At 48.6% G+C, this 101,204-nt stretch overlaps 3 protein-coding genes across 8 annotated transcripts; 1 reads left to right on the top strand and 2 right to left on the bottom strand.

Annotated features, from left to right (window-relative positions):
* Nucleotides 1-6,228: 6,228 nt before the first annotated feature.
* Nucleotides 6,229-11,358, bottom strand: Rho (rhodopsin). Its single transcript, XM_051154598.1, has 5 exons — nucleotides 10,772-11,358; nucleotides 9,002-9,170; nucleotides 7,747-7,912; nucleotides 7,395-7,634; nucleotides 6,229-6,359 (listed from the first exon to the last, which is right to left on the bottom strand). The coding sequence occupies exons 1-5, from the start codon at nucleotides 11,130-11,132 to the stop codon at nucleotides 6,249-6,251; spliced, it is 1,047 nt and encodes a 348-aa protein (XP_051010555.1). The 5' UTR covers nucleotides 11,133-11,358; the 3' UTR covers nucleotides 6,229-6,248.
* Nucleotides 11,359-16,135: 4,777 nt separating this feature from the next.
* Nucleotides 16,136-86,152, bottom strand: Ift122 (intraflagellar transport 122). 3 transcript variants are annotated; one of them, XM_051155124.1, is made up of 30 exons: nucleotides 85,995-86,152; nucleotides 76,437-76,503; nucleotides 74,786-74,870; nucleotides 67,566-67,644; nucleotides 65,220-65,296; nucleotides 61,463-61,529; nucleotides 60,546-60,692; nucleotides 59,294-59,470; nucleotides 57,387-57,462; nucleotides 54,419-54,610; nucleotides 54,136-54,274; nucleotides 52,421-52,623; nucleotides 50,940-51,077; nucleotides 49,507-49,671; nucleotides 47,104-47,301; nucleotides 42,006-42,146; nucleotides 38,761-38,814; nucleotides 35,540-35,701; nucleotides 31,682-31,848; nucleotides 29,458-29,629; nucleotides 28,033-28,135; nucleotides 25,965-26,105; nucleotides 24,727-24,824; nucleotides 21,669-21,769; nucleotides 19,859-20,024; nucleotides 19,070-19,181; nucleotides 18,552-18,677; nucleotides 17,431-17,510; nucleotides 16,962-17,126; nucleotides 16,136-16,592 (listed from the first exon to the last, which is right to left on the bottom strand). In XM_051155124.1, exons 1-30 carry the CDS (start codon nucleotides 86,033-86,035, stop codon nucleotides 16,503-16,505), a joined length of 3,729 nt encoding a protein of 1,242 aa, XP_051011081.1. In that variant the 5' UTR covers nucleotides 86,036-86,152; the 3' UTR covers nucleotides 16,136-16,502. The 3 variants fall into 3 exon arrangements, with proteins under 3 accessions (XP_051011081.1, XP_051011079.1, XP_051011080.1); XM_051155122.1 differs by lacking the exon at nucleotides 59,294-59,470 and having other exon boundaries at nucleotides 85,995-86,151; XM_051155123.1 differs by lacking the exon at nucleotides 59,294-59,470 and having other exon boundaries at nucleotides 24,727-24,821; nucleotides 85,995-86,150.
* Nucleotides 86,153-86,413: 261 nt separating this feature from the next.
* Nucleotides 86,414-97,635, top strand: Mbd4 (methyl-CpG binding domain 4, DNA glycosylase). 4 transcript variants are annotated; one of them, XM_051155131.1, is made up of 8 exons: nucleotides 86,414-86,588; nucleotides 89,310-89,534; nucleotides 90,173-90,966; nucleotides 94,473-94,547; nucleotides 94,634-94,768; nucleotides 95,363-95,512; nucleotides 95,904-96,007; nucleotides 97,340-97,635. In XM_051155131.1, exons 1-8 carry the CDS (start codon nucleotides 86,503-86,505, stop codon nucleotides 97,415-97,417), a joined length of 1,647 nt encoding a protein of 548 aa, XP_051011088.1. In that variant the 5' UTR covers nucleotides 86,414-86,502; the 3' UTR covers nucleotides 97,418-97,635. The 4 variants fall into 4 exon arrangements, with proteins under 4 accessions (XP_051011088.1, XP_051011089.1, XP_051011091.1 ...); XM_051155134.1 differs by lacking the exon at nucleotides 86,414-86,588 and adding an exon at nucleotides 87,030-87,055; XM_051155132.1 differs by lacking the exon at nucleotides 94,473-94,547.
* Nucleotides 97,636-101,204: the final 3,569 nt, after the last annotated feature.

Genomic DNA, 101,204 nt, shown 5'->3' with positions numbered 1-101,204 from the left:
ATCCTGCTCCCATTGTCACGGGAGCAAGCCTGGCTAGTCTGCTGGATGCTGAGACCTATGGTCCAGTCACTTGTCACTTAGCCAACAGCCAGGCGATCAGTCATCAGCCAAGCCTTCACTTGACCATGGATGCTTAAAGGAGCTCAGCAGAGACGGTCCAAGCTGGATCCCAATCAGCAGCATCACCTGGAAGCAATGATGTGTGGTTTGTTGTTTGAAACTGTAAATTCTGGGAGTGTTTGTCTTGGGGCACAAGGCTGCTACACTAGGCCTAGAACGCCTCCTTTATTTCTACCTACCTTCTCTGTAATATGTCTTGCTCTCTCAAGTAGGTAAGATTTGCTCAAGAATGCCACCCGCGACCCCTAGAAGGTCAGGGAGTCACCAGCTCTTAGGCCTTCAGCACTCTGAATCACAGCTCTGCCTTAGTGGTCCCTGACTCTTGAGCTCTGCAGCAGATCAGGGCTGTCTCTGGCACTCAGCCAAACACTGGCACACAGTAGGGGCTCCAGACTTGCTGCTGTGGTGCTGTTGCCCCAAAGAGTGAGCAGGAACCTACCTGCAAATGCCACTGGCCCAGTGCTAAACGGGGAAGGAAGGAGCTACGCATGAGGAGGCAAAGAGGCAAACAGGAGCTGGCACAAATGGGGGCCTCAATTTTGATCCATTTGTGGGGCGTTTCCAAGAACTGAGAAATGCAGACTCTGTGGTGTAAACATTCCCACGAGCTCCGCTGAAACCCTGCTCCCAGGCTGTGCCAGGATCGAGTTAGTTGTGTGTTGGGAAGGAAGTTTGGGAAAAACTCAGAGATCTAAAAATTCTCCAAAGGGTTTGCCACTTGACAGGGGGATGATAGCAAGTTAGGGAGATTGCTGGCAGAAGCAGTGCCCTCTGGCAGCCTCCTCCTGACATCTCTGTGAGGCCGGGGGTGGGGGTGCTGCCTTCCTTCTGGAACCTTCTCCTTCAGCCCTGGGACTTGCTCCAGTTTCAGAGATAAATGTCCTGAGCTCTAAGCTGATCAGAGGGTCTCTGCTGTCTAGGCTCCAGCTCCTGTGCCATCAGGACATTGGGACACTTATTTCCTAGCTTTAGTCAATCAGTGCTCCAGGGTGGAGGGAAACTGCAGCCACTGCCATGCCTTTATAAACTGCATAATCTGTATTATACAATTGTATACATCAGCATCTTCATCATTTCAGCTACACATGAAGAGGCCGAAGTTCAGAGTGGGCAAGCCCTTGGATCGCCCCATGCACAGACCCTAGGTAGGCTGCAGCCTGGAAGCTCTCTGTACTAAAGATAGGTGCGGGAATTTCCAAATAACCATTCCCTTTTGAAGCCATCCCTTCAGAAGTTCTTTTTCCTTTTCCTTTTTCTTTTTTGGTTTTTCCGAGACAGGGTTTCTCTGTGTAGCCTTGGCTGTCCTAGACTCACTTTGTAGACCAGGCTGGCCTCGAACTCACAGCAATCTGCCTGCCTCAGCCTCCCCGTTGCTGGGATTAAAGGCATGCACCACCACACCCAGCTCCTTCATAAGTTCTTTAAGTTACCCTGGTTGCTGAAGACCCAACTGGTGAGGTGGCCCTGGGGGAGCCGGGTTCTTTCTATCTGTTCTTCATACGTAGGATCCTTTTCATGATTCAACATGACTGCTGCAGCTCCGGTCACTATGACCACACGCATGCCAGCCAGCAAGAAGAAGGAAAACAGGAAAGTGGAGCACGCTTCCATTCTTGAAATGCACAACTCAGATTCTGCATGCTTTGGAGCCATCGCAAATGAGTGGGAAGCAATGGTGAGCCGTTGGAGGCCAGCTGGAACTTAAGAGGACATCACTGATAGAAGGGAGGAGAAGATGAAGCCGGGGACCTAGCACTCTCTTCCTCCTTTCCTGGGACCTCCATTAAGTGCACCTCTGTGCCTGTCCCCACTAGGCATGGTGGTGCACACCCTTAGTCCCAGCACTCAGGAGGCAGAGGCAGGCGGATTGCTGTGAGCTCAAGGCCAGCCTGGTCTACAAAGTGAGTCTAGGACAGCCAAGGCTACACAGAGAAACCCTGTCTCGAAAAACAAAACAAAACAAAACAAAAAACAAAAAAAAAATCCATTACTTCAAAATCAAACACATGAATCTGAGGTATTTGGGGAGTGTTGCATCATGTGACTTCACAAAGCCTTGGTTCTGAACATACTTGTGCACCTTGGACTGTGCATGCCTTCTCACCACATAATGTCAACAAACTGCCTGGAACACAGCTCAGATTCAGACGACTGGATGTTGTGAACTACAGGGTTTTGTTTGTTTTTACTGTACATATAAAGTTTACTGTGTTACTGGAACAATAATGGTTGAATTGTGGAAAACAAAGACTTTTAATATTTTCTTACTATCCAGGATAAAACCAGTCTGTCTCTGGGTTGCATTGCATTAGGATATTTTATCTTGAAAACTGCTGTTTGAATGACTGACTTGAGTTTCAGACATAAATCATTCACTTGGGAGCTGGGGTGACGATGTCTTAATCAGTAACACTTGCTGTGCGAGGCTGAGAACCTGAGCCTGGAACCCCAGCACCCGTGGAAAAGCTGTGTGTACCCTGATCTGTACCCCCAGCTTCTCCACTTTCATACACCCAGGTGACAGCACCTCCACAGACACTCGTACACACAGGCCTATGCACGCACGCACACATCCAGTGAATTTTGGGTTGGGATAATGAAACAACTTCTAACAATTTCTGAAATGGCCTAGGTCACGTTATGCTATGTCACGTTATACTATGTATTTATGCAAAGAGGCATTCTCAGCATCGATGATTATAAAATCAAAATACCAATCAACTCTGAAAAACCTTGTAGATGCTGTGTCCTACATCATTAAATATTCAGCCAAGATCTACTCCTTATGAGAAAGCAAGCAGATCCGTCTCATTAATATGCAAATTTATTTTCATCTTTAATCAATTGTAAAACTGCATATATATACCAAACTTATTTGACAATAAGTTTCTTTATGATTGACTTGTGCTCCTATTTGATTCCCAATACATCTGGGGTCACACTCAAAGTTCTCAAAGGTAAAAGGACCACAGGTGGAAACAGTTACAGAAACCCTCTCTAATCCTCCAACAGCTGAGGTATCTCTCACTTCCAGCTCAGAGCCATGGCCTTGGTAGCCCAGGGACTTGCCCTGGGACTGGCACTGTGTTTAACTGGGGCACCCCAGGCTATCTGACACCCCAGGTGTCCCTTTATTGGGGTGACAGCTCTATCTGACCTGTGATTAGCTGAGTGAATTGCATGGTCCACAATTGCTGCTTGCCTGGAGCCTGGCAGGTAGGTATCCCTGTGGGGACTCCAGATCCCAGCTCAGATCAGTAGCTCTTCCCCCCTATACCCACAGTGACTGCCAAGGGGGAGGCTGAGGCTGCTTTTCACCATGATAACAATAGCATTCTGGTTTTAAAGGGGCATTTTTCTTGGATAGGAAAAGGCAGGAGTAAAGGTGACACTCCATAGGACAAGTGAACTGGGCATGGATGAGTGAGGTAGGACAAGGCCAGACAGCTAACATATCCTATCAGCAGCCACTCCTGGACCATAAAGCATGAGAAACAACCAGAGCTGTGACAGCTATGGGACTCCCCTTCATTCATAACTCACAGGAGCCTTGTGTAGCACAGCACATTGCAGCCCCCACCCCTCTGGATTAATCTTGATATTGTTCCCCTGGGTGTTTTTTTTTTTTGCGGGGGGGGGGGGGGGGCACATCCTACAGACTCCTTAACTATATGGACTCAATTTTATCTTGTGGTGTAGGAACACATGACAATTGAGGGATCCTTGTATCAGTCATAGTGATTGGCTTAAAGGTGATCAGGTGACCCAGGTCTAGCTAATCAGAAGATGAATCTCCATCTCAGGCATGGTGATTAGCTTAGAAGTAATCAGATGACTCAACCCTGGACAATCAAGATGAATCTCTATCTTAGACATGATGATTGACTTAGGGATAATCAGGTGACATCGATCTGCCCAATAAGAACCTGATCGGACACCACAATTATAATAATGGGGAGGAAAACCTCTTTCTGGAGGGATTTCTGGCCCTGGGACTGCTGCAGACAATTCTGCCACCTCTGAAGCTAGGCCTGTGAGTAAAGTCAACACATAAAAGAGACACAAAGGGTCACAGGTCTGAGCGTCTATATCCAGCTGGCCTGAAATGGAGGTGAGAGGAATTTCATGTCTACAAGCCAATGAAATCAGCTTCTGTTTCAGCAGTTGGGTAAACTTCTTGTCACTTGTGACCAAATGAACCCTCACTGACATCACTCATAGAAAACATAGCAAATGACCCCCTGCTGTCACCTGTCCTTGCCCAACACAGAACTGAAGGGCTTTCATCCCAGACCCTGGCACTCTTTCCTTCTTGGAAGATAGTGTCACTCCACATCTGAGGCTCCATTCCATTTTCTTGCTAGGTGAGAGTGTCCTGGTAAGGGCAGCTCTGAGCCAAGAACCAGAATACCAGAGTGTGATGATGTCTTCAGCATACGTAAGTCCTTTAGATCTCATCTAATCCCCTCAAGGGCAGGTCTAAGCTCCTCTGTGCAGATACAGAGGCTTAGAGAGCTTACCACGTCTCTATACTGCCCAAATTGAGTTCCTCAAATTGATGGAGCTGCTTCATCACATTCCCCAGGTACTGTAGACTGCTTGTCCCCACACAGTCTAGCCAGGGGTCAGGAAAGCTTCCCAGTTTCCATCCATTTTGTAAGTAAAGAGCTTGAGAGCAACAAACCACCACTGCCATAGAGTGTAGGAGCTGAGCTTTTAATGCCTCTGTTTGCCTCTGTCCCCAGGCAGAGCTGGGGTCCCACCTGTGGTTCTGTGGAGGAGGGATGTAGATTGAGGCCGCTCAATTCTGGCACCCCAGAGTCCCTGTTGGCCTCAAATCCAAAACTCTCTTGGATAAAGAAAAGACCAAATGTTAAGTCAAACAGTGTATCCAGCAAGGGAGCTGGAAGCTGGATCCATGAGCATGCTAGGGATGAGGCCTGGTCAGGTCTCACACTGTGTTTCTGACCTCTTCAGAATCAGGGTGGTATCAGGGACTCAGCTGCTCCCTGAGGATAGCCAGATTAGCATGGCTTCTAGAACTCCATACTGGCCTGGAACTGTTGCCACCTGGTTGTTAGTGTGGAGGAGCAAACGTGTCCAGAAACCAGAAGGAAGGGCTGGGTCTCCATAGGCCAAGTAGATTGGAAGACATGAACCAAGGATGCCACACTGGAGAAAGGACCCAGGCTTTGCCTGAGACCCCTGGCCACAGTGCTTTATCAGTCCTAATGGCTGCAGCCCACATTGCTGCTACTGTCATCTTTGCACAGACCTAGCCCTGCAGAGGCCTGAAGCCCTGGGTCATTTGTAAAAGCCGCCTACTGAGGCAGGGAGACATGCTGCCTGAGTGCTTAGGCCCTGCCCAATTCCCAAGCAGTCATTAACAAGCAGAGACAGATCATTAATTAATTATATTAATTGATATTCTTTGTAACACAACTACCAGCTGTGCTTTTTATATACAAAGTACTTGGACACACACACACACACACACACACACACACACACACACACACACACACACATTCTCTCTCTCTCTCTCTCTCCTTCCCTCCTTCCCTCCCCCATCTCTCTGTCTTTGAAGCAGCCACATGCTCTTGGGCCCAAGATTTGGGATACCCACTCGGGGGTTGGGGAGAAAGCCAGGGCAGGGATGTAAAATTGCTTATAGATTCCAGCCAAACATGACTGGCTCTGGCAGGTTGGGCACCTGAGAACATACATGTTGCCCTCCGTTAATCTCATCATTCATATAGCCACTCACTCAGTCACTCACTCCTCCCTTCATCCAGCTAGCATTTATTAATCAGCTACTGTGTACGCCATTCTGTCCTAGACACTTAGCTCTAAGCTGGGACACTTGTCACGTTCCTGAGAGACAAGCTGAGCGGAGGGTACAGATCCCACTGGCCCCTGGAAATTGGGGGACTCCAGGTCGGGGATCTTGGTAGATGGATGTCCTTTCTCAGGCTGTCTCTGTTGAGTGGGGAGCTTCATTTTGCTTTCATGAATTCATTAAAAACAAAGAAAAGAACACTGAGGGAGACTGCATGACCTCATTCCAATGGGTGCTGCTCCTGGTGGGGGCTGTGGCTGGGGTAGTCAGCCACAGTCTCTGGCCAGGCTTAGGCTGGAGCCACCTGGCTGGTCTCCGTCTTGGAGGCAGTGGCAGAGGCCTCGTCATCACCCAGAGGATTCTTGCCACAGCACAGCGTAGTGAGCATGCAGTTCCGGAACTGGAAGGCAAGAAGTACCAGTCAGGATGGGGTCCCACCACCTGCCCAGCCTCAGCCCCACCCCCAGGATGTTTCCCCATCAAGTCTGCTCCCTAGAGGAGCTTGCTAAATGTATGTTGCCCCACCACCAGAGATGCCAGGAACCCAGGACAAGGAGCTTTTGTCATATGACATTCCATGGTGTCCTGTGGATGTGTAAGACCTTCTGTGAATGAGCTCATTTAACTTGAGAGTTTGAGATTTGACCCTTCTTGTAAATAGGAAATCCGAAGCCCAGAGAGGGAGATATTTGATTGGGCCAAGGTCACAAAACCTGAATGTGGCAGAGTTAGGACTTGAACCCAGAGTCTAAGTCCAGAGACCACATACTTTTCTGCAAAGAAACTGGCTTTTAACAGCAGCTTAGTCCCTCTCCTTCCAGAACCAGCATTTTTAGCAACTTCTCAAGCGTTACAGTGAGACCATTTGATCCCCAGCCTTGGTTGCTTCTTTTTTTTTTTTTTTTTTTTCTGAGATAGGGTTTCTCTGTGTAGCCGTGGCGGTCTTAGATTCACTTTGTAGACAAGGCTGGCCTCGAACTCACAGCGATCCACCTGCCTCTGCCTCCCAAGTGCTGGGATTAAAGGTATGCGCCACCACCGCCCGGCTTTTCTGGTTGCTTTTTGAGACAGACTCACTTGTAGCCCAGGTTGGCCCCCAAATCACTGTATGGCCAAAGGCAGCTTTGAACTTCTAATCTGCCTGCTTCGGCCTCCTGGATGCTGGGATGTAGAGATGTATTACCACATCCTGCTTTGGCAGGGCACACATCACTGCTTAGCCCAGGCAGATGAATCTCACAGGAGCAGATGTCAGATCACCTGGAGGGCTTACTCCCAGGATACCAAGAGATCGGGAAGTTGCCAACCTGAGGGCTCATAGTCTGCCAGCCGTCTTGGTGGAGCCCCTTCCCTGGCCATCCTTCCCTGGCCATCCTTCCCTGGCCATCTTTCCGCCTCCCATTCTTTCCCTCAACCCCTGCCTCATCCCATGCACCTGCTTGTTCATCAAAATGTAGATGACCGGGTTGTAGATGGAAGAGCTCTTGGCAAAGAAAGCTGGCAAGGTCATGAAGATGGGACCAAAGTTGGAGCCTTGGTGGGTGAAGATGTAGAAGGCTACGCTAGCATAAGGAACCCAGCAGATCAGGAAGAAGATGACCATGAGGATGACCATGCGCGTGACTTCTTTTTCTGCCTTCTGAGTGGTAGCTGACTCCTGCTGCTGGGCAGCGGCCTGCAGGGGTACAGATCTGTGTCCAGCCCGTGGTGTCCATACAGACCCTGGCACCCAACTCTGACCACCCAGCACGGGGCTGGGGACACACATTAGAAGGCCCCACTCGTACCTCCTTGACTGTGAAGACCAGCTGCCCATAGCAGAAGAAGATGATGACCATGGGGATGGTGAAGTGGACCACAAACATGTAGACGACAAAGGATTCATTGTTGACTTCGGGCTTGAGCGTGTAGTAGTCAATCCCACATGAGCACTGCATGCCCTCGGGGATGTACCTGAGGGTCAGTGCAAGGGATGGTAAGGCCGGCAGGAAACATAAGTGTGGGATCCATGGAGGCAGGAGCTCCTGTGGCCCTTGAGAAGCATGGTGTCATTACCTGCTGGCCCCATCACCAGGTGACACTTACTCATCTCTACCTTCGGGAAATTCTCAAGCTTCCTGCCACTCGACCACACAGCTCACCTCCTCCAGCCTGCTGCCCTTTGGTGGTTTAGCTGAGTAGGCAGAGGGTACTGGGGAGGAGGGCTGAGGCCCTCCCCATGAGTGCAACAGTTTGGGGATGTGGGTCTCCTAGCAACCACAATGCTTTCTACAATAAGGATGGGCCTGCTGCCGTCTACGGGACCTTGTGCAGCTTCTAGAAACAAGGAGATTGTGATGCTGTCTGAGGATGGTGATACTGGGTTGCACTCAGAAACCCCAGAGTGTCCACTGAGTGTGTCTGTAGACACTTGCCAAGCCAGGTGGGTGAAGGTAAGGAAAGAGACCAGTGAAGGGTGATGGGCTGTGATTCAGCAAGGGCCACTATTTGGGGCTCCTGGAGACTGGGGAGAGGTATGAGCAGAGAATGGGGATTCTCTGAGGCTCTGGGTCCCTAATAACCTGTCCAGGTATCCAAACCACGGTCCCCATGCTCTTTTACTTCACTCATTTGGAGATGATATGGGAGCTAATTCCTGGGGCTACAATGTCATCATGCATGTTGGGAAGGTTCAGCTTCCCCAGGGGCTGAGGTCCAAGGTCAGAGAGAGAGAGAGAGAGCTGTCCATGCCCGGGAGAACTCAACCAAAGAGGATTGTAGTTTGGCCTTGGCTTAGCTGAGGATTAGGGACTCGGCCAAGGTGAAGGGTTGGGGTATCCAAGGGTTCTCTTGCCATGGGGCTCAGAGATGAAATCAGATACATTGCCCCATAACTGTCCCTCTCTTCTCCCCTGCCTTAGACCTTAGCCTGGGAAAGTTGCCAGGATGGTTTTAGGGGACAAGACCATGTTACATAATGCCTGGGACCAAGCTGCAAGGCTCTGTGTTCTGAATGGGAACCTCACAAAAGCCTTGCCAGACCCCTATACTCAGTGCCATTACCTGGACCAGCCGACAAGAGGGGGAGCAGCGCAGGCCATTGCCATGACCCAGGTGAAGGCCACACCCATAATGGCATGGTTCTCCCCGAAGCGGAAGTTGCTCATGGGCTTGCAGACCACTACGTACCGCTCAATGGCCAGAACCACCAGGGACCACAGGGCAATTTCACCTGTAAGACAGTTGGTAGCTGTCAGTCCTCCAGCTCTGACCCCAGAGCAGAGAGAGCAAACACCCCAGAGAGGACAGGTTAGCATGGAAGCCTTTGCTCTGGGACTTGAGCCAGGCCTTACAGATGCAGTGAGTTTGGACTGGCCAGGAAGAAGGAGGCGGTGGGGGGGGGGGGGGAGGGATGAAGAACCCAATGCAGAGGAAATGAGCGAAGGAAACTCCAAAGAGCCAGGAGCCTTTCTGTTTGCTTAGAGCTTTAGGTTCATGAGAGATACTGCCTCAGAATGGCTGGAGCTGTGGCTTAGGGCCGCACCCTGGCTAGTGCTTTGGCAGGGAAAGAAAAAGGGTAGAGGGAGGGTCCAGACGCCAGTCCACATGTCACCCACAGAAGCTCAGTATGGAGATGGGCCATATTATAAACTAATCTAGGATGTTCTGAATAACAGGAGCGCTACCAGCAAGAATTCCCGGATGGCAGGTGTGACCTGGGCCTGACCTCGTAGAGACAAGCACACCGGCATGGCACCCCAGCCTTTTTCCAGAGCCTGGGGGCCATGATTACAGAAGATAACAGAGATGTTCAACACTACCCCTAAGGCAGCACCCTGGACACGGGGGACATAAGACAGCAGCTTTGGGACTTGTGTAAGCTAGACCCACCGATCATCCTGGCTTTGGGCTTTGCTACACCCACTTTTCCTGTTTCTTCCTACATACACTGGAGACATCTCTGGGTCCCAGCCAGGAGACCATGGCTCTGGTTCCAGCCCACCCATATCTCTAAATGAGACTTGCCTGCTCCCTGCCTCAGTTTCCTTAGCTAAACAGGCTCGACTGTTCCTTACAATAGCCTCAGTGATTTTCCAGTTGAGAGAGAGAAAATGTGTGGGAACACCTGGTGTGGCATGGTGGTCCACACCTGTGATCCCAGCCCTTGAGAAGCTGAGGCAGAGAATCAGGAGTTCAAGGGCACCCTCTGCTACATAATTTAGGGCCAGTCTGAACTGGCCTGTGTGAGACTCTGCATCTCTCCTCCAAGATAGAAAAAGAAAAGAAAAGAAAATCCTTTGCGATTCCCAGTGTGTGGAGCATGCACTCTTGACGGAGGCTAACAGTTAAGGCAATAAAATAGATGTGCAGTGCTCTGAGCCAAATTGTCACCTAGACCTGAGGGACCAGGACCTGTGTGTCTTTTCTAGCTTACTCCAGGCAGTCCACCCCAGCTCAGCTGCCTCAGAGGATACTCTCTCTCTCTCTCTCTCTCTCTCTCTCTCTCTCTCTCTCTCTCTCTCTCTCTCTCTCTCTCTCTCTCTCTCTCTCTCTCTGTCTCTCTCCTGTGACTCCCCAGTGAGCCCTTGACTTCTCTGAACCCATGTTTCTTGCATTATCCAAAATGAGATAGATGAACGTTCAAATGCCTGCTCTCAGCAACAGCCTAGCTCAGCACCACAGCGTTTGTCAACGAATAAGCTAGGCCTTTGGATGATAGCGATTAAAGAGGAGTGGAGAGAGACCCATTTGGCTCCCAAGCTACAGACCCTCCCAAGGCCCTTTCATGCCCCCCTCAGCTCCCACACCACACCCCAGTCCCTCCGCTCATACCGCCCAGTGTGGCAAAGAAGCCCTCGAGGTTGCAGCCTGTGGGCCCAAAGACAAAGTAGCCATGCAGTGACGTGTACAGTGTGATGGTGAAGCCTCCGAAGACCATGAAGAGGTCCGCCACGGCCAAGTTGAGCAGGATGTAATTGAGCGGCGTGCGGAGCTTCTTGTGCTGCACCGTGACGTAGAGCGTGAGGAAGTTGATGGGAAAGCCCAGTACGATGAGCAGGAACATGTAAGCTGCCAGCATGGAGAACTGCCATGGTTCAGCCAGGTAGTACTGTGGGTGCTCAAAGGGGCTGCGCACCACGCCCGTGACGTTGGAGAAGGGCACATAGAAATTGGGGCCCTCCGTGCCGTTCATGGCTGCGGCCCTCTAGGCTGCCCCGCAGGCTGTTCGTCGTCGTCGACAGAGACCGAGGCTGCCTGGCGAGCTCAGCCACCTATGGCTCCCACAGGGCGACTCCAGGCACTGACCCCCCCCAGACCCTTATAAAGTGACCTTCTCTCCCTAAGCCAGGGGCTGATTCAGCATCCGGGAGATCTCATACTAAGAATACTAATCCCACTGCTGCCTCTGGGGCCTAATTGGCTTGCAGAGGGGCCAAGGTGACATCGGGTGCAGGCCCTTAGGCAAAGAAAGGGTGTCTCATTTTGTCTGGCCCAGACTCCCCAAGGAATTTCTACCTATGTCAGTCTAAGTGGGCACAGGCTGCGACTGAAATCTTAGGACCCTAAGTACATTTCTCCATATTGCTCCAGCTGACGACCTCTTCTTAAACTCACTTTTCCATCCCTTCCCAGGTTACAGCCTGACTCATCCAGTCCCTTGGCCCTGACCCTAGCTCATTCGGACAGGCCTGAGCTTTGTGTGCAGTCAGCTCAGTACATCACCGCCAGTCTCATCCCACCCCAGGCCCAGCAGCTCAATAACTATTTGTTGCATTCAATTGGAATTTGCTCACTCACTTGTTCATTAAACATTTATGAGCCAGCCACTTGGGAGATAAAAGAGGCGGCCATAGCTCTGCTCGGAGTGCTTCTGGCCTAAGTAAGACTCAGCCAGGGGAGGAAACACATTCCAGTCCAGGGAGGGATGACCATGGGCTATGGAGATGGGAACAGCCTACTGGGATGGGGCAGGACATGGCCCCTGCATGAGGGAACAGGATGTCAGGTTCTTCAGGACAGCCTGTGGGGCCTAGAGGCTGTGGGAGAGGGCCTAAGAAGCTCTGCCTTACCTAGAAGGCAATGGACATACAGCTGGGTGAATCTCAGGGGCAGTGAGGATGACCAGAGAGACCTGGGCTCTGAGGCTTCAGAACCCTGTGCAAGCTGGGAGCTGCTGCTGCTGCTGCTGCTCCTGGCCTGGGGATGCCAATATGAGGAAGAGGCTGGTCCTGGGATAGGCTTGGTGTCTGAGGATGTAAGGCCAGCATCTCTGTCACATAGTGGTGATGCCCAGGGTCCCCATCTGTAGAATGATCTAGGCCCACTGTCAGGATGACATGTGCATGGAGCAGCCACTGAGTCCCAGACGAGGGATTTGATTCTAGGGAACCATGGGAGACAAGAAAGCACTGGCTGCAAGAAACCAGCACCCCATGAGAGAGATGAGTAGTAGTTACTAGGGAGTACACAGAAAACTTCCCACTGTGCAGCTAGGCCGTACAGCCTAGGAAGATCTCTCCAAGAAGGTAAGGTTGAGCTAAGAGCTGATGATGAGAGAAAACTCCATGCCACTTGCCACATAGCTATCCAGGCAGGGCCCTGGAGCCTGGGTAGAAACTGGCCAGGGAAGTGTTCGTCTCTGAGCCTCCAGGCTCTTAAGGAATTTCTTGCTCAGTCTCTTCACACTTGGGATCCCTAGATCTGGCTGCTCAGGAAAGCAACCGCCTTCCCTGCAGGTGGTTTGAGAAAAGGAACACAGGGCTGGTATGTGTCTCGGGGCTGGGAGTTGGGCTACTAGCAGTTTAAGGAGCTTGGCTTGGTGATTAAGACCAACGCTAATGAGGTCAAGGTGGAGCTTCTGATTCTGACATGACACTGGTAGTCACCCCCAAATCTACCCTGCCCTGCACCCACCTCAGCAGCCAGCTTGTGTTTGGGACAGCTGAGAAACTTTGTTATGGTCTCTTGGGGGGCTTTGCCCATCCCCTAGGCTCTAATGTGAGACTACAGGACAGGCAGGTGGGCAAGGTCACCTCTGGAAAGATGGCCCTTCTCTAAGTTGGGTAACAGAGGCTGTATCACAGGTTGAAAGCTGTCACTGAGATGAGGGGACATTGGAGTCTATATAGTGTGTTGGTTCAGTGAGAAAAGCTCAGAGTGAGCTGAGAGGGTCAGAAGATGTTATCAGCTCTGATTGGCCTAGTGCATCTTCACTTGCAGAGAGACCAAGGCCTAGAGTCCACAGTGGGCCTTTAAAGTCACGTGATTGTCCAACAACAGCCAGAGTTATAATCATACAATCTACAGAGTTCTGGGGGTTTCTGTTGCCATTCTCCCGCACCAAAACATAGTTCTTAGGAGAGGCCTGCCTGTCCGCCTCATTGAAGCAACAAGTCACTAGAGGAAAAGGCCCAGATTGAGCTACATGGACTCAGATGGAGCAGCGAGCACCCAAGGCAGATTCTAGTCTGTGTCTCCGAGGCACCCCAATATCCTGGAAAGCCGCACTTCCCCCTCTGGACCTCTGTTTGCTGGGTCTGTGAAACCTTGGGCACCACAGCTATACCTAGACTAAGCCTGGCCTGCTACCCCTACCAGCACAGTTAAGGCAGCATGGCTCCTTTGCACCCACTTGATGTCCCACTCAGGCCGTGGGCCAGCACAGCGGCATCCCTTCCTTCCTGAACACCTACTTCTGCAGGCTGATGAAACTCGTCACCTCAGTCCTTCAGGTCTCCAAGGAGAGCCATGATCCACGTCAGGGCCCCGGCCCATTGTGTATGTTGTCTCCCATCTGCATTGTCACCACCTAGACCAACTTGGTGCCCTCCTACTGACCCACACTCATTTGTGCATCTGGGATGCAGGTCAGCTGAGCCTGTTTCTGTGTGTTCAGCTTTTGGTCCATAGCAGCAGGTGTTCAAGACACACCATCCCTGTAGGCAGAGGTGAAGTTTGCATACAGTCTGGCTGACCTGCGGCCTGTTTTCTCCCTCAAGTTAGGGGTATTAAAGATACTATGCTGGTCAGTGAAGAACTGTGAGGTACTTGGATGCTGGGGTCCTGGGAAGCTGTCTGAGGCTAGCTATAGCCATGTTGGCCCCTCAAAGCACAGGCAGTCGCAGGGCATTGAATGGAGGATTAGGAGCTTAGCCACCAGTGCTAATAGCTCTTAAGCCTCAGAAGGAAAAAGTGCTGCTGGGTCAGCAGGCCCCTCCTTTTCTTCTCGCCTGTGGCTTAGTCCTCTTGGTTGTGTCACCAAGGCCTTGCCGAGGACGTCAAGGGAACCCGAAAGAGACAGGCTTTCCCTCTTTGCACTAATGTTTGTTTCACATACTCCATTATGCTGAGTGCCGTGCTGTCTTGGGGCAGCACAGATGAACCAGGAGAAGCAGCAATCAGTTCCTAGCTTCAGCAGCCATGAAGAGGGGAAAGGTTAAAAAACAAAACAAAAAGAACCTGGAGACCCGGCTGGGCATGGTGGCACACACAACTGTAATCCCAGCACTCAGGAGGCAGAGGCAGAGGCAGAGGCAGAGGCAGAGGCAGAGGCAGAGGCAGAGGCAGAGGCAGAGGCAGAGGCAGGTGGATCGCTCTGAGTTCAAGGCCAGCCTGGTCTACAAAGTGAGTCCAGGATAGCCAGGGCTACACAGAGAAAACCTGTCTCGAAAAACAAACAAAAAACAAAGACCCACAGACACCCCCACTGGTTGTAGCCCAGCCAGTCAGCCCCCATCTTCTTCCTCATTGTGGACATGACACATAGCATCAGGATGAAGGCCCTGACAGAGCCTCACCAAGCTGTGTGGCTCCAGCAGCACCCCTCCCTGGTCTCAGCCTCTTCTAGGCAAAACTGGTACCTCCAGGTCCCTGCCCTAACTTCCTTCAGATCAGGTAGGAAGGACTCAGCTCAGCTCAGAGAGCAGCACATGGTGTACAGTGCAAAGGTGGGTATGGGTCCAACTTTGGTTCAGCGTGTACGTTTGTTCACGTGCACGGTCACCAAGCCTCAGTCTCATTAGCTGTGAAAGGGCACTCCTAGAGGCTACTCAGACCAGACTTGATGACCCATCAGCAAGAACTGGAGCTGTGGCCAGGCTCAGCCTCAAGAGCTTGGCTCCTAGCAGGACTCTCCAGAATTTCTGTGTTATGGGCTGAGAGGATGCACGCCGGCATCTCAGACAACCCCCCTGCCTCCAGCCATAGACCATCTGATCTGTCACTGTGATTGACGCCTGTTGGGTAGCTGGCACTGTTTCCTCCTGTGTCCCACTTTTTTCCCAGCCATATGCAAATGATTTCAGTTCAAGGCACGCGCTAATGGAAATCCTAACACATTAATAAATGTTTAGTGCGAGAGAGAGCATGCATGATCATAAGCAATTAGACACTTGACGGAGGAGTTGTGTTGGCACAACTGTCTGGCTCCCTCCTTCACTCCCTCCATCATCTCCACAGAGGCAGAGGGGGCTAGAAGGACCATGCCTGGCCTCTGTTGCCCACTCTCCCCGTCTCTTCATCCCAGCAGTAGGCATGCTACCACCAGCCTTACAAGGGGGTCTTCAGCATGGCTGGCAGATGCTCAATCTCCTTGCCTGTTAAGATAGTGGGGGATGGGGTGCTGTGTGGCTGTCTGTCTGTGGGCACAGGGCATACCAGGGGGCGATAGGGATTGCAACTCTAGGTGCCCTCTCAGGGCTGGAAGCCTTGGGGGCCCTAACATCTGCTGTTTTTTCCAGTCATAACCAACACAAGGGCTATGGCTGCAGAGAAGTGCCCTGTGTGGGGTTGTTCTCCTTCCAGAGTCTGCGTGATGTCCCTCATACACCGTTCTGTGGGCCCCCACTGAGCCCCCACGCTTCGTGCCCTGGAGTGAAGGGAAGGAGCCAAGGGCTCAGTTCCCCTGGGAGCAGACCCCATGACTGCTGTTCAAGGCAGGCTCCAAGGACAAGACTATTCTTTGGAGCCAGGTAACCTATTTTCTTGTCAAGATGGATCCCCATTAAACCAAAATAAATAAACAACAACAAAACCACCCATGCCTCTGCCCCTTCCCGTGCTGCCATTTGATTCGATTACGTTTTAAGAGCACGAAAAAGCAATGTTCCTTTAGGATCAAATTAGAAACAGGTGCACTTTTGCATAAGGAAATTAAGTTGCAGACAATATGAGGATTTGCTAAAACACAGACACTGATGAAAATGAGTAGCCCTTTTATTTGTCGTTATTGAGGCAATCTGTTGGCAAAGTGTACACAGTAACGGTCTGACAGATCTACGGACTCCAGCAGGCTGCTGTGAACACTTGAGCCCTTCTGAAAGTAACAGATTTTTTTTTTCTTAGAAAATATATGTGCATTCTCTTCCCCATCCTCTGGTGCTATTTACAAGGCACGAAATGCCATAAATAGGAAATCTGTGGTTACACAAAGCAAGGCCCCTCCCCAACATACTAACTTCATCTGGGCAGGAGACATGTTCTGAGGGTTTAATTCTTTCTCCCCAGCAGTGTGGGGACAGCAAGGAGGCCAGGGGAGCAGGTGGTCCCAGAGGCCAGTCACTGCTCACGGGCCAGTATCATCGATGCGCCTCCGGCAGTAGGGGCAGCAGGCATGCTGGAGTACCAGCAGTTCATAGTCCTCCGAATGGAACATCTGAGGAGAGAAAGCCCATGACACAGGAAGCAGGGCCAGGTGCCACTCAAGCCCTGAGCCCTGGCTGGGACATGTTGCCCCGAGAGGAAGCAGCTAAGCAGTGAGTTGCTGACAGCAACAGCAGACCTGAAATGTGTTGGTCTGCGGACAGGAGGGCTCTTTATTCTGAGTGAAGTTCACAGGTACATCATCCCTCATTCAGGGGAGTGCAAAGCAGGAACCGGGTAAGGTCCACTACAGCCAGCTGGGCAGATGCAAGGGAGGGGCAAGCTGTGGACAGCTCATGATCTTCCCTCTACACGCCCAGCTTCCCAAGGGAGATGCTGAGAATGGAAAAGTAGGAGAGATTGCCAGCAGGAGGCTGGGTACCTGAAAGCAGGAGGGGCACATGGTGATGGAGGCATCAGGCAGCAGCGAACGGAAATACTGCCATTGCAGCGGTGGGGGCCAGCGCTTGATGAGAACATCCCTTCGGCTCATGGAGCGCAGCACTGAGCGGTTCACCACCACAGGCACAAACTCGGAGCCACCTTGCTGTGTGTGTGGGATGTACATGGGTGTCATGTCATTGGCCTGATCCCAGGACCCTTGGGGGCCAAAGGGACACTCTCACATCTTAACTCCAGGCAGCCCTGACAGTGACGTGCTCCCATGCCAGCACCAAAGTGGCCTCAGAACCACCCAGTCACCACAGGAAGTTCTCCAGCACTCTTTCTGCCATGTCTGAAGTTGTAGCTAACTGCCACACTAACTGAGGGTCCCTATGTGTCTGGGAGAAAGCTCTGATTACTTTCCACGAGCCCTCTCAGTACCCTTGCCTCTTGAGATGTCATCTCACCTCAAAGCTCAGCTTGGCTGTGAATGGGTCATCGTCTCCTATGGAGTCCATGGTCTCATCCAACCTCAACGTCTGGGAATCTGGAAGGTTCTAGTCAAGGATGGAGCTGGAGGCCCAGTCAGGTACAGGTACCACCCTCCAGCACACATGTTCACTCCCAGGAGCTCAGCCTGGTAAGAGGTGATGCCTCTCACAGACTTGGGGAGAGTGGTACAGTGGCTGGGAGAGACCTCCAGGTAGAAGATGGGGGATGGGTGGCACAGGCCAGAGAAATAGAGAAGGGGCCCTATTGGGATCATCTGCTTTCCCTATCCTCTAGTTATACCATGGCTCATAAGAAGTGGCTATCCAAAGGCCCTGAGTGGGTGGGGAACATAGGCCCAGCTGCCACTTGAGAAACTCAGCAGTCACAGCCAGCCATGGAATGAAGGAAGGGCAAGAACTGTTATAGAACCCAGTCCTACCAACCTGGCATGAGGCACAGGCAGAAGGGCCTTATGTAGGGATTAGGTGGGTGTGGCCAACTGTTCCAGTAAGAAGCTCCAAGGGTGTTAAAATACCAAAGGGGACCAGCTGTGTATGCATATGTGTGTGTGTGTGTGTGTGTGTGTGTGTGTGTGTGTGTGTGTGCTCGCGCGCACGCATACATATTACTGGTGTCCATCTCTGTAACTGGATGGAGGTGGGAGGAGCTACCTAAGGATGAAGCACTTGGAAGGCAGAGCCAGGGGACAGACAGAGGCCTCCAGGAGAATGGGATGCACATCTGGGAGCTGCACTCCATTTTCTCAGCCTGAGTAGTGATTGCTGCCGCTGTATGAAGCAGCTAGCTGGGAAGAGAGCTGGGGATCCCTCACATATACACAGCATACCTTCTGCTTAGCTGGGGCCAGAAGCATCATCAGTGCCTTCAGGAGCAGGGCAGAGGCCTTACAGGAAGATGGCATCACTCTCCTTGTACCTGCAGGATCTGGCCAACTCTCTGCCCACTCTCAAGTTGGTCCAGTCTGTGTGGGGACCTCCCCAGTCTTTCTTGCTCTCGTCCTTTGGTCCCTGCCTGCTGGCACAGCCCATGCTGAGGCCCTCCACCCTGGCTGGCCCGAGCCAAGAGCACAGGATACTGCTGCCTGCGATCTCCTGCCATTTGCCCTCCCTCTTGTGTCTTGGTGCCTCCAGATCGATGAGGGCAACAGCTTCTTCGTCAGTGATTCCCTCTTCCAGGTAGAATTCCACCAGGTGCAGCACCTCTGGAGGAACAGGGAGGGACTGGGGGATGGCCTCACGAGAGCTTAGGACTGCCACTCACACCAGGCAGTGTGTGAGTAGGTGGAAAGGCCAGAGCATGCCCTCTTCCCCAAGCAGCCTCTCCACAGGCAAGGGGCACCAGCATATGTGAGAGGACCAGGCCTCCAGCAGCCCTCTCCACAGTGGCTGCTTGGAAGGGAGTGGGACAGGACAGTTCCCTCAGCCTCTCAGACTGAACAATGAACCCTGGCTTGTCATTATGACAAGAGTGGGGCTTCTGGTTGGGGACATACCGGGCTTTGCCTCTGTGGGTCCTGAGAGCAATTCTGCTTTAAGGCATGGTAGCATAACCTTATCACAATGTCATGTGTCTGTAAACAGTGGGGTAGCTCACCATAGGAAGAGGCAGAGAAGATGAAAGGCTGGCGGCAGTTGATGCATACGTTGCCCAGGTTGTTCAGCAGTGGGTTGTTGGTAGAACAGCGGTAGCACAAGGGTACCAGCTCCTACAAAACAAGCACACATCTGTCCAGGCTGAACCAAAAGTGTACGCATCTCCACTTCCTTCCAGGGCCAAAGACTGCATGCTGTGGGGAGGCTGGCTAAGTGAAGCCTACACCTGGGGCCCACTACCCAAGACATCTCCTCCAAGGCAGGCCTCAGCAGGACACTGTCTTCACAGGAACAACTGCCACTCACAAGGCACATCATTTATGCTGCACAAGTAGCCTCCTACCACCTGTGGGGAAGGGTTTAGGCATGACCAACTGACAAAGCAGGACACTCAGGCACTGGAAGCCTAAGGCACAGTGAGGACGCAAAAGATTCAGGATTTGAACCCAGGCCTATCTGATGACAAGTCTCTTCTCTGAGCGTAAAATCAGAGCTATATAGATCTGGGTTGTCCATGCTGCAGGAGGCTTGTTGGGATGGGGCTTGGGAGAGGACAAGGGCTCCCAGGAAGAGGGTCATCCCTAAGCAAGGCTTGAGGGAAGAGACACATCCTGGGCACGGAGGGGACCAGTGACAGGGTTCTGGTCAGTGGTTTCAGGGTGGGCTGGAGTGCAGCAGGCTGAGTGGAGAGCAGCTAAGGAGGAGTGGATCAGTACACTGGCAGGGGAGCCAAGAACACAGCAGCCATCTTCCAAACAGAATCCAGCCAGGCTCAAAGGCACGCCCTTACCTCACTGTCATGGAAGGGCTTGGAGCGGATGGTCAGGGTGCCCAACTCAATGGACTTCTGAATCCTGGCAGGGATCTGCAGCCCTTGGAGCTTGTCGTAGGCATGCCGGGCCAACTTGTAGGCGCCCAGGGCCTTGCTCTGCTTGGCCAGGGTGAAGAGTGTATTCCTGCCATTGGCAAGGTTAAGGACAGCAGAGGTGTGACGCAGAGCCAACACTACCCACCCTGGGCTGGAAAGCACCTTGTGCTGGTATCAGATCATAGGCAGGCATTCAAGAGATATTTGCTCATTTTGAGATACATGTTTCTAGGACAGCAAGGCCCAGGGATCTTTCCAGAAACAAAGGCAGTACAGGGTCTTTTTTGCCTCTTTTTTGGGGGATGGGGTGGGGGAATATCATGGTCTCACTCTGTAGCCTAGGCCAACCTCAATCTTTTGGTGCTGAGATAGCAGCCATAACCTGACTTAAGATTCTTTGGGCCTCCTGGTTGCTTTCCCTGCCTTGTTGCACCTGCCGACCCAGATCAAGGATACCTGGAATCAGGTGTTCTCCTGCCCTAGCCCTACCAGCTGGTGTAGCCTGGCTCACAGGGGCCACACAGCGCTGAAGACACCTCTACTCTCAAGGTTGCTCTGTGTGCTTTATGTGAGGACAAGAAGCCTCTGTATGCCACGTGAGGTCACCTCTAGTCCCGGCTGCGCCAAGGCTCTTCCTATCTTCCCTGTCTCCCTGGCATCCCAAGTCACATGTCCCTCATTCCCCTTCCTTAGGGTGACCACCTCTCCACCATCATTCCAGCAACATATGCTGGTAAGTCTCCTTGTCTGTTCCACTGTAACTCCTCCAAGTCATACACCACGCTGTGTCTGTGTTCCTACAGGACCACACCAGGGAGGCTCAGCACCCAAGTTAACCAAACTGTGGATCAACAGAACTTTCAGGTCAAGTTAGACTCAGGTACCAAGGGTAGAAGGTATGGCTGTGGTGGTTTCTTTGGTGTGCCTGACCTACCAGTGAAAGGGGTCATCACAGTAAAGGCCATTTATTTGGGGTGTTTTCCCTGAAGAGTAAATAATGGATATAAACCCTCTAGGAAATGAATTCTTATTGGTGAGCTGGGAGTGCTTTTCTGGGAGGGGCTCCTACAGGAGGAAGGCAGGCCAGCCACATGAGAACAGGGAGATGCCTTGTGACAGGTTGGACCAATTTCCCCTCTGTGCTTCTGGCCCTTCTGTAGCTCTCATTGGCAGGGAAGGGACTCACAGGGACTCACAACACCCCACAGAAGAGCTGGGCTTCTCCACATCCACCTCACAGGGATTCTATACACTGCCATCCTAGTGATGGTCTTGCCTGCTGCCTTAGTCTGCAGCATGAGGTCACTTCCTCTGGGCAGCTGTCCCTGAGTAGGCATAGCCTGACCTCCATTTTACTCTTGGGCACAGTGTATATATCTCTGAAACTGGTCTTGCCTCTTGTCACTGCCCCTACTAGATGGCAGCTTCGTCATCTGAGCTGACATGGCCTCAGATCAACAGAAGGCCTTCCTGGGCTTCCTGGTCTCAGCCCCATCCTTCTTTGTTCTGGGAGTACCAGGACAAGGTGCTGGCCAGAATTGCGGGCCAGGTATAGCTAGATGGCCCTGAAAACCAATCTCCCCCTTGGCGCTGGCTGCCTGGCTGCCCAGCTGAGCCTCTCCTCACTCCCCAGTGGCTGCTGAGAGGAGGCGCTTCTGCCAGTAAAGTGCTCTGTGGAGACTGGGAGCCATTAGACAGAGGGCCGGGAGGGTGGGGGTCGGGGGGAGGATACACTTTGGAGATGCCCAAGGGGGTGGCCTTGGTCAGGCTGTGCAACAAGAACTTGGAGATGTTGAAGAGGGTTTCGGGGAGATCAAAGCTGAATGGCTCCTCCTGCAGCAAAAGAACAGACATGACATTCCCCACTGGAAGAAGTGGGGTACACTTTGAGTACCTACAGGTGCTGGCCGTCGCGGCTGGCCCCAGTGGCCTTTAACACAGGCTTGTGGGCTATGTACTTTCAGTCACATGGTTCCAGGCAGGAAAGTGATGTCCTGATAAAGGACAGCCCATGTTACCTGCAGGAACGAGGCAGAGCTGAGAATCAGAGCCAGGGCTGACTCCCCAGCCCCAAAGACTGCGCTTCTCACAGCCACAATGTCCTGGGGGATGCTCCATGTCTTCAGCTCAAGACCTTGATGGGAGTGGGGACATTACCTAGTGGGGAGCTTAACCATTTTCTGCAGGACACACAAGTCTCTTTTCTGTTCCTCAACAACTGCCAAAACAAAATGTACAACCAAACACACAATGCCCAGGCTGGCCCAGGCTCTAGCAGGCGGTCTCCAAGACCCCTGGTGGAATGAACAGACCTGAACCCAGGGGTTGCCACAAGTGCAGCCCAGCCGATCAGGGAAGGTTCTGTCCATAGGGCTTGTACATGGCGAGGACCTGCCTTGATGGGGTCTGACACTGCAAAAAGTGTGCAAACCACACTTGAGATGTTGACAGATGCTGGCTGCCCTCCCACCGGGAGCTCTTCCTAAGATTCTGGCCAAGACTCTCATAACAGATGCCAGGATTGGCCCTTGTGAGACCCAACGCTGTGAGAAGTGACTTTATTTTGATGCAGAGCTGGGTGATTGTCTCCAGCAACTTACTCCTGAGTTCCTAACTACGTTTATATTTTCTATTTTCCTCTTCCTTTTGTTTGTTTTTATTTCTACCAAAGGGTTTTTAGCTTAAGTTGGCCTTGATCTCCTTATGTAGCCAAGGATGATCCTCCTGCCTCCACCTTCTGAGTGCTGGGATTCAGGTGTGTGCCACCATGCTGGCTCACCCACTCACATTCCTACAGCCTCTGTGGGCTCTGAGGATTGATGGAAATATGCCTGAGACACATGCTCTCCTGGGTGTGAGCTGGAAGACTCCAGGCACTAGGTGTACAATTGTCCAGATCAACAGAGCTTCTCTGGGAAGGAAGCTGGGGAAGGATCAGTGTTTCTCTCTGCCATCTTAGGGTCCGCTCACTCGGGGCTGCTTGGTCCCAATGCCAAGTCCTCAACTGTGCTGGCCACTACCACGGCCTGCCTGCCACAAATCTTTTCCCCTCTTCTTCTTCACTTGTCCCCCTCCTTGGTGGAGGGATCACCTCCTCAAAGCTTTCCCCACAGGGGCTGCCCTGCTTACTATAGTGGGAGTTCCTTGTGGCAGGGACTGTCTTGCTCAGGCCTCATCCCAGGGACTGTCACACACAGGCACTGGTTGGGGAAATAGCAAGAAAACAGCTTTGGCCTGAATGCCAGCCTGGGCCTCATAGGTGGCCCCTAGCTCGGCACTATGTGTATCAGGAACGGAGCTCAGCTCAGTGGTTAGGTGAGCAGGAAGGAGCAGGAGAGCTAGGAAGACAGGCGCCAAGGGCTAGGCATCCAAGGCAGCTCAGCACACCCAGCTTAGGCTGGACTGCCTCCAACAGCAGCTCCTATGTTCATAGCTTTCCAGCTATTTGAGACAAGGGACCTAAATGAAAGATGAGTCTGCCTGAGCCCATAGGTGCTTCTGGCAAAGAGATGGTCCCAGGGCTACGGACAGGCCCTAATGTTTCCCAGAGACTTGGACGGTACAGAGAGAACAGACAAGGGGCAGAGACACTCAGGGAAAGCAGGTCCCTGACAGGCCTGAGAGCTGACACTGGACTGAGGTGAGTGGCCTCCTGTAAATGCTGCTATGAAATCTCCACCTGAGGTACAAGGGGAACAGAGCCACATTTTCAAAGTGAACTCGCAGAGTCTTCACCGACACCCCATCTATCATCTCCATTTCATAGAGATGGGAACTGAAGTACAGAGGAAAAGCAGGCTTGCCCAAGGTCACCCATCAGAGTGGGACAGGAGGCATCCAAAGACACCTCTGAACCCACATCCTAGAGACTGAGAGCACAGACTGCAATCAGTAGAGCTCCTGCCCAGGCTGTGCCACTTACTAACTGTGGCCCTTCTCTGTGTGGCACCTGGACTTCCTTATCTTCGTGTGTATATCTCACAGCGAGGCTGAAGGATGAGATGAGTCTGTATAATAAAGCCTCACTGCCCAACCTCAGCAGGAACCTGCTGTTGTCACTGCTGTAGCCCAGTTTGTTGCCATAGGATGAGCTCACGCTGTGGGTTAACTAAGGGCTGAGGAGACATAGGAAGAAGTAGATGATACCTCATTTAGCGTGGCCTTATCACAAGAATCAGAGGATGGTGGCACACGCCTTTAATCCTAGCACTACGGAGGTAGAGGCAAGCGGATCTCTGTGCTGTTACACAGAGAAATCTTGTCTCAAAAAAACGAATTTAAAAAAATCAGGGAATGATCGCCGGGCGTGGTGGCACACACCTTTAGTCATAGCACTCAGGAGGCAGAGGCAGGCGGCTCAATGTGAATTCAAGGCCAGCCTGGTCTACAAAATGAGTCTAGGACAGCCAAGGCTACACAGAGAAACCCTGTCTCAAAACAAAACAAACAAACAAACAAACAATCAGGGAATGAGCTTAACCAATTGTGGGTCTTTGGAGATGAGGCCAACCCTCTTGTTTTACAGAGGAGATGAGGGCCAGAGAGAGAACTTACTGATCTAGAAAGGCATCAAATACTGAACTAGAAACTGGAAAGGCCTATCCCTGGTCTAGACTGTAATTCTGAGCCCCACGGTTTGCTTCCTGTCAAAAGGGGCAGGGTGCAAGTGAAGGAACAGCACCATCGCTTCCTAAGGAGAGCATGGTTTCTAAGCACTTCATCACACATCCCAGTCTCTTCAGAGGCTCTTGCTGAGCATGTGACACCCATCAATCTCCCTGTCACCTTACTGTGTATCGATGAATGGTTTGGTAGCCATGGTACAGCTCAGCCAGGTGCTGGAAATGGTGAAACTTGTCAAGCATCACATCCTTCTGGGCAGGATCTGCTGTGAGAGAGGAGTGGAGGAGGGGAGGAGAACAGGAAGGGAGGAGAGCAGGAGGGGAGGAGTGCAGGGGGGAGGGGAGGAGGGAGGGGGAGGGGAGGAAGGAGCAGAGGAGGGGAGGAGGGCAGGAGGGGAGGAGGGCAGGAGCAGAGGAAGAAGCACAGGAAGGCAGGAAGGCAGGAAGGCAGGAGCAGGATATGTGTCAAACAGTATCACTTCTTCCTATGCTGCTCACAGGGGCCAAGAGGGCAACAATGGACAGAGGCCCTGCTAAGGAGTGGTCCATCCTAGATGGAAAGAGTCTTAGCTGGGCAGAGGTCCTGGCCAGTAAGCACTTGAGGCTAGATCTCTCCCAGACCACAGATGGTACCCTCCCAGCTCTGTTCACTGGGCCAGTGCCTATTATGTCCAGCATGGAGGAGCCCTACTGGCCCAGCTATATCAGAGGAGCCTGGCGGACAAGGGTGGGCAGATGGCATGTTCACCTCAGCTTGTCAGCTATTTACCTGAAGTGCCTATCAATGGCCAGGACAGAAAAACCCCGCCTTGTACCCGGGCCTGATGGTTCTGACTGGGAGCTGACAGCTGTGACACAGGGCAGAGCAGCTCAGGAAGGCACTGTCACTCTGCAGACTTTGCATCTAGTCTTCCCACTACTGCACACTGCCTTGGGCACAGCTATGTTCCTTTCTCTCCTCTTCAGAACTCCTCAGGGCATCATGGGAAGCCATGTGAATGAAAGCAACTCTGAAACTATCTTCCTGCCTGGGATGAGGGAGATTGTGAAGAGGGCTATTGTAAGGTGATCTCTTCATCTTTTCATTTAATTAAAAAAACTTTTTTTTTTTTTTTGGGCCAGAGCTCACTTGGGCCCAGCTCTAGGCTCCCAGGTAACAAGAGAGAGAGATGCTCCGAATTAGCAATGTAGGTGGGACCTCCCACCCAGCAGACAGACTGTCAGCCGGTTCTACTTACAGGCTAACTTGAAAGAGATGACAGGCCAGACAGCCATTGCAAGGCAGGCTCAGGGATAAGACACTCAATAAACATGCCCAGGCTTTAATGAAACAGCCCTGCTCTTGTGACTTTATCTGATGTCAGAGAGGGGCCAGACAAGAGGTCAGCTGGCTGTCGCTCACTCACCTTGGGCCATGTCGAGACACTGCATGGACAACATCCAGTAATAATAGGCAGCGTCGTTAAATCTGCTCTCCACCACAGCATTGTGTGTGAGCTGCTCCAGCACCCGGACTGCTTCTCCCTGCCTCCCGGCCTTGTGGAATGCTAAGGGCCAGGAAAGCATATGCATGTCATGGGGAGGCAGCATGAAACAGGGAGATCGTGCAGGGCTTACATGAGGCTGCTTGAGAGGCAGGCCACTCTTCAGAGCATCTGTGATGCTGTGTTGCTGAGATGTGCCTCTCAGGCCGCAGCTATAAATAACCAAGGCTACATCCTGAAATAAGCACAGGGAGATACACTCCTTTTGGCTGGGAAATGGCAACCTACTTTAGCAAGGCACGGCAGGGAGAAAATCCGAGGCACCAAAGCCTGGCACTGCCCACAGGGATCTCCAGAATGAGACTGTGTCTCCTGGGTCGTACTAGCAGGGCCCACTACACTATGGAGCTTGGCAGTTCACAAAACACCTTCACTGTTAATTACTGCATTGAATCTTCAGGACAAAATTCTAAAGAAAACTACCCCCTCTCCTTTTCAATGAGAATGATGGCTTTGCTAGGTAGAGACAGAGCACCATGCCCAAGGTCAAAAAACAGAAGCAGCCAGTCCTGAACCCATTTTCAGCTGAGTGCTTTCAGATACCAACCTTGAAAGATCTGGCTCAGCTCACAAAACCAGACATTTGTGAAAACAAGCAAAGAACGTCTCAATCATGCCTATGTCTGTTTAACAGAAATTTCCTGGGCCCCTCACTACCATGTGGCCAACTTGTGGGGACCCTGGGGCTGCCAGAAGACTCTGAGCTCTGATACCTGCCCATGTGTGGGCATCAGAGTGACCCACATCTTCTGCCTGCAGAAGAGGGAAGGTCTGGCCTTGGTTTATTCTCATCTTCTGTCTCTTGTCTGAGTACCAAGTTACTATGGCGATGGATTCTTGGAAGGGCGGCACAGACAGATGGATAGGTTGATGTGTTTTGCCCAAACATGCAGATACTTCAGCAACTGGGTGCTCTGGAAGTGCTGAGCAGTAGAGAACATGCCGTCCTTCACAGGGGCTGTAAACCGAGGAGCTCCAGCAGGGGGACATTTGTTGTGCAGTGTGTCAGGAGGTGGCAACTGCTACCATATAGAAGTGTAAATGAGATGCTATGGAATACGACCCACCCACTTCAATTAGGAGACTTTCTAAACAGGCGTAAGAATTAGGCTCCCAGTTGGACAGATCCTGATCCAATTCCGGCTCTGCCGCTCACTAGCTTCGCACAGCACATGTAGCCTCTGCAGCTCTGCAGGGCTGTTGGCAAGATTCAAGGTTACGCAGGTTAAGTGCCCAGCCAGCACCTGCCACAGCGAAGGCGGTCACATCGCTAACCGATGATGAACGTTATCAGTTAATGTGCCACACTCTCTTTGGCTTCAATTTCAGATGCCGTCACACCCCGAGTACGGCTCATTTCACCAACAGGCGCACCAAGGGGCAGAGAGGCTGCTTGGCTTGACCGAGCCAGAAACAAAGCCCGCTTCTTTTCTCAGCAGAGGAAAATGAAGGTGAGACTATGCCAGACGCAAAGGGCAGTCCTCTCACTTTGTCTCGACGAGGTATGCCTTGGTTCAGGTGACCTCTGTACAGCGTCGCAGCTAGTGTACTATAGACAAATTCCTTTACCTCCTTCAACCTTAGTTTCCTCACCCACAAAATGTCAATAACAGTGATGCCTATACCAGAGAGCTTCCTGGTTTAAGATTAAAGGGGAGGCACACTGGAGTACAGGTGCTTTGCAAGGTTAACAGGGAGCTGCTAAAGAGCAGGGACACATCTGGGGTCCTCAACAGGTATGCAATAGCCCAGGGGGCGTGGCCTCAACATCCATGTCCTTGTTCTGAAGTCTTTCACCAGCAAACACAGCAAGAGCCAGAATGAAGGTACCTGTCCTGGGGACGTGCTGAGAAAAGGACTAGGCAGCCTCTGTCCCGTGTCTCAGCAGCCCTCCCCACTACATCTATACAGTGAAGTCTGTGTGGCCTACCTTTCTGGGCTTCCTCAAATCGGTCGTTCTCGGCTAGCCACTGCGCATAGGGCACGTAGATATCATCCTTGAACTCAGGGTGCTTCTCACCTAAAGCAAAGGCCTAGAGGGAGGAGTCAGGCATTCTTAACGAAGCGAAGCAGCCCCCGCAGCCCCTCAAAGTGTGGCACTTGGCTGAATCTGTTAGGGATGTCATATTTTGCCAGCCTGACAACTCAGAGGGAGGGAGTGTCTCCCCCTCCCACCACCCCCAGAAACACAAAAACAAACCAGCTCTTTGAAAACAAAAGGCAATTAGCGGCAATATGCAACCGACTGGATTCAGTAACAACACAGTCTGTTTCTGGACCACAGAAGCAGCACAGAATCGGAAACATTTTATTTTGAGGGTTTGCGTGGGCTCCTGTAGCGCTGCAAACAGATTTCTTTTAATTGCAGGCGACACCTAAGGAAACAGGATTGACATTATCGTCATTACTGCTTACTAGCTGTCACAGACGCCTATGGACAGAGTTGCATGGGACTCAGTAACTACTTCATTAAAGCCCTAAACCACCTGCCGGGCCAGGAGAGCAGAAGACAAGGCCTGGGAGGGCCTAAGGCATGCTAACTGCCACCACTGGATAATGTTTATCTTGAGGAGCCATTACTTCTTCCATCCTGTCACCTCAGGAAGTGGAGCCACCTGGAGGGCAGACAGGAGCCAGGCTGCTCAGGTAGTGCCTTGCTTGCTATGGCTCTGTATGAGACTATCACGGGGCGGGGGGGGGGGGGGGGGGGGGGGTGCCACTAACTCTCTCCAGGTGACATTCTTTCCAGGACACAGGCACAGAGGGGCTCTACCCTGGCTGCCTAGCCAGCCTTGGCCCTAGGACAGCTGTGTCTCTGATCTGCCTGGCTGATTCTCCCTTCTGATCCTCTCACACCACAGCAGTCAAGACTGGGACGAGAACAAGAGCAGGGAATCGCTGCCCTGGGAACAGCTCTGGTAGCCTGTATCGGAAAAATATGGTTGGCATTTTCCACCAAAATGCCACACAGGTTTTAAATGCCATGCTGGTGTGTCCCTACTTCAAAGGTGAGCCTGACACTGTGGGGCTAGTCAGAGGTGGCTCAGACCAGCAGCAGGCACTAGAGCTGTCATGCTGACACACACATTCCTAGTGCCTGTCATGGGCTAGCCCATAGCTGACAGCCTGTAACAATTTTCTGAATGAATGAAGGAACAAATGGGAAGTTATAGTGAAAAAGACCCTCCAAGATATTCTGGCTCAGAGACTTTGAGGCAAAATCTGACTGGCAGGCAACGGCCCTTCCATCATGAGGGCAGCTTTTCTCCATCTTAGCCCTCAGCTGCTCAGTACCCACTTGGCTGTGGCTAGGGGGCTCAGGCAGAGTCCCAACCCAGCAAGAGCATTTTCTCACCTCATCCCAGCGCTTGGTGTCCACATACAGCTGCACCAGGGACTTCAGGTCACCAATCTTTAGGTAGGTCTCAGCAGCATAGCCAGGACTGTCCAGCTTCTTAAAGTAGCGAGCACACATGAGCAGGGGCTCACGCTCAGCCTTGTCCAGCTTCCGAGCAATGTCTATCAACCTGGAGAGTAAGGCACCTGTGAGGTCTGGAGGAGGAGGCAGTGGGAGGCCTCTGGTCCTCTCAAGGACGGGCCTCTGTGCTGGCTCATTCGGCTATGCCCCAAGCTAACAATGATGCTACGGCCCCTGGGAGGGGTTGCACAGGTAATGATGGAAAGGACGGATGCACACTTCAGAAGCTATGGCGACACTTGTCCATACCTCATGTGCCTCTTAACACCAGTTGTAAATCTATCCAGTAAGATCTGGGATCCACCACCAATGCTGAGATGGACCCAGGAGATTTTCCATATGTGGTCTTATAGAATCACCTTTCCCCACCCTCCCACAAGGTGAGATGACTTGAGTTTGAGTCTACATAGAGGGTGAAGCACTCAGCCCACGACTCCCCAGCAGGAAGTGGCAAAGAGCTTGTTCCAGCAGAGTCAGGAATTCCCACAGGAAAGCAGAGGCTGGGGCATGAGACTGCCTCCGCAACTGACACTCTAGAGGAAATGCCAAGTGCGAAGCCTGTCCTGGGCCAGAAGGAAGGCTAGAAGCTCTGGCAGGGTCCTTCTGGCTAAGGTACTGACCCCAGGCAGGGACTCTGAGGTCTGGTCACTCTCTTCTTCCCAGTAGTGATCACCTACCTACCACTCATTAGTACATGGGCTGCATTCAGTGTGCTTTTGGGGGTCTACGCAGCCCGGGGTTTGGAGCAAAGCCAATCTCTCAGGGTGAGGACTCTACCCAGTCTGCTTTGTGTGAGAACAGAAGAGGCTGTAACAGATCCGAATCGCAGACAGGCGGGCTTAGGGAGGCCTGTCAGTCTGCGCTTAGAATAATAATGGCATCTAAAAATAACGCAGCTCATCAGAAAAAGGATATGTTTTTGGGAAAGGTAGCACAGGCAAGCCTCCAGAGCCTAAGAGCCCCACCCACCAAGCCAGTGTTCCTAGGGGAGAGAGGTACCTGTTACAGCCAGGCCCAGAGGAGGGACAGAACACACTTAATGTCTCTTTCTTGAACTAGTTAAATGTCCCCAGGGGAACTTAATACAGAGCACTTGCAAATGAAAGTGACATGAAAAACTAGTGGGGAAAGTAGAGACCATGAGCCTGCCTGGCTCCCATTAGCACCACCCTTTCTGTAGAGACAATACTTGGGGCACAATCTAAGATCTCAGCCTGTATCTTTCAGATAGTATTCTTAACAAGGGAAGGTTGTGGGTAGGTTACCTACAAAGGCCCCTTGGTGAGAGACCCATATACCACTCTGTCCTCCTCCCCAGGGCCTGACTATGCCACTGGCTTCTATGGACCACACTGTTGCCTCTTAAACAACCAGTGACCTTTAATGCACAGACTCCTTCACCTCAGCTGCCCCTTGCTCAGCCCTAAGATGGAACCGTCGTGTGGCCTGTTGGCCTCCTCCATTCTCCTGTAGCTAGCTTCAACTCCTTTCTCTTCCAGCAGCTCCACTCTACCCTGGGGCCTCAAGCCACCAAAATCCTTGCTGGTCTACCATGTCTCCTGCTTATATCCGTTCCCCTTCTAACGGTCTTCTACCAGAAGGTTCTGGATGGCCACTTCACAAAGCCATGGCTCCAGGGTTCCCTTCCCTCACGGCCTGAGGGTTCTTCCTGTGCTCCTCCCGTACTCTCACGCTCCATGTCAGGCTCCATGTCAGGGGCACTGAAACCACCCCGTCAGTCTACAGCTTCGCCTAGGACTCCCCAGATGCTTGGCCTTTGAGGACATGAGCCCCCCCCCCCCCAGGCTTGCTTTCTTCATTTGACAGATGAATGTAGAGATTACAGATCTGAAGGTGCAGGGCAGAATCAGAGGCCTGGAAGGTCAACACAGTGCCTGAGGTGCATCTGTGTGTGCCCCCTACTACCCTCCTCTCAAACTCCTCAAAGGCAGTGCTACCTTGTTCAAGCTCTTTATCTGCCAAAGAACCTAGTCGCTTTCATGTTTGGTTCCAATATTTAAAGAAATATTTTTTCCCTTGTCAATCAAAAACTCAGAGTTGACACACTGCCAAGTGTTCCCAGGCAAGGGCTGAAACCTACATGTCAACCCAGCCGTGGTTGCCACTGATCTCTATGGCCTTGGTGTGCTCCCCTGCTGAGATGTACATCTCCACCGCAGCTTTGGGCTCGTTGATGTTTCTGGCCCAGTCAGCCTGCTTGGTGATGAGCATCTTTGTTTCTTTGGGGTCTCCAGATCCAAGGAAATCCTGAGGAAGCACAACAAACAAAAATACTCCGGATTAGGACTTCCTGTGCCAGCATTACATCAGCTCCCGAAAGCAGAGTAGGGAAGGGCTCCACTTGGCTGTGCAAAGGAGCAGGATGTATGAGAGCCCAGCTCTGTGTGACTGCATGTGGGGAAGTCCCAGGTGTCCAGGAAGGGAGTGTGCACGGGCCATCCACAAGTGCTGCTGGGACCCCAGGGGCAGGCCAAGGACTGGCCCTCCATGTTTCCTTCCCTTCACACTTGCTCTAAACACCTTACAGACTGTAGAGAAGGATTGGGAGCAGGCTGCTTTATGACCTTCTCAGTTTGAGAGACGCACAACTAGCTGTGAATTTACAAATGCTAACCCTAGAATCACTAGTCACACCCTGGACTGACACCAGACGCCCCAGGCTGGTGCTAGGTACATGGTCCTCTAAACTTAAACAGACAAGGATGCACAGAGTTCTGGGTTTGGTCCCTGGTGTCCTCCTTTGACTGCCACACTGAAGTGATTTTTCTCATCTCTTTTGGTAGATGCTCTGTGGCCTGAACTCAGATCATTCTGTTAGCTTTGCCCTAAGATATGTCTATGATAGACCTCGGGCAGAACACTCTTTGGCTCATTCCTCCTCCTCCTTTTTTGAAACAGGGTCTCACTATGTTGCCCTGGTTGGCCTGGAGACCAGGCTGGCCTCAAACTTATAGAGATCTGCCTGCCTCTGCCTCCCACCACTACCTGGTGGTTCATTTCCTAACTGAGTGGATCAGATCTTGTCTTGAGGTCATCTGCAGAAGTATGAGCATGACCCACGAAGGGAAGGAGCCTTAGATGAAGGAAAAGTCCTTTCTGGAGGTTCAGAGATTGGGGAGGACCTGGGATGTTTTTATCCCAATGAAGGGTGTTCCCTGAGGGCCATGACCAGCCTTCCTGGGTTACCACCAAAATGCATCAGAAACAGCCTCAGAATGTTCCCTTTCCAAGATGGAGCTGCCACTGTTGAAGCTGCCTGAGTGCTGACACTTTTTGAGGTGGGGCTTTTTAAAAGGGGGAACTGAGAGACGTACAGCGAAGATCTGCATTGCTAGTGAGAAGCGGATTGTCTTAGGAAAATGTACCCTACGGAGAGTGCTCTGTGTCAACCTCACAAAGTATAAAAAAAAGCACTCCTTTCCTCACGATGAACACTCATTTGTCAGGAAAGTGCAGTCAATGTATGCAGAAACCCACTTGAACAATTAGTTCATTTCTTTTTCCATTTGCTTTCAGGGTAATTATGTAGCCCCTAAACCATGTATTAGGTCGGCCTAAGACAGCCAAATAATTCAGGAAGGGGAGGAAGGGCATCATTTTACCTGTTACAGACCAAATAAAGACAGGGCTGCCTGTAGCTAGCCTCTGCTTCCCCTGGGGGGCACATAGAGAAGGGTCTGGGGAGCAGACACTGGGGACACGTGGCCTAGGCCATTACAGACACACTTCCCTCTTGGCAGTTATGACATCAACTCTTCATGAACACAAAGCTTTCCCGCTCGGCTAGCTGCATGAGGTTAGCAGCAGAGACAGGCATTATAAAAGCACAGAAATGTCCTTCAAAGAGACTTTGGCAAAGGGAACACTCAGTTAGGTAGCAGAGGGAAAAGGCCAAAAGCTAAGAGGTAGCCACAATATGAAGCATCTCCCCAAGGGGACCACGCAGGCACACAGCTCTGTGGCTTGCAGGGTCTTCCCTGACAGGAGGCACACCTCCTCCATCCCAGCAGTCTCCTCAGAGCCTATGACTTTATTCAAGCTGGGTCTAAAAAGTTCCTTCAAAGCTCAACCAAGTGGGTTTTCAAAGGCTCTTTGGTTCTATGAAGCCAATTTACATGTTATCTCGGGGCCACAGCAAAGACTTTGTCCTGGAGTGGACAGAAAGGGGCTGTGCTGAGTGATGAACGAGACTGAGCAGGGCTCTCACGCCCCGTGCTTCTGATAAGGACGCACTACACAGGAGTTAAGAGCATTATAATCCCTTTATCACCACATAAACATGTCACTTGTCCGGAAAGCATACAATTTATTTGTACGTGGGAATGTAATTTAAAAATTTTCCAAAAACCAGATTGAATCTTGGGAAGCAATTTTCGAGTAAACAAAAACATGCCATGTTAATAAGCACTGTATCTCCCACCCCCAACATAATGTGTATGTGTGCACACATTTCCTAAATACAGACTACCAAGCCAGGGGGTGGGGTGTGTGTGTGTGTGTGTGTGTGTGTGTGTGTGTGTGTGTGTGTGTGTGTGTGTGTGTTTTCTTGAGATGGAACCAACATACTGGGAATTGTGATCAAAAATTAAGATCAAAACAAGCCCAGAGTATTGACTTTCATGGAGAGCCACACCAGATGGAGCATATGAGCAGGCTGCACTGCTGGGTAGAGGAGGCCAGGGGTGCAGGAAACACAGGGGAACCATGACAAGACCCAAAGTGGGAGGAGGGGTGACCAGAAAGAGGTCTAAAGGCACCCACCCTGGAGCCATACCTGGTCCTTCCACTTTCCTAATCATGTGTGTGTGTGTGTCTACTGTATAAAGTACTGGGATTGAACCCGGGGTACCTGCTCTACCACCGAGGCACATTCCTGGACGTGGACTTGTATTTTAATTTGGTCATATGCCTCATTTTTTCTTTCTTTTTTTCTTTCTATTCCTTCCCTCCCTTCTTCCTTTCCTCCCTCCCTCCCTTCCTCCTTCCTTCCTTCCTGGATGTGTACTGGTGGGAGCACGGAAGAAGCTAGGGAAGAAGAGAAAGCAGAGGAAGCCTGAAGCCCAGATCTGAAGTGTGAGGGAGGGAAGCACCAGGGGCAGCCTGGAGGTTCATCCCTGCATGAAGGGGCCACAGGATCTCATTGAGGGGTAGGAGAAGACCCCAGCTGTGGTTAGGCACAGACACACAGAGAAGAGTGGGAAAGCTGTCATACCTGGGACTCTTGAGCTATGTGATTAGCATTAACAGCCATTGAATGGCTGTGGCTAGGACTTGAGGATGCCACAGGATTTTGAGGGTCTCAAAGCCATCTGTGGACCCTCCTGAGGGAGCCACTGCACCTAGCAGGCTCAGTGAGGCACTCTAAACTCAAGCTGCTCAGAGCAGGTTCTCTGGGGAGTTGGCTGCAGGTGCCGACCCAGGTCTGAGGGAGTCTGTGGAGATTGCCCTAAGCCCTCGGTACCTGGTGACAACATCATGCTGGTATGCTCAAAGCCCACACACTGTCCTCCACAGGCACTCTGATGTGCTGTCCCTCTGACATCCACCTTTGGGGTTAGCTTTCAGTCCATTTCAACCTGATGGCTGTACTGAAGGTCCCCTGTTTATTAATCCACCCATCCTTTTCCTTAGGTCATTCCCATTTTATTTTTTAACTAATTAATTAATCACTTTATTTATTTTTGGGTTTTCAAGACAGAGTTTCTTGTGTATTCCTGGCTGTCCTGGAATTCTCTCTGTAGATCAGGCTGGACTCAAACATACAGAGACCCACCTGCCTATGCCTCCTGAGTGCTGGGATTAAAGACGTGCACCACCACCACCACCCAGAGTCACCCCCATCTTCTGTGTCATTTCTTGGACACATGAGTTAAGACACTGCAGGTCAGAGCCTAGGGAACTCCTGGTGGCAGGCTGGGTCCAGAACATGGTGGGTTACCTTGGCATACTCAAACATGCAGAGGTCAGTATACATGTCCAGTGCGAGGTTCTCGTGGCCGCTCCTCTTATACAGTTTGGCTGCCTCGTGGAACTTCCCTTGGTAGGAAAACACATCTGCCAGAAACAGGTCATTGTTGGTCTCTCCCCGCTTCTTCCTCTCCTGGAAAAATTAGAAGCACAGGAAATGGCCTCCATAGCCCTGACAGGAAGCAGCCTGTACAAAGGCTAGCTGCTGCTATTTCAGGCTAAGCCCCTGGGTCTTCCCACTGGAGCCCACCCTTGGCTCCTGGGCTGCTATGTCTCTCACCTATGTCTCTATTGGGAATGTTCAACAACAAAAGCAGATTCTTTTTTTTTTTTTTTTCAGACAACTGAAGATCAAACAAGAAGCGACCCTTTGTTTGCTCAGTGGAAATTCCACAGGACTGCTTTCCTGTATGCTTGCCCAAGGCAACCTTGAGATAACTTGAACAGTGTGCACTGTCACAGTTAGGGATAGCCCTTGCATTCCCCAGATCTCCCAAAGCCCCAGACACCTTGGTGGCAGAGCTGTGACCTAGACTGATGACAGACAAGGACAAAGTCTGAGATTTTTGTTTGTTTGTTTGTTTTGTTTTTCAAGACAGGATTTGCATGTGTAGCACTGGCTATCTTGGACTTGCTTTGTAGACCAGCCTCGAACTCATAATGATCCACCCGCCTCTGCCTCCCGAGTGCTGGGATTAAAGGCGTGCGCCACCACGCCCGGCTCAAAGTCTGAGATTTTCAACCAAGATGGAGGCCATAAAGCAGGCTCACAAATCTAACTGTGCTCCTGTCTCTAAGAGAAGAGGAGACATTATGTGTGCTGGCTAGTTTTATGGCAACCTGACACAAGCTCCTCAACTTACAAAATGGCCCCACCAGACTCACCTGTGGGTAAGCCTATGTTTTCTTGATTGATGTGGGAAGTCTAACTCACAGTAGGTGGTGCCACCCCGGGGCTGGTATCCTGGATGCTATAAGAAAGCAGGCTGAGCAAGCCTAAGGAGCAAGCCTAAGGAGCAAGCCAGTGGGTAGCACTCCTTCACGGTCTTTGTTTCAGCTCCTGTCTCCACCTTCCCGCCCTGACTTCCCGCAGTGATGGACTGTGATGTGGAACTGTAAGCTGAAACACACTCTTCCCTTTCCAGGTTGCTTTTGCTTAGGGTGTCTTATGACAGCAACAGAAACCCTAACTAAGACACTGTGTGCGCTAGTGCCTGCTTCATGAAGGAGACCTGTTCTCAGTGAGCCCAGCACCACCAACCACTGCCGTGAAGGAAGGTGATGCAAATCAGGCACAGCCAAGGTCACACAAAGCTCACTCTTCATATGCCATGATTCCACCTTCTGAAGCAAGGGGTAGTCCCTAACACACAGCTGTGTGCACATATATGTGCACATGTGAGTGCATGCACACTCAGCAGTGCTGAGGATGATGAGAAGCACCCACGCACACCTTCCTCCTGTGTTGGGAACACTCATTAGTCTAAAGCTCCAGTATTTGTAAACACTTGCCAGCACTCAGCCCTCAGCCCCAGCAGTTGCCTTTTGCTTGTTTTCTGTCAACTGTATCGCACTGGAGGAAGATGAGACATGGAATCAAACTCCTAGACAAGCTGGTGGAAGTTTCAGCAGCTGGAGACAACATGCTTCACCAGTGACAGAAATAATTTTAAGCCTTCACATAGTGTAGGCTAATCAACCAATAAGCTGACATCTAGGACTGTGAGTGAATTAAACTTCTGTAGTGAGATCGGTGTCAGTTGGTGTGGAATGTGGGCCGCGGAAGAACACGCTTGTAAAGGACTGTGGACACAGATGGACTGTTCTGCCACCAGTATGCTATCTTCCCAGGTTCAACAGGAAACACTGAGGCATCCCTGGGTAATGCTGGCCACCCAGAAGCCAGAAGCCGGGGCCTCAGGACCATCACAGGAATCAGTTGAGCATGTTCTGCTTTTCCCCAGAGACAATACATAAACGCAACAACTCTCAGTGCACAGATCACTGGCAGAGGTAGACCTTTTGAACTAAGTAGGATATGACAAGTGATGGGAGTCAGTCTTCACAGAAGCCAGCTACTTCTGTGCAAGAAAAGTGAAGCTCTGTAGCTGTGGATGAAGGTTCCAAGGGCCCAGTTGGCTAACACCAAGTACCAGCCCTGAGAGCCAGCCAGCAGCCTGGGACAACCCAGCCAACCCTCCCACCTGTGTGGGAAGACACTGACAACTGGTGACCTGCTGGGTAGAGGGGCAGGGCAGGCTCACAAGGTAACGTGGAGAGCTTAGGGAAAATCAGGGGAGTAAGTCTGAGTTTCAACAAGTTTCTGAACATGGCCCCACAAAGATACGCTCCATCCTCTCCTGACCGTCCTTTCTTCCCCCCTGAGCAGGACTGACAACAATAGCACCTGCCTCACCACACTGAGGGCTCAATGAACAACAGTTACCATATTGTAGCCTCCTTCATCTCAGCTCTGTTTTCTGCCCCCACCCCAGACTGGGGCCCACGACAAGTGTTCATTCTGCTGAACTGAGTTAGAGGGGCAAGACATTTGCAATTTCCTCACTGCTTCCATCTGGGAGCTCCAATGTGTCTCACATTCCCTTAGCCTCACAATAAATCTGTTCAGGAGAAAGAAATATGTATGCCTTTTTACAGACAGTCAGACAGCACTGAGATACACAGAAATTAAAAATAGCGTCTTCCATCACTGGTGCAGTCAGACCAGACTTGTTAGCCGACCACCGGCCTTTTGGGAAGGAGGGTGGCTTGGTAGGTCTCAGGGCAGTTTAGGAACATTTGGAAAATGCTTTATTCACTGGCAGATTAGTTGAGTCCTGAATGGCAACAGCTCTTCATCCCAGAGAGGTACACCCAGGTTCCATGAGCCTGACTGCCTCATGGCAGTACCAGGAAAGGGTAAATGCCAGACTCACTATGTGGACCAGGGTGGTCTCTGCCTTCTGAGTGCTGGGATTACAGGTGAGCACCACCACTGCCCAGTGTATACACACTATCTTAGGAGTAAGGAAACCAAAGCTTAGAGAGACCTAAACCTCCTGCCTCATTCAGCTACCAAGTGACTAATGGAATGCTGCCTTTATGTGGCCACTCTGTCCACCAGAACAGACTACAAGGCCTGGGACCCCATGTCCTCGGGGTCCTGAGAAGGAAGATGGTTTCGTCAGTTACCTCAATACTGCTGATCAGCTCTAGGTATCGAAGGTCCTGGACTCTGGTGAAGGCCTATGGGAAGGGAATAAGAACAGAGTCAGCTGCCTTCTTGTTCTCCACAGGCTGGTGGGGGCGGGGCACATCAAGTTCTAGAAAGACAGCCAGCAGGCAGGAAGGGGAAGCTTGAGTCAACACTGTGCCCCTGGGAGGTGTGCCACCCAGCGAGGCACAGCCTGTCTTCAGCTCAAGGATTAGTCCTTACAAAGAACTGTAAAGAAGTCCTGGGAGGATCAATCATTTTGGGATTAGGTAAAACAGAACTATGATCCTGTAGTCTGCACTGGAACTCCTTGTCAGACACTGCTCATAATGGAAAGGCAGGCCGGGCTGATTCCCGTCAATGGCATCTGCAGAGTAGGCAAGACACATAGACAAGAGCCTGCACGCTTCTCCCTGTGACTTGGATGGGAGGCAGCAGACAGCTGGCTAACTCAATGGTGCTATGCACACAGGGACAGGAGGGGAAAGCTCAGGAGGATGGCAGGGGATAATCTCCTGGTCTCTAGAAAGTAGATTTGCATCTTACCCCTGACCATCCTCTGCTTGGACCCCCAGTAGAGGTAGAGATATCTAATGCATGATTTCTAGAAGGTTGTGAGGGTCAGGTAGGCTGGTGCCAGTGAAGTGCCTTTTGCTGCTTTCAGGTACCACAAGGAGCTTAGGGGAACTGACCTTCCTGAGATCTGCTGGCAACATTTGTGACCAGCTGCGCTTTCTGTGCTGTCCATGTGAAATGGACTGACCCAGACCCAGAGCAGCAGCTCCTGAGCCATTGTAGTTCAGAATGCACAGCAGCCCTTGGCCATTGCTAGGCACCTTCCATGCTGGAAGAACGGAGGAAAAGATCAAGTCGCCCAGCTTCCGGCTGCCTCACAGATGACCACAGGGTGATTTTGTCCTTTCATTCTACAGGACTGGGATCTATTCAAAGGCTGGGGACACTAGAATTTCACTTGGCCTCTGTCCCCCTCCCTAGTTCAGAGGGTCACAGTAGAAAGGGGAGGCTAGGCAGATTAAACAGAGAGCTAAATCTCCTTGAGGCCACTACCCCAGGGAGGACACTTCCTGTCTGAGCATGAGCACTGGCAGACTGCAGGATTAGGCGAAACACTGCTCAGCAGGGGCCTGGCAAGTGGCTTTCTTTCTGAAACAGGGACTTATTAAGTTGCCTAGGCTGGCCTTGAACTTCTGCACTCAAGGGATGTTCCTGCCTCTGGGGTGAGAGACAGATTCTACAGTGCCTATACTTGGGTATAGGGTAAATCAGACAGTGTGTGAATAAAGGTCATGCAGGACTATGCCAAAGGCCGTACAAGCTGCCTTCCTGATCTGTGTTCCTTGAAACAAGTACCCAAGTCAGTCCTTGCTAATGAGCAGGGTAGAAAAAGGAGACTCGGGTCTCAGCGCAGCTCTGAGCCCAGGCAGGACCTTGAGCCTATTTCCTTCCTGCTTTTGGGCTCCAGCCATCTTCTTTGTGGTCAGGCAAGCAAGTGACGCCCTGTCCAAGGATCTTTCTGGTTCTGGATTCTTGAATTTGATAGCTCTGCCACTGACATCCTTCAGCCCTGATATACCGCAGAGTCAGGGTGCTATTCGGAGTGGTCAGTCACAAGACTGTGAATAACTTCCACAGAGGGAAGTGGGGAGCAGGGAACAGATGCAGCTGGCAGCACTAAGCAGCTCTCCTGTGCCATCTAGTGGGGACACCCCTCCTGAGTGACTGACACCCAGGGGAGAGGAAAGCCAAGTATTCAGAATTAAGATAAAACAGTAGTCAAGGTCTGTGGTCAAAGCTTTATGACTCTCCTAAATATCATACTGTTCACAAGAAATACACACACAATTTTCATTTGTCAAGAAAAATTAATAAAGAAACACTATTCTAACAAAGAACCCAGGGCTTTGTTATGATCATCTCTGTTCTCAGTGTTCTAGGATGCAAGGTGGGGTATGAAATGACTAGAGGGCTGCATGCCAACTTCCGTTCCCTCCGCAGCTCACAGAGGTGATGTGCTGGGTGGTGCAGGACAATGCTAACATAAGCTGGCGTTAGGTTCTAGGTGGGAAGGGGTAACAATCTAGAGGGAAGACAATTTTATTCCCAGGGATCCTGTTGCTATTCTTCACTTGCTGGCATTTCTGGGTGGGGCAGGAGAAGGAAGTTCCTCTAGGAGAAGCCTCCCCTTTCCCCTGATTTCCCAAAACCCTAATCTAATACTTTCCCAATGCTTATCTGATCTAAAACCATGTAGGAAATTATTGGGTAGGTTTATTTTTTCTTCACGTGCTGTGTATTGAACCAGGGCCTTGTGCATGCTAGCCAGTGCTCTACCGCTGAGCTGTGACCCCTCCAGTTCTGTGTGATATGGTTAGCCATTGCACAGGTACTCCCCTTTGCCAGACCTGGGCAAGCCTCAGGAGTGAGAACAAAATACAGGATGAGCACTGTGCATTGTCACACTCTCCCTTTAGAACCGGGCTAAGGAGGTCAGGCTGAGAGAAAAGGCTTGGGGAAGAGCCCAGCTCTGAGATGTGCTCTGGTTCAGTCGTTCCCTGTTTAAGAGGAGGCGGGCACCACTTATGTCTGCAGGTGCTTCTGTACCAATAGCCTGGGCAAAAGGAGCCTCTCCACTTGACTATGGGAGAGAAAGCAGGGGAAAAGGAGAGGCTGGAAGTCATTCCTTCTTCTCCCTCAATCTATCTGATGGAAGCACACCTGGGCCTTTTCATAGGCTTAGAAAAACGTTAACTGTTTGGCCATTTCTTTAGCTTTAATTGACTACAAGTGACCACACTGCTGTGGGAATCAGAGAGCCTTGCCATCTCTTGCACTAAGCCAGTGCTAAGAACAATGGGCTGTGGTAAATGGCTGATACTTGATTACTGAATGGCTGTTATGCACAGGCTACCAAGACTGACTGGCAGAATCAACCAGATGTTTTCCTGACTCTATCTGCTTAGATCTTCCCAACTTCATGAGGACAGGGCCTAGTACTCCAGAATCCTCCAGAGAAACAACCTAGGAAGGTTGTTACTGGCAGGCCCATTGTGAAAGAGGTGACCAAGGAGAGATCAGAACTCAGGGCAGTTTGCTTTCAGAGCCCATTATAGTTGCTTCTGCCCCTTCAGTGTTACCTGGATGCCTTCTGCCTCAAGGGACCCTCCAAGGCCCAGATTCTCGCTCACACTGACTAGATGCATACCTTCTTTGCAGTTTCAAACTCTAGGCCTTCTAGAGCTTCCATGGCAAGTTCACGCCAATCAGTGTCTGTCACACCCAAGCAAGCGATCTGGTAGGCTTCTCTGAACATCTTCCTATCCAGGTACTGGTACATTGGAGCGGACTGCAGGGTTTCAAGGAGAAAGAGAATAGTCTGTTCAGAGCAGTGCAAAGAGTCAGATTCCAACCAGGCCTACTTCCAGATGTTCACAGTGACATCACTGGAAATACCTACCTCAAACTTCAGCCATCAGTCAGCATGTTTGAAGCCTCACCCTGGTGTGTCGTCTCCCCCACCCCCAACTGCCTTCTTTTCTGCCACCTCCTCCTGCTGAGCCACAGTGCTCCCACCACACGCTTCTGGCTGTCACCTGCCTTCCCCTTCTCTAGGTCTATCTGACCCTAAGATGTCACTGTCTCTGGGAAGGATCTTGCTTTCCCCCAGCCCCTACCCCATGGAGGTATGGGAGATGCCTACTTGGCTTGTTAAAGCTCTGCAAACAGGCTCCTCCTGGAAACGCTTCCCTGCTTTCTCCTCACGCCCCAAGAGAAGGAGTTTGAGCTGCCCTTGATCTCCGTGTAGACAGATCTGAGAATAAGTCCCTGAGGTTTTTGGTGCTGAAGACCAACTCTCCTCTCCAGACCAAGCTGCCTAGCTAAGAATATCTACAAGTAGTCCCTAATGACTTCTTTTTCTAAGGCTATAAAGAGCTTTGCAGTTGTCCAAACAACCCTGTGTAAGGAGGTGTTGTAACTTTGATACAGCCCAGGAGACAGAGACTCCTAGAGGACACCTGACTTGCCTGAAGACACAGACCTAGCAAATTAAAATCTCTCTCTCTCGCGCTCTCTCTCTCTCTCTCTCTCTCTCTCTCTCTCTCTCTCTCTCTCTCTCTCGCTCTCTCTCTCTCTCTCTCTCTCTCTCTCTCTCTCTCTCTCTCTCTCTCACACACACACACACACACACACACACACACTAGAGCAAGAAAGAGGTGACCTGATATTCCTGTTCTTGTGTGTGTGTGTGTGTGTGTGTGTGTGTGTGTGTGTGTGTGTGTGTGTGTGTGTACACACACATGTGTGCATGCACGTGTGCGTGTGCGGCTTCAGGGACCCTCGTCTCCCTTCTGGATTGCTGGGCAGTAGCACTCAATCAGCCAGTACCTCTGTGTTAATGGTTCCCAAATGTGGAATTGGAAATGCTGTTTTCTCCATTGGGGACTTTATTTTTGAAATTTCCGGTCCTTTTTTTAACCCCTTCAGAATTAAAAGAAACCTTTTCCCTTTCAAGCCAATCTACCTTCTGACAGCAAGACACAGCTGTCCCCAGGAGCTTGTTTTTCCTGCGGTGCCTCACCATCCACTTCCCCATACCGTAGGGAGGCAGCTGGCCACAGACTGGAGCAGCTGCGCTAGCACCCAGGCCTGGCTCAGCCACTTCCTCACCACCAGGTGCCCCCTGGGGAAATGTGCTCCTTCTGTTTAGAGACTGCCAATTCAGGCTACCGTGGGCCAATGAGGCGCTTTAAAAGAGGCAAAGTAACCCTCTCCCAGACACAGGTTTTATCACCTTCTTGAAGCTTTCTCAAACTCCACCCGCTCTGCCCTCACAATGAGCTCTATTTTCTAGACTCCTCAAACCCTCTGGTCCACTTTACTTCGGTTTTGTGGCTTTTGCTATTTCATGACTGTCTGTAATAAGAGGGAATAATAACAGGAATTGGGACAGGCAAAAGCTGAAAATGGGTGTAATTAGCCCCATTTCACAGTGGCAAAGCTGTAGTCTCAGCTCCTCTGGAGGTAGAAGTGGGAGGATCACTTGAGCCCTGGAGTTCAAGACCAGCCCAGGCAACATGGCAAGTGCCTGTCTCAAACAAAACAAAGCAAAAACCAATGACCCCATCACACAGAAAAGAAATGAGGTCCCGAAGGGGGAGACAGAAGTGTTCAGGATGCAGCTGGATCAGGTTGCAGGATCAGAACCCAAAGCCAGGGCTCCTTTCCCCAAGCTGCAGAACTTCCTGCTACACTGACTGTCCTGTGACATGGAGACATTAAAATGCAGCCCAAGATGAGCTGATGGAGTGGTACCACAGCAGGAGGGTGCGAAAGACATACTACTGAACTAGCCCCCTCTGAGCAACCCCTTATCTGGCTGCTGTATTCCCAGCATGACGTCATAGAGCACAACTCAGGCTTGCTGCCCTACTTGGCAGCTCCAACACACCAGTTCTTGCACAAGATGATACAAATTTCGAAAGGAAACCAAAAATCCCAAGAGCAGAAACGGGGCTTTTTGCCTGGTCTGAGGCCCTCTAAACCGCAAGACAGGAGGCTGAGGGGACAGATAAACAGCCTTTGTCTCCAGATTGCCTTTCCCAATGTTTGGCAGCTCTGGTCTGCTGCATCAGCAGGAAGGCTGCAACCAACAGAACCTTGGCTACTGACTCTTGAGGCCCTGGCAGGAGGAGCCCCAGCAGCCCCTCCAGCTCCTCTTGGCTAGCCAGAATCAGGGAGCAGCAACTGCATTTCTTTTTTGAGGTTAGGACAGCAGTCTGGGGAGAAAATCTTTTAATAATCGAAGCCTGTTTGGCACAGTGAGGGAGAGGGGGCTCCTAGCAGATGTGGTGCTTGGGTTTAGGATGCTGATGGGGAGCAGATAAGGACAGCAAGAAGAGACAAGCAGGCAGTGCTGTCCTCACCGGCCACCACACAGCACCCTATTCCAGTCTCTCATGCTTTCTCTTTTTCCGCTGCTTGTTCACATCAGAATTCACTGCCACTGCTTGAATGCTCACAATGTATGGCTCAGGAGCTGATGTGGACACTGCAGCAGGAAGTAACAAGGGCTTCCATGACTCTGGGGAAGACGTAGGTGGAGTCTGTAGACCAGGTCTGTGTAAGCGGGCAGACTAACAGAGCATTCTAGAAGAAAGGCAGTCTGGAATGTCTGAACATCTTTCAGGTCCTTTGGGCCAGCAATTTCACTTCTTGGAATTTATACTAAGTCAGGGCAGATACTAGGAAGATACCCACTAGTGACAAGAGCAAAAAGCTTTGGGCAGCCAGGTGTGGCGGCGCATGCCTTTAATCCCAGCACTCAGAGGCAAAGACAGGTAGATCTCTGTGGGTTTGAGACCAGAGTTCTAAGGCAGCCAAGACCAATAATGAGACTCTGCTGTGGGTAGTAGAACTGTCCAATAGTAGGAGCTGGTGGAGTAAGCTCTGTACTGCCCTATAACAGAAGTGCTTCATCTACTACAGACAAAGCTTGGTGCACTGTGGGAGGCCATGGGAGCTTGGGGCAGGAAGGTGCTCCAGGCTGCACAGTGGAACACATGAACAACTGCATTATTACCAATGGAGAACTGAGCAACGTACACGAGGAACCACTTGTTATTTCTCACACATATATGTGAGCCTACAATTGTCTTACTGTTTGAAAATTCTTGTAAAGTATATTCACTGACATGGCACAACATTTCCAGTAGACTGCTGAGCAAAGAGCCAGATTAGTAAGTGGGGTGCTTGGTTTTGGCAATTGTTTTTGCTGTTAGTGAGTTTTGGTTTGGTTTGGCTTTTGTTTTAAGAAAAAGTATTGTGATATATCCTAGGGTGCCCTTAAACTTGAAATTCTCCTACCCCAGCCTCAAAGTGTTGAGTTTACAGAAATGAGTTACACTGCTAGGTCGGACTGCTAGTGTATAGTCACCAATTCATCCAAGGGAGAGGCCTGGAAGATGTAAATATCAGGTTAAAAGAACTTGGCATAGGGACTGGCAAGATGGCTAAAGAAGTAAAAGTATTTGCTACACAAGTGTGACAACACAAGTCTATCCTCCAGAACCAACAATGGGAGAAATTACCAAAAGTTGTCCTGTGACTTAGGACCTCTGGAAGAGCAGTTAGTGCTCTTAATCTCTGAGCCATCTCTCCAGCCCCAACTAACAAACTTTAACACATTTTAAAAGACAAGATGCCATAAAGTAATTAAAAGCGCATCCTCTCGCTTATGGTCCATATTCAGTAGAGTAAGTACAATAATACATCTGGGTCTGGAGGAATGGCTCGGTGGTTAAGAAAGGACCCAGGTCACCTTCTCAGCACCCTTGTGAGGTAGCTCACAGCACCCTGAAACTCCAAGGGATCTGATGCCCTCTTCTGTCCTCCATGCGCACCAACACACATGGATACACACCCTCACACGCACGCATACACACACACACACATTTTAAAAAATCAAATATTCTCTTGAAGATGGGATGCTGTGGTTCAAGTTTCTTCTTAGTGTTGACCTTAGTTTTATGACAGTTCTATAGGGAATGCTACTCACTTCAGGGACAAGCAGACAGTCCCTGCTCCACCTAGTCTCTGCTCACACACAGCATCATCACTCAAGCACGTATGCACCCACCATGTTGGACATGCACTAACATTGTGCTGAATGCTGCTAAGGCAATGCAGCAGGAAGGGCATCAGAAAGAAGCGACGGCCAACGAGTGTGCGGACTAGATTTGTGTCAACTTGACACAAAACTATAATTATCTGAGAGGAGGAAACCTTGATTGAAAAAAAAAGCCTCTATAAGGTTAGGCTAAGGGCCAGCCTGGAGCATTTTCTTAATTGGTGATTGACAGGGAAGGCCTAGCCCATTGTGGATAGGGTGGTCCTGCGTTCTATAAGAAAGCAGGCTGAGCAAGCCATGAGGAGCTAGCTATTAAGCAATACCTCTCTATGGCCTCTGCATCAGCTCCTGCCTCCAGGTTCCTGCCCAGTTTGAGTTTTTGTCCTGACTTCCTTCAGTGATGGACTCCATTGTGGAAGTGTACACCAAGTAAACCCTCTCCTCCCCAGCTCACTTTTGGTCATGGTGTTCCATCCCTCACAGCAATAGACACCCTGACTAAGACAATGGGGCTGGGCTTTTTGTCCAGAAACACAGGGCTGCACACAGCAACCTGAGACATCACAGATCCCACACTCCCCCTCCCTCTCTTTGCTGCTCTTACAGCAGTCTGAGGGCCTGACTAATTCATTTCGTGTGTCCTATAGCTGCAGAGGAGTAACAGGACCCAGGTTACCTGTGGCACCTCCACAGCAGACATAGAGAAGACATGAAGACAGAAGATCTTGGAGCCGTTGTAGCCAACCACAAAGCCCTGCAGCTTTTGCTGGTGCACTGGGAAGGTGCTGGCTTTGATGTTGAGGTAGCCTCCCCCGGAGAAGCACAGCATGTCCTCACACTGGGTGTTCCAGGCTACACTGTTGGCGTTGGGTTCCTAAAGGACAGAGGCCTGTAAGGCATGGACACCACTCCCACCCCTTCCTAAAGCCGGGGTCGCACTGAGTACTGACAGCAGGATGAAGGGAAAGGAGGAAAGGGGGTCATAACAGGCGGGATGAGGCAAACTCCTCTATGTACTGGTAGAGTGATGCAACTTTTGGATGTGTGCTATTTTGAAAATAAATTATTTTCCCCTCCATATTTCAAACACTCCATAGTAAGTGGACATTCGACAAGACAGGATTCCATTTCTGTTAAGGTAGAGGGTGGGGTGCTGCTCTGTGGAGCTGATTAGCATATCTAAGGGCCTGAGTTCCATCCCTAGCAGGAGCACACACTCACAAACACCCCTGCCTACCCAGGAAGAAGGCTAAAAGTGTTGCCCCTGCAGATGAATGGTAACTTGTGAGGGATTTCATTTATTTATTTATTTATCTATCTATCTACTTTCTTGTTGCTTGTCTGGTTTCTTTGGTCATGAACATCCATTGTTTTTATACTAAACAAAGAATGCAGAATTCTTTTCAAAATTAGAAAATAATACATTGTCTCTGCATATACAATTCGTACACTAAAAACAGTCCCCTTGGGAGGTTACTCTCTCCACCAGTGTTCTGCTCAACTCTAGAGCTTGTTCCTGTCTGCCTAGTCTTCTAACCCAAGCATGGACTACTTCTTAATGGGAAAAGTTGGTGGTTTTCATTTGAAGGGGCAAATTCGATAAGTAAGAGACTAGGAAGGTTGTGTCTCCTGGAAAGACTTGAAAGCCATCTTTGCTAATTCCCCAGAGAAGTCACAATAAGGGAAGGGAGCCATGCACCTGTTCAACCTCCACCCAGGACGCACTGAGGGAGGGGCCTGCTAACCACCTCCAGGGCCCCAGGCCCAGGCAGTGGTAATGCTGAGGCTGGGGAGAAGGGCAGCGTTTAGGGCTGGTTATGCCCAGTACTGAGCACATAGTAGCATCTTGATTGCTCCTGGGGCAATTCTGTGAGGAGGTAACTTCTAGCTTCATGTTAGCATGAGCAGGGAATGTGGCTTAGTTACCATGCAAAAGATCCTGGGCTTAGCTGGGCTCAGTGGTGCAGGCCTACAACCCAAGCACTCAGGAAGCAGAGGCAGGAGGCTCTCTGTGGCCAGTCTGCTCTATAAAGTGAGTTCCAGGACAGCCAGGGCTACACAGAAAACCCTGTCTCAGAAGAAGAAGTAGAAAGAAGAAGAAAGAAAGAAAGAAAGAAAGAAAGAAAGAAAGAAAGAAAAAGAAGAAGAAGAAGAAGAAGAAGAAAAGAAGAAGAAGAAGAAGAGAAAAAGAAAGCTAGTTTCATGTTAGCCATATGTGAAATTGAGAATCACAGAGGTCCATGAACCCAGGTCAGTCCGAAGACAATGGGTGTGTGTTCTTTCCCCTAAACCCTCTGCTTCCTCTGTGACAGGAAGCAATAATAAGTGAAGTCATTTTGGGCTACTGGTAGCCAAGTACCGCTGTCCAACTGACTGAGGAAAGCCAGGCACTTCTACCCTGCTGATTCTGTTGCCAAGGACAAGGAAGGCCTTGGAAGGGGACCCATGTCTATCCCTGATGCTGGGAAACTGCAGGGGAAACCAGAGAGCAGAGGCTCCAGCCGCAGGGGGCCGTCACTTCACATAAATTAGCTCTCACCACTTACAATGCCCCCAAAGATGCCAAGAACAGTCTGAGCAAGGCAGAGAGCCAGTTAGGTGCTGGGTACAATCTTTGGACTGCTTAGTGACACACTTCTTCCGACCACAGGACCAAAGGCTGTGGAAACAATGCCCACCCACAATGATCCATACAGCCACTGTACTACAGTGTGCTGTGCAGGAAGGTGAAGTGAGCCTCCACCTGCCTCTCCTAGCGTGCCTTGGGCACTGGTAGAAATTGGCAGTCCTGGGCAAGGGAACCACAGACCGCCTCAAAAGAATCACCATCACACATCACCTCAAGTACTGCTCACTGCTATGTGAAAAGAGGGTCACTTGGCCATCTTCTGGACAAAGCAGCCACTGCTCAAGAGGCTGGTCCAGCCACCTGTTCCCTGAGGTTTTCAGAAGCCACACCTGTACTGGGTCCTATCCCCTGGCTGTCCCTTCCTGACAGGTATGGATGCCTCCTTGCCCAACTGTGAAGCTCATGGAGGGCCTCTGTTACACAGACCGTGTCTCTTCTCTAGGACTTCACCTGAAAGAGCAGCTCCTTCGTGTGGATGTCATACACCAGGCACGTGTCATTTTCATCCACCACAGCCAGCTTGTTCCGGGAGGCACTCATGTCCAAGCAGCGCACGGCTGTGGCCTGCTTCAGCAGGACAATAGCAAAGAGATTGTCCACAAAGATCTTCAGGATCTGGCGAAATTTCAGAGAAATAAGTGTGAGTCACCATGGCAACCAGACCCTGGACCACTGCCAGGCTGTTGGCATCCCATGTGTTCTACAAGAACAGCACCCACTAACTCCTCCAGAAGCTGTGCGCAGAAAGAAGACTCATTAAATAAAGCAGGGTGTGGGGGAGGCGGTGCCATCCTTAAGAGACCAGAAGCATGGTTCATAGGAGGTCACTGAATCAACAACTGGCCTGAGACAGGCCAGACTCACTCTAATGTCTGTGTGGACTGGGAACATTTTTAATAACACTGCTCAAACTGCAGGGTAGACGCGTCATAGAGTAGCACAGGAAGGGCTACTGTAAACACAGGGGAGACATCTGGTATAAAGTACTAATGACGGTGCTGATGATGACAGCTGCCATTCACTGACATTCCTGTTTCTGACAGCCCTGTGAAGAAACACAGTATTGTCCTTATTTGGAAACCTTGAACCTCAGAGAGGCAAATTCATCTGCCCAGGGCCATACAGCTAGTGGGAAGCTAAGAAGGTCCCCAGCTAAAATGACCCCAAAGTCATGCTGTCAGCCTCACATGAGACCTTGAGCAATGACTGAGGAGGGAGCAGATTCCCCCTCACTTGGGTGCTACTGCTTGACAGCTCCCACTGATCTCATGCTCCGCAACTTCCGTCCCCAGCAAAGACCTGACAAGCTTCAGCCACAAGCCATCTGCTACACAGCTTGGCTCTGAGGCTAATGCAGTTTTATTTTCACTTTCAAATTTCTATGTAGCCCACATAGAACTTTTCTTATTTTAAGCAAAGAATGCAGATGAGAGAGTCTGTTCAACTTCACAGCCTAGATTTTCTAATCAATATGTCCAAACAGCCCATTTTTCTTTTAGCTTCTAGTAACACCCTAAGGACCAACACTATCTAGGACCCAGACAGGAATACTTGTTAATCCAGGCACTGCTTAATAGGGCTCTGACCTCGTGAACAATCTCTGCCTGCCTCTCCAGCAACGCAGTAAAGCCGGGTATCCAACAAATCCCACCTTGGGGTGACCTTAAGCCCATTAATCCCTGCTACGTGCAGCCCGGGAGCCCTGGCATCGGCTCTGCCAGGCGTGAGCATGCCGTGAGTCTGAGGCCAGCGCACTTTGGCCTGAAGCTGTCTTTATGAAAGTAAACTCCAGGCTGTCTACAACCCAGCTCACACCAGCCCAGACAGGAAACCTGGGCCTGCGTGGATAGCACGCCGCCGGATGGTAACACAGGAGGACTCACCTGGCCATTTTTCAGGCCCACCAACAGACCTTCCCTTCCAGCAGGGCCACCAATCACCTTGATGTACCGAATGAGCGACTCCATCTGCCACTCCTTGTCCTTCACTCCACTGAAGGACAGGCACTGCAGCCGCTTCTCCTAGGAAGCAATCCAGGCTCAGCATGGAGGTCCAAAGAAAGAGAGCTCCCAGCCTTCTTCAGAAACCATCCTACACCATTCGTGGTGCTCTAGCCCTGGCTCTTCCCCCATGCTGTCATCACTAACCCACCACAGGCTTCCCCAGGAGCCATCTTCAACATAGACCCCCAGAGCCAGAGGCAACAGGACACCAGCTTGCCACCACTCTTCTCTAACTTGGGGTAGCTCTAAGTGGCAGGAAGCTCAAGACTCTCACACAGGTTTTGATACTAGTTTTACACTGGAATGGCTCTTCGATGATTTCTTCCTTTTTAATATTTCCAACAGGCCTGGACAAGATCAGCTCCACTCACAGTTGGGTTTTTTTCAAAGTCTTTCCAAAACTCTTCTTGTCACTGACCTGGAGTCTTTTAGAAATCTATACTAGAAAAGAATTTTGGAAACAAAACCAAACCAAACCACTCTTAGAGCAGTGGTCCTCGGCCTGTGGCCACAGCCTCTTTGGGGGTCATGTATCAGACATCCTGCAAGCCAGATAGTTGCGCTGTGATTCATAACAGTAGCACCATCACAGTTTAGAAGGAACATGGAAATAATGTTATGGTTGGGGGTCACCACAACATGAGAAATGGTATTAAAGGGCTGCAGCATTAGGAAGGTTGAGAACCTTAGAGACTTAGAGACTTGGTTGTTTTGCTTTGTTGGTACAAGTCTGTAACTCCAAGTACTCTGGAGGCCTGGGCAGGAGCATTGCAAGTTCAAGACTTGCCTGAGCTATAGATTGAGTTCAAGGCCAGCATGGTCAACTTAGTGAAACCCAGTATCATAATAAAAGGTAATAATAATTAAAAAGAAAAGGTGGTAGGGAGAGAAGTCTAGAGATGTGGCTCCATTGTAGAGGACTTTCCTACTGTAGGCAAGGTCCTGGGGTTCAATTCCTAATGCCTCAAGAGAAAAATAAAATAAGAAAAAATAAACCTTTCAGGAGGTAAAATTTCTGCTTATAAAAACGTATCCTAGTAGGGCATGGTGGCACATGCCTGTAATCCCAGCACTTGGGAGGCAGAGGCAGGCAGATCTCTGTGAGTTTGAGGCCAGCCTGCCAAGGATACACAGAGAGACCCTGTCTCAGAAAACCTGTGTTGTGTAGGACACCTTGCATCTAACCCAGTATGACAGCACCCTCCACAGCCCAAAATCATTCCAGCTTCGGCCTTCATCTCTCTGAAACGAATTTATCCGGATGCCAGTATAGTGGATGCCAGTGACCAGCCACCAAGGCACGACCAGCTTCTCCATGAGGTAGACACCTGCCCTGGGGGAAGGAAGGGTGAGCTGCCCACCTGGCACAGGATGATGTGGTCAGCACACACCACAAGCAGGTTGCACTCAAACTTCTTGACAATTTTCTCCTTCATCCGGTAATGCATGTCTGCCGAGTCATCTGAGTAGAGCTCGTAGATGAGGATCTTCTCCGGGAGCTGGATAGCTAATCGATTTTTGTAGATGGCAATTTTCTTGACAAGCTCTCTGCATTTAATTCGAACTGTCAAAGAGGAGGAAAGACTCTAGCAAAAGGTTGTTAAGTAAGGTGAAAGGCAGAGAAATTAAAAGCCATCATTTATTTATTTAATGCTCCTGACAATTAAAGTGAGACACTCTCATTAAAAAATCTTTAACAGGGGGCTGGAGAGACAACTCAGTGGTTAAGAGCCCTGCTGCTCTCACAGAAGGCTTGGGTTTGGTTCTCAGTACCTGACATGGTGGCTTACAACCATCTTAACTCCAGTTCCTGTGGATCTATTGCCCTCTTCTGGCCTCCTCAGGCACTGCACATACACGGTGCACAGACATGACGATGCAGACACTCAGACATACACATTAAGTAAAGCCATCTGCCAAAAGCTCTTCCCAGACCACCTACCATGTGCAGGCAGCTGTGCTGAGTGGGGTCCAGAGCTACAACTGCTACAATTTCAGGGAAAACTGAGGGAAGTCAAGGAGTCTACTGCCACTTGTCCTGTTTGTTTGAGGACATCTATGCTCCTTCCCCTGCAGAGAGCAAAGGCCCCTAGAGATCAGGAACCTAATATAAATTACATTTCATAGCTGACCACAACCCTGCAACCTTCCTGACCACAGAGACGACTTCCAAGCAGCAGGTTCTGCCTCTCTACAGACCAATGAGGTAAACAACCCAAAGAGGGCCTGCTGAGCCCACCACCTAGATGGACTTTTCAAAACACAGGTCTACCCTGGCAGGGACAAAAGAAGTCTGCAGGATGGTCCCTAATGGGAACCTGTATGCAAGGACACGAGGCCCTACCTGCTCAGCAGCACGCGGGAAGCATATGTGGGCAGCATATCCAGATGTGAATACAGTGGAGTGGGACTTGGCCTCCTTAACCAGCAGAGCTACTTAACTCAGCACAAGTGGAACTGTCGGGAGTTCAGACTTTGTGAGGCTGGACCCCTGGTCCCCTGGCCCAGCCTGAGCCTATTTACTGCCCCTGGTTGTCTAGTAGAAGGACCCACCAAGAGGTGAGCAGAGGCTGAGGGAAAGGAATAGAGTGCCAGCTGAGCGTGGTGGTGCACACCTTTAATCCCAGCACTCGGGAGGCAGAGTCAGGCGGATCCTGTGAGTTCGAGGTCAGCCTGGTCTACAAAGAGAGTCCAGGGCAGCCAGGGCTACACAGAGAAACCCTGACTTGAAAAAGAAAAAAGAATAATAGAGTGCCAAAACAGCTCTGACCAGAGAGGGTAAATGTCCACAAAGCACTATGCAGGTTAGCATCACAGCTCTGACTTGTCAGCCTCTGTGTCTCAGTCCACTTTCACCATGAAATTATTAGTAAAATGCAATGAGTTGGTGCTTTAAAAAACAAACGGGTTTTACTATTTTTGCTAGATCCTCAAAGAGATCTGCATCTTCCTTCTACTGCCAAAAGCTAAAGCAAGACCAGGGGAGACATTTCCTATTACTTTGTGCATCTGTCACCAGCCCCTGGCCCACCCCTTTGCTAGTGTCTATAAGCAGAGAGGCAAGTCTGCCTCTTACCTTTCTGCTCCGTAATCAGGTGCTGCACTATGACATCTGTCATGCTGTCCCTGTAGGCATACCGATCTTTGTAGAGTCCATGGACTGTGCTGAAGATAAGCTGGTAGAAGGAAATGGTGCCATCCTGGCAGCCTACCACCTGAATAGAAGAGAGCTGTCAATCTCAGGCCGAGAGGAGTCCCAGTCTCCCTTCCATCTGTTAGGAGCAATGGCCAAGAATCTGAGTGGCTGGCCTGGTGCTCAGGGCCTCCCCTAGCGATGCTCTGCAGGGTGACCTACTCACCACGTAATTGGAGTCAGGTTTCACTCTACAGGTCCACACCCAGGAGTTCTGCTCCCCAACTGTCCCCAGTCGCACTCCATCCTTGGTGAAAAGAGATACCTGCTTGTCTGAACCCCCCACCAAAATGTACTCTCCTTTAGTGAAGTAGCTGATGCAACAGGGGTCAAAGTTCAGTGGCTGGTCCTTCCCAATCTGAGGAGAGAGAACATACACCAAGTGAAAGGCCAGTCCCCAACCCCAATCAGTAAGGGCTTCCCCACCACTGGCTGGGTAGGGGAGTGTTGGGAAGGCAAGGGGGCTGCCTAGCCTTATCTCCTCAGCAATTACACTCTCTACACAGGTCTCTCCACCTCTGGAACACCCACTTCTCCCCCTCAACCCAGCCAAACCTTTGGCCCCTAACTCAGCAATGCCTGACTTGAATGTTGGGAAGTGAGCCAGACCTCCTCAGGCAACCTGGAGGCCAAGGAGAGCCTTCCCTTGCTCACCCTCCACACACCTGACCAACAGCCTACCTCAGCTTCTTTTCTGCTTATTTTCTGAGCTTACTGACTTGAAAAGACTGCCCTTTATTCTTTATTCAACTTAAGGAAACAACTCTAAAAATATGGGTTTTGCTTTAAGGTTTAGGGTCAATTTACAAATGTTTTCCTATTTATAAATCTAGTAAAAGTGAACAATCAATTGATGCTGACAGTTTAATGAATGCAATTTTGAACATATAAAACCACTGAAATAGTCAGCTCCAATTTCAACTTAGTTAATTCCCTTCAGCTAATTTAAACTACAATTATAAATTTCGTATGTTCACTTTTCCTTTCCTTTTTAGGAAATTCAAATGCCTTACAACCGAGAGCTTTCCTCCTACCTCCCAGGGCTACTAAGTCTAGTAAGAAAACTCTGGCACCTGTCATGACATGGAGGGCTGACAGCTGTTGACTGGGCTCTGGACCTCCTCTTCCAAGTAACAACCATCAGCTCTGAGCCAACTACCAGCACCAGCTGAAGGCAGTGGTGGGTGTCCAGAGCAGGCAGAAACTGAGCAAGAGCAACAGCCTCAGGCAAGAGTCTGAACACTCGCCCTGTTGGCTCCTTTTTGGGTGTGCACAGAGTCTGAGAGCAAGTCTGTGAGGTGAGATATGAAGGAAGAAAGGCCAGAAGGAAGCCCACTCTACACACGTGCTCTGTTCACCATCTGGAAACCTTTAGCGACCTACACACGTGACTCACAGGTGAAGCCAAGAACTGTGGTGAGATCTCAGCTGCTGCCCACTGAAAATATGAAGCAGGGCACAGCAACACCAGCTACCTGCTCTCCCTCCCTCCCTCCCTCCTTCCCTCCCTCCCTCCCTCCTTCCCTAACACTTGCCTTAAGAGGAACCTGAGAGAAATCAGTTTCTATGATGTACTATTTACAATGCCCAGAATATAATTCAAAATTTCAAAAAGTAGAAAAATATGGCACTGGAGGGATGGCGCAGTGATTAAGAGCATATAGTGGGTTAGGATTAAAGGACTTGCACTGGGTCCCCAGCACCCACATGGAAATGAAAAATGTAGTGACTAAAACAGCTCACTGGATGAGCTCAGCAGGATGGAGAGACCATGGACAGCCGAGTACGTGGCTGGAGGAATGGGAAGAACGAAGAGAAGTGTCTCAAGAGGTGATGGCTGGAGTTTTATCATCTTTTAAATTTTTTTGCCCTTCCCTTAACCATGCTTTTTCAAAGAATAAATACATAGCTTTATGTTGTTTTTGTTTTTAAGCCTGGTGAATCCCAAGTAGGAAAATGCAGTGAGTCTCTTTAAAGTCTAATATTGCTTAGACACTTAATAAAAACATTCTTATCTTTCCACTGAAAATCTGTTGTATGAAAATCAGGATGTTTTTGGTTTTGTTTTTTGTTTTTTTCCAGACAGGCTTTCTCTGTGTAGCCTTGGCTCTCCTAGAACTCACTATGAAGACCAGGCTGGCCTTGAACTCAGAAATCCACCTGCCTCTGTCTTCCGAGTGCTGGGATTAAAGGCATGTGCCACCACCGCCTGGCTAAAAATCAGTTTTTAATTCAATGATATCTTTTAAACAATCATCACTAGACTAATCTGACAGATATACAAATATAGATTTCTATCATCCATCTGGTTCCAAACTGGCCCCAAACTGGTCACACACTAAACCATGCTCTTCAGGCCAACTGCCCCTCAAGGGCTCAACTTTCTTACACATATAGCAGTGATGGTAGCAGTTCCTCCAGAGTAGTTTAAGGACTAAAAGAACTTGTCCTATAAACAGCTAACAAGAAGTACCAGCTGTGACTACTAAACCAGAGCCTCATCAAAACTACAAATACCTAAAAGGCCAAAATTACGCAAATGTTACCTAAGCCTGACCAAAAAGAAAAGCTTTTGGCTTTGCTTTATCAATCCTTGTCCTATATTTAATCCCCCAAATCACTCCAGAGTTGAAAAGACACTTCAAACCCAAGAAATTACTTCACTGTTTCAAACAAGCTGGAGTTACCATCTGAACCATGGTTTGGACTTTAACTGACTCTCAGAACCTCTGTCAAAGGCTCAGTCCCCAGCCAATGGCATTATGGAAAGGGAGGTAAAGTTTAGGGGGTGGGACCTAGCTAAAAGAAACATGTCACTGGGTTTGTCCTCTTAAAAGCATATTGGAAATTCTCAAAGAACTAGTAAAGTAATCCAATCCCATTTTCCAACTATGTGGTACTTAACTGCTCTGGTCTTCCCTCCTCATGTCTAAAAGTACACAATCAAAGTCTCTTCTCACAGTGTTGAAGAGTTAGTAGAGAAGAGAAGGCAAAGTATTGGGCACAGGACCTGAGTCAGGCTCAATATGCAGATGACGACGATTGTGTGCAGTAGCTAATAACACAATCCCAGAAGCACTATCAAAGTGTGCTACAGCTGACATGTCTAACTGGGCTGCCATGGTGCTACATACCTGTTTCCCACTCAGCTGGTAGAAGGAAAGTTTCTGTCCCCAGTCAGCTACAGCCAGGATGTCATTATGTTCCTCTCTAATCAACAGAAGACAAAGGAGGTTATAAGGGGCACAGCCTGCTGATGAGTGTGGCGAGGGGCTCAACAAACAACAGGAAGAGAAAAGCCCTGGCCAGCCTGTCAGGGAGCCAAGTGCTACACAGCCACACTGGGGCCAGCGTTACAGTCAGGCCAACCATCAATCAGCCCAGAGACTAAAGCAGAGACAGGGTTGGCCCTCCTGGGATCTGCTATTGCACTGACTCCTGGCCATGGATGGCCTGGGCGAGGACATGGTCACAGTAGCAGAAGGTGAGCCCCTCACTTCAGAGTTCCTGGGGAGCAACTTGAAGGACGAGCATGGCTGCACTTCCAAGTGTACCTTCTCTTGTGTACTGTAAAATGTGAGGAGTAGGCGAGAGACAGAGCTTATAGTGAGGAGGCCAGACTGTTCTAGTAGTTGAAAATGTCCTCAGTCTTCGGGAAGAGGAAGAAGGGCGCCCACACCCAAGTCCTCTTGCACATGGGGTTCTCGCAAAGGTGACATGGCATCTGAATGAATCTGATGTGAAGACCAACAAATGCCATTGGAATGGAAGCCTGTAGATTTGTGCCATGAAATGGGACTTGAGGACCAGAAGCCAGGAGGAAGACCTCCACTCAGATGGGAAGCCAACCACTTAAGAGTGTAGACAGACAGAGGTTCCCCAATCTCGGGGCTAGACCAAAATCCTCCCCGGTGGCTGAGCCTCTAGGACCTGCTTCCCTGAGCCCAGGATCTGACAGTCACCTGGTAGCACCACTAGTCACACAGGCATGCTCTGTGCAGCATGCTCTGTAAAACCCAGCCTGGACACAGTGAGGAAAACGCCATAGACACTGTTTCTGAATTAAGAAAAGAAGGGAAAGGTAGAGCAGATGCTGGCAGAAGGCTTGCAGATGAACTGTGCTGACTGACGCTGAAGTCCCAATCCTAGCCACCAGTGAAGACCCCGTGGAGAGGCCGAATGTGACGCTGGGTTAGGCTCTGCTGCAAGACACCAGGAGTCTCCGATCCAGCCACCCGTAGTGGTGGGCAGTGGGCACTACCAAAACTCCCACACTGATAATAGAATAGGGCTGAAGCTCAGATGGGAACGTGAAGGCCACCCTTCTTCCTTTCTCTGTCCCCACTTTCCACCCTACAAATCTGGATTCCTGTAAGGAGTCTTAGGTGTTGGGTGAGAAGGGTCCCAAGCTAGAACATGACTGCCCAATCACAACACCCTGGCTGCCTCAGCTTTCCCCACTCTTCCTGCAAGGATTTCCCTTCCAGGTCATCTCAACTGAGAGAAGAGGACAGCCCAGCAGCCAGGACGGTGGGTGCATGAGGGAGTGAAAGTTAACGGCTTCCCCTTTGCATACATCCTAGCCAAAGCAAGGTGACGTAGTGTGGGAACAGGCCAAGAAAGTACATCCAGTAACAAAACGCGTCAGGTGAAAGGTGGTCCTACACACATAGGCTGTGTAAATCAAGCTTCTCAGAGAATGCCTAACGCTGCTGAAGGGGCTTTCTCAAGGTTAACTTGTGAAGCAGGCGTGAAAGTCGGAGGGATCATACAGAGGTGCGGAACCTTGTCCGAGACGGCAGTTACAGAGGTGTAGCGCCTCTGCACTCCCCAGTTTCTCCTTTCTCAGAGGATTGCACTATCTGCCACCCACACATGCTTCTCGGGGAGCTTCCCTTTGTGAGTGTGGGGGCAAACCAACAGTCCCCAAGGCCCCTGCTCTGCTGTCCTTGGCCAAGGAGCTTCTCGGCAGCATCTGCTCTGGCAGGTCTGTGGGGGCCTGGGCCCTCCCGAGGGTCCTCACTCTGTGGGACACACTCACGAGTTGCCGTCCCTGGGACTGTCGTCCTCTTCCTCTTGCTCTTCCTCCTCTGCCTCACTACCCTGACTACTGTACACTGTTGACTTCAGAATGGAAGGGATTTCCTGAAAATATCTGTTGACAATGACATCCTCAGCATCCTCGTTCTCTCTGCTCATCCAGATATTCTCCCATCGGCTGTAGACAGTAAGCGGATGTTCACAATCACATTGCCTAGGACTACACTGAAGCTATAATTTCAAAGCCTGCCAACGAGCCCCTGGACCCTGCCCGGAAGAGGACAGCCACCAGGTACACTGGGCATCCTGCTTCTCATGAATTAAAAATGGTAGCTTGAAGCCACAAAGTCATCTGTGGCCACAAAATCAAACAGCAGGAACTCTGGGGTAGGCTAATGGCCTTTGAAGGCATTCTTTGCACATAGAAGGCCTCCGCTGGACAGAATTATTCAGGAAGAATTATAATAACCTGTTGTAAGAAAGGCAATGGAATTAAACAGCCTCCTAAATCAAGTGGGCGCCCACCTGTAAAATAGCACTAGGACAGTAAACAATTGAGCCCTTTAATTTACCCTCAGAGAACTCCGTGGGGATAGGTTTAATAATATTACAGGATTGCACAAAGAGTCGGGAAGGCTTTTAGCCCACCCTCAAAGTCACATGGGCATAAAAGGAAAATATGTGTAAGGTTTGAGCAGGTAGGTGCCAACTGTCTGCAGACCTTTAGGCTTTAGGGATATTTGTAGGCTTAATTTTAACTTTTTGGCAAGGGAAACTAAAAAAAAAAAAAAAAAAGGCACTCAAGTGCTGCTCTGTCAACAGTGCAACAGGTGGGTGGGTGCATGCTCCTGGACATGCAGAGGGAAACTGGCGAAACAAGAAGAGAAGCACGGAGAACTAGTTCATGAAGAAGTCTCTCAGTCTCTCTCTCTCAGTCTCTCTCCCTCTCAGTCTCTCTCCCTCTTTCTCTCTCTCTCCTTCTCTCTTCCCTCCTCCCCCCTCTCTCTCCCTCTCTCTTTCTCCCTGCTGCCCTAGATAGTTCATCTGCTTAGCTAAATCTCTGGGATTCATTCCAAAATTCAATATAGGCTCTTTAAAAACTTCATTTATAAAAAGCAGGTTCCAAACAGACCAGGCAAGTGAGGAGAAAGAACTTTAAACTACAAAGATGTCAGGAAGAAAAAAAGAGCTCAGAAGGCTGAGAAAGCCCTTCTTCTAACAGTGCCAGCCAGGAGAAAGACAGCCATGGGTACCTTGAAGGGTTCCAGCAGATGGACCATACTGGGGAGAGGGAGCCCCCTGGCCGCTCGATCTTCACTTTCTCTTCACCATTTTTGTTCCGTATGCTGATGATCCCATTGGCCATCCCCAGAGCCAGGTACTGGCCATCGTTTGTCCAGCTGCACATACAACCAAGGAGGGCGTGGGAGGTGGAAAGGAGCGCACGAGTGGTAAGGCCTGTGAAGCTCACGGTGAGGCAGCAGAAGCCAGGCTACGGTTTCATCATCCTTCTCACTTTTGATATAGACTCAGACACCCAGCTTAAAGTGCCACTTACATCTGGACTCAGGGAGACTTTATGGCATCTATGTCAGATGGCATCTATCCCCTGACTCTCTTCACACATCTCCATGACAACCTGCACCTGCACTCCAGACCAGTCCCTATTTTCAACTCCCTCCCAACTCAAGAGCTCCCAGTAAAAGTCCATGGCACACTGGTTTTGTGTCTTTTTAGCTCTCCAGCAGGGCTTGACATGTCACTCAACAAATGTTGAATCACAGAAGGCGCTCAGTTTAGAGTGCCTAGACCTGGTGTTGTTATGAGCATTTCCAGAAATTGTATTGTTATCACCACTGGGCCATGATTTAGTAACTTTCCCAAGGTCACAGGCCCGCCAGTGGCAGGACGCAGATTTTGGTCTGGGTCTAGCGCCAAAGTCAGGGGTTCTGGCCTCCTTTTCCCAGTGAAGAAGCCCGTGCAGCTCACCACACGTCAGTGATTAAAGGCACCAATCTTTCCCATCAAGGAGGCAAGGAAAAGGAAACACAGAAGCCTATACCAACTGGCCAACTCCACTTTCTCTGTGGTGTGAAATTAGTGCCTTGTGTGGGTCTGTTGGGGGAGAGAAACGAACACAAAGCCCGTCATCAGAGTGTCCTTAACTCACCTGCAGCAGGTGATCTTGCTGCTGGATTTATGCTTGGAGACAGACTTCTGCTCAGGAGACCACAGCCCTTCAGTATCAAACAACAGAAAAGAGAGCAAGACTATTCAACAACAGAAAGGAATAAACTATCTATTCAGACAAAACTCAAATCTCCAGGGCCTTATGCTGAGTTAAGAAAAATACAAAGCCAACTTCCCGAGGTTCAAAACAATGAAAGTCCTTGGATACAACATACTGGATGACCCTCACACCTGGAGAACGGTTCTCTGGCCACTGGGACGTAGGTCCCAGGTGGCAGGCCTTGGTGTGGGAATGGGCTCCTGCACTGCAGTGGTAGTACACTACCACACATGTGATGGAATGACAGAACTATAGACATACTGCTTCCCTGGTTCCCACACTGCGTGTTAGTTGTCTAAGGTGCATCCACTAGGAAAACTGGGTGAAAACTGCTCCATACTGTCTTTGCAATGCACTGAGAATCTACAATTGTTTTTAAAAAATAAAATAAAAGGTAGATGGTGAAGTCTAGCCAACTTCTTCAGGATTTAAATCCCAAAGAAAAGGACAACTTAGCTGCTCATAGCTAGGGCATGGCAGCCAGAGAACAACTCAGCAGTAAAATAATGCGTTAAGGACATGGGAAGGGCAGGAATGACGCTGCGAAGTTTCACAGTAAGTGAAATGACTCGGTCTCAGATGCACACATACCACGTGTTCTCATGCCTGACTTTCAATGTAGATAAGAGGTATGATACTGGGTACAGACAATGAAATTAGTAGGAAACTATGAGCGGGAACAAGAGGTTTAGGGGAGGGAAAGTGGAAAGGAGGCTCCTGTAGTGGGAGGACACTAGGAAGGGGGTGGGGATAAGGAAGAATGGGGCCAGAGGGGTTGGGGGGGGACAACTAAAACAAATTTTGTTTGAAAATGCCACAGTGACAGGCTGGAGAGATAGCTCAGAGGTCAAGAGCACTGATTGCTCTTCCAGAGGTTCTGAGTTCAATTCCCAGCAACTACACAGTGGCTCACAACCATCTATAATGAGATCTGGTGCCCTCTTCTGGTGTGCAGTTGTACATGCAGACACAACATTATATATATAATAATAAATCTTTAAAAAGAAAAAGAAAAAAGCCATAGTGAAACCTAATTCTTTGTTAAGCTAATAAAAATAAGTGATGAGTGAGAGTTTTGGCAAGCCCTCTCCAGGCTTCTGTCACTGCACATGACTTTACTTGAGCTGTGCACTGTGCATGGCACACTGGTAAGTTTAGGCTTGCTCCTTCCAAACCCCAGATGTAGTGCAATGTCTTAAACAAGAGACGATAAAAGCAAATCCTACTGTGTCTGGGCTGTGAAGTACGGCCACAGGAAATATGGCGCACAGGTAAGGTTACATGCCAGGTACACGCGTAGCAAGCAGAGGAAGCCCCGGTGAGTCCTGAGTAAATGTGTGCTATTGGCATGGCTGCATGTCAGGGACCCCATAGCCTCAGACCCAGAGCAATGGGGCTGAGATGGGGGGAGTGGCAAAGCCTTCCCATTCTGCTCCATGTGTGAATGTTGACAGTCCATGCAGAAAACATGCACCAGAGCGTTCTCCCCAGATATTTACGGCTTGAGGACTGTTCCCCTACAGAGACTGCCCCAACCAGCTAAACCTGTGTCCTTGATCCAGCTGTATACAGCCTTGCCTCCTTGACTCAGCTGTAAATAATAACCGTCCTCTCTGTTCACGTCTGTCCAATAAACACACTGGGCTTCTAAGGTGGTCCACCGAATCCCAGCTTTCTGACTGTGTCTTTTCTTCATTCCCTGCGGTGCCAGTCTGGAGTCCCTGGAGCTAAGCAAGGTTTGGGAAATATCTATCAAATGACTAAATCTTCCCCTCCCTTCTTTCTAACATTTCTACCCCACCCATGCATGTTATCTGTGGTCCACTGTAACTGCATGGAGCCTTCAGCGGCAGGAACTCCTCCTGCCTAGCCTCGCTCAGGAAGCTCTGCACGTAGCTGCCCAGCCTTGGCCTCAACCCTAGTCCTCCAGTGTTGTCTAAGTGACTGCCAGTGACCTAGTGACACTTAACCTCAGGAGTTGGCATAGAACTCAGAATTTGTAATGGTTCTCAAGGCATAGGAATTCTGTTTTTTTAAAAATTCATTGTAAACCCCTGGCACAGTGCCTCCCACCACTATAAACGTTCTGCAGGTACTACTGTGTGTGTGTGTGTGTGTGTGTGTGTGTGTGTGTGTGTGTGTGTGTGGTGACATCTGTGTGCTTGCCCTGGGAAGCAGAAGCTGGCAGTGAGATGTCTTCCTCTATCGCCGTCTATTATTTAGACAGGGTCTCTCACTGAACCAGAGCTCTTCACTTTGGCTAGACGGTCTGTCCACCCAACCCCTAGGATCTGGCTGTCCTGCCTCAGCTCTGGGGTTACAGACATAAGACACCACAGCTGGCTTGAACATGCGTACTTGAGATCAGAACTCAAGCACTTTATCCACCTATCCATGGAGCCATCTCCCCAGCCCTGCTGTTTTTATGTATAAGACATTTTTACAAATCCTAAATTCCTTGTACCACAAGCTTGAGAGGAGGAATGTTTTAGCTCCCCTGAAACAAGCACACAGATCAGCCAACCATAAGAAGATATGGTAGCTTTTTTTTTTTTTCTTCTTCTTCTTCTTTTTTTTAATTTACTTTTTTTATTAAGTTAAAATACACAAGCCACAGCCGGGCATGGTGGCGCACGCCTTTAATCCCAGCACTCGGGAGGCAGAGGCAGGCGGATCGCTGTGAGTTCAAAGCCAGCCTGGTCTACAAAGTGAGTCCAGGATGGCCAAGGCTACACAGAGAAACCCTGTCTTGAAAAACCAAAAAAAAAAAAAAAAAAAAAAAAAATACACAAGCCTTTGGGGGGGGAGTACCAGTTACTGCTGTTAAAATGTTGGTTTTTAAAAAATTTTTTTTTTTAATTTTTAAAATTAATTTATTCTTGTTACATCTCAATGGTTATCCCATCCCTTGTATCCTCCCATTCTTCCCTCCCTCCCATTTTCCCCTTATTCCCCTCCCCTATGACTGTTCCTGAGGGGGATTACTTCCCCCTGTATATGCTCATAGGGTATCAAGTCTCTTCTTGGTAACCTGCTGTCCTTCCTCTGAGTGCCACCAGGTCTCCCCCTCCAGGGGACATGGTCAAATGTGAGGCACCAGAGTACATGAGAAAGTCATACCCCACTCTCCACTCAACTGTGGAGAATGTTCTTACCATTGGCTAGATCTGGGTAGGGGTTTAAAGTTTACTGCCTGTATTGTCCTTGGCTGGTGCCTTAGTTTGAGCGGGACCCCTGGGCCCAATCTTCTTTTTTTTAAAGCAAACGGCGGTTCTTCCACAGTCCCTGCTAGGGCGAGAGAGTCTTCTGCGCCCTCCCATCCATCACACCACTCCCCTAGGACCCAGTACTGCTTGTCTGTCTCAGATGGCCTACCACCCTCAAGGTCATCACCTCTCCCTGTTTCTTCTCTGTGTAGTCAGGCTGTCCTGGAACTCTTTGTAGTAGACCATGGTGGCCTCAAACTCAGAGATCTGCTATCTCTGCTGGGATTAAAGGTATGTGCCACCACCACCCAGCTCTTTCTGTAAATTTAAAGGATAGCTGTCAGCCTCCTCCAGGGAAGGTGGAGAAGAGGCCTCTTTCAGGATCAGGTTCTCAGCATTCTCCACTAGGGGTGCCGGGAATGGAAACTTACCAAAGTCACTGGAGGAGCAAGATGCCAGCTGGTGGGTAACAGGGTTGTAGGCGACACACTGTATGGAGTCATTGTGCCTGGAAGGTAAAGAACTGAGGTAATTCCACAGCAAGCCACAAATGTCTCAGTAGCTAAAACTGGAGCCTCAAAGCAGGCTTGGGATGGGGGGCAGGAGAGCTGTCTCAGTAGTTAAGAGCACTTACTACTTTCCCAGAGAATCAGGGTTCAATCCCAGTACCCAAAGAGCAGCTCACAGCTGTCTTTAACTCCAGTTCCAAAGGATCTGATGCCCTCTTCTAGCCTCTAGCAGGCAAAATACCCATACATGTAACAATTTAAAAATAAATAAATTTTAAAAGAAAAAAAAAAACCAAAACCAAAACAAACAAACAAACAAACAAAAAACCCACAAGATTGAAGCCTTGGGTGACACAAGCCCTTCTCTGAGGGACCAACAGCCAGCACAGGGTCTCATTTACAGGACTGCCCTCCACACCAGTTTCCACCCACCAAACTCAAACTCCTCCTTCTCCAAGGCTCTACCTCACCCCCCCCCCCCGACACCTCCAGTCTGTGGCTGAGACAAAGACACAGAGAAACCAGCCTAGTGCCATATGCACACAGCATGCTTTATTTGTGGCTCTAATTGACCGTTTCTAGAGGCCCAGAAGTAGAGGGTGGAGTGTGATGAAGATAGTGCAGGCTAGAGTTTGAAAACAGCAAATGCTGAGGTGCACTCCATGGCCCAGTTCTAGCCCTTCACTTCCCAGGAACACTGTGTGCATGATGTCACCCACTGTTCATCAGGGCATTGCTTGCTGTATTCAGAGCAGCACTGTTCACAGCAGGCAACAGGTGGGAGCAACCCAAGTGCCCATTAGCTGATGAGAAACCAGATGAAACATATACACACAGTGGAGTACTACTCAGCTTTAAAGAGGAAGACGTGAGCCATGAGGACATTATGTAAATAAGCCAATTACAAAATGCCAAATACTATAGGATTCCACTTAGATGAGGCACCCAGAGGACAAACTCCTCAGACAGGAGAATAACAGATGTGGGCTCAGACAGGGCACAATGAAAGGTGTTAAACACTGAGTTTAAGTTTAGGAAGAGGAAGAGTTCTAAAGACTTTTTACTTGCTCTCACCTCTCCCCCTCTCCCTCTCACCTCTCTCATCCCTCTCTTCCCTCTTCTTATCTCCTACCTCTCTCTCCTTCTTGTTCTCTCTCTCTCTCTCTCTCTCTCTCTCTCTCTGTGTCTCTCTCTGTCTCTTCTTCTCTCTCTCTGTCTCTCTGTCTCTTCTCTCTCTCTGTCTCTCTCTGTCTCTCCTCTCTGTCTCTCTCTCTCTCTGCCTCTTCTCTCTCTCTGTCTCTCTCTCTCTCTCTGTCTCTGTCTCTCTCTTTCTCTCTCTCTCTCTGGGGTACCCCTCTCCCTCTTCCTTCTCTCCCCATGCTCATTTAATAAATTTCTCCATATTAAAAAAAAAAAAAAACTTTACTTGCCAAAATTTAGCTGCACCACAGTGTTAATGTACCTAATACTTGATGACAATGGCAGTTTATGTTCTGGATATTTCTCTACAACTGAAAATAAAAGTTGTTTGCCAAGTACTTACTGTAGACCAGGTATGATGCTAAGTGCCAGAAATATAAGCATGCAAAAACAGGGGCAGTGTCTACCTTCCAGAGCCCACAGGCCTATAGGTGACATCAATGAATTAGAATACATAAGACCAGGGCTGTAAGGAATGCTCAGGAGAGGCCCTCCTGAGTCTGGAGGGGCAGGAGCAGGTTGGCAGCAAAAACAGCTGCACCTGAAACCTGTAGGCTGGGGAGGGGTTGGCTAGTGGAGGGATAGATTTGAGCACAGGCCCCTTAAGGAGTCAGAAGCTTAGAGCACATGGGCTTTTCTAGCTTTTGACACTGGGTAGATGCAAAGCCACTCCCAGAGACAGAGTCACTGGAGGGGACAGCTGGGTGAGAGGAGAGTGGCGGGAATCTGTAGTGTCAGATTAGCTGAGATTCATTACCTGAGACTCAGCTCAGTGCTGACTGAGCTCCTTAGTGATCATCCGCACACACACCCCCCCCCCACCCCCATGCTTAATTCAAGGCCATCTTGGAGCGGAGAACTCCTCTCCCTACATTCTTTCCAAGAGGCTGTGGCTGCAGTGAATGACAGAGCAGAGTCGGGTGTGGTTGGTGGGCAGCGCTGTGAACCCAGCTGGCTGAGGGAAGAAGGTTATAAGCCTGAGGCCTGCCTCGAAGAGGGAGACCCTGTCTCAAGCAAACAAGATAGTAAGAGTTCAACTCTAATGATGCCACCAATGGGGTCACTTACGTGTACTTCAGAATGCCTTCCAGTTTTGAGGTCCAGATAATGATGCTTTTGTCAGCAGATCCAGATGCAAAGCGCTTGCCTGAAAGGTTTGTTCAAAAGAAAATCCTCACATGTATTTTAAACCAGCATTTTTTCCAGACAGTATGTCCACAAAAACTAATTCTTCAAGGCACCTAATCATCTAGGAATGCAGTTCAGTTGACAGAATAGCTGTCTAGTATGTATGAGGCCCCAGGTTCAAATCCCAGCACTGTACAAATGGAGTGGTGGATGCTCCTGCCACCCATCACATGTGATAGCATGTGTAGCAGAGGTTCAGAGTCATCTGTGGCTACAGAGTGAATTGGAAGCCAGCCTGGACTACAAGAGATCTTGTCTAAAAAAATATTTACAAAGAGTAGTGTCTCTTCATTCTCTACCAGTGTTTTTGGATGTGGTGTGGGGATGGAACGTAGGGCCTACACACGCCAGGCACATCCCCCACAAAGAGGTTGAACCCCAGCCCTTCTGCTGCTCCTCATCAACACTGGGAGCAAGGAATCTGCAGTTTGGACTTCTAGGTTCCAACCTGCTCCTCCTGGTACCAAGTGTAGCCAGGCTCGGCTACCTCTGTGTGCTTCATTGACTATATCTAAGCTTCACTTCCAGTCTAGTCCAAGAAGCGACATTAAGTATATCCAACACAAATACAATATGGGAGGGAGGGAGTCCTATGAAAGAGAGAAACTGGGGGAAACTAACGTTAAATTATTTATTTATTTATTTATTTATTTATTCTTTTTTTGGTTTTTTAAGACAGGGTTTCTCTGTGTAGCCTTGGCTGTCCTAGACTTGCTTTGTAGACCAGGCTGGCCTCGAACTCACATCAATCTGCCTGCCTCTGCCTCCCGAGTGCTGGGATTAAAGCGTGCGCCACCATGCCCAATTAAATTTTTTAATAGATTTTACTTTATTTTATGTGTGTGGGTGTTTGCTTACATGTATGTCTGTGTGCCTGTAGATGCCTGAAAAGGCCAGAACATGGCATCAGATTTCCCTGAAACTAGAGTTATAGGTGTTTGTGGGTCCTCTGAAAGAACAGCCAGTGTGCTTGAGTGCTGAGGCACCTTTCCAGCCTCCTATATGTTTTTCATTTTACAGCTGTACATATTTAGCTATTCATGTGTTTGTGTGCTGTATGTGGGTGCACATACACATGTGTTCATATGAGTGTAGGATGAAGGCCAATGTCAGGTATCTTTCTCTCTTGCCCTCCACCTTATTTCTGATGCTTGCATTAAACCTGGAGCTCAGACTTAGCTAAGTTAGCTTCCCAGAGGGATCCTCCTGTCTCCACCTCTCTAGTGCTCAGTCAGCAGGCACACACCACTGTGCCCAAGATACAAACTCGGATCCTCATGCTTTTGCAGCAGGCATGTAACCAACTGAGCCATCCCCTCAGCCCCCAAAGTTGTATATATTTATGGAGTACAGCACAGTATTTTGATATATTTAGTGAATTAATTATATCAAGCAAACTAACATGTTTATCACCTTAGATTTAGAATTTTAACGGTGAGAACATTAAAAATCTGTTCTTTTAGTAGTTTTAAGATATATACTATTGTTAATTATGATCACCACACTGTGCAACAGAGCTCTAGAAACCCACCCACCCTGCCTGACTGAAATTGTGCTCTTGGGTCAGCATCTCCTAGAGCAGTGGTTCTCACTGGCGGGTCAAGAACACGTGGGGGTCAAACAAACTTTTCACAGGAGTCACTTAAGACCATCAGAGAACACAGACATTTACAGTACAGTTCACAACAGTAGCAAATTACAGTTAGGAAACAGAACAAAAATAATTGTATGGCAGAGTCATCATAACATGAGGAACTATATTGAAGGGGGGCAGCATTAGGGAGGATGGGAAGCACTGCCCTAGAGGACGGGATGTAGGTGAGATCCTCCCATGGAGATCTAAAAGATAAGCAGAGCTTACCCAGCACAAAGAAAGAACGAGATGTGCACATGGAAAAAACACGTGCAAAGGCCTTGAGGCACTGAAAGGCTGGCATAGCCAAGAGGTGCCTGAGCAGATGGCAAGGAGTGAAGGAGGTGACTAAAGCATCCCTAGGCCTTCAGGGCAAGAGTGGAGATCTTGCCTTTATCCCCAACAGTGGGAAGCCAGAGGAAGGCCTGAATAGAAGCACAACAGATGAGGTTTACATTTCCACACTGCTTGGGCTTTAAGAAAGAACGGGCTAAAAAGAGGCAACATACACGAAGGAATTCCTTATTTAGTCTATGAATAGCAACTTAAAGCATGTGGAAGAGTGGGGCACCTGGTAGCAAGCCCTAGGAGCCCTCATTTGCTCTGGTGAGAGGACAACTTTGAGGCAAGCATGGGCCAGGGTTTGCACACCCAGCTACGGATTTTTTATTACATTTTTATTATTTATTTGTGTGTATGTAGGAAGCACAAAGACACCACTGTGTACGCTGAAATAACTTTTGGGCGTTCTCTTCTTCCACCAAGTGAGCTTGTTGATCAAACTCAAGTTCTCAGGCTTGGAGTCAAAGGCAAGTGCCTTTACTTGCTGAGCCATCTCACCAGCCCAACTTGTTGCAGACTTTTAGACTTTAATCTCAGGGCAAGGGGAAGGTGGCCATCAGAAGCTACTGTGCCTAGAGCCTCAGTTTCTCCATCCAAAACAGAGAGGGAATAGAAGCCCTCCCTCAGAGGCTCTGTAAAGTCCACAGCATCTCAAACAGGAGCTTGGAGGTGATCCTTGTAACACTGCACCCAAGGCTTGTCAGAGAGACTTACTGCCCGGCATGTCTTCTCCTCTCCCTGACCTGGTGAGCATCAAGGATGACAAATAAGGGCTCCAGGTCCACAGTCTCTGCGTCAGAATCCCTAGTGATATCGCTGACAGCTATGTGATTGGAAATAGCTACTGGACACCTCCAGGCTTTCATCTCCTCATGTAAAAATGGACAATAATAGAATTTACATCATAATTGATGGGAAGAAAGAGTGTGCATGTACACACATGAACACACACATATAAAATGTTCAGAAACTGCCTGAAATAGAACTGTGCTAAAAAATAAAAACATAGCTATTGCTACTCTCTTTTATACTGGTTTATGTTTTTCTTGAGCAAAGGAACTGTCTTACACACCTTTAACCATGGTGGTTCATTGCTTAGGAAACTTTCAGAAGTCAGAAACAAGCAGACTTAAAGACTAAACACACACACACAGATATACACGGGCAAAACCACAATCTGTATGTCTTTATTTTCAGATCCAAGGGTGTAGACAAGTTTAGAGGAACTAAGACTTCCTAGTCATGTGTCACAAAAAGCAAGGTACTTCAGGAAGATGCAGGGTACACCACAAAGAGGCACTAAGAGTACCCTTGCTGCATGCTTCAGAGGGTTGCAAGAAGGGTCACCTGGAATGACATGTGTGACAGAGTTCCACAGAATGCTGGCAAATGCCACTGCTCTCCCAGAGCTACAAGCCACATGACTTCTCTCAAACACTCAGGATACCCAGTAGCCCTGTCCCTATGTACAAATAATGCAGCTGCCCAGGCTGCCTGCTACTGGTCTTCTTGGAGCGTCACTCTGGATTTGAACTTGAACTGCCACAGCACACCTGACCACAAAGCAAGTGACGTGTGCTGGCTCAGTAACTTGCCCCAGGACATAGCCAGTCAATGTTCTCCCAAAGTGAAGCAACTAGGCTAAATCAGGCTAGGGAGAGCTGAACATGCTGCATCTACATGAAGTATGTCATCTACCTGCAGAGTGGCCTACAGCTTTCATCTAATTCTCAAAGAGGTCCACCACCATCCAAAGGAATTACAAGCCTGGGTCTTAGGCTTCTCTAAGCTTCGTAGCCTTGGATGTAGGGACCCCAGCTGTGGTCACAGCATCATCTCCAGCCCTACATCTGACACAGGAAGTGACAGACAATAACCATCTCAAAGTCAGGGCCAGAAGTTGACTCAGCAGGTAAAGGCACTTGCCACATAAGCTTGGCAGTAAAGGTGGCCAGAGACAAAAGTCTCCATAAAGTTATTATGTGTGCCATTAAAACATGCCCACATGGGCTGGAGAGATGGTTCAGAGGGTAAGAGCACTGTTGGCTCTTTCAAAGGTCCTGAATTCAATTCCCAGCAACCACATGGAGGCTCAGAACCATCTGTAATGATATCTGGTGCCTTCCTGTGGTAGGCAGGTGCATCTGCAGGCAGAATACTATTTAAATAATAAATAAATCTTTTTTGTTTTGTTCTGTTTTGTTTTATAAATAAATCTTTTAATAAAACATGCCTACATGAGCATACACACAATAATAATATATAAAATTTTAATTTAGATCTTTTAATTTATTTTGTGAGTATGTCTGTGTATGGACTTATGCATGCCACAGTACACATTTGGAGGCCAGACAACAACTTGCAGGATTAGTTCTCTCCTTCCATCATGTGGGTACCAAGGATCAAACTCAAATCAGGCTTGGTGCTAATGCTTTACCCTGTTGAGCCACCTGCTCATTCTAATAAATTCACAAAAGTCATACAGCTTTTGGGTTGGGCTAAGTTTGGACCATCTGTGGCATAGCACTCTGTCTATCTGTATACCTACCCTCCTAATCTGTGGCATAGCACTCTGTGTGTCTATCTGTATACCTACCCTCCTAATCTGTAGCATAGCACTCTGTCTGTCTATCTGTATACCTACCCTCCTAATCTGTGGCATAGCACTCTGTGTGTCTATCTGTATACCTACCCTCCTAATCTGTGGCATAGCACTCTGTGTGTCTATCTGTATACCTACCCTCCTAATCTGTAGCATAGCACTCTGTGTGTCTATCTGTATACCTACCCTCCTAATCTGTGGCATAGCACTCTGTGTGTCTATCTGTATACCTACCCTCCTAATCTGTGGCATAGCACTCTGTCTGTCTATCTGTATACCTACCCTCCTAATCTGTGGCATAGCACTCTGTGTGTCTATCTGTATACCTACCTCCTAATCTGTGGCATAGCACTCTGTCTGTCTATCTGTATACCTACCCTCCTAATCTGTGGCATAGCACTCTGTGTGTCTATCTGTATACCTACCCTCCTAATCTGTGGCATAGCACTCTGTCTGTCTATCTGTATACCTACCCTCCTAATCTGTGGCATAGCACTCTGTGTGTCTATCTGTATACCTACCCTCCTAATCTGTGGCATAGCACTCTGTCTGTCTATCTGTATACCTACCCTCCTAATCTGTGGCATAGCACTCTGTGTGTCTATCTGTATACCTACCCTCCTAATCTGTGGCATAGCACTCTATCTGTCTATCTGTATACCTACCCTCCTAATCTGTGGCATAGCACTCTGTCTGTCTATACCTACCCTCCTACCTATCAACCTATCTACCAACCTACCTATCTACCATCTATTTCTTTTCATTTTACTACAATTTTTGCAGTACTGTAGAAGGAACTTAGGGCCTTGAGCAAGAGAGTGCTAGAAAAGTCTTCTCCCACTTAGCTATGTCCCCAGCCCACATGAATTTACTTTTAAGTCACAATCTCAATTTCACGCACCAGTTCTCTTGACCACCCATCCAGGTGCCCCGCTTTAGTAATCCCCCAAGCCTGTACGAGCCCACCTCCTCCCTGCTGCCCTTCTGCCTTACAGCCCAGCTCCACTCATCTCAAGGTCCTCTCTGCTCTGCTCTCACTTCACCCTGCCTGTAAAACCGCTTCTCAGACTACACCCAGCTCTTCTCCTGCCACGATGCAGCTCACAGTAGCTGAAGACAAACCACACAAAGTGACGTCACCTGTACTTCATGACCACAGCTTCCTGTGCATCCTTCCGGCCCCTGGAGGGCTCACTGCACCTCCCAAGTCCATTCTTTCTCCCACTCTCTGAGGCTGCAATTTTTTTCCTTTCTCTTCAACTCTCAGACACTTCCTTCCCAGTCCTCACTCTGAGTTCCAGTGGTTTCCCATTACACTAAAACCATGGAGGAACCAGAGAGATCCTTTAGATTCCTGCTATCATAGGCCCTGCCTGCCATGCTCCTTTCTGAAGCAAAGTCCTTCCTGTGTCCTAGGTCCCACATCCTTGCCACTAAATGGATTCCAGCAATTGCACCCCTGCTTTCCTACATCAACTTTCCACAGTGCAAATGTGCACACCTGAACTCTGGGTCTTCAACTGCAACTGCCTCACCCACATGAGTCCTTCAGGTCAAGAGCTGTAGGGCCTGCAATGTTCACACCCACATCCAGCCTGCCGGGACATCCCATCGGCTCCACCCTCCAAGCACAGCCAGAACCTGATCACTTCTCACCACTTCTTTGGCTCCCACAGACGTCTGCCACTGTCACCCCTGTCATGGAAGATGCTTGTCACTAAGCTTCCCGTGCACCGTCATCTTTGGTAAGCTCTTCCAAGGCAAATATAAAATAGGAATCAGATCAAACCCCTGTTCTGCTCAGAACCCAAAATTGCTCTGTTTTCGCTGAAGACCGGAACCAGAACCAGTGTTCTGATAATGCTGACTCCATCTGGCCACCCCAGGTCTGTTGTTTTCTATCTCATCTCCCACTTCTCCATTCTTTCTGCCTTAGCTCCCAAGAGGTTCACTCCCATCCAAGGGCTTCTGCAATGGCTCTTCCATCTTTGAGAAGCTCTCTTCTTCTAAATGCCTGATGCCAAAATCTCTCCATCTGAGGCTTACATGTCTTTGTTCAGCACCCCTATCTGAATGGGTCCATCTCACAATCAGATCCCATAATGCACCAGACCTCTGCCCCACCCAGCACTCCCAAAACTCATAACCTGTACACCTTACCACCTATCAGTGTAGTGCTTGGTTACCTTCCTGCCTATGCTCATGCTAAGTGTTGCCTGCTCCCTCCCTCTTCCCCAACAAGCCCTTGTTCTGTATTGTTCTCTGAAATAACCCAAGCACTTAAGACAGTGCCTGAGAGTCAAAGCTCAGTGGCAGCACACCTATCTGGTGTGCTCAAGGCCCTGGCCTTAGTGCGCAGCACCACAAAAGACAAACTTGTTTCAGGGAATAACTAAAGTCTAAGGTACTTCCTACTCTCTGAACACATAGGTTGCATTTTAAACATAATTACAGGGTTCCTAAGGAAAAATGTGAGCAGCTACGAAGCCATCACAGAGACCAGAACCCAGAACAACCTCTTACCATCCTTTGCATATGCCACACAGTACACAGTGTCTTTGTGTCCCTTCAGGGGCTGAAGTAAAGTGCCATCAGAGGTGTCATAAACCTGTCAAAAGGGGTAAAAATATCGATTATCTGTGTGATATTCATTATTCTGAATTCCTGCAGGGTGCTATTGCTATTTTTGTTTTTATAACACAACAGTTGTTGATTTGCTAAATTAGTATCAAGTAGAGACAGCACTGCATAGCAAGAATGAATATGTCTTAATGCAGGGCAAACAGGAAGTAGAAGTCCAGCACTATGCTCAGGCACACACCATCAAGGCTGAAGAAACAGCAACTACACTGATTTTCACTCCACACAAAATCCTGCAAGCTTCACCCATTCTCCCCCACCTCCCCACCAAGTATGGGGCCTAAACCTGGGGCATTATACAATGGCAAACAAACCCTCTGCTCCTGAGCTATATTCCCAGCCTTCTCTTTTAGTTTTTAGTTTGAAACAGTGTTTGACTAAGTTGCCCAGGCTGGCTCTGAACTCACTCTGCAGCCCAGGCTGGCCTTGAACCTTTGATGCTCCTGCCTCCACTTCTCAAGTAGCTGAGATTATAAGCCTGCACAACCAGGCCCAGGTACATTTCACCCGTCCTTACATGGCCTTGGATGAATGACCCATCAAGGCAGGCCCTCATCAGCAAAGCTAGCACACGCAAAGATCTGGTGGACAACATAGCTAACTGTCAGGGCCAACACTGCCACTAATGTCAGTACACAGACGCACCATACTTGTTGCCACGTCTGAAAGTCACAGATCTAACAAGCGTGGGGTTTGCAAGTGGGAGGGAGTGTTATAAAACCCAGCTGCAATGTACATTTAGGGTATTTTATAGTTGTGCAACATGGCTAAATATGTGGAGATGTAAAAAACACAGCATCTGAGAAATGAGGACAGGGCTCTCCCACACAGACAGAACAGAACCCGAGAAGGGACGTGAAAGAATTTTTGTTGCTTACCCCAGAGAGAAGACTGCAGGACAACCAACCACAATTGTTAGACCGTGCAGTTAGCACACATAACATGGACATCAGTCCGTCTGAGTGTCTGGATACAGCAGAGAGGAGTGTCTTATGGGAGGAAGGGCTATCACAGAGGTTTTGGGTCAAACAAAAAGGCGTCTCTGAAGATCACTCTTGTGTACTAGGATAGGTTCCAGAGGGAGCCCGTGGCCTTTGAAACTAGGAGCAATAGAACAGCGGCCATACGGAATTGTTTAGGGGCACCACAGCCCGGAAGTGGAGGTCAGGCTTTCTGGCTTTTCATGGACGAATAGCCTTCAGCCTTGTTATTTCACTTTGGTCCAAGAAAATATGAACTGACACCCACCTAGTTTCAAAGGCATTTTGATTAATTGTCTGCAACCATTTCATGGGTGTCTCAAAGGGGAAAGACAAATGACTCCAAAGGAGGCATTGTTCATGAGTTCCTATCTGACAGACCGTTTACTTACCTGTTTTAAATAGACCATTTCCTTCCTTATTAAAAAGTAATGGCTGGTTTTTCCGCCCTTGCCTTTTTTATCTCAAAAAAAAGGAGGTCACATTTCAGAGTACTTACAAGAGGGAGGGAGGGAAAAAAAGCACTCAGAATGGAAACTCAGACAAAATCCTACCAGCAATCTGTTTCCTGCAGCCAGAATCAGTTGAGTTCCATCGGGCTTAAATGCGAGGTCGTAGATACTAACAGGAGACAAGACAAAGAGACAATTAGGAACCGAAATGAGGAGGTCTGCTAATGGCCAGGAAAGCAAACTTTATTTCCATTATGAGACACTGTGTGTGTGCTGGGGAAAAATAATGGCTAAGAACTGTATCTGGCTGCAAATTCCACTCAACCACCACACCTTGGCAGCCCACTCAGTCATGATGTGCACAGCAGCCAGCTCAGTCCTGGCTTCCTCTCTTCTAGAAGCCAGAAATGACTCAAAGGGTCAGCAGCAGAGGGCACAGGCTCTTCCAGCCAACCATGGAAAGGCAGGCTGCACCAGGTAGAGTGGAAGGCAGGGACATTATTACTAAGTACCTGCTAGGAATAAGACACCAACGATCAGGGGGGAGCTTGCCAGAGTCACTCTCTGCCCACCAGGAATTTCCACTTGAGTGGGAAGGTATGAAGCAGACATGTTGGCCAAGGATTCCCATGGTAGCAGGCTCAAGGAATATACCTGCTTCCTTTTAATCTCTCTGAGCTTGTGATGGATGTTCTTCTGAGTAATGACATGTCTGTGAAGTATGGTTTTTCTGTTTTGTTTTGTTTGCTTTCATACTAATATTATATAATGGTATTTTATAACCAAGGCCCTCAAAGAGTAGGTGAAGTGAAGAGGGATACAGTGAGGGAGCCGCACACAAACTGTGTTGCTTTGCATGGCTCGAGGGAGGAAGGCCTGCATTCTGATCTGGGGAGGAGGAGACGCTCCATGGAGAACACAGTGTTTGAGTGAGGGGCGACTCTGAGACGTGCAGAAAAGTGACAACTACAGCTCTTAGTAAAAGAAATCGAGCAACGAGGTGGAGACATCAAGGAATGTAAATAATACAACTAGACTGAACCATCTGATTATGTCTGGGGGCGGGGGCGGCGGCTATCAAACCAGGCCACAGCTTCACCCTAGAGAGTCTTCATTATCCCATCCTGCAGAGTCACTATTGAGGCCAGTAGAAGAATGTGGCGAGGCAGTAGGTGTCCAGTGTGACACTGTGGCTGGGATAGACCACCTGGACTTGTCAGTAGTCTGAAAACACATGCTTTTCAATTGACAGGATTATCACAGCCCTTAGCTGAACTTCTTCAAACACAATCTTATTTCATGCTTACAATAAACCCGAGGGGCAGGGATAAGCAATCAACTCTCTATAAAGTAGATTCTGCATTTATGAATTCAAACAACTGTGGATCAAAAATATTTTTAGAAATCCCACTCCTCAGGAGGCAGAGACAAGCAGATCTCTGTGAGTTTTAGGATAGCCAGAGCTACATACACACATCCATACATACTCTGTATGCACCCACCCTTGAGGAAACACCAAGCCTGTAGTGAGCACATGCACGTTTCCCCTTATCATTATTCCCTGACAGCAGAGTATAAAAGTGATTTCCGCAGCATTCCCATGTTTTCTAGAGGTGATTTACAGCATAGTAGCAGGTCTAGACTCTCTGCAAGTTTCCATACAAACTTTATGCTGTCTGAGAGGACTTGAGCATCTGTCAGTTTGGTGCCTTTGGGGTTTCTGAAACTCTCAATGGACATGAAAGGACAAACTGGACTCTGCTTTCTAGATGACAACCTGGTTCAGACTGGGCAGGAGCCTCACACAACCAACAACTACAAGCGCCCCTGAAGTCTGCGCTCCTAACCACCCTGCTGCACTGCCTCTGCTCTCTTGGAATACTGCCAGATAGGTCAAATGTTTTCCTGAATGCTTTTCAAGTGGCTGACATTTATTGAGCACATTTGTTACTGTGTACAGGATACAGTTTAAATGCTCATTGTTTAAATTCTCTCAACCTCATAACTCTAAGCCTATCTTGCAGATAAGAAAATTACAAAGTTAAACAACTTGACTGAAAGTAAACTGCTGCAGAGAAGAGCTGAAGCCAGGATTCTAGTTCTAGCAGCTCAGCCATAAAGCCTGTGTGTCAACCCTCAGGTCTTGTAGCCTTCATTACTGTTAGCATACGTCATGGTTGAAGAAGAAATTAACAATGGCTTTCTTGCCTTCTCAGAAGCCACCCCCCCATGCAAAAAGTATTATCATTTACTCAAGGTATCCCATGTAGAATTTGGAAAGTAACTTACAAATAATAATTGTGTATATTTATGGGGTGCAACATTATGTTTATATAATATATAAATATATAAAATGTACTACAGAAAGCTATTAACGTGTCTATCATCTCAATGACTTATCATTTACTGCAATGAGAAATTATCCATTTAGCCATTTTGAAATACACATTATATAACTGTAGCCCTCCTGAGGCTGCTGAAATGTACTCCTCCATTCTAACTGAAACCCAGTGCCCTCTGGTCACTACCTCTCTTCCCCCATGTTCTGTTCTGTAGTTTAGTATTGCTTTATCTACTTAATGTGCCTTTGTGTGAGTGTGGGTCATATGGAGAGTCATAAAAGACCCCTCCAAGAGTCCTTGCTTATGTTACCCTACATGCATAGGCCATAGCACAATGGAGTAGGCAGGGCGGGCCCACTGAGGTGGGGAATGTGTGTGGAGAGAGAGAGAGAGAGAGAAAGAGACAGACACAGAGAGAGAGAGAGAGAGAGAGAGAGAGAGAGAGAGAGAGAGAGAGAGAGAGAGAGAGAGAGAGAGAGAGAGAGAGAGAGAGAGAGGAGAGAGAGTTTATATAGCTGCCTTGTGTTACATCACAGGCTGACAAGCAGAGGCTGAGCACAGGTGAGCCTGTCTGGTTTCCAGCTGGGCATACTGTATAGAATCAAACCCTGGCCAAGTTCTGCACTGTCCTCCTGCACTGCTTTGTGGTAACAGGCCTGGGCTTCCGTCTTCCAAATATCCTTGACATGTTTCACATTCAGAGAAGCAAGTGGTAGACTGAAAAGTGGAGGGGCACTGGAACGAGGAAAGCTGACCTATAAAACAAGGTGGAGAGCTGCCTCCTCACACCAGGGTCACGGGCCAGCCTGTATATCGTACCTGGCATCTGGGTATCTTTATGATGAGATATTAGCTTGGAGTGGGTTTGCACTTTCTTCTAGTCCTTGGTATGGCTCCCTTCCTGTCTGTCCACATCTGGACCAGTCAGAATGATACTTGGACCTCTTCTCCAAGAGCTGACTGTGTTTGAATTAGTTTTATTTATGTTTGTTTTGTTGTTGCGGCAGGGTCTTACTCTGGCCCAGGGTGACCTAGAACTTCTTTATAGCCTAGGCTGGCCTTGAATTTATGGTCCTCCTCCCCAATGCTGAAACTGCAGATGTGAACACCTCACCTGGTATTTTTTGTTGTTGCTTTTCACACAGTCTCAGTCTGGTTCCAAACTTTCTCATATAGTTGATGTAGCTGAGGATGACCTTGAACCTCTGATCCTCCTGCTTCTACTACTCAAGTGCTGGGACTGTAAGCAGGGGACGCCACTCTTGGCTTCATTTTTTTTTTACATGTATCTATTTATTTGAGGAGGCACACGAATGCTGTGGTGCGTGTGTGGCAAGAGGACAACTAACAGGAGCTGGTTCTTCTCTCCTATTATATTGTCTCAGGGATCAAACTCAGGTCATCTGACTGAGTAGCAAGCACCTTTACCTACAGAGCCATCTTGTCATTAAGTGTCTCATTTGGGCTAAGCCTGACCAATCCTCTCAGATGTGAAAGTTCACTGTCTGGATGTCCTGAGATGTTCTTTCTTAAATTACAATATACACATCTAACTTGTGATCATGAGTTTCCCAACATGGGTACTGGGAACCAAACTTGGCGCTGCTGAAAGAAGAGCAGCAAGCGCCCTAACTGCTGAGCCTGATTCACCCCAATCTAACCCCTGCTGTACTTGGAATCTAAAAAAATTCAGTTTCATTCTCAAGCATACAGTCTTTCATAATATGCTTCCTTAACACACTCATCTGCAACTCGAGGGCAATGATCAAGTTTTCCATTACATGTTAGACCCAGGGCCTGACACAGTTCTAAACACGCGGCTTGTAACTGACAACCTGCCAAGATTTTATGTCTAAAATCCCACCCCAGGCGTTAATGATATCACCACACCACAGAATCCCCAAATTGGAAAGGACTCAGACTTTATCGTGGAATCTAACACCCCACCCAGGACAAATGTTCCTTCCACATGGCCATCCAGCCTTAGCCAGCACACTCCAGGGCCGGAGGCATGCTGTCCACTAGCAGTCTGTGCTACTATGGCAGGCTCTCCCGACTTGTCCTCTGTTATGAGAGATAAACTGTCAAACTTGCATGATCGGATTTCACTGCTGAGAGATGAGAGGTGAGCCCTGCCAACGGTCCTCTGCATACTGAAGTCCCAAGGTGCTCGTCAAACCCACCACAAGACACACATGCTGCCCTGCTTACTGTTTTGTTGCCCGCCCCCACCCAACCCCACGCTTGGATAAAACCCAAGGCTTCCCTCCACTCTTTTGAGATGAGCTCTCTGCACTAGGCTGAAGATCTCCTAGTCTTAGCCTCCTGAGTAGCAGGGATTTGCCATCTCAGACAAATTATATCACTTTGTTAAATATTTAATGTGGTACTAAGAATGCTGGGCCTCACACATGCTGGGCAAGCTACCACTGAGCCACACCCCCAGCTTCCTCAATCAATCTTAATAGCTCTCAAAGTTAGCTAGGCTGCCTGGAATAAGATGGGGTGGTCTAATAAGGCCCTGTGGTTGAGATGAACCAAGAGCAGCATATTTAAGGAAGAAAGAAAAATAGAAGTTCAGAAAAGAGAGAGAGAGAAAGAGAGAGAGAGCGCGCGCATTTAAAGGTCAGGAGATAGCTCAATGGGTAAAGTGTCTGCTGTGCAAGCAAGCCTGAGGACCTGAGTTTGGTTTCTCAAAAGTCCAAGTAAAGCCTGGGCATGACAAGTCACACCTGTGGAAAGCGCAGATCCCAGCGGGATGGTGGCTAGCCTGTCTAGCTTAACTGGTGAGCTTCAGGTTCACTGCTGAAACCTTATCTCAAAAAAACTGAGCTTGGGGCTGAAGAGACAGCTCAGTACTTAAGAGCACTTGCTGCTCTTATGGAGAACACAGATTCCCAACATCCACATGGTGGCTCACAACTGTCTGTAACTCCAGTTTCAGGGAATCTGATGCCCTCTTCTGGCCACTGCAGGTACCATGCACTCACGCAGTGCACAGACATACATGCAGGCAGAACACCTATATACATAACATAAAAATTAAATAATTAAAAAAAATAAGGTGGATAGAAATAGAGGAAGATAGCAATGTCAACCTCTGACCTCCTCGTGCACACACACAGACAAGTTCATCTGTGTGCACGAGCACACACATACCACACACATAAAGAAAGCACAGGAGAGGGGAGGCGAGGAGAATCAGTTAAGAAAGCTCTTTGGGTAGGAAAATGGAGTCTTTGGCTAATCTCCAAAACATAGAGGGAAGAAGGCCAGAGGGACCACCGGCAAATGACATGAAAGGGGTCATTCTGGGTTTACGAAGAGAACAACACAATCACAGTAACAAGGTCCTGAGTGAGTTCTGCTGCTGTGTGAAGGACAGGCCAGAAGCTAAAGAGCAGAGCAGGAGCCCGAGGCTGGGGGGGGGGGGTGGGGGGCTAATCAAGGGCACCTGGGACTGGTGGGCTCTAGGTCTAGGGTGGGTTTTGTTGTTTCCTTCCATCCCATCATCAGGGCGGCTGGCCTACAGAATCTCTGACCTCCTTCTCTAATGGGCTGTTTGAAAACTGTAAGAGCTCCCGCATCAGAGAGCCAATCTTCACTGGCCATTCATTCACTCGATTACTCCTCCCCGCACAAAGACATCCACTCACCAAATATCAACAGGCTCCAGAAACATTTGGTCATAAGATACAGCCCCTGCTTTTACAATGTATCCAGACTCCTGGGATAAACAGATTAAAAAATAACTTGCACCCAACAGACTCAAGTACCAAAAGAGCAGAAGGAAAAAAATTCTTTGCCAGGGGTTGAGAGCAGAGCAGATCAGGCTGCATTTGACCAGCAAATGTTTTGTTTGGCCCACATGGTGTTTTACTTTGTTTTTTTTTTTTTCCTAATTAGGTGCCAACATTTAAAAATTAGGACATTTCACATTTGAAACGCAGATTCGTAGCTTCTGGTAAAAAATAGGAAGATCTGCACACACCAGGCCAAATTCCTACACAGTGGTAATTGGCAGGAGCAGAGCAGCATCTGCCCCTTTCATGCAGAGTAGGAGCCTTCCGGCTTGCCAGAGTCCTTGCTACTCCCTATTGCTTTCTGACACAGAAGCCAGTGCTTGGCTGCCAGCTACTGCCAGCTTGTGCTGTGGGTACTTTTGTTTGTTTGTTTGTTTGTTTTGAGACAGTGTCTTATTATGTAGTTCTGGCTGTGCTGGGACTATGTAGACCAGGATGGCCTCGAACTCACAGAGATCCACCTGCCTCTGCCTTCTGAGTGAAGGGATTAAAGGTGTGGCTGTGGGTGATCTTATAGTAGAGAGAAGAGAAAAATAATAAAATCATGCTATCAGCCGAGCACTGCTGAGATTGACGTAGGAGAACCAGAAACCCAAGGTCAGCCCGGGCTACAAGAGACCCTGTCTCACAAAAGTAAGACCGAAACAGTTTTTTAAAATAGTGTAACATGGACTGGAGCGATGGCTCAGAGGTTAAGAGCACTGCCTGCTCTTCCACAGGTCCTGAGTTCAATTTCCAGCAACCACATGGTGGCTCACAACCATCTATAGTGAGATCTGGTGCCCTCTTCTGGAATGCAGGCATATATGAAGGTGAAACACTGTATACTTAAATAAATAAATCTTAAAAAAAAAAATTAAAAAAGTGTAACAGCTGAGCACAGTGGCCCACACCTTTGATCCTAGCACTCAGGGAGGCAGAGGCAGGCAGATTTCTGTGAGTTTGAGGACAGCCTGGTCTACAAAGCGAATCCAGGACAGCCAAGGCTACACAGAAAAACCCTGTCTTGAAAAATAAATAAATAAATAAATAAATAAATAAATAAATAAATTAAATAAATATAAAATAAAATTGTGTAACAATTTATTATTGGAAGCATGTGTACCACAGGGCATTTTGAGAAGTCCGAGGACAACTAGCAGGAGTTGGTTTTCTTACCATGTGAGCTCTAAGGGATCAAACTCAGATCATTAGGCTTGGCAGCAAGCACCTTCAACTGCTGAGCAGCCTACTGCTCACCTCCAAAAAGTTGTTTACTGAAATGAAAGATGCTGGCAAGGTGACCTATTTCAAGTAGGGTGCAGGAGAATGTCCTGTAAGCAACAGAAATTCCTTACGGTGTAAGTAAGTACCGCCTATCCACATTACTTACCTGACTGAAATAAAATGTAGAAGCTATAGAACTGGGTTTGGAACAGAGCAACCTGAGCTTGCAACACACACACACACACACACACACACACACACACACACACACACACACCCCTTCTCTACACTTGTCTGTAAAGTGGAGGCAATTACAGTACTGACTCAGAGCCCCCTGTGAAGAGGCAAATGACACAAGGCCTTAGGTAGTGTCTGGATCAAGTTGGCACTAGGTGTTATTTGTCCAAGCTTCTCCAAATTGAGCCTTAGGGGATGTTTAGGTCTCGGTGTTACACAAAGAAAGGCCTCGGGAAAGACAGCGTGGTATGAAAGTGAAGAGACCATCTAGGAAGATTCTGAGTCAAGCTGAGAATTAATCAATAGACAACATTTCCTAAATGCTTTCCTGGCTGCTGGATTTTGGTGACAAAATTAGAGTAGGACATCAAACAGCACTGAATTAATTAAGATGGCAAAATCACTCTATTGTCATTCTCTCTCTCAAGATTTATTACTTATACAATGTTCTGCCTCCAGTGTAGGCCAGAAGAGGGCACCAGATCTCATTATAGATGGTTATGAGCCACCATGTGGTTGCTGGAAATTGAACTCAGGACCTTTAGAAGACCAGCCCTTAACCTCTGAGCCGTCTCTCCAACCCCCATCATTATCTTTTTTAAAAACATTTTTTAATATATATTTATTTTGTTTTGTTTTTGAGACAAGGTGTCTCTGTGTAGCCCTGGTTGTCCTGAAACTCACTTCATAGACTGACTTCAAAATCAGACATGCGACTGCTTCTGCCTCCTAAGTGCTGGGATTAGAAGTGTGTGCTGCCATGCCTGGCTTTTTTTTTTTTTTTTTTTTTTTTTTTTTTTACCGTTTATGTGTAAGACTGTGTGTGTGTGTGTGTGTGTGTGTGTGTGTGGTGTAACCATGATACAGGGTACACATGCCCTGGTACTGGTGTGGAGGTCAGAGGACAACTTTGTGGAGTTGGTTCTCCTCTTCCACCAGGTTTTGGCACTGGGTAGCAAGTGCCTTTGTCTGCTGAGGCATTTTCCCAATCCAGTTCCTTTTGTTTTCAGAGGCAAGGTCTCAAAGAGTCCACATTGGCCTTTTACTCATTATGTAGCTGAGAATGACCTTTAACTGCCAGTCCTTCTGCTTCCTCCCCCACGAGTGCTGGGATTACAGGCTGGGGCCCAGCTTTCTTTCCATCCTTTATTCAAACTATTTTTTATTTGCCTGTGTGTAGTATGTGTTTATGTCAGTACATAGTGCGTGTGAATATACGTGTATCCATGTGGTCTGCAGAGGCCAGAGGGTATCAGCGTGTCCTCTTCTGCCTTGTTCCTCTGAGGTAGGGTCTCCCCCTTAATCTGGAGCCTCCTCTTTTTGGCTAAGCTGGTGGCCAGCAAACCCCATCAATCACTCTCACTACAGGCTTGCATAGGGCCACACCTGGCTGTAGGTGCTGGGACCAGAACTCTGGTCCTTATGCTTGGGCAGGAAATGCTCCATCTTAACTACTACAACCCCTTCTCAAACTTTCTAATCAGGAGAATGTCTTGAAATGATGCTTATCGTACAATGACTCTCTGACCTTACACGGGAAAGAGGCAGGAGATCTCAGCTCAGGTTGTAAACACTCCAGGTGAAAATTGCTCACACTGTTTAGTTTGTTCCTGCTTGAAAGTTTTAGTTATTGCGCTTGGGAAAAATGATTTTTCATACATAGAATAATTTTCTGCATACAACTATGTTCAATGGTGGTTAACATAATGAGTTCCAGACCAGCCAGAGAAGAAACTTAAAGGATGTCAAGTAAACAAAAGTGTGGGCACTTCGAAGATGTAGCAAAGGTTAGGAAACTGAGAAAACACTGCGGTGGGTGAGAGAAGTTCGTGAGGGATTTTTGAGAAGAGAGGAGCAAGTCTAAACGGTGGTGGGGTATAAACCGCTCTGGCGGTCCGCCACCTCGGGTGGTCCCTAAGCTCCCTCCAGGAATTTCGGTTTCTTTTTCCTTTGGGGAATGGAAAGCACAGCATCAGAGTCCTCAGCCCAGGCCGCAGGCCCGTTGCCATGGCAACACACCGATTCCCGCCGCTTCCCCCACCCTGCCATCCTCCTAGCGTCCCGCTCCTTACCATTGCTCTGCTTTGTCTCTCCACGTCAACACGGCCCTCATCTCCACTTCCCTCACGCCTCGGGCCCCTCCTCCCAGCCTTGGCAGCAACAGGCTTTCCTCCTCTTTCCACTTAGGCTACCTGCGCTACCCGTAGCAACGCACATGCGCAATAAACCGCGCGTGAGGCCGCAAAGCTCCAAGTGCGCATGTCCAAAAGGGAGCCGGGGGGTGGGGTGGGGGGTGGGGCTCCTAGTCGAAGCGCCAAGCGAGCAGGGACGCAAGAAGCGGAAGCGGAAGTATGACACTCGCGATTGGTCAGAGAAGGCGGGTGGGGCGGGGTGTCTTGACGACGGAGTGTTTGATTGGCGGGGTCCTGGCCGTGGAGGCTGTAGCCGAAGCGGCGGCGGGAAAGCGACTGTGGGACTGACCAACTTGGCTTCCGCCCAGTGTTTTGAGTTGTGTTCACGTTTCACCCCGCCCCTCGATCTGGAGCTGCAGCTGCGGCCCAGTGGACCAGAGCATCTGGGATGAAAGGCCCAAAGCTTGGGGACTACACAGCCCCCTCCATCACCCCTGGAGAGAACCTAGTTCCAGACCCGCCTTGGGACCGCTGGCAAGTTGTTAACCTCTCTCGGGCCTCAGCTTCACAGGGGAGTCGCTCTTGTGTGGGTCTTTCTAGCCTCTCAACACAAGGTGACGGCCACCCGGAGCTGTCTCCCGTTTGGGAACAGACTTGGGTGTACCTGATTGCTTAGCCGAATTGACTAGGGAGCTTGGAGGTCAAGGGAGGTTTTACGATGCAAGCAGGTTAGCCTGGGCCGGAAGGGCCCCTCCGAAACGGTTCTGTGAAAAGTCACAGAGGAAGCTACTGTTGTGTCCGGGCTAAAATGATACACCTATTTGCATGTCCCAAAACTTGACCGCTCAAAACAATTTTAAGGTCTGGGCATTTAACTAATGAGGTAGAGTGTTTTCCTAGTAAACACGAAGCCGTTGGTTCGGTCGCCAGCACCGAATACCCGGGCTTGGTGGCGCATGCCTGTGGAGGCAGGAGAATCAGAACTTGAAGATGAGCCTCTGGTACGTGGTGGGGTCAAGGCCAGCCTGGGGTGCATAAGATCCTGTTTCAAAAGCAAATAACAACGAAACCTTTTTTAAAAAAATGTGTGTATATATACATATATATATGTGTGTGTGTGTATATATACATATATATATATTATTACTTCCTTTTTACAGATGGAGAAAGGAGATTTTGAGCTCAAAGTGGCTTTGGAAGCTCAGCTAATAGTAAATAGCAGCACTGGGATTTTTGACCCGTTTTGGTTTTTTGTTTGTTTGTTTTTTGTTTTGTTTTTTTAATTTTTTATTAATTTATTCTTGTTACATCTCAATGGGTATCCCATCCCTTGTATCCTCCCATTCTTCCCTCCCTCCCATTTTCCCCTTATTCCCCTCCCCTATGACTGTTCCTGAAGGGGATTATCTCCCCCTGTATATGCTCATAGGGTATCAAGTCTCTTCTTGGTAACCTGTTATCCTTCCCCTGAGTGCCACCAGGCCTCCCCCTCCAGGGGACATGGTTTGACCCGTTTTGTTAACCTCAGTCTGTGGTGATTCTGTCAGGTTCCAGTTACCCTGTTCTCTCTATAGGATCCTTCTAGCTGATACTTAGCCTCAAATTTAGATTCCATCAGAGTGCCGTGGTTCTGTGACCAGTCTCTAGTTCTTGCTTAGCTTCCCTGTTTGTAGAAAGCAGATTGGGTTACAGACTCACTTTTTAAGAAAAAGGTTTCTTTTTATTTATGTATGTGCTTTTATATGTACACGGGTGTTGGTGGAGACCAGAGGAGGGTGGGTGTCAGACTCACTGGAGCTGGAGTTGCAGGCCAATATAAGCTGCCCGATGTCGTTGGTAGGAGCTGAACTGGGGTCCTCTGGGATATGTGCTCTTAACCGCTGAGCCATCTCTCCAGCCCCTCACTCACCTTTTAAAATGTCCAGTTTAGTGAGTAAAACACACTGTACTGAAGGCTGAAGAGAGCACTCCATTGTTAAGAGCACTTCTTGCTCTTCCATACGACCCGGGTTTGGTTCCCAGCACTCACAACAGAAACTCACAACCACCTGTAACTCAGCTCCAGGGGATCTGGCACCCTCATGGCCATAGTGCACATAAATAAGAATAAATAAAGTTCTTTAAAGGGGAAGTGAAACACTGTGGGGATTAGTTCTCCCATAATAGTATGGGAGAAGCATTGGGTAGCCCTGGGCTTTGATATCAGTTCTGCAAGTGATTTGATTTTGTTGTCACACAATTTGTCAATAAGAATAAATTTTTTTGTTTTGTTTTGTTTTGTTTTGTTTTTCGAGACAGGGTTTCTCTGTGTAGCCTTGGCCATCCTGGACTCACTTTGTAGACCAGGCTGGCCTCGAACTCACAGCGATCCACCTGCCTCTGCCTCCCTAGTGCTGGGATTAAAGGCGTGCGCCACCACGCCCGGCTAAGAATAAATTTTTAAAGGTTTACGTGTGTGTGTGTGTGTGTGTGCGCGCGCGCGTGTGTGCTTTGTCTGCACACCAGAAGAGAGCGTCAGGTCCCGTGGGATTACAGTTAGAATATTGTGAGCCACCATGTGAGTGCTGGGAATTGAACGCAGGACTTCTGGAAGAGCAGCCGCTGATGCTCTTAACATCTGAGCCATCTCTCCAGCCTCCAGTAAGAGTATATTTTAACCTCACAAAGGCATGAGAATCAACAGTGAAAGGGATTTGGAAGTTCTTGTTAGAGAGCTTGACCTTCGGGGGTGGGGGGGAGGCTACACCATTTTATGAGTGATAGCTGTTGTTCCTCAGAAACACACACACATGTGAAGAGCTCCCTCACTTGTTTGCTGGAGAGAAGATTGTTCCATTTAAGCAGTTTGGCTGATCGCAGGTAAAGAGTTTAGTTATTTGCCTTATAGTCTCAAATTTAGGACAGTAGGTGGTGGCACATACCTTTAATCCCAGGTCTTGGGAGGCAGAGGCAAGCGAATCTTTGTGAGTTCAAGACCAGGTTGCTCTACAGATCAGATTCCAGGATGGTCAAGGCTACACAGAGAAACCCTATCTCAAAAAAAACCAAGGTGGGGGAAGAACCCCCATGTTGAAGAGCACGGAGCTGTCAGAGATGGGACAATGCTAAGGCACCAAGACCAGCTTGCTGAATTTAATCTTACACCTACCATGGTCTGAGTGTGGCATGCAGCCCTAGACTGCCATGAGTAGAAATTGTGTAAGCAGGGTAAAAGAAGTTTTAAACGAGTTTATCGCTTGGATTTTGTTTTTCCAGCAAGGAAGATGTTGCTGTTGGCCTGAGAAATGTGGGAGAAGATGGAAAGGAGCTGGTGATAGGCAGTGGATGTAGCTCCCTTCTCCAGGAGCCCACTGCTTCTACTCTGTTGAGTGGTACTGCGGAGACAGAATGCCATGAGCCTGCCTTGTGTGGATGGGAAAGAGTTGTGAAGCAAAGGTCATCTGGGAAAACTGCAGGAAGATTTGATGTATACTTTATCAGGTAAGCATTTAGGGAGGGGACTAAAAAGACAGCCAAGTGATTCTTGTCCATAATGGGAAAGGATGGCAAGAATCTTAGGTTTATGGTCTGGGAGGTGGCTCAGGGGATAAAGCACTTGCCGTGCAAGCATGAGGACCTGGGTTCCGATCCCCAGGATCCATCTACAAAGCTGAATGGGTGCAGCAGCTACCTGTAACCCCAGGCTCAGAAGCCAGAGATGGGATCCTCAGGGAACACTGGCTAGCTGACTAGCTGGAGTCAGTGAGTTGTGGGTTCAGTGAGAAACACTGTCTCAATAAAGAAGTAATTATTAAACCATTGTTGCTCCTCCTGTGTCACTGGTTGGTTGTACCAGGTGATTTGGGACAGTCACATGTACATGTTGACCCTGCTTTCCGTGGTACTAGTACATTTGGATTTAAGTTATATTCCTATGTTGATTTTTATACTGTCATAGAGGAATCTATTGAAAAGAGCCATTTACTACTTTTTGTTGCTTTATAAAATGTCAAACATCTTTAGTGACATTTAGAAACTCTTAATTGGAAATCTGAAATGTCCAATTCGTTTTAAAAATCACTCCTGTTTACTAGCTTAAGTTTCCTTTATTTTATTTTATTATTTTATTTTATTTGTAGCCCACAAGGACTGAAGTTTCGATCGAAACGTTCGCTTGCTAATTATCTTCTTAAAAATGGAGAGACTTTTCTTAAGCCTGAAGATTTTGATTTTACTGTACTGTCTAAAGGGGCCATCAGGCCAGGTTATGAGGACCAAAGCTTGGCAGCTCTGGCTTCCCAGCAGCCAAACAAAACCGACATTTCAAACCGGAACCTCAGGACACGAAGCAAGCGGGAAGCAGATGTGCCGCCTCTGCCAAGTGGTAATTCAGAGTTGCCAGCTAGCAGCAGACCACTGAACTCTGCTCCTTTGCTGTTGAAAGAAGATGCTGGCTCTGGGACGATGAGAAAACCCAAAAGAAAGGTGACTGTTTCGAAAGGAACTAGAAATGAAAAAACGAAACAAAGGTGCAGGAAGAGTCTCTCAGCTTCTGCTCGAAGTACCAGAAAAAGAGAACCTGTGCTTCAGAGAGCAGGTGCCGAAAGTGAATGCCAACTCAGCAGAGCCCGCTGCCCCGTGGATGCCTGCACAAATGACACCGTCGGCGTGGCTGGGAAAGAAAAGCGCCTGAGAAAGGAAAAACCACTGACCCCAGGGTCAGATCTTCACTCCACACAAGTAACCTCTGGCATCACAAAGAAATTATGCTCAACTGAAGAAGCAGGTGATGCCAAGCATGAGGCAGAGGAAATCAGATCGAAGGGAGCCCAAGAGGGGGAGGCACATTTGCATATCGACGTTTTACGGGGTGGCCCTGAAATGCCCAGCTGCTCACAAGCCAAAAAACACTTTACTTCTGAGCCATTTCAAGGTACTCTGTGTGTGGAAGTGCTGTTAACTGTGTAGTGAGCAGTTTACCCTCCTGGATCTCATATTTCTTATCTGGATGTGGTTGAGAAGAGCCACGGGTCAGATACATTGTCACAGTTGATCTCAACATCTGCCCTCTTAAGTCATTTTTGAATCATGGTTTCATGTATCCCAGCTAGCTTGGGTCTCACTGTGTAGCTGAAGATAACTTTGAAATTGTATCCTCCTGCCTCTGCCTCCTGGGTACTGGGATTAAAGCCATGAGTCACTATGCCAGTTTTTTATGCTATGCTGCATGGAACCCAGGGCTTAATGCATGGTAGGCAAGCACTCTATCAGCTGAGCCACATCCCCATCCCCTGAGTGATCTTTGAGCTAGCTGATCATCAAGCCCTTAATTATGGCAAAGAGGTAATCTGCTGGCTACAGCCAGGATGCCTAGCAAAGGAGGGCTGGCGTGTCATAGCTGCTACCACCTCTCCCAGGACAGCAGCTACGAGGTGGAGCTTTCCCAATTTAATTTCATCTCTATCATGTTCTTTCTTATCTTCTGTTACAGCCTGATGTTTCTCTAAAAGGCCTGAGAGCTCTCAATAATTCAAAAGTATAATCACTTAGCTCATGTATTATTTGTAGTGTGCTCTTCCCACACAGTTGAGGGCTTGGCAGTTTTGCTTATACAGAGCCTCAGTGAATAATAGATTTAAAAAAAAAAAAAAAAAAGATCTGAGCAGCTCTGGGTTATTCATTATGCTATTATGGCATAATGAATAACTCCCTTAAAGAAGAATAGTAATTTTAATTTTACTTAGAATCCTTTGGGGAAACAGCCTGTACAGATTAGTGGGACCAGGGTACCACTTGATTTCTGCTTTCAGTCCCATCCATAATTGTGCATCTTCTCTGTGCCTAGGATTGCTGTGTCTTTAACAGATGGCCATATGTACCTAGAATGGATAAGAATTCCTCAGTGCATGTACTTTGAGCTTCTTAAAGAAAGCACTGGATTGTACAGATTGACTGCAATTATTATGGGCAGGTTAAATATTAAAAGCATCCTCTCTAGCCGGGAGTGGTAGCGCACGCCTTTAATCCCAGCACTTGGGAGGCGGAGGCAGGCAGATCGCTGTGAGTTGGCAGCCAGCCTGGTCTACAAAGTGAGTCCAGGATAGCCAAGGCTACACAGAGCAACCCTGTCTCAAAAAGCAAAAAAAAAAAAAAAAGAAGAAGCCTCCTCTCTAATACGACTGATAAGTTCATCGTATAGTGTTCTAGTTCTCAGTGTGAGTGCCTTTGGGCACTAGAAACCCAGTGGAACCATCATCGCTTGGCTAGAAAGTCTCGAGCCAACAGCTAATAGAGGAGGCTAGTTAGGTGTGTATTGGAACTCATGAAAAACATCAAGTACCCATAAGATCAGTTTCCTTTGTTCTGTTTTATACTTTCTTCTAGGCTTTACCTGCCCAGGCTAGAATAGCAAAAGGCACTGATGTCGTTATTGGGAGACCTGGATACTTGCTGTGGTATTTAGTCAACTCTGGTATCATTTTCTGGCAACTATTGTTAAGCCTTAGTTTCTAAAAATTTAAGAAATACCCTAATTAGTCCCATTTTTCACATCAAGACAAAAGAAGGCAGCTAGAGAGATGGCTCAGCAGTTAAGAGCACTTCCTGCTCTTCAGAAGACAGGAGTTCAGTTCCCAGCATCCATGTCAGGTGGCTCATAACTGCCTGTAACTCCTGCTCCAAGGGATCTGATGCCCTCTACTGGCCTCCAAGGTACCTACACACATGTATGCCTAAATTAAAATTAAAGAATATTATAAGGTAGCCAAGCATGGTGTTACATGTCTGTAATCCCAAGACTTGGAGGTTAGATGTGGAAAGATCAGTATTTCAAGGCTATCCTCAACTACATGGCAGGTTTGAGGTAAGCCTGTACTACATGAGACATTGTCTCAAAACAATAACAAAAGAGTAATTGTGAGGTAAAAATAAGATGCGAAAAGATGGTTTTATAATATGCAAATGTAAGTAAGATATTAATTCATACTCAGAGGGTGTAGCTAAATGGAGTATTAAGTATGCCCATTTAAAATGACAGTTACAGAGGCCAGGAGGTGGTGGCGCACACCTTTAATCCCAACATTCTGAATTCGAGGTCTATAAAATGAGTTCCAGGACAGCCAAAGACGCACAGAGAAACCCTGAGTTGGGGAAAAAAAAAAAAAACAAAACAAAAAACGGGACTGGGTAGAGAGATGGCTCAGAGGTTAAGAACACTGGCTATTCTTCCAAAGGTCCTAAGTCCAATTCCCAGCAACCACAGTGTGGCTTATAACCATCTATAATGAGATCTAGTGCTCTCTTCTGGTGCTTAGGAATATACCCTGGAAGAATATTGTATCCATAATAAATAAGTAAATTTTAAAAATAATAATTTTTTTAAATGACAGTTGTAGAAACTTGAGAGGTGTGATAACACTGGCTTTTTATTTTGCATTTATGTGGGTGGCTGGGTAGGTGTGAACAGCATGTCTGTGTGGGTATCCACAGAAGCCAGAAAAGGGTGGTTATAGGCAGTTGTGAACCACAAAGCACTGGTCCTGGGGATTGAACGCGGGCCCCTGGAAGAGTGGCAAATAAGCTTATCCATGAGCCGTCTCTCCAAGCCCCCATTTTGTTCTTTGAGACAGAAGCTTGCTTTCAGGCTGGCCTCCAGCCCACAGCTCTTCCTCAGCCTCTCCTCTCCTGTGTGTCTCCTTTTTGGTAATCTAACTGTAGAACCTTTCAACAGAGCAGGAAATTATAGAAAAGAAGAAACCACTGTCCCATCTGTTTTGGTTTTTGAGACAGGGTTTCTCTGTGTAACCTTGGCTGTCCTGGACTCCTTTTGTAGACCAGGCTGGCCTCGAACTCACAGAGATCCACGTGCCTCTGCCTCCTGAGTGCTGGGATTAAAGGCGTGCACCACCATGCCCAGCTACACTACTGTCTTAATTAGTTCTATTCTCAGTGTCTCTTTATGTGTGTGTACGTACACATACATATGAGCCCATTTTTATAAAATTGAGATATTATATAGAACCTTGCTTTTTAGTTGATTTAGAAGTAAATTGCAATGGAAAATATTGGATGATAGAGTCTCAACATTTTAACAGCCACATCATACAAATATATTAGGATATTCAAACTGTTGTAGTTTTCGATACTGTGAGCTGCCATATAGGGCAGCAGTAAAGGGCATGAGCTCTTGAGCTAAACTGCCTGGATTTCCGTTGTAGCTCTCACACTAGCTGTGTGACCTAGGGCTTATTTAGCTTCTTTGTGCCTCAGCTCCCTTATGTATAAAATAAAGATAAAATAATGCCCAGGTGATAGCATGTTAGTTGAGTTAGACTAGTTTATGTAAGTGCTTACTGTGTGGCCCAGGCTAGCCTCAGACTCTATCCTCCTGCCCCCGCGTTCCCTAAGCCAAAGACTCTATAAACTGTTTTTGCTTTTCAGAAGACAGCATCCCACAAACACAAGTAGAAAAAAGAAAAACAAGCCTGTATTTTTCCAGCAAATACAACAAAGAAGGTACCCATCCTTCCCCAAGCAGAATGGGGGGGGGCGGGGTACAAGTCTTTTATGAGTACAATTTTGACACCCCTATGTTTTTGTAGCTCTTAGCCCCCCAAGACGCAAAGCCTTCAAGAAATGGACCCCTCCTCGGTCACCTTTTAATCTTGTTCAAGAAACACTTTTCCATGATCCATGGAAGCTCCTCATCGCGACTATATTTCTCAATCGGACCTCAGGTTTGTGGGTCAATGTCATCTCTGTCCTGGCAAGGAGGGAGAGAACCAAACTGGCTAAGAGGCCTGGGTTCGAGACACATGTTGAGTTTGTGATGTTGGGTAAGGCTTTTCCCTTTCAGCCCTCAGAACTTGTCACCTGTGCAAACATTAGACTGGATAAGAAGCAACATCCATTTTGATGCTGAGGGCCAGATGGTCACCGATTTTCTACTTGTAGATGCGCTTTAGTCTTCCGCCCTCTATCCTGATGAGAAACTCTGTGTTCGTTGGATACATAGAGTGGTTATCTAGTGATCTGATTGAAAACTAGGCCAGTTTCAGTATAATTTGGACTAGTAACCACATAGATTAACAGTGTTGGCGTTTGGCTCTGTAAGTGGCTGCTGGTTGAGGTACTGACTGAACAGTAGTTAAACAAGCAAGGCTGTGGGTGTAGCTCGGTGGTGGAGCCCTTGCCCACGTGACAATATCCTAATTTCATTCCCAGCACCACAAACACAATAACAAGAAGCTAAAGTTTCTAGACGCAGAACCACCTAAACATGGAGTTGGTCCTTCCTAAGACGTGTGTCTGCCATTGTTTATGCTCCCCAGGCAAGATGGCCATCCCTGTGCTGTGGGAGTTTCTAGAGAAGTACCCTTCAGCTGAGGTGGCCCGAACTGCTGACTGGAGGGACGTGTCTGACCTTCTTAAGCCTCTTGGTCTCTATGATCTCCGTGCAAAAACCATCATCAGGTTCTCAGGTATGTTCCCCAGCCCCAGAGGAAGAAGCAAGCTGTGCCCATTGAAGGCAGCCCCACCTTGAACGTTAATGCCCTGGATACTATATTAATTGAGGTCCTTTCACTCAAGCACAAGAGACCTTTAAAACAGTCTGCTTGCAGTACACTACAGATTCCTGCTGACCCAGACTGTAAATCTTTGCCCAATACTGAAGTAGCCCTGTGCATCGAAGTTAGAAGTATTTCCACTGTCTAGATAGAAAAGCACAGAAGGGAGGTTAGGAAGAGGCAGGTGATAAAGGTGCTGTGGAGTTTGAGGCTGCTTCAGAGGGAGGGGTCACCCTGCCCGATTACAAGTGTGGAGAAGGTGACTTCCTGGAGGCTGACCGCGTGTGGGGTGTTTATCCCTCAGATGAGTATCTGACAAAGCCGTGGAGGTATCCGATTGAGCTTCATGGGATTGGTAAATACGGCAATGACTCCTACCGGATCTTCTGTGTCAATGAGTGGAAGCAGGTAAGCCACTGCTGCCCCGGAACGTAGCCGGCACATTCTGCCTCTCGGGCAAAAATATGGCCACCAGTATGCCTAAATAGGAGTCCTGTTTTAGTCCCAACCAGATTTGCCCTCAGTTCAAGGAGCAACAGGAGCGTGGGTTATGAACTGTACGGGGGACTGTTCAGGTGCTGCACAAATCCCTTTGCTTGAGCCGCCTACCACTCCTGACCTATTACCCTTCTGTGTTCCGTCTAATACTGGCAGGGTTTCTTCCTGTTAAAAGGAGCTCTGGTGCCGAGAAGAGACAGCTCAGTTGGTGAAGTGCTTGCCCAGAAGACTTGAATTCAGGTCCCCAGAACCTACATAAAAGCCAGGCATAGGGGCATGCACCTCCTAGCTGGTGGTCCCAGTGCTGGAGGGGCAGAAACAGGGGGTGCCTGGAAGCCCCTGGGTAGCCTGTCTAGGCTTGTAGACCAGGTAGCCTGGCCTGTGTGGTGAAGTTCCAGGCCAGCGAGAGACCCTTTCTCAAGAAAGTGCAAGGTGGGCCAGGGAGATGGCTCAGGGTGTAAAAGTGTTTGCTGCATCAGCCTGGCGACCTGAGGACCATCCCTGGGCCCACACAAAGGCAGAAGAAAAGAACAAACTCTAAATAAATTGTACTTGAGCTTCACAGACATGCCTCAGTGTACACACACACAAAACTAACAAAATCTTAAGGTAGAGGCGCCTGAGCCCTCTAACCTCACACATGTACCAAGAGTGTAGACGTACCTGCATGCACACGCACACAGACACAGACACACACACACACACACACACACCAAAAATAGGATCCTCCATAGGAGAACAAATATTTGGACTTAAGAGTGTCTAATTGTCAGATTTCTTCTCATGTCTCAGATTGGAGTGTGGCGTCTGGGTCCTATTGTTTCTGCCCAGCACTGGTGCATTCTGATGGCAGCCTGATGGCTGGAGGGTATCCTGGCACACCCACAGTGTGGCCCTAACATAGTAAATCAACGAGGGCTATAGAAACCCAGGTTGAGGGGCCACAGTTCTGGTCTTCATCACCAGAGCCATGCCTTGGGCTTCACAGGGTCTGAAGCCTTCCAGACACTGGGTTCTAACACTTGACTCATGTCATCACTGCATTCTGCTCCAGGTCTGGGTTAGTTCTGAGCTGGAATGTACTATGTAAACGATGTAGGGTTTATATCTGGTATATACGGTGTATATATAGTCATGGTTGCAACTGGGTTCAGGTTCCCTGTTTATCTCAGGTATATTATGATAAACTCTCTCACCAAACCTTTAAATGTGTCTATGGCTGATGTGTTGCGTTTCTTCCAGGTGCACCCTGAAGACCACAAGTTAAATAAATACCATGACTGGCTTTGGGAAAATCATGAAAAGCTAAGTCTGTCTTAAGGCTGCCTGTTTGAAGTTTTCTGTGCGTTGCTTTGTGCTTCCATGTCTAAGGGCCCTGTGATGTACAGTAAGCATCTTCCCAAGCATGTAGGTTTTCTCAGCTTGTTAGAAGCCAGTGTATGTCTTAAGCCTTTGCCACAGCTAGATCTTTGTCACTGAGCGTTGTTGTATTTTAAAACTTGCAAAAAATAATTGTTGGGTAAGGGTCCTAAAAGTGTGTTCAGTTTTTCCAATGATGAAATGTGATATGTCGGTGCTCAAAGCCAGTTACCATCACTCTTGCTGAGGAAAGGCTAAGATCATATTCTCTTTCTGTACAAAGTGATATTAGCGTGTACAACTGTGTGCCATTGTTATGGGTATTGCAGTGTTACAGTTTAAATAGTGAGGCATTTACCTTAGAAAGAAATCACCAAATGAGAACTAAATTGACCGACAACATGGTGGCACACACCTGTAATCCTGGTACTTAGGAGACTAAGGCAGGAGGATGGAAAGTTGAGGCCCATCTTGTGCTATATCTAGAAAGAGACTGTCTCAAAAACAAACAGGGGTCTGGAGAGATGGCTCAAAGGTTAAGAGCACTGACTGCTCTTTCAGAGGACCTAGGTTCAATTCCTAGCACCCACATGGCGGTTCACACGTGATTATTAACTCCAAGATCTGACACCCTCACATAGATTTAGGCAAAACACAAATGCACATGAAATAAAAATAATGTATTTTTTAAAAGTCTTATAGATCACTGGGCATGGTGGTGCACGCCTTCAATCCCAGCACTAAGGCGGCAGAGGCAGGCAGATCTCTGTGAGTCCGAGGCCAGCCCAATCTACAGTGTTAGTTCCAGGATAGCTAGGGCTCTTACACAGAGAAACCATGTCTCAAAAAACCAAAAAAAAAAAAATCTTATAGAAAGAAAAGAAATGGTCTGGAGAGAAACAGCTCAATGGTTTAGTATGCCCACTGCTTTTCCAGAGGACCTGAGTTCAGTTTTTAGCACCAACATCAGACAGCTCACAACTGCTTGTAACAACAGCTCCTGGGGATCTGACACCCTCTTCTGGCTTCATTGGGTATCTTAGCACATTTGGCATATATATGCATATACATAAAAAAGAAAAACTAACAACAGAAAAATTAAGTCCCAATTAATAAACACTATTTTAAGATGTAGTTTGAAAATTAAATTATATCCCTCAGCTGAACATGCTGCACTCAGGGAGGCAGAGGCAGGCAGATCTCTGAGTTGGAGCACAGCCTGGTCTACAAAGTGAGTCAAGGCTACACAGAGAAACCCTGTCTCAAAAAAAAAAAAATCTATCTCTCCTTCAAGGTAAACATCCACATAAAATTCATAGTATTTCATCCCTTTGTTCATTAATAATGTATGTTCTGATATATGCAGGAACAAAGGTTTACCCATGCCAGACCTGGTGGTACACCACAGTAACCCTAACACTTGGGAGTCTGCAGAGGATGACCAAGGTCAAGGCCAGCCTGGGATGAATTGTAGTTCCTAGGAAAACCTGTCTCAAAAAAAACAAAAAACAAAAAACAAAAAAACTTACAAGTGATGCACATAGTAAGAAAATAAACAGATGGGTGTTGTGGTGCATATATCTAATCAGGCACTTGGGATGCTGAGGCAGGAGGCCCACTGTGAAATCAAGGTAGCCTTGCTTATACAGCCAAACCCAGAACAAAAAATACAAACCAAACTTGGACTAAATGAGCTATGTCTGGGGAAGTGTCTGGTTGTCCTGTTTAATGGAAAATATGCTGTGAAACCTATCACTTTGTATTAGGTAATTAATAAAGTATTTTTATTAAAAAGGAAGGTCCTGTTGGCGTAATGTGTTCTTGACTGCTAGCACTGGCTCTTGGGAATTTTAGTTTTGGCCTTGGTACCCCTGAAGGTGTGAACACTATCTGCTTGGTACCCCTGAAGGTGTGAACACTACCTGCTTGTGACTCCATTGCAGCCCGTTCCCTCACCCTGACCCTTTGTGAACCTCCTCTCTCCCAGTTGAAGAGTGGGGCCTTGCATGTTTGGTGCTGTTTCCGTGACAGGTGGTGTGGTGTTGTGGTTGCAGCCCTGAAGCGTCAATTGCTGCTCTGAAGTTCAGTTTGAAAATTAAATCAAATGAAGGCAAAGTAGACCAACTGTCAGGAAGCTGCTTGTTGTCGGATAGCATGTGGGCACAGGCAGCTGTGCTATGATGCGGGCTAATTGATTTTTCCCTCTGGTGAACAAGTGGCAGCTGTTAAGGAGGAATTCTGGGACTGGAGACATGACTCAGTGGTGACAGTGGTCAGGTTCAATTCCCAACGTCTCCATGGGGGATCACAGCTCTAGGGGATCTGTTGCCCTCCTCTGGCACCAGGCACATAGGTAACGTGCACGTGTACATGTGAAATAATAAATGCACGTAACATATAAAGAGATGCAGTTTGACCAAACGACAAGGAAGCTGGCCACACCTCTCTCCTTCCACTTCACAATAACCCATCATATTTTCACAGACATCACAGGAACACACACAAGTGCAAAGCCCTGTGCTAGGGAGAGGCAGAAAGATGGGAAGATTCTGTACAGGTCTCCCAGGAAAAGAACAGTACAAACAGTAATGGAGGAGGAGAAAAAGGGTAAGGATGGGCGCCCAGGCACAAGCTGCTCAGAGTACAGAGAAGTCTTTGAATCCCTGGGCCAAGGCTGGGTGGTAGAGCAAACTTTAGCTGAGAGGTAGGGCTGCAAGACAAGGCCACTTACAGAGCCCCTCTCCACGGTCATCTTGGAGGAGAGCTCTGCCTGGCCAGATGGCTGGGATTCTAGGCCTGCCTCTTGCAGCAGATGAGATGGCCTGGCCTCCATGCCTTTCGTCATATCTCAATGAAATCATGTTGCCTTTTTGTAGGTGTTAAAATGACGTGGCTCTGAAGGGCCGATCTAAGCAAGTGCCTCAGGCTGTAGTGGGTAAGGGAGATGCTAAATGAGGGTGCTCCCCGGCACAGAGGACTTGTTCAGATGTTGATCTTTATTTTGTGACATTAAGTTTGAAATTTTAGGGCAGGGGTATAGTTCAACAATTGTGCTTGCCTGGCATGCACAAAGGCTAGGGCTCAGTCCTCTGCAGTACAAAATCATTTGGGTTTTGTTGTTGTTTGTTTGTTTTGAGGCAGGATTTTTCTATGTAGACCAGGCTGGCCTCCAACTCACAGAGATCCTTCTGTGTGCCACCATACCTGGCTGAAGTAAATTTGTTCAATTAAGTGGTTTTTGTTTCTTGCTTCACTCATTTACAGTGCTGTGAAGCCACTAACACTAGCTAATTCCAGGACATTTCCACCACCCAAAAAGGAAACCCCATTCTAGTTACAGTTAATCCTCTCTGCCCGCCCCCTCCCCCACCCTTCCCTGGTCACCAGCAACTGTCTTTGTGTCTGTTCTGTGCATTTCCTATAAATAGAATCCTACAGTGTGAGGCCTCTGAGTTTGGCTTCTCCCATTTACCAGAGTCCTCCATGTGGCATAGGCCCGTGTGTCTTTGCATGCACACCCCATATTTCACCTATCCGTTGATATTTCAAAGGTTTATTATTAGGACTGGTTCCCAGCCTCTATTTCTGGTTTTTTAAAGATAGGCTCTTGGGGCTGAAGAGATAGCTCAGTGGTTAAGAACACTGGATGTGCAGCCTTTAATCCCAGCACTCGGGAGGCAGAGGCAGGTGGATCACTGTGAGTTTGAGGACAGCGTGGTCTACAAAGCGAGTCCAGGACAGCCTTGGC

The sequence above is a fragment of the Acomys russatus genome, chromosome 13 (assembly GCF_903995435.1).
Source record: "Acomys russatus chromosome 13, mAcoRus1.1, whole genome shotgun sequence".
Classification (NCBI taxonomy): Eukaryota; Metazoa; Chordata; class Mammalia; order Rodentia; family Muridae; genus Acomys; species Acomys russatus.
This window is presented reverse-complemented; position numbering and strand designations above follow the sequence as displayed.

Bases quoted from the DNA above. Each gene is read 5' to 3' on its own strand.
- Rho (XM_051154598.1), bottom strand. From the start codon at position 11,132: ATGAACGGCACGGAGGGCCCCAATTTCTATGTGCCCTTCTCCAACGTC. The intron at 7,913-9,001 runs GTAATGGCACTG...ACTGACCCTCAG, and splicing joins CCTCTTGTCGGCTGGTCCAG to GTACATCCCCGAGGGCATGC. The intron at 7,635-7,746 runs GTACGAGTGGGG...GTACCCCTGCAG, and splicing joins TGGTCTTCACAGTCAAGGAG to GCCGCTGCCCAGCAGCAGGA.
- Ift122 (XM_051155124.1), bottom strand. From the start codon at position 86,035: ATGAGGGCCGTGTTGACGTGGAGAGACAAAGCAGAGCAATG. The intron at 52,624-54,135 runs GTAAGAGGCAGA...CCTCTTTGACAG, and splicing joins CCTGATTACGGAGCAGAAAG to TTCGAATTAAATGCAGAGAG. The intron at 24,825-25,964 runs GTGAGTGAGCGA...CCTCTCTCACAG, and splicing joins GTGTCTCGACATGGCCCAAG to CAGATCCTGCCCAGAAGGAT.
- Mbd4 (XM_051155131.1), top strand. From the start codon at position 86,503: ATGAAAGGCCCAAAGCTTGGGGACTACACAGCCCCCTCCATCACCCCT. The intron at 95,513-95,903 runs GTATGTTCCCCA...TTTATCCCTCAG, and splicing joins AACCATCATCAGGTTCTCAG to ATGAGTATCTGACAAAGCCG. The intron at 96,008-97,339 runs GTAAGCCACTGC...CGTTTCTTCCAG, and splicing joins GTGTCAATGAGTGGAAGCAG to GTGCACCCTGAAGACCACAA.